Genomic DNA, 144,179 nt, shown 5'->3' on the forward strand with positions numbered 1-144,179 from the left:
CTAACACAATCCACGGCCACATACTGTCACATCTAACACAATCCACTGTCACATACTGTCACATCTAACACAATCCACTGCCACATACTGTCACATCTAACACAATCCACTGTCACATCTAACACAATCCACTGCCACATACTGTCACATCTAACATAACCCACTGTCACATACTGTCACATCTAACACAATACAACGTCAATACACATAATACAATACAACGTCAAATTCATACATCACTTATATCATTGCTTATGGAAATTGTGTATTTTATTTTTACTTGGCAATGTGTCGCATTTTGAACTTAAAGAATTGGAATGTATGTTGTTGGGGGTTCGGAGTAACGGTTTGCAGTAGTATCCTTACGGGAGATTATCGGTGCTGGGATATAAAGACGCAGGGGAGTGTCGATGAGGGGAAGTATTGGTTCAGGGGAGTATAGGATGTGATAGTACTGGTGAATGATTTCTATATATTCTTCCTCTGCCGTGAAATGGGCTCCGTACTCCCCCGAATTGATGTAAGAACACTTAACGGACCAATAGAGACCTGGGCTCGGAATCTCGAAAGGATCGCTATGTTGCGCACGCGCTATAGCATAGCTAGCGTGCGCTATTTGCTAGTGCGATTGCACCCACCTGCTATCTCGAAGCCTTAGCAAACGCAACGCAATAAATGCCTGCCCGGAAGTACAATGTTAGTCTCGAACACACGCCAAGCGGTTCTTTTTTGTTTGGAGGGACGATATAGAAAATCGCACGTGAAATGGAGAAACAGCAGGGAGCGTTATAAGACCGATGAGCTCGCGGTGTTGGTGGCGGAGGTATCGTGTAGACCTCCAGTATTTGGCCCCTTCACCAACACCGTGACTCTAAAGTCCAAAGAAAAACAATGGGCTGAAGTTGCCGAAAAGTAAGTTGAATAATTATGATTAACAGTCCTCTTCCTTTAATCGTAGTCTGTATGCCATTATATCCATTAGGCCCCCTATATTTAATTATTGCTTATTGATGATTTAGTTTGGTATGTTGATGTAGTTATTCAATAAAAGTAAATGTAATTGCTCTCTATTAACACATCTTGACATAGTCATGTAGGCCCACATGTATGATGAAGCAATAAAGTGGTGATTCTTATTTTTTTTATTAAAATTATGAATACTTTCCTTCTAGAGTTAACCGTATTTCACATATAAAGAGGAGTTTCCGAGAGGTCAGGAAAAAATGTCATGACCTCACGTCTCGCACTAAGCGCAAAGAGGCCAAACGCCGAGCAGCAATGCGGCAGACAGGTGGTGGTGTGGGGCCCAGTCCACTGTCAGAGTGGGAGAAGAACGTGTTATTTTGTTATTTTGTATTTTGTTATTAAAAATGAATTTTTATATTAAATTGCATAATGGCTAACTTCGTTTTATATTTAATTGCTTAAAGAACCTCAAGATGATATTAAGTAGAGTAATTAACTTAGACTCTGTGAATATGAATACTTAAACACTGAGTTTCACAGAGATACCCTATTGGAATGTCCAATCACCAGGAGGCATTTTTTATACATAGGGCCTACATATATCTCTATATATTTATACTGATCAGGTAATAGAGATAATTGGAGAAACTGCATTAGAGGGTATCTAATACATTTGACTGTATTATTTTTTCCTTTAATTTATGCAATTTCTTTTTGATAATTTTTCAGTATTTTTCATTCAGTAATTTACAATATTTGAATCAGTTTGATCATTCAGTACTGTCTTTTAAACTTAGTTTATGACCTCAGCAAAGAACTAGAATTTGTTACAAATCTTTTATAAGGGACAGTTTTCATTTGCTTTTGTCCTTGAAAAGGACTTTATTTTTATATTGTACTTATTCACCTTAAGTTAGACAAGAATATACATTTAGGAAATTGTTTATAAAATTATTTTTATATTTTATTTTATATTTTCATCATGTTATTGTTTCATAAAATAAAAAAAAATTATGTTAAATATAACTTGACTGTCTGTTTTGTTTCTTACATTAACTTAAAATTGATTTTATTTTGCCCTGATTGCATTGAATGTGTACTTCAAAAGTAATTGACTTAAAGTATCAGTCTTTTTGATTCCTGAAATTCGTTATTAAATTCCCTGCATGAACACTAGCTGTTATATTAAATCAAATTTTTACACCTTTGTTATTTTGTACACTTATTTTAAATTTCAGTTCTTAGTATTATATGCAAAATATGTATGCAAAATATAATTAAATATGACATTTTAAAGAGAAAATCAGTTTTCGTTGTTTTATTTAATTTTTAATGAAAAAATAATCCTTAATCATCCCTCAATGATTCATAAATGATCCAACTGAGAGTTAGATAAAAATACCAGGAGCATATGGAAGTGTGTGTGAGACTCAGAGATCCTATGCAAGTACACGTAAAGCAGCAAGAACTTGGGTAGTAAGTGATAGTGCTCGGGACCTCGTAGTCGGTCTTTTCAAAGGTACTTCAATAATATTGGTCAGTTTGAGCACATTCTCCTGCGTCATGCGGTATCTCTGATGAAAAATATGGGGTTGGAACTCTACCATAGGACCTATATGTCTCACACACCTTCTTTTAGCATTTTCCTGGCATTTTTCTCTTATAACAATAAACTAGCCGTAAGGACGATTTCACTATAATGACCAAGTACGCATGCATAAACACACTTGCGTCTAGTTTGTATCGCCGCAAATAATAGCCTCGAAACTAATGGTGATTTGGACAATTAGCGCACAGCTGGGATTTGCGAAGCTTTCGAGATACGGGATAGCGCACGCTAGCCATGATAGCGAAGTCGCTCAAAATAGCGATGCTTTCGAGATACGGGATAGCGCACGCTAGCCATGCTAGAGCGCGTGCGCAACATAGCGAACCTTTCGAGATTCCGAGCCCTGGCGTACATGGCGAAGTCGACTGCCTCTTTTATATTCCACATCTAGCTATAAAACCCAATTACTTGTATAAACAGCGAATTGGTACGCGGTATATAGAAATATCCAGGTCAAAAGGTTCATGACACCACTGAATGAGTGCCGGATGCGGATTCAGATAACTAGTGAATAAACCATCTGTGGCTCAGGTTATTGGATCGTTTTTCACATCCTTCCATGGGGACCGATTTTTTGTTCCACGCACTTTCAAAAGACACGCTTTAATCTAGTTTTTGGAATCGAAAACAAGTTCAGCTAAGGTCACATCATAACACTGGACCATTGTCTGCTGAATGTCTAATTGCATCAATAACTGCATCAACACTTCCTGGTAAAAAAGTTTTGTGACTTGATCATCGATAAAGGAAACTATGCCTGCTTTGTGAATATTTCTGCAATTAATTGGCAGCATGAATAAATAATGGTTTATGTCAATATTATCAATACGGAAACTAAACAGGTGCGTATTTTACCTCCCCCAAAAAGTAACCCATCAAATCTGAGATGGCAAAACTATAGAACTTTAAGAATATGCATTCCCTAGGACAGAAGGTCTCTGGAATGTCAGAGTGAAGACATTATTTTTGTTGAATAATCTGCTGCACTGTGGAACCTGATGGAGAATAAACTCCATCTGAAGTGTTAGTTGAGGGTTAAGAATACTGAAATGACAGATGTGCGGAATAAGGCGCTAGGAATAGAAGACTTTTCAGGTATACTAGCAGGCTTAGTCGTAACCAATTTACAAAACAGTCATAATCGACTGAACGTCGTATATGATGCTTTTTAAAATTAACTCTAACTGAACGTTGTTCTCCATGTTGTTAGGGTCTCTCTTGGCAACATGTCCACATAAAAAGACTGTTTTACTTATTTTCTGTGAATGAACATGTCTCTTTTTCTATTATTGTTATTGCTTTCTTGGAGTATATATTTTGAAGTTGTTGAAAATAAAACAACGCTGTCGTCATTTCAGGCTTCTAGCTGACCCGTAGACAAGTTCAACATGGAGTCAGAAACAGGTTCAGGTAAGAAGTTGAGGACAGTAGTTGTGTTAATGCCGGTGTGGCAGGAGTGCACGTCCTAGTAACGCAAGTCCGCCCGGACACTAAGTCCTGGGAATGCAAGTCCTAGGGCATGTATTGCTAGGTATGGAAGTCCTAGGACATACGTTTCTAAGATTTAATGTTCGTAGGACAAAGGCTCCCAAGTAGTGCAAGTCCTACGTGTAGTAATGCACGTCCTAATGGGACGTGAGTTCCTGACATTTTAGTAACGCATGTCCTATATAGTTTATCCCAAGAAATGAAATGAATAAATAAATATAGAGACATACTAGTTTTAAAAATATAATAAACGTTTGCTTTATTCTATTTATATGACATTTTATATTTATATTTTACAATGTTTTCCGATAGGCAGTTTATATGCATATTAATGAAAAAACAAAAGCAATTAATTTATTTTATGTGTATTCTTCATCTAGTAAACCCAAATTTTGACTTGTTAAAACGCATATTTTTGGCATACTCCTCCCTCAGTGCACAATATGTCTGAGCCTGGTTTGCCCGATATTTTTTTCACAAAATAATTCACCATCCAAAGGCATCCCTTATTTTCATCCCGTGAGGTATATGTACAGTGTATATTATTTTATGTCCTTTTCTACTGGAGTGTACCTTTTGTGTTTTGTGTCGAAATTCTTATTTTCTCTCCCTCTCTCTCTTTTTCAAAACCTTAGTTTCCTAAGAGAAAAATCACTTTACACAAAACACGGGATCTCCGTTCTTAGATTTATTTTTCGGTTTACACTGAAATTGAAAAATAACCTCAAACTCGCTGGAAATTTGCTCTTGGAAAGTATGGACGGAGATTTAAGACAAATCAAGACAGTTAAGAAATTGAAAATTGCAATATATGTATATAATGTTCTGTAATAACCCTTTGCTATTTTGGTGCTTTGATACTTAAAAGACAAAACAAAAAAGTTGTAAATGTAATGAGCACGGAATTTCGAACACATATTAGACATTAAAAACACCATTAAACATTTTGCTACAAGTAATAAATAGGGGTAAGAGGGGGGTATGGTCAAGTCAAAGATAGGTCTCGAACCCATAGATACAATAGAACGATTGATGATATCTTACCTCGTAGTCTTGCACACTAACCACTAGACAGACGAGCTGAAGTTGCAAACCTCTCATTTTTTGTCTGATATATGGCTCACCAGAAGGATTTCATATACATTTATAGTTTTATCATTTAACGGTGATGTTGCCTAAGAATAGGACTTTCAAATGGCTGGAATGTAACAGGAATAAAAGTCCGACAGTAGTACAAGTCCTACCTACTCTAATTATGAGCCAGGAACCTAATCCCTGTAGGACTACTATTCCCAAGTAATGTTAGTCTTATGGACCTCGGTTCCTGGGGGACTTGGATTACTGTTACATGTACACCGGGTAAATTAATGCAACAGAGGTGGTTATTCTTACACTAGAGCAGCAAATTTGTGCCAATTATTGGTTTGAGGATGTAATGTAAAACATTTCTTCACGACATAACATTAAGGTCAAACACATTGTCAGCTTTGAATATTTATTTTTAGTTAGTATCTGTAATCCGCCATGAATTCTCGCAACCTCGTTTGTTGATGCGTTTAACAGTTTAATTCATTTTTACGTTTTCTCAGTTAATCTATCTAGATTTCTTCATTTGTATTTTAAAATTTTATAAAGCGTGCCTAAGTCAAAATAAAAAAGCAATTAAAAGTTTAAAAAGATAAAATAATTTAAAAATAATGCGAATTTTATTTTATTTACATGCTTATTGCATAATCAAATTAAAATTAATATCTACAAGTGTTCCATTTAGGTGAAATGCAACAATTTTGAAAACGTATTCAACTTATTTTCCTTTTGAGACAGTTTCTCAACACTTTTTAGGTCGAATCGAATACGGAGAATTAAAAAAAAGTCCTACTTATATTAATATCCTGCTGATTTGTTGTAATGAGCGACATTTGAAAAACATTGTCGTTAGATTGCTCCTATTTTAACCTTCCCTGTATGATTATAATCATTGCACCAAATGCCATTTCATCTGCTTTCTGAAAGTACCTATGTTTTATGTATAGATGAATTTCTAATTATCTTAATAATCTTGTGATCCTATTTGTTATCAACTGACAATGATAAAGAAGACAGACATGGTCATCATCCATATTATATGAATGCATACTGTACAGCCTGCAAATTTCACCTTGAGTAATGAAAAAGGCAAAACAAAAAAATTTGCAACTGCATACTGTTACAACAACAAAAAGGGTATGAGATAAGGACAATGGAATATGTGTTATAAGAACTTTATATTTACATGTATTATATGTGACGTTGAAACTTTTTAATGCCAACGCGAAAATAACTAATGTGAAGTTGGTTTGATGAAACAAAAAATCAGTAAAGACTGACTTCTGCTGAAGCCATTAACAAACGTCAACCAAAGTTTTTATGTATGCAAGGATTATTTCCTCATAGGTTGGCTACTATAAGGTTTTTTTGTTTTATTGCTAAACTTGTCTTTTTGTTTATATACATGTTTTAACATGTCATGTATGTTTCTTCTAATTATTGTTCAATTTTATACCATTTGCATGTGTTAGTCTTCGTTTGTTTTTGTATCTCCCCTATCTTAGTGTGACGTGTCCTTCGATGCATGCAGCACAGGGGGATTCCAATTCGATATCAATATGAATACCTTCCATGTGGTAATGAATCAATGTGATCTAGGATAATAATGATCAAATCTTCATTTTGAATTCAAAAGAAGAATTTACTGGTCATTTTCAATAAGACGAAATTTAACATATGTCTTTCTTTCAGATTCATGTCCTCAAGTGGACTCCACTGAGTCGTCAACTACGGACGTAGTAGACACCCAGCATTTATATCCTCCATTACCAACTGAAGAGACAATGAATACACAGACCACAGTGACAGGTCTTGCAAGTGTTGATGTGGGAACCAGTTCAGGTAATACCCTTTCCCTCCCTCCCTCTCTCCCTCCCCCCTCTCTCTCTTAGCTCTGTGTCACCGCATCAGGGCCTCCGTCGACGTCACTTTTCTGACGTCAGCATAACACCATTTTGACCTATGGCTCTGTCTCCACACCTGGGCTACATGTACCACGAGGACATATAAATAGAGTACCTGCCATGACCAGATGACCATTTGTGATGTCTAACTTTATATTTTATGCGTGATGGAGTGCCTCAGTTAGATGTGACTGCCTGTTTTCTTTAACAAAATCGACTCAGTTAACCGTGCAGTTATCATATACATGTATATATTGTGTTGCTTCGGGCCCGTCATTTAGATTACCTTTGAAAATATTTAAATTTGAGGCGTTCGTATGGTACTCATGGTTATGGGTGTATCTATTTATTATTGAAATTATAATACCCCCACAGATGTTATGCTTTGCCCTGGTTAGTTTTTAATTTAACGATCTACTTGTTGTAACTCAAAAAGTTTTAAAAGGACACATTTCAATAAAAAATACAGGATCAGCCAGAAATGTGCTGATCTAGAATCAACTGAACTTTAAAAAACGCTCAATATATTCATTACCAATGGGAAATGAGCTGACTTGGCGTGGGTCTGCACCCTTTGATGGTTTTATTTCCAGTCATTATTTTTTTCAGTAACAAGTGCTAGATGCATGGGATTTCAATTCGATATCAATATGAATACCTTCCATGTGGTAATGAATTAATGTGATCTTGGATTAAAAAATAATCAAATCTTCATTTCACATATTCAAAATATGACTAAACTAAACGTTTTCAATAATACTAGAATTAAACATATATTTTTATATTATATTCTATAGGCAAACATGCGATAGGAGACGCCAGAACAGACAAGTCAGAAGTTAATCCTGCAAAACGTGAGTCATGTCAGCCGTCATGTATTCTTATGACCAACAATGTCTGATACAGTTCGTCAACAATACCATATCCCTATTAACTTGATCATTGTTTAGTTTGCTGTGTTGTAAAAATGGGAATTTTAGTCGTTCACGTTTTCTTTTCATATAGCTTGGTTGGATTTTGATGCCATGTGAGGCATACTTTTACAATAATGAAATTAAACTTATACATATTCCCAAAAATGAAAACCGTAAACTTTCCAGAAGGATATTTAAATAATCCATTCTGGACAAAATTAAATAAAAAGAACTACATTTAAATTTAAAATTGCATCGTTTTAACAAGTGTGATACCTACTGAATTTGTTTATTTTGCCTCATATTTTTTTATTCTAAGAACTACATACACTGTAGTTGAAAGAAATATACTTTTTTTGCAGGCAGCAAACTCCATACGACCGAACCAGATGCTGCCTTTTGTCAGGTACATTCAGAATTTTCATCACTCAGCCTAAATTGTTTTTGCTTCGTTGGGGGGAGGGGGTATTTTAAGGACCCATTTAATTCCACTCTGTATACAGGGGCATAAAATGTGCACTACGTTTGTATATCTTATACCCCCTTTACACTGGACGGCGTCCTTCCTACGTCCTTTCTGCGATCATGAAATTTGGCATTGCTGTGGTCTTAATAAGGAGGCACGAGCATTGATTTTGTATAAGAATGAATGCTCAATGATCGACCAGTTGTAGGCACGTAAAGTATTATAATTTTTAACTCTTAAATGGGGCCGTGCTACTGGACGCAGAAAGGACGCCGTCCAGTGTAAAGGGGGCTTTAGTTAATCTTATACTTCACATGTGGTATATTTATTTGTGCTGAGCTGTCGTTCTCTGTATTCACTTTATTTCTCTTTAATACTTTAAGTTACCAGGCATATGTTGCACTATACTTTATAGTCTTATTTAGCTTTTCACAATGAATATAGGAAACCACCAACCTGCTTTTCCAACTTTTTCATTGTATTGTTCATGAATAAGAACTACTAGCAGGTGGCACTCATGTTTTTCAATTTCAGCTTTAAGTTTCATTTCAGTTTCTAATATTAGCACAAAAACTTAAAATTGTCTTCTAATTATCAGGTACCTGTAATGAGCCCAACACACAAAAACCTGTTGGTACAAATGCGCCAAATGCTGATAACAGATCTCCAAGTTGAGGGCATCATCCCGGATATGGTGGCCAGCGGCATCCTTAGTAAACTTAATGCAGATAAGATAAAGGCTCAAAAGACGGAACAAGACCAAGCTTTTGAATTTCTCTGTATTCTACCGAAATGTGGTCCTCGTGCATTTGACACCTTTGTTGAAGTGTTGAGAAAACACAACAAAAAAGAACTTGCAGGTTCGTTAGCAGAAAAGGCGACCAGTTGTTGTAGTAAAAACCAAATAGCAAACGTTTACATCAATCATATGAGCCAGATACAGCGACTTCCCTGGGACCCCGACGATACAATGCACATGGACGATGTGTATGTTAACTTACAATGGGTACAAGAAAAAAGAGAACCCAAAGGCATAAGTTGTAATTCAGTTGAAAGTTACACCTCAATATTTAAAAATACTGAACAAGGCAAAAAACCAAAAAGAATATTGGTCAGAGGCAAAGCAGGTATTGGCAAAACCACTTTTACACAGAAGATGGCAACAGACTGGGCAAATGCCACACTAGGATTGAAAGACTGTAACAATGTTCTGTCAAAATATAAACATCTTATCATATTAAATCTACGCAGCATTCAGCCTGGTCAAACACTGAAAGAAGCAATTGAAATACAAATTCCTTGTTCTGAAGAAAATACGAAAGCAGTGGTAGAGGAGACCATGCATGCTCTAGACTTTGACGGTGACCAAGTGCTATTGGTCTTTGACGGTTATGATGAATACGACCCCAAGACTTCACAAGAAATTAGAGATGTCATCAATCGCAGACGATACCAGGATGTATGCACCATCATCACAACTCGTCCATGGAAAGCAGTAGAGTTGATGAACAGACGTATTATGGACAGTGTGTATGAAATCACTGGGCTAACAGAGGGCAATATAGCTCAGTATGCTGCAAATTTCTTTGATGACAAAGAAACATATGATGAATACCTGAAATTGGAGAACATGACTAGAGAAGAAATCCGTGATTTTGAAGAAGCTCATGATATTCGTATTGATCATTTTGAGTGTTGTTGGGACACATATGGTGAAATAGGGAAGGGTCTTTTAGGATACCTAAGGAAAATGAATCTCATGTCCCTTGCAAATATACCAATACTTTTACTGTTCATTTGTCTTTTGTGGGAAGATTCTAAGAAAGATTCACTTTTAGGTTCCTACACACTGCTATATGAGAACCTTATACACTTGCTCATAAGACGAAGACATGGAATCATTTCACAGGAAAAATTGGATGAAAAGTTGGGAGAATTCAAGGGGGCCTTTTTCAAGCTTGGTAAGCTGGCTTTAGAGGGTCTGTTTAAACCAGATGGGGGTCTTGTATTTGATGAAGAAGACTTGAAATCGATTCCAAACATCAGTGAGTTGTACAGTTTAGGTCTCCTCAACAAGTCCAAAGTACATTGTAACTTTGATGTGAAATATCAAGTAACATTTCCTCATAAAACCATCCAAGAACTATTTGCTGCAAAATACCTTTCTTGGACAATAAGTGAAAAGGATCATGTTTTAGATGAATTTTTAGGACGCTTAAACACCCTTGACAGGCTCTACGACATGAACTATGTGCTGTGCTTCTTATGTGGGTTATCAGAGCAGGCGATTGGCAAAGTGCGACCTAGAGTTCAAGAGCTGGCAAAGATGGATGCAACTCTAAAACACATTTATTCTCCAAATACTGGAGGTGAAACCAGTATTTTCTACAACAGACATACCATCTCGCTGTATTATCCCTTTGACAGTAATATTGCTGACTCATACATTCAATATTTTAACGATCTCCTCCTAGAACACTGGTATGCCCACTGTACCCAGGAAAGTGATTTGACTCCTGAGCTTGCCCTCTGGCACACCATACTCCGCATACCACACTCCTTTAGACACTATGATCCCAGATTTCAGGAGGTCTTGGACAACAGTTTACGCAATAATAAACAGATATGGAAAAATGTATTCCAAGATGCCAATACTGTCATTTCTGACTGCAAACCATACTCATGGGACGACGAATTTGAAAGGCATGAAATACAGCAAATGGAAGATAAAACGATCCCCTTATTAATGATGTGTAAAGTATTCAGGAATCTTTCATTTGTATTTTGGGATGATAGCCAAAAATGTAATAATCTCGGTACCGATGCTATAAAACATGTATTGTCCAATGCGCCTAACTTAAACACACTTTGTATCGATAGAGACTTTGATAGTTCATACCTATCTTTAATACAAAACCCCGCAAATTTCCGCAACCTGCTTGTTAGACAATGGAAGGATCTTAGTGAAGCACCAGAACCAGTTAGTGAAGCACCAGAACCAGTAGACACTCAGATCCTTAGGCAGATGTCAGCATTGAAGTGTTTACATTTAGAACGCGTTACATGTCAAAACTTGAAAAAAGACATAGGAGGTCAGCTGCCGTTCAGTCGTGGTCTGACGCACTTAGCGATTATTGATTTTCTCCTTACTGCTGAGTGTGTTATGATACTAGGGAAGAACCTTCAATATGTGTCAGGACTGGAACAAATAAAACTGGAAGGTGTATTTGATTGGAAATATATCACCTACTTTTACCAGCTTTTCGAGTATGACAATTGTCCATATATTGATCAGGTTGAGAATGAAGAACATGGGTGCCCGGATGTTTGTGAAGCTGTGTTTGAACTGGGCCACGGTGTGACACACACTCCTAAGCTGAAACACTTCTCATTGGCAGACAATAAGTTGGGTTTGCACTGTGGTATTACCAGACCACTCACAGCATTGGTGCAATCTCTATGTACAGTGTCAGAGCAGATCGGAATGGAGATTGACTTATCTCGTAATTGGGAAGACAGAGTAGACGGCCTCAAGGAGCAGATAGAGTGCATTGTCAGGTCATACCCACACGTGACCCTGACCTTTAAGTGGAGGTAGAGAGCACTGTCTGTCAGTTCTTATCCGCACGTGACCGTGACCTTTAAGACAATGTAACTTCTTTGAGCACATTGCCTTGTGAAGAGTAATCTGAGGGATTGTTATTTGGTCGAGATAGGCCCTACATTTTTTAAAAGCATAAGTGGATAAAGAAAAACTCACGTAGATTAAATGTTAAGTGGTGTGTATATAATGGCCATTGAAAGTGGGGAATGTGTTACTGTTTGCCTCACCTTTGCCAAACATGGTGTGAGTGATAATATTGTTTTGTCATCTTATCACCATGTTCATGAACTGGCATGTCTATATTTATGTATTTGATTATCATTGCCCAGACTGATAGTTGACTGGTAAAGTGAAAATAATATGACAAATTGTCATTTTATACGGTGAATATATATGATAATGGCTGTATAATTCCATCGGGGACATTGTAAACATATTGTATTTTAGTGAACAGGCACAGATGTGTATGTACATATAGTTGTATGCATGTCATAAGTGGATAAACATAATCCAGATTTAATGCGAAATGATGTGTAGTGTATGTGCATAGTGGTCATTGAAAGTGGGACCTAGAATTCAGTTTCAATGTAATTCTTTTTTAACGAAAAATGTTCTAAATCAATTTGAAGGATTTCCCAAAACAATTCCCAAACTGTGACATTCATTACAGAAAAAACATCTGAACTGTAAAAAGTACACCAAATGTTCTAGAATAGATTGAGAACCATAAATGAACGCCAAATGAGACAATTTTTTTTGCAGGGGCTACACTTGCTAAAATTGATGCTGCTTTATAATGTGAGTGCAAATATTGTTTTATCATTTTTATCTACATGTTCATGAACTATATCCCGACATTCCAATATTTCTGTATTTGATAATTATAAAATATTGCCTGACTGGCAATGTGAAGTTTCCAATGGCATTTACATGTTAATCAAGCTTAAAATAAGTGTATATCAATGGTCATATGTGGTATATATTTATTTTTTTATTAAGTAGTCTTTTTGTTATCTAATAATGTAAGTTGTAAATAAAATAGTTTTATCAGGTTAAAATGTGTTTCTTATATGCATGTCCATTATTTGCAGCACAATTTATTGATCACAGCTTATAATAATTTAAGTGTAAATTACATCTATGCCATTGTTAGCATTCCCTGTTGATAAAATAGCCATATGCATGCAAAACACCTTTATAAGGCATTCAGAATAACTTGATCCGCGGACTAGCAGATCTAAGGACTAAATATGGCCGAGTCACTGAAAAGGAGCACCGACTAATACTCTGATGGCCTCCCTGCCTACACACACGCCGTCGATTTAAAGACCTGGCAATTAAACCTAAAAGCCAAGATTTAACCCATTTAATTAAAAAATTAAACGAAACTTACCGAAGTTGAAGTTTGATTGTAATTCTACTTCATCGCTGGAAAGGAATGTAGGAATGGAGATTCAACTATAATTTTCTTTTGTAATAATCTCTGTATTTCCTTTTCTATTTCTACGGTTTCAGAGGCATTGAATTTTGCCTCCCTTATTGGCCTTGCCTGCACTGGCATTACACGGAAATCTAGTTCCATGCCTTTAATTATTCTTAATATTTCTTTGTCGGAGGTTATAGATCTCCATTCGTCTATAAAATACCGTAATCTGCCTCCTTCAAAAGTTAGAATATCATAGTTAGCCTTTTTAACGGCATCTAAAATAAACAGTGAAAATTCACTTTTAAATGTTTCTAGAGTCCTCACCTTCATAGTGGGTTCTACTCTTTCTTGAACTTCTTTCCCCTTCTCACGCCACTCGGCCCTGGTTTGTTGAACCAGTCCTGGGGGTGTCCTTCTCGGGAATTGTAGCCCTGTCCGTGCCGGGGGTTGTACCCCGGCCTCTTCCAGTTTTTTGGCTGGTACGGTTGGACGCGTCCCGGCCCACCTTTTCCATTTCCCGTATATCTTTGACGGATTTTGGCAGGTCGTCACCAAATAGTAAAGAGGTTACGGGTATGTTGGCATCGCATAACCCGGCGTGAGCGCTTTTAAGCACGGGCCGTAGTAATTCCCGCCTTTGTAGCGACACTGACGTGTGCGCATGCCCGAGCAGAAATACGGCATCTAAACATGCGCGTATGGATTGTTCTGTCGAAGGCTCGGCGGGTTTGATTAGCAAGTTTTCCGCAACGGATAACTTTGCAAAGGTGCTTTTAGTGATAGCACTTTGGATGGAAGAAAATCTCAGATCTCTTTTCTTGAGATAGTTCTGTTTGCGCATTCTGCGCCAAATTTCTTTGTTAACCCGAAGCACTGTGACTTTGTCACAGTTCTGTGGCCTCAAATACAACTCCTTCTTCTTTTTTACTTTTTCTGTCGCCAGTGGCTTAGAAAAAGCTTTATTGGCAATTTCAGCCAATTTAGCGCTTATATTCGGCCCAGTATCCTCCTCATCTTCAAATGATGCGCTTACATCTTCTAAGACAGCAGTACTGTCACTTTTTGCCGCCTTTGGTTGTTTTCCCGCGGCATTGAAGAGGCTCGCAACGTCGTCTTCGTCCTGATGGTCCATAGGACTGTCAATATCGGAGCAGGAGGAGTCGTCTCCTTCCTCTTCTTCTTCAAAGACCGTCGCAGAGCGTTTGGAAGGTTTCTTTTCGGCTGCCATTGTCGCCCAAACCTCGCCCATTTTCTGTATATTTTTAGGCAACAGCCTCCATAGTGCCCTTAAGGCCATCAATCGCTGAGAAAATGTTTCTCGATTCAGAGGGGGTAATACCCACCCCTGACCCCAGTAGGGCGTCTTCTTCTTGAGGAGAAATATTGAAGGTTTCCATCAAAAAATGAAAAAACCGCGTAGGAAGAAATGTTATGCGTCCGTCTGGAAGTCCAGTTGGTTGCGCACTGAAGTCCGATACGCCTGCGCTATCTCATGTGGTTCCGTAATGAACTTGACAGTGATGAAGTAGAATGGTGGTGTGGAGGCGAGGAGAACATCAAGGGTTTTAAACTTATCGCCCATAAAACCAAAAGTAGAAAAAAAAAACTCCACTGTCACATACTGTCACATCTAACACAATCCACTGTCACATACTGTCACATCTAACACAATCCACTGTCATATCTTACACAATCCACTGTCACATACTGTCACATCTAACACAACCCACTGCCATAATACAATACAACGTCAAATTCATACATCACTTATATCATTGCTAATAAAAATTATATACTTCATTTTTCTTGACAACATGTTTTTTTCAATTTGGCCAAGCGGTCGCAAACCCTGTGGGATATTATATCGCCTTCATGAGTACCGCAGGCGGTTATATAAAACCGCCTGCAAGTATTGGAAGCCTTTAGCAGCTGTCCTCAATTTTTCTTCTCAGCCATTAAACCCATACTGCAGTACAAATTTTGATTCCCTCTCAATATTATCAGAAGCAAAAATGTATACAATAAGTATAGCAAGTTTTTTTTTTCAAAATAGAACATTTTGTGGATGAAGTAGAGAACAGGAGAAACATGATCATGGTATACTCACTGACCACAGGGGTCACCAGTGGTTTTTGGGAAATAGTCGAATCTTCTATTTTGCGCCAGACCCCAGTGACATCAGGGGCTAATGGTTTCTTGTCGGTACTCCCACACACTCATACTCCCTCCTAGAAAATTTCTGAATTATGCTCATCGATACAGCCCCACATCGATAGATCCCCGCATCGAACATGCCCTGTGAACTTATCGTTATACGTTACCCCCCACACTGTTACTCCCCTGCATCGTTGCTTCCCTGCATCGTTACTCCCCCGTATGCAATGTTTTCCTATTACCGACATTGGTATTACATTACAAATGTACAATAGAGCCTACCCATTACCGGAGGAAATAATCTTTTTACATATGTAAAAACGGATTGGGTATTGGTGTGTAATGTGGAAACATTTACAATTAGCCATATGGAAGCCCTTCATGGTATTTCTTTAACGCTTTTAAATTGCGTACACTTTGGATTGGACAACCCTTTGAATAAACAGTATTTAAAAATGCTGATTGATCACAAAATTTAGTTGCTATTCTCATTAACCATGGTTGAATTAAAACTGAAATTCGTCTACCAACCATGTTTACCAGGGGCGTCACCAGACCTTTAAAAATTGTACGCACAGATCTTAAAATTCCCAGCACGTACAGCAAAATTTAAACTAACTCAATAGATGAAGGACAGCGTAATCACAGCATATGTACCACACATCGTAGCTTAATTTCCATTAAGAATAAAATCATCATTTAAATTTTAATTCAAAAATATTATCGCGATATGATAAAGTTTCAATATTCTAATTTACCCAGAACGGTATATTTATTTAAAAAGAGGCTAATTGAAACATAAACTTAAGTTTAATTATTTGTTTGTGAAAATTGCCCTTGTCACCCTGTTAGTTTGAAAGGCTAAGCTGGATCAAGTCCGTCTTAAAATTCCTATGAAGCTTTGTCGGAAAAATTCTTCCTTTGTTTCTCTAGCTCTTTATTAAACTTGGTGTCCAGATTTAATCTCGTGCCCCTAGGCCCGCTGGAGCTGCTCTTTGAAAATAACCAAGAGGTAGATTTTTACCTGCGATAAATATCACCAGCGAGAGTGTGTTCGATACTCTGAAGACAAAGGCTACAGGAGAGTTGAAGGCCACTTAACACTCTGATTAAGAGGTAAAGAAAATTCCAGTTAGATGGACGATTAAGATGGACTTGTAAATATATCAGGCATTGTTTACCTCAGTTGAATAAAAGTATGCAAAATGGGATGTCAGAACAATGGTGCGTATACAATTGATACAGAGGGTTTGTACACACAGGTGACTTTAACTCGCAGAGGATTTTATATTATATTCCGTGAAAACTACACTAAATTTCTATGAAATAATATCATGGTTGCCCCAAAAAACTGCACGCACAGTGCATCCGTGCGTATGCCTAGTTACGCCCATGTTTACATACAGTCGCCACTTGTAAACCAAGTTAACAATTTTGTTTAGCATAATGCTACGTAGATCTACAGTGCGTAACCTGAATTTTCTAGAGGCTCAAAGGCCATCATAATCTCCATTAATGTGGAGGTGCTCTGTCCCGCACCAGTGACTGTAAATGCTAGTTTCCATACCATTATCAAACATAGCCAAACTTTGTCATCGATACAGGTAAGTCTATCACTGATTCTTTTTTTTACTAGCTTAACAGGGCTGGATGTGGCAAGAGTACATCAAGGTGGTATAAGATAAAAGATTACAGGGCCGTAGCGAGCAATTTCAAAATTTTACCATGAAACCTGCACGTACCTAGATAAAATTTTACCCAGAGTGGACCTTTTTTTCAGCAAAAGGGCTACGGGCCTGGATTTGTAGTTATTGTTATTGTACGACGCTCTCGCAGCTGGCAATACGTACAGCTGTACTCTCGGATGTGTGTCGGTATGTACAGGTAGGAATGGTGGTCTGCTATCAACCAAACTAGTTACTGAGTCTGTTTGACCCCGATACCTGGCTTAATCATATGAGTTGCAAGATTCACAATATCCCATCGTTTAATTGGAATTCTTGATTTTGCATTTAAGCTATATTTTTTCTCTCGTCCTTGATAGATGTTTAATACAAATGATATCTTTAAAAACAGTATTACAGCCTATGTAACTTGTTTAGCGGTTTTTGCAATCAACAGTTCTTTCAATTTTTACAGCGTTAAATGTTAATTTTCATATTTTTACAAAGACAAATTAATTAGATACTGCTTTTTTATTTCTCAATTCATTGAATTGAACGGTGCCTGAAGAGACAATGATACGTTATTTATCTTTGGATAAAAAAACTTTAATCAATACTGAGAACTAAACAAATAAAAAAGATGAAGAACGAAGTAAAGTAAATTTCAAAGTTCAAAATCATCCCAATATGTTGTTGTACATAATGGAGTTTAAATTTGTTTTAACTTTTAAACAATTTTATCAGAATGCTTCAAAGCCTTGATCTTATCAGTGGAGGTATAATTAGAGTAGTCTTTGTATTTTCAATAAGACTTGTTGTAATTTTACATATTTTTTATCAAATAATGTTGTAAATTGTGAAAGTTATAAGGTAAGAATGCATTTTTCTTGCATGCATGCTCATCATTTGAATCTTTTCAACTATTATAACATACAATTATTTTAATACCAAGTGAAGTAATTATGTGATCTTTTCCAAGGTCAACATTTATCAAACTATCAGATACATAATTTTATAATTATATTTCTGTATAGCATTTCTGGTGCTTTGACAGCATAGGATACAACCATAGAGTAGCCTGCTTCTAATTTGATGCTACCACTCAGTAAAAATGTTGTACTTAAAAGAAATTAAGACTTTAAATACGGCATCTGTAAAAGCCACGATTTACTACTATTGAAAAGATTGAGTAATTATAGTTTTAATGCAACATATATACTTCCTGTGATTCAAAATAACCATAAATCTTACTCAATTTTCATCTTTTATTTTAAGTTTGTATGTCAAGACTTATGTTCAATAAATACTTTTTTTTACTATGAATTGTTATTGTAATCAAAGCTACAACAAACAAATTAGTAAGTTTGTATGTCAAGACTTATGATCTATAAATAATTTTTATTGATTGTTATTCTAGTCTCAGCTACAACTAGAGGATACCGCCTCCAAATATTGTACCACCAGCTGGAGCAAGCGCATTCGTATAGACCCCCACATACACAAAATAAGCCACCAGTTTTGTGCTTGACAAGCTGTAAAAATGCAATCAACAAGAATTTTTAAACTATTGCAAAAAAAATATAGGGTACAATCAAATTTAAGTTCTTCGTAAGGTAGGTCAAGGGTCAATTTCAAGGTCACAGTAAATTGCCAGTATATGACTTCCTATTCAAGTTCAAGAGTAACTATGGACCTATCTCTGTCAAGTTTGAAGTTAAAAGAGAAAGAAATTAGCAGAGTTCAGTTCATGATAAAAAGTAGGTCAAAGGTCAATTTCAAGGTCACACTTAGATTGCCAGTATAGGACTTCCTATTTAACTTTTATAGTAACTATGGACCTATCTCAGCCAGTTTTGGAGATAAAAGGGAAGCAAATTTTGCAAAATTCAGTTCATGGTGAAAAGTAGGTCAAAGGTCAATTTCAAGGTCACATTTAGATTGCCAGTATATGACTTTCTATTCAAGTTCAATAGTAACTATGGACCTATCTCTGCCAGATTTGGAGATAAAAGGGAAGCAAAATTTGCAAAGTTCAGTTTATGGTGAAAAGTAGGACAAAGGTCAATTTTAATGTCACATTTATAATGCCAGTATATGACTTCCTATTCAACTTCAATAGTAACTATGGACCTATCTCTGCCAGTTTTGGAGATAAAAGGGAAGAAAATTTGCAAAGGTCAGTTCATGGTGAAAAGTAGGTCAAAGGTCAATTTAAAGGTCACATTTAGATTGCCAGTATATGACTTCCTATTCAAGTTCAATAGTAACTATGGACCTATCTCTGCCAATTTTGGAGATAAAAGGGAAGCAAATTTTGCAAAGTTCAGTTTATGGTGAAAAGTAGGTCAAAGGTCAATTTTAAGGTCACTTTTAGATTGCCAGTATATGACTTCCTATTCAAGTTCAATAGTAACTATGGACCTATCTCAGCCAGTTTTGGAGATAAAAGGAAAGCAAAATTTGCAAAATTCAGTTCATAGTGAAAAGTAGGTCAAAGGTCAATTTTAATGTCACATATAGATTGCCAGTATATGACTTCCTATTCAAGTTCAATAGTAACTATGGACCTACCTCTGCCAGTTTTGGAGATAAAAGGAAAGCAAAATTTGCAAAATTCAGTTCATGGTGTAAAGTAGGTCAAAGGTCAATTTTAAGGTCACATTTAGATTGCCAGTATATGACTTCCTATTCAAGTTCAATAGTAACTATGGACCTATCTCTGCCAGTTTTGGAGATAAAAGGGAAGCAAATTTTGCAAAGTTCAGTTTATGGTGAAAAGTAGGTCAAAGGTCAATTTTAAGGTCACTTTCAGATTGCCAGTATATGACTTCCTATTCAAGTTCAATAGTAACTATGGACCTATCTCAGCCAGTTTTGGAGATAAAAGGAAAGCAAAATTTGCAAAATTTGCAAAATTCAGTTCATGGTGAAAAGTAGGTCAAAGGTCAATTTTAATGTCACATATAGATTGCCAGTATATGACTTCCTATTCAAGTTCAATAGTAACTACGGACCTACCTCTGCCAGTTTTGGAGATAAAAGGAAAGCAAAATTTGCAAAATTCAGTTCATGGTGTAAAGTAGGTCAAAGGTCAATTTTAAGGTCACATTTAGATTGCCAGTATATGACTTCCTATTCAAGTTCAATAGTAACTATGGACCTATCTCTGCCAGTTTTGGAGATAAAAGGGAAGAAAAGTTTGCAAAGTTCAGTTCATGGTGAAAAGTAGGTCAAAGGTCAATTTCAAGGTCATAGTAAGATTGCCAGTATATGACTTCCTATTCAACTTCAATAGTAACTATGGACCTATCTCTGCCAGTTTTGGAGATATAAGGGACTAGATGTTATAATTTTGGAGTTACCATAATGTGCCTTAAATTTCGTACAGAAAAAATTAATTAAAATAAAGAAAATGTCATTTTGGTCAAAATTCTTGAAATAGGAGGTGCTCTGAAGTTTCAGAAGTTCAAATTTGATGAAATAATGTCATTTTTGAACACAAGTTGTCTGCTTTGCCAAGCCTTATGTTTTATTTTTCCAGAGTTCAAAATTTATTATCTATTACCGTACTGCACATTTTGCTTTTACCACCAATATGTACTTTTTGATACAGCGTAACTCGAAAACCGTATGGAATACAAAAAAACCGAGACCACCTCCAGTGTTGGGCTTTACATGCTCTACAAAATGCAAAAAAGAATGGGTCTCTAGCATTAACGGTTCCCGAATTAGAGACAGTTTTCAGTTTCGGTATCTTATGGCCGCTACTCCCGTGAAAATGCACCGATTGACCCCAAATTCATGGAGATGAAAGATGACCTGAAGGGTAACACTTTCCAATAATATTATTGGTTAAGTCTGTGTGGTGTCTGAATAACAGGGCAAAAAATTTTTTTTCGTAAAAAATTTCATTTTTTTGAAAATTTTGGCCCATTTGACCTTGAAGTAGAGGTCAAAGGTCAAATCCAAGGGTATATTTGAAATCTACACATATGACTTTTGGAAAGCCGTCTATAGAAATTTTTCCCATAACTCCTTCCGTAGGGTAGATAATTAGCATTTAATTTTGCTATTTTTAGACAAGGGTGCATTGCAATGAGTGCCACACCCAGACCCCAATACCGACAAAGCCCAAATTTTACGTGGAACGAGTTGAGATTATAGGTGACCTAAATCCATGAGATGGGTACGGGGGCCCTTACCGTCTAGGAGGAGAAGCGGTAACGGTAGCCGTCCGGCGGAGCCGGCGGAGCCAGCGGAGCCGGCGGAACGATCTGGACGGGACCGAAACCATGTGTACCGCCAGTGCTAACGCTGGTGGTACAATAAAGAACTAGTAAGTTCTTACATGGAGAGATATATAAAACTGACACAAGCTGTGACATAAAAACAATCTTAAAATGATGAATTGTCAATTTAATGATGAAAGTGCCCCAAATATTCTTTGTCAATTAAAAAATGTTACAAAATATTTAACAGAATAGAATAAGTTTTTTCTTATGGGTTACTGTTCATGTTCAGACAATACAACTACCACAGGACTTCAGACCCATGGGAGTTCAAAGTCATAATCTTAAATTGGCTGTATCAGAAAACTAAAAAATTTGAGAGAGAGAGAGATAAAAAAGACTTCATCGTCCTGATTTTCAATGCTTTTAGTTTAAAAAAATCTAAGAACTGTAACTGCAATAAATATGTAGCATGATTTTCTTTTGAAAGTATCAACGATGGTAGTATGGGTAAATGACAATTGCAAAGGTGGCAATAATGACGATGCTAACAGCAAAACCAGATGCTTAATACCCTGCATATGAAAAAATTGATATGAACTTCAATCACACTTTCAATATCAAAAGAAATATAGATCTTAACAAGCAGGATTTGGCACAATCTCAACTAACACAATGTCTTGTGTCTCAACTAACACAATGTCTGTCTCAAGCAGCTGCTCACACAATTTCTCATGTCACAACTAACACAATATTTAACTGCAGATGCCAGATCTCAGCAGTATCATGTGATTGTGTTGGGATCCCAGCAGTAGTGTTTTTGTGTATCCAGACTGTTTAATGTCTGCATTTCTTCTTGGCTGAGTTCCATGTCAAAGATATCCATGTTCTCCCTGATGTGGCTTGGATTGGTTGACTTGGGTATTACACCTGGAAGTTTGTACATATGGAAATAGAACAATGTGTATGTTATCACAGGTTATAACAGCAGAGAGCATGTTATTTTTAAGTGAAAAGGAATTAACTGTACTTACCATTCTTAAAATGATCAATAAAAAATAGAAAGTTGCATTTATAAAAATTGAAAACAAATACTGCAATCTCTTTAAAAAAAATGTTCTGAAAATTTGTTCACAACTTGAACTAAAACTTAAATAAGATATTCACCAAAAATTCTGAAGGCAGAGGTAAGACATATATAATTTACCTATTCCTTGCTGCACTGCCCACCTCAGCAATACCTGGGCAACAGTCTTCTTCTTCTTGGCAGCTACTGCCTCCACTGCTGGGTCTGATAGAAGCTGGGAAATAAATCAGTGGATAAAATAATTAATACTGGTGCTGTGTATGATAACACAGGGGGTGACAGCATTAGCACCTGTCATGGGTGTCTCTAAAAGTTCTTGTACTGTAAACAATGGGTCAAATGTTTAAAAAGGGGTGCAATTTCAGGGCTTGCCATTTGTATAACTTTCCATTTGATCCGTAAGAGAGGGATAACAGAAAGTTAATATATTTTTTTAAATATATATACATATATATATAAATTGGAAAGCAAATCAAATAAAAGTTTATATATTTTTAAAATACAAACAAAAATATCTAATTTAGAATTGCCATAAAAAATAAATAAAAACTTTATCTGGTGACCCTAGCATGTGTACTCCGTAATTCACAACACAATTAAGAGTCCAAAATGTAGAGTTACAGGTAAATAAAATATTACCTTGTTTGTGTCAGATGTTGTACCCAGGGAAGAGTAAGCCTGGAAAAGTATTCCCTTGGAGCGACACATTTTCACCAGTTCATGCTGGATGAGATGTGGATGATGTTCTATCTGGAACATACAGAAATGAGGCAATACATGATAATCATTAATAAGTTTAAGGTACAGTGTATGCATCTGAACATATCCCAAAGTCATATTTTGTATACATTACTGCATATCCTGCAAATATATATATCATTCCAATTTCACTCCTGAAAAACAATATTTTAAAACCCCTCAGATAAATTACCTGACACTGACACTCCTACTAAAATGCACAGACTTTTAGAGCAAGACTTTTAAAGGTTTGTTTTAAGTCCATGAAAGTTGTTTTTATATAAACCGGTAATTCCAAGGTAAAGGAAAATAAACGATTTATATGTATCATAAAAAATTACCATAATATACATTAGGCTCCATTTTCATTTCAATTCCTGAGCAGAAACACCAGAGTTTTATACCAAACATGAGGGCTCACAGGCCCGTAGCCAGCAAATTCAAAAGGGGGGTTCTTTTTCAGAAAAAGTGGACCCTTTACAATGAAACTTATGTGTACCTAGTTAAAATTCCACTCAAAGTGGACCTTTTCCTGGCAAAAGGGGTGGTTCTTTCGAACCCCCCGAAACCCCCCCTGGCTAAGGGCCTGACTCATGATGGTGAGAGATGGTAACTAGTGCTCTGGGGATGGGGGTATCAAGAAAGAGACTATTAACTAAGAAAGCAAAATTTTTACATCAGATCAGTAACCAGTAGTATAAAAATATTCTTCATAATGTATCTGAATGCTTTTTTCAGCTGTTATTTGTCAATTTTGTGCCCTTAAAAACTCGTCTCACCTGTAGCACTGCTGGACAGATGTCAGAGTGCTGTAGTAACTCCTCCATGTGTCTGGGGGTGTAGTTGGACACTCCAATTGATTTAATTAAACCTGAAATATAAATATTTGTACTTTAAAATTTTCAACCCAACGGTCACTTTGACTCGTAGACCTCAGAAAACTATTGAACTAATCAAATTCAAAAACAACTAGCGTGAAAACAAAAAGTATTGTTTTTAGGATAAATTATTTAAACCACCACCAAAATCCCTCAAGTATAGTATATACAGTATATACTACAGTATAGTTACTTTAGAATATCAGATTTGTAACCACTGAATATCTGTAACAATCTGGACAGTAAGACATTTGCCTCAGACCAATGGCTTACACTGCAGAATTTCTTTGTATAATTGCAATTTCTCTTGTTGAATTGATCTGACTCAACTTTGTACAAATTGCTACTCTGTACCCAACTGAAAGCCTGACGTCTAATTCTCAAATTGACACTGAATCGATTCCCAACAGGGATTACGCAGCAAGGTTTCAAGTGTGTCAGCCATATTTGACCTGTAGATCTGTAAGTCCGGGAATCAGCTATGGTTGTGAATGGGGCCGCTGATGTGGAAAGGGAATCATTAACCATTGGTAATTATCGAACATTTTCCTTTATTCCCGGAAAATCTATTTTTTGGCCAAAATGAACAGTTGTTATCCCTTTAAAACTCACCTTCCTGGTGCATCTTCTGCATCTCCTCCCAGCTCTGTCGTCTCAGAGTTCTGTTGCCGTCATCGCTGTGTTGGAAGCCCTGCGCACCCGGCCAGTGAATCAGGTAGAGGTCCAGGTATCCACACTGGAGGTCTGAGATGGACTTGAGGCAAGCTTGTCGACATTTCTCACTGCCCTGGTCTCTAGGAGCTGGAGTGTAGAGTATGTGTGTATTATATAGTATAATATGTGTGTGTATTATTTGGATGCAGTTTGAAGTGCACTGCCCTACTGGCCTGTGACTGGTAGCCAAAACAATCAGATATATTGTATCTTCCTACTTAGCAACTTCCAATTATCAGACATGAGCCTAAGTGTAAAAAAAAGCCTCTGAACATTTATTGAATATCAGACAAGATGAATCTCGGGAACCATCAGAATTGAATTTAAAAACTCGGAATTCAGTGTTTCCAGGGAAAAAGCTCATGTCTGAATTATCATTTCAATATTGATCCCTTACTGAATATGGAAACAGCTGAAGTAAATACAAAACTTAAGTTGAGAAAATCATGAATGTCATAATCTTCATCATATATTAATGTACGGAGTTTACAGGTACATAAAATAAGTAAGTATTTCCTTATAATCCACATCATGGCAGTAAATAGCTAGATACCACAGTGACTGCAGTTCATATAAAGTATCATTTAGCTGTAAAAAAAAAATTAGTCAGTAACTTTTACAAGTACAAACCTAATTTACTGGTGATGAACAAATCTTTCCTGCTTAACCCAAACTTTGGCAAAAGCTCCTGCAGTGAATCTCCAATGTCTTTCTCATTTCTATAGACAGAAGCTGTATCTAAAGAGAAAAATGTTTTTCTTTACAAAAATAATTAAGGTTCTTAGGATAGGTCATTTGCTTTTATACAAACCTAATTTGCTGGTGAGGAACACATTCTTGCGCTCTAACCCGCATTTTGGCATAAGCTTCTGTAGCGAATGTCCTATGTCTTTTTCATTGTTGTATCCACCTGCTGTGTCTGAGAAAATTTAACCTTTTATTTAACCTTTAAATTTAATTATTTTCTTTAATTTTTCAAAATTATACACATCAGTCTTCATCTCAATTCTCAAATCCATCAGTTTCTCTAAACTTAAAATCTCAAGACAGTACAAAAGACTGAAAATTTTATCAGATTTAACTGATCCAGATAGACACTGGGAAAGTTAGTCTAACACAGATATTTAAGCTGAGTAATGACTACACAGGCAAATACTGATGAACACTTGCAGATAAATTAAACAGAAGCTTTGGCTCACTGATGCAGAATAGACGAAGGAAGAAAAAGGAAATACATACATGAAGAACACTGCTATCGAACACTTACATTTAACTATGTGTTTGAAATGACCAATCAAGTTGGCTGGTTTATATCATTTTATTTTTTAATGCAATGACCAATGCAACATCATGGGTCAGAACTAAACTGTCTTTGTGCTTTATTAACTCACCTATAGAACGATAGCCACTTGACAATGCAGCTTCCAGGGTCTTCCTAATTTGCTCTGAGCCAGTAATTCTGAATGTCCCTACTAGAAAGAGGTAAAAAAATTGGGACCATTTAGATCGAGAGGAGACGAGTGCTAGCAAAGGCGCTACCTAAATATGGCGAACCTACAGGGACATGAAAGGAAGACTGCTTAATCTTGTGACGGGTTCTCTGCCTCTCACACGTCTCTGCACGCGATGTCCGTGCAGGGGCACAATACTAGTAATTAAGTCTCGACTCAATTCAACCAGTCAAGATTCGACGAGTAGGGAGGCGTGTGAGAGGCAGAGAGACCATTACACAGGCACATAGCCAGGGGGGGTTCATGGGGTTTGAAAGAACCGCCCCTTTTGCTGGGAAAAGGTCTACTATGGGTAAAATTTGATCTACAGTGTAGGTACATGAAGTTTTTATGGGAAAAGGTCCACTTTTTCAGAAAAAGAACCCCCCTTGTGAAATTGCTGGCTACGGGCCTGATTACAGGATTATGCGGTCTTCCTTTCAAGTAGGTCCGCCATATTTAGGTTGTAGCCTTGCTGGCACTGGGCTCTTCTAGATCTCAATAGTCATATATTCTGAAATGGTTAAACTGATCAATATATACAGTATACAGATTTCAAGCATCCCACTGTCCTCATAGCTGTCCAAATGTCCTTCATCCCATCCACCAGTATTTGTATTGTCTTTTTTTTTAAATCTAATTTTATGATGTACACAGTGTTTCTTGGTAGACCTGGCCCCAGTTTAACAAAAAAACTTAAGTCAGTTCCCTGGCTTAGTTGACTAGGACTTCCACGAGGGTGCTGTAACACTGCTCCTGACAGGGTAAGATAAGCCCTTGTGACCTTGTAACCTTGGTAATTAAGTTCTTAGCCAGGGAACCAAACTTAACTTTTTTTGTGAAACAGGGGCCAGACATTTCCAACAGGATTTAAGTCCTGAGACGCAAGGGGTGCCTTGAACCAGTAGATTCTTTCATTACTCTTCTGTACTGGTAACCCCTTATGCAGATAGGCGTTGTCTGGCTGTAACCTGTGGTGGTTTGGCAAGTGGTCCCTGACCAGTGGCTCTGAATGTTTCTCCAGGACTTTACGATTATGCTCTGAGTTCATCTCTCAAGTAAACATTGCTATTTTTGCCTCCACTATATTTTTTTGCCAATTCTATCCCAGGCAAATGTTAAGCATGCCTAATTTAAATTACATTAGAACAATATTCTGGCAGATCTAATCTGAAGTTGTGTGTACATGTGTGTGTATGCACATGCGTGGTGAGAGTTATGTACATGTGATGCATGGGTGTAAAAGGGGGTTAAACTGGAATAGGGGTAAAAATTACACTACAGTGTCTTTCTTGAATTCTCCATATATTAGTAGTATACTGTATGTGCATGTGTACCATACCTTACCAGTGCATATACTATTAAATACATACATGTAATGGATTATATAGGTGCAATGATTGCACTGGCAGTACTAGCAGTGCAACTAGCACAATCTCAGTCTCTCCACTTATAATTTGCATAAGTGAGAAGTAGTCCACGTGACCTGCTAGCCTTTTCTGTGCTGAATTTGGCAGACATATTAAAGTAGTGAGACAGGCAAGACCTTAGCTTAGGAGACCTTAGAAGATAGCAAATAAAAAGTTTTAACACTCAAAGTGAATGAAACTGAGTGGACTGGAACATAGCCAACTTATTGAAGAAATAGGAATTTAATGTTTCACGATTGATTCAAGAAGAATAAAGAATACAGTACAACCCATTAGCATTCCCTCTTGTTACCTGCCTGTCTGTCTACAAAGTGAAACATTTCTTAGAGTTCAAGGAGTGCCTACCAAGGCTCATAATCATGGCTGCATGAGTGAGGACCCCAGTAATACGCATAGAGGTGTTAAGTGAAAGGGCAGAGGCACTAAAATTGTCCAGAGCCGCATATATGTAACAGATGACTAAACTCTACAATAAAATGAAAATTTTAATGTTTGAATTTGATAACTATCAGGCAGTGATCAAGAAAAAAGAACTTGAATGAAGCCTTTGAGAAGCTGAAACCAATCCAATTAGAGTCTGCTGATATTTTAAGCCATCTAGAGCTTACAGACCAATTGAATGATGCAAATGCAGTTTATGATAGTGTAGTTAAAAATAAACTGGAATTTGACCAAAGTCTTTTAGAATAGGCAGAAATAAATTTTTTTTCGCAAAAAAATTCCCTTTTTTAGAAAATTTTGGCCCGTTTGACCTTGAAATAAAGAGCATATTTGAAATCTCCACATATGACTTTCGGTCAGCTGTTTGTAGAAATTTTTCCCATAATTCCTTAGGTATGGTAGATAATTAGCATTTAATTTTGCCATTTTTGGGCAAGGGTGCATTGTAATGAGCGCCACACATAGACCCCAGCACCGACAAAGCCCAAATTTTACATGGAATGCGTTGAGATTATAGGTGACCTAAATCCAAGAGATGGATACGCAGGCCCTTGTAGTCTAGGAGGAGAAGCGGTAACGGTAAACATGGCGGCGGAGCCAGAGGAGCCGGCGGAACATGCGGGTCGGGCCTAAAACCATGTGTACCGCCAGCGCCTACGCTGGTGGTACAATAAGAATCAAGCCTTGAAACCAAGATCTCGACATCGTTAAGAAGGAAAATACTATCAAAAGGACAGGTAAATGTCAAGAAAACACTGACCAAAGAAAGCGTGTTACATGTAGACAGACAGTGGTTGTGTGCAGATAATTAGATAAGCATCTGCTCATCACCTTAAATGAGGCCAACTTACTTCACTTACCCCAGCTGTGTTAACCCTGTCATTATGTTTTACATACAATACGTAAGGTTAGGGTGGTTAATCCATATCCATACTATAGTCCCGCCTTCTCTGCACAAAATGGTAGTTCAGCAGTATATCTTAATTATATAACAATATCTTTGTAAACAAAATCATATGCTATATCATTGATGTTTAACACGTGTATGTCATCTAGGGTAAAAATTACACAACGGAGATTTTTATGAATTCTCCATATGCAAGTAGTACATGTGCATCACATATCTACAATGTACATGTACACTGTACCAGTGCATGTATAAATACACTGTACTTAAATGGGCAATCCCTTTTTGTTAGCAGTGTACAGTATATCTTAACAATATAAGTTAACAATAACATAAACAATATCTTCGTTAACAAAATTATATGCTATATCGCTTTTTGACACATGTAAGCCATACATAAGTTATATTTTCAAAATAATACAGACAAGTCACTTTCAATTTCATCTTTTACACTAGTACTAGCAGTACTAAATACCCTGTAGTAAATTCACCCGTACTAACTTGTCTCATTATAAACCACATAACCCCTGACATGCAAAACACTTACAACCAAGTATAGGCATGGAACACCCGGTATTCAAAACCACGTGTTTCATCTCTGCCTCTTGCTGCTGAGCACGTACATCACCCTTCAGACAATTTGAGCACGTACATCACCCTTCAGACAATTTCACTGAGACAATTTCAACGAGGCATGCCGCACTTGTTTTATACAACCCGGAAGTAGCTCGCTTGACCTCAGCGAAAGGTCAACCAGAGTCGCGCGCATCTGATCAACTTCCGCTGTTCAGAAACCGGAAAAAATCTGCGAACAGCTCGTTTTTCTGCCATATGTTTACGACGAGTTGACAGAGGAGAAGTTCAGCGCTTGTGCTGCTGTGTATAGATTAGGACATTATCTTCAGCGTGAGTAAAGTTATTTAATTGCATTTATTTGTGCTGTGCTGGGTTAAGATTGCAATATTCGAGTGTGAAGCTCACAGAATTCTGGTACTTTTGTAGTATACCCCCCACCCCAGGGGCGGATTTAGGCCGTCTTCTGGGTCTTCCGGAAGACGGTCAGATTTTCAAGTTTACATTAATGGGTATCTAATTTTTTCTGTCGGAAGACGGTCAAAAATGAAGGATAAATCAACAAAGATAATTTGGAAGACTGTCAGAAAATATCTTTGGGTCCGCCCCTGCCACCCTGTGATTAAAACTAATAAAAAGACCACAGGTAATTACAAAAACATTTTATTTCAACAGCTTTGACATAGGTGAAAAAGACAAAGTAAAAAAAAGTTTGAAAAATGAAAGTTTCAGGAAGTTACAGGGTGGGGGGGGTATACTACAAAAGTACCAGCTCCATTGATACTGATTACTGTGAGTCTGTGACAGTGTGAAGCGTCACTCTAAGACAAACTGGACACCTACACGTTAAGCAGTGAAGACCTACGAGTAATGAAAATAGAAAATAACCCTGGCTATTGCAACAGCACACCAGGTTACTGACTCAAATTTATTTAATTATTAAAATTATTATTTATTACCGTAATTTATTTGGTAGCAACTTATTGTGCAGACGCGCCGAACCATTCTCACTAAACTGTCCTCTGTCAGTTTCCTTAAACTTTGTATTCATGGACTTCTCCTTAATTGAGGTAAATCAAAATTTTCATTCTTCGTGTATGCACTGGCTTTTGCCATTTGTCAAAGGTCCAATCCCAGATGAACTAATAACTATCACATTTTACACTGGTGAGCCATGTACTGTATGGCTCTATTCCCATAGATTTTAGATTGATCTATCCCCGCGGGGAGTCTCACTAGATTACTTTCAGATAATTCGACTTAAATGGCCGTCCCGCCTACTACAAGCTGTAAGGGGATAATTAACTTTCGTGTCCGCCCGGCTGACAGCTATTTAGCGTGAACCCCCAGGGAGTTAGGTCGATCTAAAGTAGGTCGATCTAATCTATGGAAATGGGGTGTATGCTTGCTTTCCACCCCTGCTTGTAGTACAATGTACCTGCTTTATATTTGTTATAAGTCAGACACTACTACATCACATATCTACATGTACATCACATATCTACATATGGACCTATATGTACTAGTAATCACCTAATAAACTGATACAATTAGTGTTCTGGTTTGTTACAACTGATGGACAACAGGACTTTATCAGCATGCTTATCCCTATAATCAGACGACAACAGAGTTCATGTTGTGCAGTATTTGGACTATAGTATTAGTAGTATGACAAAGTGATTGTCATTCAAATATTTGAGTAATTTGATTAAAGTCTATTGTCCATTGAGGTCACTGACCACTGTTGATATATGGTTCAGTATATTTGATTACCTCAGGGTCAGAGAACCAAAGAGCAACTGCAGACTAATTAAGGCATGTATCTTGTGAAAATGTTTTTGAGATAATGTATTATATATAAAAAATATGAAGTTTTTTTTTTTTTCAGTTCTAGGCAGCATAAGGTTGAACAATGTCTATATGTTATTGTTATTAAAATGCTGTTCGCTAGCTGCTTATTCAGGTCTACAGTCCATTATAACAACCTTCTTTTTTCCTTTTTTTTTTGAGAGTTAGCCAGGGATGAAAAAATAACATCCTTGATAGTAGAAACTTAATACTCATTTCTGAAAAGAAAATAACATTGCTGGTAACAGTACCTGGAAAACCTGCTGGTCTGTTGTCTGGGTAGCTCACTACTGAGAAATACATGCTTTTATAAAGGTCTTATCTTTGTGATGTCTCATTTGACATTGAGTCATATTATTTCAGTTTTCTTCCTTTTGGTTTTGAAAGAAATGAACACAACAGTAAGGTAATTTAATATGCCTTTTTTTTTGGTAGGTGTCTTAGATAAAGATGTCTGATGCTTTAGAATTTTTGAAAATTCAAGAACTTTTACCTGTAGCAAGTAGCTCTGATTTGATGTAATCCACATAGAGCTCGGGTCTTTGCACAAAAAAAAAAACACACACACACACACTGACACAAATGTTCATACATGCACCTACAGTTCACAGTGAGTCTTTTCATCCCGAGTTCACATTCATGCTATCAAGAATGATCACTCAGAATATTGAACCAAAATGCCCCAAGTCAGCCTGTTATAGTGTCACATCTATACTAGTAGTCAGTTTCTGTACTAGTAGTCAGTTTATAATGGGATGTGTAGGTTGTTATTCTACCTGAGAACTCATGAAGACTTCATCTTTCTGTATGTGTCATTTGACATCATTTTATTCATTATTTGACATGAAGTGTGAGTATAATTGGCATTTGAATGAGTCTCTACACCCAAATCAACTGACTCAATAGTACCAACTTCTTTCGAAAGGAATAATTTAATAATACTTGATAAACATTGAAAATAGAAGCCAGTACTAGTTCTTGATGCTGTTCACATAAGAATTGTAATTATCAGCCACAAACTCTCCCCATATGTCATTCTACAGCAACCCAATACCAGTGGATATATATCTGTTCCTACCAGTGGAATTGTGAGCAGATAATTGCTTCGGGTACTAGTAATTGCTTCAGGCTTACATTGTTTATAATTCTGTATTTTTGTTTTATATACATGAATGACCCTCTTTCTAAGCCATGAATTGTTGAGTGACGTGGAAAAAAATGAAAAGATTGTTCATCATTCCTGCTTACCCAATGCTTAATATACATTAATGACCCTCTTTCCAAACCGTGGATTGTTGAGTAGCAAAAATGAAAAAAAAAATTGTTCATCATTCCTGCTCACCCAGTGAGGATATATGTTGACACATAATTATCAATTGCTTTGCTTATTCTTTTATCCAAATGCCAGAATCTTGTTGTGGGAGATTTCTCAGCCATGGTAACATATCTTTTCCATTATATGTGACGAAAGAAAAATGGGAAGAGAGAGAGAGGGATGGAGAGAGAGGGAGAGAGAGAAGGGAGAACGAGAGAATGAGAAAAGGAGAGCGAAATAGAGAGAGAGAGAGAGAGAGAGAGAGAGGGAGAAAGGGAGAGTGAGACAGAAAGAGAGAGAGAGAGAGAGAGAGAATGAGAGAGAAAGCAAGAGAGCAATCTAGTCTAATCGTGGGTGTGTATTGATGTATGGTCCCAATTAACAAACTCCAAATCAGTTTATATTTAATCTGCCAGGAGAAATTGAAGGAAAGAAAAAAAGCGGTATAGTCTAATCGTGGGTGTGTTTTCTATTGATGCGTGATCCCAATTAACAAACCCCAGATCAGTTTATATTTAATCTGCCAGGAGAAGTTGAAGCTGCAGTCAACCTCATATTATACTGGCTGCAATCTTGCATCTGCTGTGTATTGATTTTTGTCGCCGCATTCACTCAGACTTCTTTGATTCGGTCTTTATACTTAAGTCTTTATACTGTTAATCAGCCAGGTGTACTATCATCTAGTCATACTGATCTGTTCTCTAGTCTTTAGATCATTATTTCCATTTTTTTTCCTGTATGAATGGCTGGAAATAATTGAATACATTTCATTATCTTGCATTATAACGTAATTAACACGTTGAAAACACATGAATCTATGGACAGATTTCTGCTATAATCACAGAATCCTACTACAATCCAGTCACAGCCCTTTGAAGCCATATAAAAGGTTTTAAAAAAAACCCATTCAGTCCATCCAAATCTTGTGTGGACACTTTCTCATATTTTTCACAAGGAAAGGAAGTGTAGTATCTGACTGCATGTTGAGAGTTATGTTGGGTGGTGTTATTACGTCAGGTAATTATCTACTGGTGATATTGGCACCTTGATAAAAACACTGATGGCAGTGTTGAAGATTGATCTTCCGTATCTGCCTGGCATGAAAAATAATTAAACTCTGTACTAGTATGTATCTTGAATTTTATTGTTTTACTGAATAGACCCTTCCCTAAACTTGAACACACTTAATATGAAAATGAAGAGACAAATGTTGTAGTAGTGAACGTTAGATTGTTTCATAAAAGAGATACCCTAAAACACACACATGCACACAGACACACCCACACACACACGTGTGTACATGCTTGTCTATATAAATTGATCTTAAAGTGAAGTGACAAATATAGTCAAAAAAAAAAAAAAATTATGACATGAACACATGTGTGCAGATTTATGAAAGTCTTCAGAATTATAAAAAAATATTTGGTTGAGAATTATTCTGATGTTTCCCAGTGCTCCTGACCAAATCATGCTGAATAGTGCCTACTAGTAGACTACTGCTAGTACAGTGACAAAAGCTCTGAAGCAGGCCTTCCCAACTACCAGACTCGGCACCTACGGGTCCAGTATAAACCGGTTTATCAGACCACACTACCCGTTTTCAAGGTGTGTGTCAGATCGCATTACAGAGTATCAGCCACCACACTGATTTTGCCTGTGCGCGATGTGATAGCAATGATCCTAAGCGGGGTTGGAAAGTAGTGCATCTCATCTAGATTCATGCGCTGCTGCAATTTTCTCTGTTTATGCTAAAATCTGACAGTACCGCAATTTTTAACATAAAATTTAGGTTCGGACATAGCCAATGATGTTTTGCAAACTTGTATATTAATTTAGAAAAGTAGACCTAATTTTGATAGCGGAAGCATATTCTGTCGGGGGTTAAATATTTTCATGACTACCGGGATGGACGAGATTGAGAGCAGGGGTAATCCTAGAGAGGGGTAAGAAACGTCCATTGTTCTCGTCAGCGAGGCTGTCCTTTTTCAGGGTTTGTACGCACGGACAGAAAACTTAAGTATTGTGGGAACGTTACTAATGAAGCCACTGGTAGTACTAGTAGATATCAGCCTGTAGTCTTGAACAAGCGCCTCGATGACGAGTGAACAGTTGTCAAAAACAAAAGACCCAGGTGTGGTAGTTCAACTACTGTTCATGCGTGCCGCAACGACCAAACCTAATTGCTCCTCAAGGTCACAAAACAATAACCGGTACTGACGGCTAGGCTCGTCTTAATCATATAAGTAGCGCGTTTCCACCCCCTGATTGAGGGAGTCGTCTGTTGTATTCATACGACTTCTACTTGACGAAAACGAGACGCGATACCCGGATGACAGGTAGGCTTACAGAATTTGTGATAGGGTATGATACTCTTTTATGCGATCTGACACACACCTTGAAAACGGGTTGTGTGGTCAGATATACCGGTTTATTCTGGACCCGTAGGTGCCGAGTCTGGTAGTTGGGAAGGCCTGTGAAGTAGGCAGAGGGAGATGGTGGCAAATAGTTCGCCCAGTGTGAGTACTAGTACTATAACTGCCCGCTGCCCTCTGTGTTCCTGTTCAGTAATTAATCTGGTAAAATGTCACATCAAATGTGCATCTGGGGAAAGTAATGACACAGTGGCTATGGAAATGACTCTTAATTTCCGCTATATTTGTCTGCTATATTTGTCCTCTCCCCGCATGTCACAGTGTACTGGGAAGTAGAAATACTCCTGGTCTGTTATGTGCATGTTCACATCTGGGTTGAGATAAGTCATGGCTGGCCCTTGAGATTCAGGGTGCTCATCACTCACTTTATAAATGTACAATACATCAGAATAGCAGATTAATTGTGTTTATGTTTTCATAGTTTATCACACGTGCTGCCAAGAGAACTTTATGCTTCCTGATGTAAAAACATTTATTTATTAAGTAAAGGTTATGAACAGCAATATAAATGTTTTCAATGATAAATACTAGTAGGGGTGTAAAAGATGAACTTCAGAATGACATGACTTCATATGATATGTACTAGTAGGAGTTCTATGCAGAGTAGTTAAACTGATTTTACCTTTTATGAAAAATATTTTTAAACTAAAGCCTAGTACAGCATTTTATTCATTTATTATCTCTGGCAAAGGCAGGCCCATAGCCAGGGGGAGTTTGGGGGGGGGGGGGGGGTCGAAAGAACCGCCCCTTTTGCTGGAAAAAGGTCCACTCTGGGTAAAATTTGATCTAGGTACATGAAGTTTTTTTTGGGAAAAGGTCCATTTTTTCAGAAAAATAACCCCCCTTTTGAAATTGCTGGCTACGGGCCTGAAGGGGTTGTGTTTTTGTTACAGTTTGTTTTCTCTGTCAGTGTACAGATGCATGATGACATTTTCTGGGTAGGTCACAAATTATGAACCAAGGAAGACATTAGATTTTTGTGATGATCAATTGATTAATTAATTGATTAAGAAATGATTAAGTATTAGTTCATTATTTATTTTATATTTTAGGTTTAAGTCAGCCCCATAGTACAGCAAGATGCAGAAGAGTTACGATGAGATCCAGCCACAGCCGACCTCGCTGCGGTTCTTCACGCTATTCGTGGTGCTGTCACAGATCCTGGGGGTACTGGTGGTGGTGATGGTCGGGGTATGGATGGGTCACTTCCACGGGGGGTTTGGCTGGATGGAGAACCCTGGGCTAGAGTTTAACTACCACCCCTTGTTTATGGTCTTGGGGCTGGTGTTCTTGTATGGAGATGGTGAGTGTGATGGACAGAGGGTGGACCTCTCCTGTGTCCTAGGGTGTATTCCCAGAGATTTAGATCGATCCAGGGATTAAGATTTAGATCGACCTAACTCCCTGGGGGTTTAAGTTAAATTGCAGACAGCCGAGCGGACACCATAGTTAATTACCCCCTTACAGCTTTTAGTAGGCCGGACAGACGCTTAAGCCAGCTAAGCTGACAGTAATCTAGTGAGACTCCCCACAGGGATAGATCGATCTAAAATCTATGGAAATGGGGTCCTAGACACTTTGGACACTTTTAATTTGTTCAGATGTTCTACACAGTCTAGTTTGGCTAAAAAAAAGAGTGTAAAATTTGTTTTTAGTTAAATTTATAGTTTGATTCAAATGTTCCACACGTTCTAGTTTGGCTAAGAAAAAGTGGAAAATTTGTGTTGTTTTTAGTTAAATTTATAGTTTGATTCAAATGTTCCACATGTTCTAATTTGGCTAAGAAAAAGTGGAAAATTTGTGTTGTTTTTAGTTAAATTTATAGTTTGATTCAAATGTTCCACATGTTCTAATTTGGCTAAGAAAAAGTGGAAAATTTGTGTTGTTTTTAGTTAAATTTATAGTTTGATTCAAATGTTCCACACGTTCTAATTTGGCTATGAAAAAGTGGAAAATGTGTTGTTTTTAGTTAAATTTACAGTTTCATTCAAATGTTCCACACGTTCTAGTTTAACTAAGAAAAAGTGGAAAATTTGTGTTGTTTTTAGGAAATTTTATAGTTTAGTCGACCTTGAAATTTTTAATTTGGTATTGTACTAGTTTGTGTGGTCAAGCAAGATGTATAATAAATGAAAGAAAGGACTTTTTCCAAATGAAAATTTTGAACTGAAACTATGATAGTTTTTGCTGCAAACAGTCATATTTTCTCAACTTTCCTCATTCAAATGAGAGCTGGTGTGTTTAAGATAGCAATATGTGGTGTGTTTAAAAATACAGCTTTCTCTTTAGAAGAGTAAGTTTTGTCCATTTGCTCAACTTACTCATCAGAGCTGGCGTCATGTTTGAACATTTTTTGTTGTCATTAAAATGTGTATCGCAAGTACTAATTCATAGGCATTGTCATAGTTATTATAAAATATGTACTGTACTAGGCCTAGTTTACAAACAAAAAAGTCTAAAACTGAAATCTATTTCCAGCCATGTTAGCGTACCGCGTCTTCCGCTACGAGAGGAAGCTGTACATCAAGATAGTCCACACCTGTCTCCATGCGGGAGCCATCATATTTGCAGCTGTGGGACTGAAAGCCGTGTTCGACTCTCACAATCTCGCCAAACCCAAGCCCATCCCCAATCTGTACAGCTGGCATGCCTGGATGGGTCTCGCCACTGTGATTCTCTTTGCCAGTCAGGTATTGCTGGGACAGACACTTTCTATGATAAAAACTTGAAAACTGAAAGTCTGTCTGGAAAATTTTATTTGAAGACGATTCTCTGCTTACACTTTGAAAATTGTGTGAAACTTGAAAATAGGCCTCTTGATAATTTTGAAAAGTTTGTCCCTGTAAATGAATATTAGTGTTTAGTTCATTGATTAAAATACCTAATCAGTCGCATACATACCTGGTTAAGAAATAGTTGAAAATATAAGTAGTTTGGCTTTGGTCAGAAGGTTAGATAAGTTTTAAACCAAGTATGAAGATGGTTTGTTATTGTAACATGAACTCTACCCAAGCTATTTATCTTAAACATTGTGCAAAAATAAACTTTTGCTTTTCTTTTTGTTTCTCAAGTGCTTTGAATTTTACTTAATGACATTGAGTGATGAAATGACATCCTTAATGTAATAATGACTGGGATTTTCTTTCAGTTTGTCTTTGGCTTTGTAAGCTACCTATGGCCCAAGCTGAGCCAGAATGCGCGAGAGTTGTACATGCCTCTCCACCGTTTCTGGGGAATGGCGATATACGTCATGGCTATAGCCACAGCCTTCATGGGGATGATAGAAAAAATAGGATTTATTGGTTTGTAAGTATGACAGGTCTTATATTAAACGAACATTATTTGAGATATATGCATGAAAGCTCTAGCAACGGTTTGTATATAGGGAAGAAATCATACATTGTTAATTTGTTTAAAATTAGTTTACATTTTAAATTAAATCTATTTTAGATAATAAAATATGTGAGCCTCCACATGCACTGTCCATTTATTCCATTAATGGCATGTGTTGAGGCGTGGAGAGCATTGGTAGATTAGTCAGCTCTTCTTTCATGAAGGGTCTGCCATATTTGATCCCTGGATCAGTAAGTCCTTGGATCTTATGTTCTGAATGGTCTCTTATAAATGACTATTAATTGGGATATTAAAAGGTTCCCCCCTGTGGTCATTGCAGGACGTCCAGTCTCCAGGACCCTGAGCGACTACTGACCAACATGCTGGGACTGGCATTGCTGTGTCTGGGTCTGGTGGTCATTTACGTGGTCAGTCACCCAGACTACAAGAGACAACCACTGGCCGAGGAGCAGACGCTACAGCTTCAGGAATACCAAGAATAAGGGATCATTCCCAGCCCCTATCGTACTAACTGTGGATGGATCTGTCTCCAAGGGGATTCTCTTTAAATTGCAATCAACTTAAGGGGCTGAGATGTCTGGCACTCCTACTGCTGCTTGAGGGGTAATTAATTATCATTTAACAGCTTCAGAAGGCGTGCTTAAGCTAAAAGCAATTTAGCTAGATCCCCTTGGAGATGGATCGATCCTGTTAGATCAATCTAGGCATGGGAATCCAGTCGTCCAAGAGTTGGTCTCAGTGATAGTGGTTTCCCATGTGTTTTCCAACTGTGCTAACAGCTTGACTGGCTTGGTGTTGTGTTCTGGTGTTGTTAAAAACAAGATTGTCAAAGGCATGTTAAGTTTTCCAGAGCACTTAGATAATTTCAGTAGAAAAGATGTGCTTTCTACAGTGTTTACAGTTACATTCGTCACTTGTTTAACAAATTTTTTTTGACTCTTATTCCACCCTAACTGCAAGTGAATCCAGGATCACAGCAGGGGGATGGAGAGTTAATCACAAGTTTATGGATGGGAACTCATAAATACAAAATTTGAGAGGTACTTTTTAATGTGTTTATGTGGCTTCCTACAGTGTATAGATATAAATCAGGATTCACATGTGTTTCAACTGGTGCTCATATACATACAGCACATATTGGAGGCATGTAATGAATGATACACTGGTTTTGAAACAATTTACAACACAGAAATTATCTCTTGCTGTATTTGATCTTTGTGGAGCTCACTTTTTGGTTGGTGGAGTCGTGGCATTCATTCATAAAAATTAGGTCAGTCTAATTAAAATTATTATTAAAAGACAGTAGGTTACTGTTAGTAATGGTTAACATCTGAGGACAAGTGCTGCTAAAAATTTGCACACTACTAAACATTTATCCTCGCTAAAGTTAGATTAATATTTTTAGGCAAGAATTATTGAAAAAGACTAACCTTTGACTTGGCTTTTGAGTCAAGATGTTCCAAGTTGCTGTGAACTGACAGGACTTAGTGACGCACATTGTAACACAGTGGTAAACTGAAGAATCTCGTACATTTGAGCAAAGCATTAGAACCTGTATTCTGTGTATAGCGTTTGAAATCATATCAGTTTTGGTTGAAACATTTCAGAGAAGAAAAACTGTGTAAGTTGCCCTTCAGAAAGAACTGACAATTCTTCTTGTTTGGAAGAGAAACTAATGTAATGATAACTGTATGTAACTCTGATACTGGAACTTGAGTTAGCAACTGACTGAAGTTGCAGTCTTAACCTGAGACTTCTAGCTAGGAAAATGGCGTGGATGGACTGGTCACCTGATCTACTGGTACTGTCACATGACTGGCAATCGTCTCCAGTGCCCCTTCCCATGTGTGTGTGAAAGGTAAAACCTGGGGTCTCCTTTTCTGTTGAGTGGTGGGTTTTCCGTTGCTCCCAGATAGCCTCTTTGATGCCATGTTTGCTCCAGTTTTCCTCCAGATCAAGAATGGGGAAATCCTTTTCATCTTTTATTTGACCAGTATCTCTGGCATGTGGGGAAATTGCAGTGAAGGTCAGTTGCTAATGTAAGTTCCAATATCAAAGGTATACATAGATAGCATTCTAATTCTATTGAAATTATAACTCAAAAACATTCACTCATTTGAGAAACTAATATAATTATGGTTAAATAATATGATATTGGTGTTATGTAAATTTTATTAGTGGTATAACAGTAGATAATATTACATTTGCCCAGGATAACTACTGAACTGCCATCTATTGGTGGCTAAGTACATCATGTGAGAGAATAAAAATTAAGTGGAAATGTAGTAAGTGTGATAGCTTTTTTTTTTTTTTTTTATATTTTTTAATGTAGGTAATGTAAGTTAATCTCTGCTAGGGTCCATGTGAGGCATTCCTGTCTGCTCAATACTTCAGTGAGTGTGTGCTGAGGATTTGAGAGTAGATTATTTTCACTAAAGTCGGACAAATACAGACTGGTTTTCTAAGCAAAAGAACAGAATTATTGAATTCCCATAGAATTTAAATCATAGGTTATTCTGAATAAAGAGTAGATTGTGATTCCAAAGGCAGGTGTTTATTTGACTAGTCCAAAAAGTTAATTCATTTTGATGATGCCTTTGGTGTATGTGAAGTGTATTAAATTTGGGGATAATTGTCATCATGTTATATCTGATGTATTCCATTGATATATGAAACCCAGTGTTGTGCAGTTTCAAATTTACAATGTTATTACTTATTAATTGCCATATAATCTGCCATGTGAGGAAATGACACCTGTGATGTTATTTCTGAAACACTGTGTAAAAGTTCTTACTGTACATACAAGTGCGGACGGAAGCTGTCTTCTGGGTATTTCAGAAAATGCTCATAATTTTTCAAGTTTACATCTGTCAGAACACCTGGAATACCTGGATATCCAGAGAAGATGTCGCTCTGTGGTGCAGGTAGAGAGAGCAGGCCAGCTGTGGGAGGAAATTACTGAATGTGAATTGTGAAACCTTTTGTGAAAAAACTGAAAACATTTGAATACTTCTGTTGATATAAAGTGCTGAGGGAGCTGCCCCAGGAGGAAAATGTCAAATCTGAATTTGTGAAAAAAACTTGAAGTATATGGATATTTTTTGATACAAATTGTAATTTTTGAGCAGGGGTTGTGATTTTATTGAAGTTTTACAGAAAAATTGGAAGATATAAGATGAGAAAAATCACACATCTGCTGTCTCAACATAAATGCCATCCTTGTAGATGTATGAGGTTATCAATATGCTTAATTATGAATGGAGTGAGGTGTATAAAAGAAACTATAAAGTTACAAGCTAAAATGTCTTTCAAAATATAATACAGTGAATGAATAATTAGTGTTATATGTTTAAATCTAACTGTAGTGGAATATCATATATGATAATTATTCAATGCAAGCTGAAAATGAGTACCATTTGCTTGCGACCAGCATGGACATAAGCCTTCATCAGACTGACCTGAGTTCTTACTATTATCAAGCTAACAGTATGAGATTGTTTTCAGCTGGTGTTATGTAATTATCATATATGATCCAACTACCAAGCTAATGCACATTATTGCTCATGTATTGTAATATGTTACAAGATATGATGGATATAAGATAAAACTGTTTTTTTCAGCTACTGCTATATTGTACTGTAAAGCAGTAGTGAATGTGTTATCAGTGGTAGACCCCATTTCCAGAAATTAGATCGATCCACTATAGATCGACCTAACTCCCTGGGGGTTCACGCTAAATAGCTGTCAGCCGAGCGGACCCGAAAGTTAATTACCCCCTTACAGCTTGTAGTAGGCGGGACGGACATTTAAGCCGGATTATCTGACAGTAATCTAGTGAGACTCCCTGCGGGGATAGATCGATCTAAAAGCTCTGGGAATACAGCCGTAGATGTAAGATTTTGTTACAGGTGGAAGGGAAGGGTAAGCCCCATTCAGAGTAGGGGACTAACTAGTCCCAGGGTCAAATGTGGCAACCCACTACAAAGCTTGTCATCTCATCCGCTAATAAACACTGAATAGATTCCCCGTGTGGAAGTATTCAAGTGGGTCGGCCATATCTGACCATCGGACTAGTTAGTACCCTGTTCTGTATGGGACCTTAGATTGCTCCTCACCTGACATTGCTTGCCATTTTACATGCAGATCAGTTTTTTATTTAACTTTTTTTGGGAGTGGGGTTCAGTGGAGTTTGAAGTTAAGAGCCGAGCACTGTGAACAGCATTTAAGAAATGATATATTTTATACACAAGTCAGTCAGCCCTAACTATTGCACCAGTCATATAGAGAAAATGAGGACCTGTACATGTATATGGATTTTTTTTTTTTAGAAAGTGCAATACTTACCCAGCTCATGTTGAGATACAGTCTGTGTTAGGAAGAAAAGTTACATTTAAGGCACCAGACAGTTTTTCTTAATTTCAGTACAGTAATTGTTGATTTATAGGCACTGAAGGAATTAATTAATAACCATTTTAATTATTCTATCGGTTAGAATTATTGTAAATATACTGTTCAAACTGAAAAGTTTTTTTTTGTGAAAATTTGATGGCGTCGCACTACCAGATGAGGTGGAATAGTTTGTAATGTGTAACCAGAACTGAAATCCTCGGCAAGTTTTTTTTTTTTAATATATTCATATGAGGAGAAATGACTTTTATTCTGACTCGGTACTCTAAGTGCAATACTCACAAGCACGTCAACTAGTAGGTACACAGATAAAGTTATACGATTGTTAGAATTTTTACGTTGTCAAACCTGAAGCACCAAGAAATAATAAATGTATCAAGTGTTGTACCTGAATGTTCCTTCAGCGTTATTTTGTCTGTAATCTTTCTTTAGAAATTTCACATAAAACGGTGGCAGGGGTTGGAAAGAGAGGGCTGGGCGGGGCGGGGGGGGGGGGGGGTTATCAGATAAAACCAAAATCTTCAATTCAGCAGAGAGGCACGGCAAACGTAAGAGGTTACTACAGAGCGCTTCCATTGTCTGCCGAAACTTTACATAAGTCCTACTTATTTTGCTTTTCCTTCATATTATACTTTATTAAGAATATATTATCTTCAAATGAATCCCCTTACCAACTTCTTACCTAAAACTTGACAATATCAGATGATAACCCTACTTCATGGAAAATATATGAGATCCTGCGTATCTCACGTTGATTGGGGCGTGACTTTTAGTTAAACTACTAAATTGAAATGTGTATACTGAGACTTGGACTGAAGATTCTGTTGACGGCGCTCTGTATTAGAACATACCCGTATTCTATACGTAATCAACGTAAGTCTACTTCTATGGTATAACAAATTACGCATTGTGTATTTCGGCCTATAATGCTGTCTACGTGAATAGTAATACGTTCTAAGGTTACATATGGCTCTAGCCTAGGGGTAGCTACAACAGTCTTTCCTGGAAGTAGCAAGAATGATAAAATACCAAAGTGCAATAAATTAAATGAACCCGAGGTGTACCTGTCATCCTTGCACCGCCATCAGTATTTATTTTCTTACCAACGTCTTCTGGGGATTCTGGATGATGATAAAATGTTGCAATATCCTTTATTTCCTGACGCAACTCCTCGAGTAGCTAGTTAATTAGTTAATTATCCAACCCAAGAAGGCATGTCAGATATTTAAACCGCGATTAAAGTGATTGCACTTAGGGAGAATATCCTGCTGAGTTAGATCGATGTAGCTTGTGCGATAGGTTTATGTGAACGCTCCCATATATAATAGTTTAGGCAGCAGTTTTCGTTCTTACAGGCAAATTCAACATACTAGCATGATCAGAGTTTATTTATTTATTTATTTATTTATTTATATCTGAAGCTGGGTCTTGCAGTATGAGCAGTCTACGATATGCCCGTCTAACCTAAGTGTAGGAATCAGAATAATGAAGTTAATGATTCACCTAATGACGGTCCCAGATAGTCGCTGTTATTGGGATGGGTCGACTCCGCACGTGACGTCCCTGATTAACGTTACCCCCGCTACTATATAGGACCATAACAGATAGAGCGGAAAGGCAACCTGTCATTTACGGCAAAACGGCGACAAGGGCAGGTAAAGTTCAGCACTGCTTGTGTGTTGATGTTTTGAATTTTCTTATTGTTTATACTCAGGGGTATATCGTACGCCAAGCTTGCGCGCGAATGAGTGCACGTGTGTGTGTGTGTGTGTGTGGGCGTGTTTGGGAACAAGCGTGCATGTGCAATATGAAACGGACAATCGTATTTACCGAATGAGACAAGAGTATAGGCCTATCAAGATATCCCATTTTGGCATGCATTTTCCTTGTAATTTTTCAATAAGGGCACACGATTATGTTGATTTTAAGCAGTAATTGCAATGTGATTACGTTTTGACATTAAGAAGAATGTGAAGACTTCAGAAGGATGGTTCATTTATATGATGGCTAGTATGTGGAGAGAGAGAGAGAGAGGGAGAGAGAAAGAATTGCCGCTATAAGCAGTTTATGCAGTGCTAGTTAAGCATAGATAAAATCGTTTATATGGTATGGCAACTTAACTAAGAATGTATTTTCTGTGCTTGCCTGAACATTTATAATACTGTCCGTAGTCACACACACACACACATTACTGGGCATGTCCGTCACTATTTTTCTGGAAATGCCCTGCTATCGGTGTTGGTGAAGGCGTGTAAAATACCCATCAGGATTTTTCTCTAGAAAAACAAATTTTTTCTCCTGTCAGAAATGAATTTCATCAGCTGTGTTACATATTGAAATTGTATGCCTCCACTGTCAGTTCAAGCATCTTCATCAAGGCTAGAAAAAACTGAAAAGCAACTGGTAAAATTTAAGAATCACCTGGCAAACATCACAATATTGGAGGTAAACAAATTCATTATTTAGCTGTTGATTGAAGAACAATTTTCTTTATTCTTCATGACGAACTCTAAAACTGTTTCATTTCTACACAAGGTAAAAGCGCACCTGGAAGACTCTCGTCCCAATACTTGGGACTTCACCTCCGGCTTATGAATTCTATCTCAACCCACCCTTGCACCCGGACCCTCGTATTATGTTCTTCCTAATTAAATAATTAGATAACGCAGTGCTAATTGACTGGCCAGATGTCACACCTCTCTACTTTCCTGCACATTTTAGAAGGTACAATCGACGCCAGGTACTTTTTATTTGAGTTTTTTTTTTATTTTTAAGGCTGAACTGCGAGAGTTAAGGATCTCTACAGGTCGTTGAGACAAAGACCCCATTCTCAGAGATTAGATCGATCTACTTTAGATCGACCTAAATCCCTGGGGGTTCACGCTGAATAGCTGTCAGCCGAGCGGGCACGAAAGTTAATTCCCCCCTCACAGCTTGTAGTAGGCGGGACAGACATTTAAGCCAGATTATCTGACAGTAATTTAATAATTTGATGGCGTCGCACTACCAGATGAGGTGGAATAGTTTGTAATGTGTAATCAGAACTGAAATCCTCGGCTAGTTTTTTTAAAATATATTCATATGAGGAGAAATGACTTTTGTTCTGACTCGGTACTTCAAGTGCAATACTCACAAGCACGTCTACTAGTACGTACACAGATAAAGTTACACGATTGTAAGAATTTTTACTTTGTCAAACCTAGGCATAGACAATTGCTACATTCAGAATAGTGGACAGTCGACTAACTAGTCCGAGGGTCAAATATGGAGACCTACTAAAAAAAGAACTTGCCGTCTAATCTGGTAACAGACCATGGACACTGAATAGATTTCCCGCTTGGAAGTATTCATGTGGGTCGGACATATCTGACACGTTAACTAGTTAGTCCGATGTTCTGAACGCGGCCATAGAGAAATGAGTCCACAAAGCGGCAATACACAGTTAGAGGCTTACACCGTGGCGGAGGGGACGAGTTAATCATCAACTGTTCTTTAAATAGTACGGATGAAGACAGATATAATCTTTTCAGTTCATCCCGTTATATCAGTGTGCATGACATATGGAATAATTGGAAGAGTTTGGGTACATGTGCACGCACACACACACACGCGCACATACACACACAAAAGGAGCGGCACGCAAAGAATCGTTGAACCGAGCAGGGCCGAGCTATCTTCAGTGTAAACACGCCTTCTGTCAGCATTAGCGTCGGCTACCCACGTGTCGTTTTTAAGTACCAGCATATGAGGGCACACTGGGTGAAACATACCGAAAATAATAACTTGATTACATTTCATGACTATTAAGTCAATGTTGAGATATACTTTAAAAATGAATAAAATGCACGTGGTCGAAGAGTTGTCAATCGTTTAAATTTTTTTCCTGCATCTTAAGCAACCATCGAAGTATGTCCTAATATACATGGAAGGGGAATCGTGCTGAATTGTCTCAGTTTGACAGCAATGGTTGTCGTAGGAATGTAAGTCCGGGCTTCCATGTATTTTGTTCAGGTCACGGTTAGCCGGAGTATGGGTTTTGTACCCCCGGGGATATATGGGACAAATGTCACCTGTAGAAATTAACGGTGATCGGACTGCGGTTCTTAGCGGACTACCATACCTGTCACACCGGCCGTGCCGAGTCAGATCTGAAATGCGCAGCTGAACTGCAATCAGGCGACCGTGTGAACGTGTCCCAGTGCCGTAGGCCTACAATGGGTTAGATAAGGAACCCGTCTTTGAAGTATTTGTGTTATGTTATCACTCCCAGGCGGTTCATCATTAGATTAACTGTCCTCTTCTAATGTTTACTAGACCAAGGGTTCACGCGTTGGTATTGTTTAGGGACCGAGTTGGGGGTGGATGGGGGGGGGGGGGGGGGGGGGGGTCAGGGGTGCGTTTTCAATCAGATTAATTAGGTTGACATAATTTAGGGAGGCCACCTGATCGCAATGTCTGTAACCTAGCTTGGGAAACCCGTCTATTTTCGCGCCGCCTGTATACATTATCCTTGCTCTGGTAGGCCTATATATGTCTGTTGAAATATAGATTGATAACAGTATATCAGAAAATAACTTGAACACTTATTTTGTACATATTTTTTGTGATATGTGCAGGGTGGTACAATGCAGGGATTAGACTGGCTTGTTACGGTGAGCTTCTCGTAATAAGGAGCTCGAGGACTGTAGAGATTGCATATAATAAGATCGTCCGAGCCACATTAAAATAATAATAATTTACCTCTCTGTTTCTTTATTTCCCGATGGACAATTAACTCAATCACAATCACCTCAAGTCCTGTTTACCTGCATCATTTCAGAGAAATCGTCCTCAGACCTTCATCCGTCAGAATGGACTACAGCACAGAGCTCAATTCCCGGCCCCGGCAGCCAGCGTCCTCATTCACATATTTCTGGCTCATCTTCGCCCTGTCCCAAGCCCTGGGGGTGGCATTCGTGGTAATGTTGGGAGTGTGGCTTTACAAATACCAAAAGGGGTTCGCGTGGACGGAGAAACCCGAGATTGAGTTCAACTACCACCCTCTGTTCATGGTGATAGGGCTAGTGTTTCTGTATGGAGAGGGTAAGGCGCCATTTCAGTCAATTTTGGAACACAAAGCATTTTGGTCAGATCAAAATCGTCTGGAATTAGAGGAAAGCCAAAATGGCCGCCAACAGGTACAACTATGTTTGAGGACAGCTCTTTGAGATCGCTGAATCGCCTAAACCATCGCATCCGTGGTACAAATTAAGTAGCATTCTAATGCAGGTAGTCTTATATACATGTATACAGTCTAAACATATAAGAATGACAAACCTTGTAATTAAATATTCACTCGCACAGTAGCGCATTGAAAATCAACCTGAATAATATAATAAATTCAATAAATCTGATCATGTTTGTATCAACCCTCTATCCCAGGTATTCTGGTGTACAGAGTGTTCCGAAATCAAAAGAAGATCTACATCAAAGTGGTCCACGCCTCCATGCAGGCCATTGTCGTCATCTTCATCATAGTGGGGTTGAAGGCAGTCTTTGACTCCCACAACCTGGTCCAGTACAAGATTGCCAACCTGTATAGTATTCACAGCTGGCTGGGGCTAGCGACCATTATACTGTTTGGGTTGCAGGTAAATACCGTGGTCTCCCCCCATCTCTCTCTCTCTCTCTCTCTCTCTCTGACATGTACGCACACACACACACACACACACACACACACACTCTCTCTCTCTCTCTCTCTCTCTCTCTCTCAAAATGTGTTTTATCGAGTTGGTTCCTTTTAAGTAGACAAACTCAGTATCAATTTCTCAATCATCCAAAAGATAGACGTGCAAGCAAATATACAAACTTGAAACGAACAAACGTAGAACATTAAAAAATGGACGAGAAGACGGAAAAAATCTGTAAGCCCGAGTGTTAACATTTGACGGTTGACATAACTTCGCGATAACATCCAGTATTTGGGTACACGTGGACTTTGAAAGCACCCGCCATAACGTGACCTAATTCACACCCGTTGACCTAATTTGAGCATTTGTTTGTAAACCTAGTATAAACAATTAAAGAGGCCGTGAGGATGTGGCACTGGTTTTGAGGCTGCGTTCCCGTGGTTGCTTGCCTCCTAACGTAAGAAGTAGACACTTCGATCACCCCAGCGTGAAATCGCTTTTTTATTCGATATCATTTTTATTTTTTGCTGGTGGTAGTTTGGGAGGGGATCAAAATGCTTTAATGCGTCCAATGAAGATAGGGGTATTATTTTGAGCAGGCCATAACAGAGGCACACCCTTCTATCTTTAACAACGCCCTAGGCATTTGGACAAGAGGAAGGCGAGGGCGTGTGAGACTGGGTTCCCATATACCTGGATCGATCTGACAGGATTGGTCCATCTGCACAGGGTTTCTCGCTCAATTGCTTTCAGCCTACATGTATGTGGCTTAGATGTCTGACACGCCTACTAAAGCTGCTAAACGAAAGTTAATTACCCCCTATCAGCGTCAGTAGGCGTGACAGACATCTAAGCCACATAAGCTGAAAGCAATTGAGCGAGAAACCCCGTGTAGATTGTTCGATTCAAAATTAGTACGATAGTCTCTGGGAATGGTCTCTTGCCGGCACCATGTTATGTCGTCCGATCACCGCTGGAAATTTAAACGATAGCTGCAAGTTTGGTCGGCTTGTCAGAATTCGAAGGCCACAAGTGGATTAAGATATCAACAAGATTGCGATAAAAACTATTTGCATGTAGTAGAAAACAAGCTTTGGATTTCAGGATACGTGTACGCGTTGATAACTATAGGCAGTCAACACAAGTAAGTACACGTGAACGTACAAAGGGAATGTTTTTACATTCACACTCACAGATTCAGACATTTTGGTACAGACGTCCTCAGCTTGGCCAAGCACGTGGTCTGAATACAGAGTCAGCTCGTGCAGTTGGCGGGAATACAGGGCGATTATTAGTTGACGGAGATGAGATAACGGTAGAGTGCGCGTGTACGTGTACTGCTTGTTTTCCATTTAATTCACAATCTTTTTTTTTGTGTGCAGAACGCGCTGAATGCGGTACGTTACTAACTTTCAGAATATATCCGTTGGAAAGGAAACCTAACTTTAACATAACTGATTCTGAGACAGAATATGAGGGCCCCACGACAAACAACAAACAAACAAATGAATTTTAAAAAATAATTACATAAATAAATAGATCTACGCCCCTTTAACTTCCCCATCTAGAATGACAATCTAATTTCTAGAGCTCAAATCGAAGAATCCGTCACGTGATCACGGTCGTTTGATGGATCGAAACATGGCTAAGAGGTAAAAACACTTTCAGTCATTTCAGAGATTTCCCTTTTTTAACTACCTTCTAACATGAGACAACAAAAACCAATTTAACCCTCTTTATTTTCAGTATATATTTGGCTTCGTGGCTTTTATGTATCCCAAGTTGGGCCAAAATGGCCGCGAGATGCTGATGCCTCTACATCGGTACTGGGGCGTCGCCGTGTATGGGTTGGCTATACCCGCACGAAAATGCAGTAGTATCGAAGTAGTAAAGAAGCATTAACGCAGTAGTGGTGTGGAGCATATTTGCAGTAGAAATGCAGTAGAGTCTACTTCAATTCTACTTCAAAAATTACATAGGGTTGTACAGAGGAGGAGCATTAATGCAGTAGATTAGCAGCATGATAGAAGCATGTTTCAAATATGCTAATTAGCTCCCACATCGAAGCAGATTTGAAGCATGTTTGCAGTATGATTGCAGTAGTCTACTGCGCTGGAGTATCTACTTCGTTTTCTTGCGGGTAGCCACATCACTGATGGGAATGGTGGAGAAAATCATATTTAGTGTGTAAGTAAATGTAGCCTATCTACACTAGGTGTTGTAAAGACATGTGTTAAGATACTTCATGGTATATTACCACTTCATAGGATAAGAATTACTACTTCATGATAGAAGGCGACTTCATTGGTTAAAAAATAAGGACCCTTAGGAGACTTCGTAGTATATTACCACTTCATGGTACATTGTATCCAAACATGTTTCAGTTCTGGTTGGATGTGGAAATTAGGCGTAAAGGTCGATATGAAGTTTCATTCTAGACCATGATTTCCAGAGTGACGTGTGTATTTGAAATGGTGTGTGTGTGTGTGTGTGGGGGGGGGGGGGGTAACATTACTCATGATAGTGCGTATTTTATCTCGTTGGAGTTTAATGAAGCTGTTATTTTCAGATGTTCTCGTAGATACCCGTGAGATTAACTTCTATAAATAATGTATTTTATCTCAAGAGCTCCGATCCAGCGACGGAAAGCATAAAGCTAGTTTTTTGTTTTACCCATTTAGTTTTGACATTTTTCAGATTTCAGGACGATTAAAAACTGACAATATTTGGACGTTGAATCATGGCGGGTCTAAGGCACTAGATGTATAAGACAAACGAAGTGTATAAATAAACACATAGCCTGCCTTTAAACTAGGGCATAAAACTGTGCTTTGATTGACGGCGCAGGTTTATAGATGTGGCTAGTACACAGTAGCAAGAATGTATGTGTTTCCACTGTAGGTAGAGAACTCTACTAGGCAGAGAGGTTTTAATTTTGCTCCACACTAGGTGTACATTAATATCTTTAACAAACCGTCTATTCCATTATTCGTGTTATAGAAGTATCTCTTTTGTAACTATGACATAAATGTTATGACTTGCAATAACAAGCTGTAAAAATAGGCTTTTCTATTGATATGCAACATAAATGTTTCGAAAATATCTCGGTCGTTTAAAAAGATTGACCTCCTGGCCTATATACTTAATGAAAACGCTTAGGTCGGAAAGTCTGAAATCTGAATGATTTGAAACGGTCAACTGTCCAGATAGATGTCGGGGAGAATGAAATACTGGGGATTCATAAAACTGGTGTAGCGCCGCATTTTGCAACTGCAACGCATTTTGCAACCAATGAAAATCGTGAAAACGAATTTTTCAACCGCAACGCATTTTGCAACCAGAATTTTTTTAAGTCAATAAATAGCTAGTGTGAAGTTCTATAGAGGTAGAATTGGGATGGGGACGGGGTGGTCTCGGCTAGGTACGCTTACATTGGTCAAGCTTTCCCTGTGGTGGACAATTCATTATATACATACATAATCTATTTCACATTGTTACTTCCTAAACCATCATAGTTAAGAACTTGATACGTCGGGGATTAATAAACCTATCATTATAGGAATTTGCAAAGGCTCTTCGGAATTCAATTGTGACTTGGGGTGTGGTCGACCCTGGGGGTGGTCTATTCTAATTTTTACATCGGATTTTATGCTAGGAACATGAAACGTGGCTACATACTATTTTGAATGTGGAAGGGCACTTCGGATTTTTTTTTTTTTTTTTGGGGGGGGGGGGGGGGGGGCTGGGGGCGGTTGAGTCTAATTGACATTGTTATTCCTGCCATATCTATCCTTAAGAACAATAAAGCTGGGAACGTAAGGGTATGGGGACTGAAAAATCTGTCTTTGGGGATGTGTATGGGTCCTTCTGGGTTTTTGTGACATTGGGTGTGGCCGTCCCTGGGGAGGTTGATTTTAAATTTTACATCGTTATTCGTGCTTCTACCCTTACGCCATTACAGTTAGGAACATGAAACCTTCCGGGCTGATAAGCTTACCATTGAGGATATGCATAGGTTTCCGGGAATGTTAGTATGATATTTCAGGAGTGGCTATCCCGGGGGGTGGTTGATTCTGTTTTTCACAACTTTATTTCTGCCATCTATACCCTTAAATTTTAAGGAACATGAAACGGAAATTGATGAACCAGTCATTTTAATGAATGTGCAAGGGTCCTTGAGAAATGTAGAGAACAGCAGAAGCACATACAGAACTAAATGGACTTCCAGCCATATGCATAAATATAGGTCAGGGAATCCAATTAAAAACTAATTCAAGCCCCCACACACTCTATCAGGAATCCTAGCGTTTGACTGCTGTTGTGTCTTAACACAAAACAAAATGTTTATTTCCCAAGAGCAGTAATTAACATGTGTGTTTTATGTTAAAGAACAATGGGACTTGGACCCTAGGATTCCTGAGAGTATGGGGTCTTGAATGGGTTTTAATTAACTTGACCTATATTTAAGAATACGACTGAAGGTCTGTTATTTAGTACTGTCTGCTGCTTTCTCTACATTTCCCCTTCCTTCCTAACCGCCATCAGATTCACACATAGAATGTAGTACTAGCTGGGTCGGTCCAACTCTGCAAGGAATCTTAAGTGCAATCTATGGAATCAGCTTCATTGCCTGCAAACCACTAATCACTCCACCCCCTAGGGACGGTCACACCCCAAGTCACACTAATGTAGCCCACCCATGCACCAAAGACTCATGTTCCTTATTCGAATGGTCTAGGGGGAGATGAAATAAATTACGGTAATATATATGTGTACCAGGGACAGCCACACCCCAGGTCACAAAAAAAAAAAAAAAAAAAAAAAAAAAAAAAAAAAAAAAAAAAAAACCTGCCTATGCAAACCCCGACATTTTAGTTTCCTCAACCTAAAGACCTATGGGTATATAGCAGAAAATACAATTTAAAGATAATAATCAACCACCCCTAGGTCACCAAAGTCACCAAAAATCCGAAGGACACGTGCACATCCCTAATGGCTAGTTTAAATATCCCCAACGTCTCATGTTCCTCACTTTAATGCATAGAGGATACCAGTAACAACGATATAAGAAATATATACCCCCCCCCCCCCAAAGGACTGCAAAGTCCCACTACTAAAGGTAGATGGCAGAAATTACGATGTAAAAATTACAATCAACCACAATAACAATCAACCACAATTCTGAATAAATATCAATCTACAAACCTGTTGATCTCGCTGATCAACTACGTTAGTTAGGCTGCTAAACAACGAGTAGGCCTACCCCCCCCCCCCCTCCGGACGCCTTATTAACAGGTTTCCAAATGCAGACTGTGCCGCAGATAATACTTTCGGGTCAAATGAGAGCCAGCCAAGGGCACATTTCGGGGACACCATTGATCACATCATGATGGACATTCACAGGTGTAGGACCAGAACAGAGCATCTCGGAAACCAAGGGACAGACGTAAATCATTACACTTGCGCGTGTCTTTCCTCATGGAAAAATTAGTCTTATAATCCAGTAACCTATGCGTAAATTATGTTTTCATAGCCTGGTTTACCTGATCCATTAGTTTTATGCATCAAGCGGATCTGGGAAGGGAGGGCCCAGGGGGTCTGCACCCCCTTTTCTTCAACGCTGACCATAATGTCCCATAATGTACTGATTTTTAGAAATACTGAATCCTCACCTACATACGCCTGTGTATTTTAAAATTACTCAAAACATGCATCCAATACCACTAAAAAAAACCCTATTCAGTCATACAAGTGAATTAAAACGTACAGTTTACCTATTTTGGATAATATTTACAGTACAAAAACATTATATTTCAAAAACGTTCTCTCTCATAGCGTTGGGCCAACAACAGGTACTATTTCACCATTATCCCATGAAGTCGCAGGCAATATCTTATGTGGAGATGAAGTCGCAATTTATCCTATGAAGTCGATTTGACAGTAAAATCAGAGCATTTATCCCATGAAGTGGTAATATACCATGAAGTATCTTACGTGTTTGTGCTGTTTTGTTGTTCGGGGTCTCGGACGTTCGGTGAAAATTCTATTAATAACTATAGGAGTTCAGGTACCAGAAACTAGAGTACATGTAGGACTACATTGAAAAATTGACTTTTGCAAATATTTTGTTCTAGAATGTCCACAATTAAAATGCAATTGAGGATAATGGAAAATATTTTACATTTTCTTCGAAGCTAAAACATACAGGTAGACATGTTGATCTACGAAACTTAAAAGACGTCATCATCCACATCTGAAAAGATAGTTTCCCACCTTGCAGTTTACTGTCTAAGACGCACTTTCCGTATAACTGCTGGGCGACTGCTTGGCTGGAAATGGTCTGACCATTTGACGTCAATATTATTATTTTAGAACATTGAAAGTTCAAGTCATATGAAAAATTTCCCATGGTGTTGTGTTGCATGTTTTCAGGGAAGACTACAGCAAGAAAGGGAAAGAGGCGATCCTGGTGAACTTCATTTGCTTGGTAATGGTGGCTGCGGGACTGTGTGTGGTATATTTAGTCTGCAGGCCAGAGTATAAACGGATCCCACTGCCGGAAGAACAGGCAGTGAACGAAAAGTAGAAAGACGGAAAAAGACGATGGCATTCGGAACTCCTCGGGTTGTTCCGCCTTTCGGTAATCTTCGGAACTACCCGTGGTTGACCGAACGAAACAGAACCTCGGTGTGGCGTGACTCGAACATCACGTGATTGGACCTTAGTACCAAGAATTTTCTATCAGTCTTTGAATATAAACATTCCAATGAAGGGAGATGATTTTATTTTCAAATTGAGACATTTCGCTGAATGGTGATGGTAGGCCTTTCAACGTCTTTCACTTATTACAACAATAGGAACAGCTATGGTTTGATTATTTATCCTTTTGTTTTAAACAAAAATGGCAGGAATTGACGTCATCACTGATGTTACCTCATGAAAAATCATGAAGAACAAGCTTTAATTTAAACATAATACCAATAAATTAATGTTTTTTTATAATACACTTGTGTTTTTCATCGCAGGGGTTCCCTTCTCGTTAAAATGATTAACAAGTGACCTGCTTCACTAAGGCTTAAACCGATTTAAGCCGACTTGGTTCATTGTACATGTAGGCCTACATGTAAGCCGACTCTTGGACGTAAAGCTCTAAAGGAACTCCTTTGAAACCTACGCCGTGGGTTTTGAATAATTTCTTGCCCGACCCCCCCCCCAAAAAAAAAAAAAAAAAAAGAGCGGGTAGTCAAAATAGCTAGTACAGTGAACATGGCACGTACGCCATAGATTCTCGGTCTCCCTACACGGCGCGGAGAGAGTAAGATTAGGCACAGCTTTCACTGTGAAAGCTACCTCTACGCCGTAGACACCTATCGGCGAGATCGTTTTGCCCTCCCCGCACGGCAGAAAGAGAACGTAACACCCTGTCCGGCTTCTACAGTGAAGGTTGCATTGTCTAATTGCAGCAGACTCTGCTCCCTTGTCGCCTTTTCCTCCGTCACTCTTGCTTCCACTGCAAAAACGATTCCGGTTTCTCATCGTCAGGATCGTTTTTGAAAAACGACACTAGTTTCTGGTTGCCAGAACCGTTTTTAAAAATTGAATTAATTCAGACTTGGTACAGCTTTTAACAAAGTGAGACACCCAGGGGCCTGACATATCTCCCTTAGCTTAGGAGTTTTAATTGTAGGCAACACTCGGCGGCTGAGAGAGACCGTAATACTGAGCATGTAATCAGTTAATCTGAACTAAGATCTAATATAGCCTACCGTTTATTAGATCTTAGATCTGATTGATATTTAGCGAGGATCCCCACGTAGATGGACCGATCCCGCTAGATCGATATAGGTATGGGAATGGGGTCTACCAGTCGTTTGTCCAAGACGCAACTTAATCACGTGGCCGACTTCGTTCATTGTATGCCAAGGACTCTTAAGCCTGTATGTTAAGTTCATTCGAAGCAATGTGAACGGCATTTAAGAATTGATACATTTTGGAAACAAATTTTAATTAAATTTTGATTAAAATCACCAATGTACCTGTGTACTTTGATAAATGGGATGTCAGCCACAAGTTGTGATTTAACCGAAACCAGTACCGGTATGTCCTGCACGTTGTATAATTTCCAGGAGGAGTAAAAACAAATTTATCATTTGCATGAGATAAATTAGTTTGTAATCAAACGTATTCGGGGGTCGTTCTTTAACAAGCGCGCAAAAGATTGTACAGATGCACATCCGGCTGACTGGCACCAACGAGCATGATGATTACACAATATGGGGTAGGTACAAAGCACTACTGGTAGCCAGTGCCAATCAATTTGACCTTCCAGCCAATGAGACCATTGGCTCATGCCACGTGATATAAACACAGAAGAGGGACCGTAAGCAGAATATGTCCAGTTTCCGAGGTGTCAACTCGTGAAGTCAACCCAAAGAAAGAGAGGTAGAAAGTAAAAGAAAAGAGTCACGAGAAGGAGGAAGGTAAGAAATCTTATCCGAAAAATCTGTCAACGCTGTATCCAGGTCGTTCATACCCGGTAGTTTTCAAACTTAAGGTATCATAAAGCGGGCCTGGTGTTAACATACCCCCTTTTCATGCTCAGCTATTTCAACTCAAAGGACAGGAATATCAAAACACTAGTCCATCCACTTCTTTTCCTAGTAATTGACAACTAGCCAATGGAGCCAGATGACTAGAGGTGAGGAAAAACCTACTTACGATCACAAACCCTCGGCTTTCTCACTCACAGTTATCCCACACTTTTGCATTAGTAACTTACTTTCATGTTAATCAGAACAGATATCAACAAAGCAAGGTTTATTTTCTCACATTTAACGGCGAAGACCACCCTTGCACACAACAACAGGATGCGCAGTTTAAAGATCACTCTTGTAGAAATACCCAGTTGGAAGTCACTATTCAACTCCTCGTTTTCATCTGGTCTTACGCATCCTACTGTACAGTCCTACAACATATCCGTAACGGTTTTCACATTCTTTCCTTGCTCCTCATAACAGAGATATATATGCCCAGTGTTGCCCCCAGATTTTCTCTTTTGTCAGCTTTTATGCAACACTGGTAACACATTTCAAGGAAAACCCTTAGGCCTATATTCTAGAAAATAACAGGAGTGATCAATGTTAGGAAAATACTCGTCAATTCGAAAATCGGCTTGATTGGACCATTTTTACAGTTACGTTTTTTCCCCCTTTTTTTTTTGCATATTTTATAGAGCTTGTCAAGCACAAGACCGGTGGTAGTGTCCCTTTTATGGTTTTAAATACGAATGCGCTTACTCCAGCTGGTGGCACAATATCCGGAGGCGATATGACCTCTCTGATCCTCTAGTTTAGAGTGTAATTGAAATATATGATATATATATATATATATATATATCTTTCCAATGAATTATTACTGTTTCTCCAACAAGGCGAAAAATCTATTCGCCGCCACGATCAGTATTTCACATCAAACCACAGCATTGCACCGTTACCCAGATTTAACTCGATGCATGCAAGCAGGCATAATCTGCACTTCGTACAGTGCCCTAAGTTTATGTTTCAGTAAGCCCCTATAGTTAAATAAATATACCGATCTGGGTGAAATTATATGCTGGAAATTTATTAAAAATAACTTTCAAAAATAACCGGCTAATCAAATCGCAGGGATATTTTTAATTGTAGGTGATGATTTAATTACTAGTGAGAACTAAGCAATAATATCTGGGATATACATGCATAGATTAGGCTGCCCTCATCTGTACATTTACTATAGATTTACCAGGGAATCTGAAAATCTGTGCAGACAATTTTCAAAGGTCTGGTTAAGCCCTGCCTCCTACTGGTGCATGTACGTACACCAATAGAGTAAGGCTATATTCCCATAGGTTTTAGATCGATCTATCCCCGCGGGGAATCTCACTAGATTATTTTCAGATAATCCGGCTTAAATGTCCGTCCCGCCTACTACAAGCTGTAAGGAGGTAATTAACTTTCGTTTCCGCCCGGCTGACAGCTATTTAGCGTGAACCCCCAGGGAGTTAGGTCGATCTAATCTATGGAAATGGGGTGTTAGACTGGGTTCCCATGCCTAGATCGATCCAATTGGATCGACCTTTCTCCCTGGGGAGTCTCACTAAATTGCTATCAATATAATAATATAATATATAATAATATTACATGGGAATGATCAAACACCAAATTGTATCACACGAGTCCGAGACGTATCTGTCATTCTTGCATCGCCATTAGTATTTATTTTCTTACCAAACTTTCCCTGGTGGACAATCTGTTATTTGTACGTATTGGTTCGAGGAGATTTGCTTCTAATTTTAATCCCTTCTCTCGTGATTAACTTCAATTTAAAGATGATTATAAACTTGCCAACCCTGCAGTGTTGTAATTTATATTCAGGTCGCTGACATGAAATATCAGCAAATAATATAATGGTTCCGTTTAAACATTATGGAGAGGGAAGGGGGTCTCTCAGCTGGCTGTATATCTGCCCACGTGAAAACGTAATTAATCCATATGGCTGACAACCAAAGAAACTTCACAAAGAAACCCTTTTTTAAAGTCTAGATTGGACCTCAACTTAACAACCGATAATTTAGTGAACTTTGATCCTAGAGGAAGTCATGAGGGAATATTTTTTCGTTGTAGGAAATATACATGACTTTAGATCATGGGTTTTCTTTATTATTGAATTACTACAAAGTGGGTCTGGATCATAGACCACGTTCAGATTCCAACATCGTTTCAACTGGATCAACGTTACTCTGCTGGGGATTCTTGATAAAGTACATTCAGTGTAATCAGCTTAATTTTTCTGACACGCCTCCTTCTGTAGTTAGTTAATTAGTTAATTACCCAACTCAAGAAGGCATGTCAGATATTTAAGCCGAGTACAGTGATTGCACTTAGGGAGAATCCCCCGCAGAGTTAGATCGATGGTCTATCCAGTTGCACCCATAGTTAGACAACAGTTTTTATGTAGCCAAATGTTCACAAGCACAACGAAGCTCTGTTTTTGCTCCAAATTAAGTAGGATAAGTCCATATGACTGAAATTGTCATTTATTAATGACGAAAACTAATAAGATACAAAGTTACAAAACTGGGGAGATAATAAACATCCCCCAAACTATATAAGTGCTAAATATAAAAATAATAAAGTATGTTAATGAAATGTAACCAGGATTAATTATGAAAAATATGAGAAATCACAACAGCTATAGGAGCAAAAAGTTGGCGCAAATGAAAATAAAAGGCCAAACTAATAAGATACAAAGTTACAAAACTGGGGAGATAATAAACATCCCCCAAACTATATAAGTGCTAAATATAAAAATAATAAAGTATGTTAATGAAATGTAACCAGGATTAATTATGAAAAATATGAGAAATCACAACAGCTATAGGAGCAAAAAGTTGGCGCAAATGAAAATAAAAGGCTTATGAAAAATATGAGAAATCACAACAGCTATACGAGCAAAAAGTTGGCGCAAATGTTTGGCGCAAATGAAAAGAAAAGGCAAAAGGCAAATTCTAAAGCCGGCCTAGGCTGAGAGCGAGCTACGCAACCCCTACCTTTTTAGGACGGGGACGTAGGTTTCCTCATTGCTCTGACAGCCCAATCATAGAGTTGTCTCTCTTGGCCTACGTACTGCCTCATATGCCCTGCGTAGTACATTTACCTAACTATAGTTTTAAAGTAATAATCTCACATGTATGATATATATCAATAAACAAATGATAACCAGATAATCTGAAATGACTAATTAATGTGCCAAATGAGTTATAGCTAACAAGCATAAATACAACCATGTTACATTGAGCCAATGCTCAAATCTGCTTCATTAGTCATGGAAAGAGAAAAAAAAATATGGGGGGGGGGGGGGGGTTTGAAGAAGTTTACCAAACATCACCTCAAAATTTTTACTCCTGAATAATGCACTTCTTAATGTTGTGAATTTTACGAGAAAAGTGAGGGAGAGCATTAACTGTCTCCTGAATAACTGAACTCATATGCCTCTGATTAGCAGGCCTACCAGAGGCAAAGTGGCACTGTCCAAATAGGTGCCCCCCTTAATTATGTCACACAGGTGCCGCTTGAAAGTAATAAGTCTAAGTGTTAAAAACACCACAAGGATGAAGGCAGGTGGTAGGGGAGGGTGGAGGGTGTACAAATAACAATAAAGAAACGTAAGTAATAATACAGTGTAGCTGCTAAAACTGCGGGTAAATATATCCGCAGCTACAAAGCTGAATGACTTCTCACTGAATGCAGCTCGATGGAATTAATCTCCAAAACATCTTTCATAGAATATACTTGTGTGTGCCTTGATACACAGCAGCTAAGACATTCCTTAACCCTGGACATCTGTTAACACCTTGTCTTGGTCAACTACTTAAGGTCAAAACGTGCAGACACAAGACCCAAACAAAACGTTGATGTATTACCAAAAAGTTAATAGCACCACTAAAACAAACCATTTGCTACATAAATACAATTAATTCTCTTAATTGTAGTTTTATGTAGCCAAATGTTCACAAGCACAACGAAGCTCTGTTTTTGCTCCAAATTAAGTAGGATAAGTCCATATGACTGAAATTGTCATTTATTAATGACGAAAACTAATAAGATACAAAGTTACAAAACTGGGGAGATAATAAACATCCCCCAAACTATATAAGTGCTAAATATAAAAATAATAAAGTATGTTAATGAAATGTAACCAGGATTAATTATGAAAAATATGAGAAATCACAACAGCTATAGGAGCAAAAAGTTGGCGCAAATGAAAATAAAAGGCCATATGATGTGAGAGAAGCTCACATCCCCGCCAACCGAGGAGTGCTTGTGAAAAAAAAATGGAATGATAAACAACATCTGACATTATATCTGAATCCTGTGTGCGACTAAAAAAAAAAAAAAATATATATATATATATATATATATATACCCCATGAAGAACTAGCTACAGGTGAATGAGGGATAGGAAGAGAAACTGGCAACCATGAATAAAATTAAGGGAGCCAAAAAAGGCAGTAAAATGGTGATCCCACCCTGTATTTTTTTTTTTTTTTTTTTTTTTTTTTTTTTTTTTTTTTTGAAACATGACACACACATAATTATAAAAACAATACCGCTATATAACTATCCTGAAAAAGCAAGGGCTTTGGATAATTACGAAGAAACATAAGAATAAGTGACCGGTGTTCCATCAATAAACTGAAATAAAGGACCTAACATATGCGTAAAAGTTCGTCGATAATAGAAGAAGGCTTGCACTTGGCAAAGGAGAGGGCGAGATGTACCTGTCGGACTCAAACAGCTGAGATAACGAAAAATTCAAAGCAAGAACTATAGGAAACGGTTCTTTAACTATGATATGCCAAAGTGCAACAACCGCAACCCATTCATAAAGAATCACTGACAGCCAAAGACCGCCGCATAACCTATTGACCACGAGGCATTTGTAAACAAGTGTAAGGTATCTGACGATTGTCATGATGAAGGCAGCAGGACCAATTTTCCATTAAGTAATGTGAAAAATGAAGCCACATGCCTAGGTCCGCTCTTGCTTCACTATTGAGTCGAATATAATGACGGGGGCGCCTAACACCAACAGTTAAATGAATTTAGCGGCGTAAGAAAGCCCTGCCCGGCACTACGCCTAAGCATGCAAAGTTTAAAACCCATAAGAGATGTAACTCTTTCAATTGTACCTATTCTCCTTTGAGAAAGCTAGGAACTAAAACATAACACTTTTCTAATTTGTCCTGTGGCACACGACCTACTAGCGAATCTATTTCAACACCGCAATTAGTTGAACAAGTGGTCGGAATAATTTTTTTTTTTTTAAGCCATTAATGGGAACCTTACTCCCTTTGCATAATGCAAGAAAATTTTGTAAATTAACTTGACAGTTATTGGAAATGGGGGTCCAATGAAAGAAAAATCATCCAATATATAGGATATGGCCGAGGCATGAAATTTTTTTTTTTTTTTTTTTTTTTTTTTTTTTTTTTTTTTTTAAACATCCATTTTAGAGCTGTGCTCAGTGATTAAATATTTGGCACGAACGACTTGCACCCATTGGCAGACATGTTTCAAAATAAACAATTCATTCCAAGAGAAACAAAGAAGATGATAAACCAAAAGGCTAAGAGCTGAAATGCGGAAAACATCTAGAATGTCAGACCTAGCTAAAAGAGCACCAGGGCCGAAATGTTGGACATGGGCGATAATCGTATAATATATTGAGTTGTACAGAAAATACTCTGGGTATATTAGAATTAACCGAGTCCAGGTGGGGATAAGAAAGGTCGCGAATAACACGGAAATTATAAGGTTCAGATTTAGTAATAATGGGTAATGGTGAACAATTAAAATATGGAAGAGGGAGATAAAATTTGGCCAGCAATCCGCCCAGAGGATAAACCTGATTAATATAATCCAAAATCGCTTCAGGATGAGTACGGGCTGAGAAATGATTATGAAATGCGTGAATGCTAGGAGTGGTGGTGCAATGAAGGCAGGAACCCTTGGAAATATATTGATGAGAAAATCACCTGATGAGGATCCTAACCTTAAGTACCAATTGTAACAGGGAATGGGTAATTGGAGTTGTTAGACAATGTTGTAGGCGGGGTCTGTAACTGGGCGTGGGATGTGGGGCAATCGATTTTAGGATGGGATCCCAGTACTGGCAACAGTGCTAAATTAGCATAGACTAAAGGTGTATTACTCCCTTTTATAAAAAGCAAAAAAAAAAAAGATGCCTAGACAAAAGGGACGTAAAAAAGGGGGGGGGGGGTATTCATGGTTGCCACTTTTAACGGTAACACGGGGATAACTTATCCCACGGGACCAGTAGTGTTGGTCGTAAGTTGCAAAAGGCGTCATCATAAAGACGCCAATCATTAGCATAAGGAGCTTTTTAATGTTCTAATAGATAAGCCGTACGTAAGTAAGTTTACAGAATCAAATCATTCAGTCCAAAGGTAAAGGGAAATCAGCGATTTTTACGAGGGCAAGTGGATCACTTCCAAATTCATCGGCTGGACCCGTGTGTTTACAGTGTCGAGAGTCTGCTGATACTGGGTACAGGGTATCTGCTGCTGAACGTTAGTCTCTTGCAGGGAGGAGTCGGGAGAAGGAGAAGCGCACGGCATTACTGTGCCGGTGTGACTCGGCTTCTTTCCACCAGGAGCAGTGGATGCAGGAGCCAATCGTCGTTTGCTGGATAATGAGCGCGCATTGGAGACAACCGACATCCTGGACCGCTTACGGTACTCCACCCGGGAGGGGTCTTGGAAGGCATGGTAACATAAAAACAAAGGAAACTAAGAAGACCGAAGGCAGTTGCATTTATATATAAGACAATTCAGTAATAAAAATTTCCCGGGCCAGGTAATTCAAGTAAGTAAACGGAATAAGTAATATGAATAAAATATACACTTGTACAGAGAACATATAAACCCGGCATAAACCCAACGAATAGCCTGGGTAGATATGGCATGAGCCATATAGATATAATAAGTGCAAAAAATTAAACATCTCCTAGTCCGCCGCCAGAGAAAATCCATGCAGGCAACAGCCTCAGCTTAGCCGTGCACGTAAAAACAGGGATATCTGGAAAACCGACCAGGCAACGAACATATAGCTGGGTGACTCCCCAGAATAGGGGCATAACAGCTCCCAAAAAATTAAAACCTAGTATACCAGATACCACCAAAGGGCTCTCACTACTAGGCAAACAGTTAAAAACCTGGGAATACACCCAGAACCTAGTATACCAGATACCACCAAAGGGCTCTCACTACTAGGCAAACAGTTAAAAACCTGGGAAATACACCCAGAACCTAGTATACCAGATACCACCAAAGGGCTCTCACTACTAGGCAAACAGTTAAAAACCTGGGAATACACCCAGAACCTAGTATACCAGATACCACAAAGGGCTCTCACTACTAGGCAAACAGTTAAAAAACCTGGGAAATACACCCAGAACCTAGTATACCAGATACCACTACAGGGTTCTCACTACTAGGCAAACAGTTAAAAACCTGGGAAGTACACCCAGAACAAAGAGCATAAAAACTCCAAAAATGCATATCGCCTAGTCGACCAGAAACCCCCAATAATACTCCACCTGGTAATGCGGACACGGAGACAATCGGAAATAGGATATGAATAGATTACGGCATGTCAATGACAGCCAGGAAATAGGAAATATGAAAACTGCAAAAACACCTGGCCCGATAGGAATATAAACATAAATGAAATAGATGCACACAAAAGAAAAAAAAAAATCAAAAATAACATGATGAGTGACACCTAAACAAAATAGGTAACAAATGTAGTTGCATAACACAACAATTATAAATGTATTGATAAGAACACGTGAAAAAAGGGGGGGAAATGAAAACAAATACTAGCCTGTGTGTGATCCAAAACTTGAAGTCATCCCGTAAAAGGAAACAGCCGTCGCCGAAACTTGAATATCAAATACTGGTGACTGGAGAAAAGTGAATATTGTCCAAATAAAATAAAGTCACCAAGTAACAAATAACCGTCAACAGCCGTCGCTGAATCTTGAATACCAAAACTGGTGGCTGGGGAAAACTGAATAATCCGAAGAAAATAGTCACCAAGTAACAAATAGTCGTCCCCAAATCTTGAAACCACAAAAGTGATGACCGGTAACCAGTGTACAAATAACAATAAAGAAACGTAAGTAATAATACAGTGTAGCTGCTAAAACTGCGGGTAAATATATCCGCAGCTACAAAGCTGAATGACTTCTCACTGAATGCAGCTCGATGGAATTAATCTCCAAAACATCTTTCATAGAATATACTTGTGTGTGCCTTGATACACAGCAGCTAAGACATTCCTTAACCCTGGACATCTGTTAACACCTTGTCTTGGTCAACTACTTAAGGTCAAAACGTGCAGACACAAGACCCAAACAAAACGTTGATGTATTACCAAAAAGTTAATAGCACCACTAAAACAAACCATTTGCTACATAAATACAATTAATTCTCTTAATTGTAGTTTCTGTCATATAGATATATTCAACGTACAGCTACTTTTATTTATTTATTTATTTATTTATTTATTTATTTTTTATTTATTTATGGAGCTGGGCCTTGCAGTATAAGCAACCCACGATATGCCCGTCGTACGTGAGGGTAGGGATCAGAAAAACAAAGCAGCTCCTCTTGATGGTCCAGAGAGTCACCGATGTACAGGTAAGCTGTATACTGGATTCTGACCCGCTAAGGTCAGGCCAACCCAAACCATTATAACTAAATGGAGGGCAGACTTTGTATTACACGGGCCTTCAGTTTCGTTACACCGGGATGGGTCGGCTCCTCACGTGACGCCCCTGATTAACGCCACCCCCGCTATCGGATTATAAGAGATGCAATGAGAAATCAACCTTTCATTAGTGGCGCCAAGGGCGGCAGGTAAAGTTCAGCATTTTTGTGTGTTGATGGTTGATCAAATATTGCTATGTGTTGGATTGCAATGGGGGTGCTTCATGTGAAAGGGGATGGATTTGTTTTATTATTACAAACAATTTTGTTTTTCCAAACATTGCTCTGTATTTTAATTTTTTTAAAATTCTTAGCCAAAAACGATTCTAAAACAGCGCTTTAATCTGGGAAACAGACAAACCAGTTTGTTTTGCAGCTGTACATTATGGCAAGGAATGCGCTCAGAATAGTATTATGTTTCTTTGGAAATCTCAGGGATCATTTACTGCAGATGCACAAGAGAAATACATAAATTGTTTTTTATCTCAAATTCTGTTGAGTGAAGAAAATGGGTTATTGTGAGTTACCATCGTTTCCGTTTGCAACTTCAGTACAGTGTATGATTCCCCATACACGTAAACACAACAAATCGTTCAACTTCGGGATATAAATACATGGAATTCACTCAGCTTTTTATAAAAAACAAAGTGTAAGGAAATCTTGCCTTCTTATCGTGTGCTCACAGGTGTTGCATGTATGACCCAATCCTGTTTCGATCATTCAGACACGCGCGACAACGAAACCGGTACCACAGCTAGCGTGTAGAACTTTCGTTTCCCCATTCGGATACGGCCCAGGGACTTAGCGTGCATAGTGGAAATTCCCATTGATGACGTTATGACTCGGTCACATGAATGTTAAATGAGAATAATTAAATTAGCTATGTCCTTTTCCCACTTTATAGCGAGTAACGCATAAGAGACGATTCAGGATCGCAGGAAGCTTTCCCAACTCTATGAGGTTAACTGTACTCTTCCCTGATAATTTTTATATGTGTTTAATGTTGTATTTTCCAATATTTATGTTTTAAAATCAAAATACAATGCATATTCTAAGCGGAATACGTGCTCATAAGATCGGGGCCATTTTGAAAATTTCATTTCGGAACAATCTACGCCAGTTACTTTTTATTTTAGGTTTATAATTATTTTTTTTTAGTTTTTAAGGCTGAAGTGAACGGTTAAATCATTCTGCATGACCCATAAAATAATTTGAAGAGTTTTGGTACGCGCACACACACACACACACACACACACATTAAAAGAGAGACGTAACAACAAAAATAACACAAAAACAACGAATACGGTTAATGCACATGAGAACATATAGCCAATATTTCGTTTTTAATGTAATGTCGAGTCTCACGGCGGCTACCATTGTTTTCTCTTTGAAGGCAAGATTAAGAACAACCATCCCTGTGTTTCGTCCCGGTAAATTTATGTGCCACTACGCATAGTAATGGACATGGCCCCAGATTTCACTCGCGGCCAACTTTGAGGGTCAGCATCAGGTAGCTCTATTAATCAATTTAATTCATTCATATGCACGGCCATGAACAATAGCTATTGACAGTAATTGTGAACTTGGAATTCAGATACACCGTACGCAATACATACATCTGTGCAAATTATGAAACGAGGGAGCTGCACGCGGAGAATCGTTGAACCGAGCAGGGCAGAGCTATCTTCAGTGTAAACACGCCTTCTGTCTGCATTAGCATCGGCTACCCACGTGGCGTTTTAAAGTACCAGCATATATATGAGGGTAAGCTGGGTGAAACATGCTGAAAAAATAGATTGATTATAGTGGATGGCTTTTGAGTCAATGTTGAAATATATATTTTTAAATGAATAAAATGCACGTGGTCAGCAATTTCCCTGCATCTGATGCAGTCAGCTCTACTATTCGATGTTTATCACTAATCCGATTCATTTCATTTTATTAATAGGACCTTCAATAAATGTGGCCGTCATCGGCCAAATTTCGAACACCATATGTCTTATTACTTAAATCGGCTTAGATCAAGGAGACATAAACTGGGTAATGGTGTAAGTATTTGTGTTAGGTCATCACTCACAGGCGGTTCATCATTAGATTAACTGTCCTCTTCTCATGCTTACTGGGCCAATGGTGCATGCGTTGGTATTGTTTAAGGACCGAGTTGGTGTATGTGTGTGTGTGTGGGGGGGGGGGGGGGGGGAGGTATGTTCCTAGTCATGTTAGGTATATATAATTTAGTATATCCTCTTTAGGCAGGTCACTTGATCGCGATGCTTAACCTCAGGAAGCCCGTTTATTTTTGCGCGTCTTTTTTCTTGGTTCTGAATGAGTCTGTTGAAAAATAGATTGATGACAGTATATCAGAAAAGAACTTGTACACATATATTTGGTACATGTTTTTTTTTTTTGTGATATATGCCATTCTAGGCGGCGGGTGATACAATGGAGAGATTACCTTGGCTTCTTAATTGTTATGGTGAGCTTCTCGTAATCAGGAGGTCTGTAGACATTGAACATACATGTAAAAAGAACGCCTGAGCTGAGAAATAAGAATATTTTACCCCTCTATATATTTTTATTAATAGTTTCTATATTTCTCGATGGACAATTAACTAAATTACAACCACCTCAAGCCTTGTTTACCTGCATCATTTCAGAGAAATCATTCTCGGACCCACATCCGTCAGAATGGACTACAGCCCAGAACTCAATTCCCGGCCGCCAGCGTCCTCGTTCATCTGTTTCTGGCTCGTCTTCACCTTGTCTCAAGTTCTGGGAGTGGCACTCGTAGTTATGCTGGGGTTGTGGCTTTACATATTCCAAAAGGGGTTCGCGTGGACGGAAAATCCCCGGTTAGAGATGAACTTCCACTCCATCTTCTCGGTGATAGGGCTGATATTTCTGTATGGAGAGGGTAAGTCGCCATTTTTGTCAGTTTTGAGACACATTTAGCCCTTTGGTCGGAATAAAATCTCCTCGAATTAGAGGAAATCCAAAATGGCAACCAACAGGTGCAGTACAATTATGTTCGAGAAATATCCGTTTTGAGATCGTAAAATCCCTGAACCATGCCATCGGTGGTACAATTAGACGTCTTGTGTACATTTATGCTGTCTAAACATATAAGAATTAAAAACCTTTTAATTACCTACTGCTGAAATCATTTGAATAATTATTCATTAATAATTCACGCAGCTATTTTGTAACGGTAATTTTGACTCTCATTATCACTGAATGATCATGAGGTTTTAAAACGATTGCTTTGCCATAGCACCGGAACCCGCCGTTGTATGGGAAACAATTGCAAGTTTACAAGATACTAGTTCACTATAAATTGGCAGTCTTAATGCCTTTGCAATAAATCATGACTGTCCAACAGAGAGCTCATTCATGATCAATCATTGAATGGACTGAAAATAAAGTAAATTGGTGGACCATAATCGGCGATGCCTGCACCAGGCTTTACATTTGAAGATGACGGCCCGGGTATTTCAGTCGTGCAATAGCGCACTGAAAATCAACCTGAATAATATTATGAATTCAACAAAACTGATCCTGTGTCTGTATCAACCCTCTATCCCAGGTATTCTGGTGTACAGGGTGTTCCGAAATCAAAAGAAGATCTACGTTAAAGTGCTCCATGCCTCCGTGCAGGCCATTGCCGTGATCTTCATCATAGTGGGGTTGAAGGCGGTCTTTGACTCCCACAACCTGGTCCAGTACAAGATTGCCAACCTGTACAGTATTCACAGCTGGCTGGGTCTAGCGACCATTATACTGTTTGGGTTACAGGTAAATACCGTGGTCTCTCTTACTCTCTCTCTTTCTCTCTCTCTCTCTCTCTGACGTTTGACATAACTTTACACACTTAAGAACTAGCAATTTCGATGGCCCCAGCGTTAAATCTCTTTTTTATTAATACTATTATCATTGTTCTGCTGGTAGTCGTAAGGGGGGGGGGGGGGTAGTGCTTACTGGGGGTAAGATTGCTTTGCTGGTGGATGGGTGGGTGTAGTCAAATAATAATTCCTTTTGAAATCAATACTCGTTTAACATTTTAAGTATGTCACAATCAGTAAATAACAGGAGACCTCCTCGGTTAGCCTGATTCTTGAAAGTGAACCCTTTTGTTGTGTGTAGGGTGAAGTGCATTAATCTGTGGGGACAAAACAGCTTGCATCTGAGACACTAAAGTTGCCATGTTTAATTGTATGGCATCAGCTACCATTTTGTTCACATCTGCTGGTGTAACTGACGCTACTGATGCTAAAGAATTCCAAGTTGCAGATTCAGCCCTAACAGCTGTGTCAGTGAGGTCACTTAAAGATTGTGGATTTTCCAAAATCACAACCTGTTTAATGGCAGGGTTAAGCCCATTAATAACAGCATCAATGATTTGTGAATTATGTAAATCTAAATCACGACCTAAGGTAATGACTTTTGCTAGAAAATCTTGCACATTGTCTGTGCCTTGTGTTTGATTGTAAAATTGTGCTTTCTTTTCTCGTAATTCAGATTGGGATAGCCCATATCTATTTAAAAACAATGCTTTCAGATCATTAAAACTATTTGCAGTTGATTCTAACGATTTATACCATAAACTTGCATTATCTTGCAGTAAAAACGGTAAATTGATCATTCTCTGCTGGTCAGAAAAATTTACATAGTTGCAATACTGTTCATATTTGAGTATCCAGTCTCTTGCACGTTCGCCCCTTTTCCCTGAGAAAGGAATTGGGGTTAGGTGAGGAGGTACTGAGTACATTACCACTGGCGCTGGCTGCATCAATTGGACCGGGGCCGCCTGTTGCTGCTGGTGCTGCTGCTGTGGTTGCTGCATGGCCGGCTGGAGCGGGGTGGCTGGCTGGTCCGTCTGGGGGGCCTGCTGTGGAGGCAGAGGGGCTGTCTGTTGGTGATCTGGGGATGTCTCTCCCTGCTGTGGAGGTTGAGGGTCTGCCTGCTGCTGCTGACCTGGGGACGTTTCGCTCTGCTGTGGAGGCGTCTGGGGCTCCAGGGTACCTGGAGCAGTGAGGGGGCTGCTGGGGATCACTCTGGAAGGTCCTGGTACTTCATGGGCTGGGTCTTCTGATGTATGTCTCCCCGAGGAGTCTCCCTGTCCTGACTGTGATCTAGTACCTGGTCGTCCTGGCACTAGGGTCTTAGACATATCTCACAGGATTAGCCACAGGTCTCCACCAGTGTCACAATCAGTAAATAACAGGAGACCTCCTCGGTTAAGATCCTTTATTATTCTTCTGTCTGCTCCCCTAGCAGGCCAGTTCTTATACACTAACATGTATGAGTATTAATTATGTATGCTATTGTGTGCTGTGCTGGTACTGAAAAAGGCCTTGTCTACTTTGTCTAAACTATAACTAAGAGAACATTAATGTCATTGTAGTCAGGAGATATAGGATGTCAACTGTGTATAAGGACACATGTGGATATACATGCATAATTACTTTGGAACTGCATAATTAGTGCTTAATGAACTATTTTATGTGCTGTGGTCATGCACAACTTTGGAACTTCCTTGTAGAGTTGCCATTATCAAAATTACATGCATGATAAGTATTTAAATGCTACGTTGCGTCCATGAACGAAAGACGAAGTTTTCACTGGGGTAAAAACTCTTTCAGTCACGTTAAAAGAGATATTTCATTTATGCCATCATTTATGCCATCTTCTAACATGAGGCAGCGAAAACCAATATATCACTCTTTATTTTCAGTATATATTTGGCTTCGTGGCTTTTATGTATCCCAAGTTGGGCCAGAATGCCCGCGAGATGTTGATGCCTCTACATCGGTATTGGGGCGTTGCCGTTTATGGGTTAGCTATAGCCGCCTCACTTATGGGAATGGTAGAGAAAATTATATTTAGTGTGTAAGTAATTGATGGCTATCTACACTAGGTGTTGTAATGGCTTGTATATGCTGCTTTGTTGTTCGGGGTCTCGGAAGCCAAAATGTACGTTTGGTGAAAGCTCTATTAATCACAATTTGTAGGGCTACAGGTACCAGAAGCTGGAGTAGGACTACATTGAAAAATTGACTTTTGCAAATATTTTGTAGTAGTTCTATAATGTCCATAAATAATATAAATGTGAAAGGAAGGAAAATATATGATACATGTACGTAAAAGCTAAACACAGAAATGTTGATCTAAGGAAGTTAAAACACGTCATCAGTCACATCTTAAAATATAGTTTCCCACCTTGCAGTATATTTTGTGAAACATACGTTAAGTATAATGTCTGGGTGACTGCTGGGCTGGAGATGGTCGGACTACTTGACGTCAATTATATTGTTTCAAAAAAGTTCAAGTCATGGCATTATTTCCCATTGTATTGTGTTGCACGTTTTCAGGAAAGACTACAGCAAAATGGGCGTAGAGACAATCCTGGTGAACCTCATTTGCTTGGTTATGGTGGCTGCAGGAATAAGTGTTGCGTATTTAGTCTGCAGGCCAGAGTACAAACGGACACCGCTGCCGGAAGAATAGGCAGTGAACGAAAAGTAGACAGACGGAAAAAGACGATGGCATTCGGAACTCCTCGGCTTGTTCCGTTCCTCGGTAATGTTCGGAACTGGGGCTCGGTGGCTCGGCGTGGCGTGGCTCGAATATCGCGTGTTCGGAACTTAGTTCTGAGACTGTTCTATGAGTCTTTGAATATTAACATTGCTATAAGGGGAGATGGATTTATTTAAAATTAGACCTTTCTCTGTGTTTCTACAGGAAACAAATGTTGAGCACCAGTGTGTTTTTAGTAAAGTAAACGAAAATTGTTGAGCAAAGGGCAGGGGGAGAGAGAGAGAGAATACGCAACAATAAATGGAGACGGTATCAACGTCCTTAAAGGGATAATAACTCTTTGTTTCGGCAAAAAAATGAATTTGCCTGGAGTAAACAACAATTTCCCCATACTTACCAATGGTTAATGAATCCATTTTTACATTAAAAATTAGTCCCTGGTTTTTTTCTAAAAAGTTTGGTTTTTTGTTAAAATCTCTTAAGAGATTTTAACAGAGTATAGCCATCAATGGAGGTCACGTGGTCTAAAGACAAGCTCAGATATCATAATAATAGCTATAACTGCCGTTTTTGTGGTAAAACAGAATATATTATTTTTCTATAAGTTATTCACAATGTTTTTATTGTGAAATATAGATCTCATACGAGGAGTTATTATCCCTTTAACATATTGCAACAGAAAAAAGGTACACAAATATATCACTGGTATGCATAGAGTTATTTAAGAAAAAACGCATTGGAACCATTTTGTGTTAACATTCGTCTTCGCATGCCTGTCTAATGTGCTGTTTGGTAAAGCGCGGCTTTCAGGTTTTACCTTTCCTTTTTAAATCAAAACGGTTCTAAATGAAATATTTTAAAATGAAATGCATTTATTTATAAAAGCCCACAAAATGAAGCCACATTACACAGTAATCATACGAAGTCTGTTAAATTTCGGTTTGAAAAGTCTTTTGAGAAAAGCATGTTATCATCCCTAAATCTGACCAATAAAATCTGTCCCTTCACAGCAAATTACATTATTATCTCCAATATTCCCACTTTAAGCCATTTAAGCAATTTTATCGGGCATTTCTATGATTGTGTTTCATTAGATTTAATAAAACAGCTTTTTATTTCACTTAAAAGCAAAGTGAATCCGCCATAGTGTCGCCGAGTGCTACATGTAAAGGAATCTATAACGATAGAGGCAGGTTAGGGATCTCCCCAGTCTAGCTACAAGGATTATCCACTCTGCAGTTCCATACAAGATTAGTTTGCTGTAAGTCCAATTAATCGGTCCAGTTCTTCGCCATTATGTCCTGGTGGGTGTTGCGACTTCAGTTCTGGGGTCAGTGCAGTCCTTACTCCCAGGAATATGTGACGCCTTTGCCTGTGAAATAATACCATTTAGAATGGTTGGTAAAGTACATGGAAGATAATGACACCAATATTTGCTGTTGTTTTGAATATAAATAAAGCGATATCTTTTCTAAACAAGAATTATATGGATAAGCGCCCTCCCTGTGTAAGGCTATTTTATTATTTTGCAGAACTTCTGAAGTATACATTCAACGTAACATTTAATGTAACAAAAACATTTTTTGCCTACAGTTACACTATTGATAAAAGCATGCTCTTCAAATCCATTTTGAAAATTTGAAATATTCTTTGTGCTCAACGGAATTTTTTTTACAAAACTACTGGCGACATTTGACATTTTGCACGGCAACTTCAATTCGCTTTGTCGGACACCTGCCTCATTTCTGACAGCTGAGGACATGTCTGAAGGTCATTTCATAAGCTTACCTCTTTCAGCGGTGAAGCCCCCCTCCATTCTGTATTCACACTGTCTTCCTGTGTATGGCCCATAACACTGGCACGTGGCAAAACTATCCCACCGACGAACGCAGCTGCCACCATTGTAACAGGTCAAGTAGCGACATGGGTCTAATATGATGAGAAAAGAAACACGAGTGATTTTTACGAAGAGTGTCTTGTTTTACTTTAATAAGAACATGGAAGTATATCATATAGACATAATTTTCCGAAAGAACAAGCGCACACACACGTGTAGTAAAACACCGCATAAAAATCGCTGACAAATCACAAAAACGAACACAAACATATTGACCGTGATTGAATGACAGAAGACTATCTTAAGACAAGTAAGAATTTCAATTACAAGACTAATGATGAATAATGATGGCAAAAGGTTGGTTGCTTCTAAAGCGACCATTAAACGTAATTTTAGACATGTGCATGAGATCCATCATCAAATGACGTCATCGTTTAAAACATTTTCTCTCTCTAGAAACAATTTACTGTTTTACAGACCAGACAGTAAATAATCTATTTCATTTAGCCACACCTGAATATGATTCGCACTTCTGTCCTGAGTAATATCTCGGGCACATACAGTAGTAGTACGGGGGATAGTTGACGTTCCTGCACGTCCCTCCATTCATACACGGGTTCACTGTACACTCTCCTAGCAACGAATATAATAAGTCTTCATTTACGTAAACAGAGCATTCGTTTTCATATGCATTCATATTTTACGTTGATTTGTTCGTTTAAAATAAATGTAAGTGACTAATGCATGCGTTTTATAAGCCAGAATGGATATGTTTTGTTCATACAGACTTGACATTTAATATGGAATATTTTTTCCAAGTCATTTTTCATCAGTTTTTTTCCTATTTTACTGACTGATAAATGAAAATAAGGATTAAAATCGTGTTTTAATAACTTTAAATTATGTCTTTGATGTCATGCTGACATCAGCTCATTGGTTGAATTCGACAGTGAGGCAAACAGAAATGCATTGCCTATTCTATGTCATACGACATCCATTAAAAGAGATATTTTGGATCTCTATATTTTCCAAATTATCGTCTGTAAAAGAGTTATACGCTACACAATGGACCCTCATGTCAGTGCCTAGTCATAGTAACGGTCGCTGTTACGCCTGGCCTCTTCTGTCTGTTACCAGGCCTCTCAAGCGGCAAGGCATTCCTTGGAAAAAGTTTTCAGAGTTCAATCTGGAATATTATTCCAGGCATCGGTCCAAAATTGTCCAATTTGGTCCAGTTTTGATGTACGGCATGTAAGCAGTTGATTCGGCGAGTAGTGGCTTACCCACACATTGTCTATGCGGTTCAAATGTGGCGATTTTGATGACCAGGGTAGCTGCTCATTCCCTTGGTTCTGTTAGTTATCAGCTATTAAAAGTGCTCTGTGTGAACCGGCAATCTGACCGTGCAACCTAAAATTGTTCCTAAGGTGCCCCCTATCAAATGATAATCAAGTGGTTCCCAGATTATTCCTTTATTTGATCTGGTTCAGGTTTTCGTCAATGACTACCATTGGTGTTTTGGCACCAATGTGGTATCCACTCCAAATACTGACGCTGTCAATGACCCTTGTCACTTTACACGCGGTACATGCTTCGTCGTAGGCCTCTTCTGGATGGCTGTAAACTTTGTTTTGACTAGCTGGGAGGTACAGGTGAAATCTGAACTCAATAAAGAAAACTACGCGGTTTCAGTGTTCTACCCAGAAACGGTCATGACCCCCAATTCATTAAAGAAACAGACGACGATGTTTTGCTGTTTACAGTGGGTACCTCGCAGGTCGTCTAGTATTCTAACCTGCTAAAACCAGTTTGGTGTTCGTTAAGGGCCTTGAAAAACGCATTTTGGTGGCGATTCACCCCGTCGTTCTGAACAGGCTGGGTGGCTTTTGTTTAGTTGCAGCAGTGTATCCCGAAAGACAGTGCGTCCTGTACCCTGGAGATAAGATTTCGATGCATTGGGTGTGACCACTGTGTAGTTACATCAGTCTGGGCATTACTCTATAAAACTGTGCGGACCATTCCGTTAGGCGCTGTAATCTGTCTGGTAATGTCTGTCTTTTTCGCGCCATTCTGCCACAGATTTACAAATTTGTAAAGCACTCCTTAGCTCATTTTACGCACTGCAAAACTGACCGCTTGCATGCAAAATTTCAAATTCTTCTATGGAATAGTTGCCGACATACAGATACTTTTTTGACAGAACCAAGATTTACCTAAGCCAAACATTGACCAGCCCAAAGGAACACTACCCAATTAAATCACCGCATATTACATAATGTAGCAGCGCAACAGACATGGAAGTCAGTTAATTGGTAGCGACACACCTGACTACACACTTCTCCATTCACAAATCTTATATGAGATCGGAGTTTTTTGAAAAAAGAACGAATTTTAACCTAAGCATACCTTCGAAACTGAAATATTCCATATTAAATGTCAAGTCTGTATATGGAAAACTAGCTATCTACCAACGGCAACACTTTTGACAAAATATTTTATGGTTAAATGTGTTTCCCTTTGATAAAAATTTACAAGACTCTTTCATAAAGAATTCTAATCGGTTGAGTTTCAAATAAATATCTGTTTCAGGGAATCCATAACCCTGTGCACACCGGGCATAGAAGTTACCATGACGATCGTTTCATATTACCTATGTATTCACAGTTCCTTCCTGACGTTTTTGGTGGGCAGTAGCAATGGTAGAATCCATTGCCGTAATCCACACAAGTACCTCCATTACGACAAGGACTGTACCGGCATGACGCCTGTTGGGTTGCTATGGTGACAGTAAAAAACATATGAAATGACATACATCATCCGTTACTTGAGCAAGTCCACTGCTGCATGTACTATTATTGTGCAAAAACCTTTCACATAAAAACTTGTCTTACAGTGAACGTTTTGATGGCTAAAACAGGCACGCGCTAAGTAGAGTAATTAGGCCTAGCCCAGAAATGCAACGTTCCCGAAGCTTGAAATAAACGTACAACCTTTCATTGCTAGATTATATACATTTGAAAATGAACAATGTGCATTGAGTAAACCCTTACTCATTTCATAGCCCCATGGTTTCCTTGTGGTCAAAGTGCCGCCTGCACTGCACGAGACACTGGCGTCTTCCTGGTGACCGCAGTTATGACGTCCCCAACCCGCGTGACTACAGGAAGTGACGTCATGTTCATATCCTCTGCAGCGGAGATCATCCAGCCATATTCTACCGTAGCCCTGTCCAAAACGACCACCTTGGTAGGCGGCTACGCTAGAAGTTCTTCAAAATAAATAAAAAGAGGTCAGAGGTCACCGTTAAACTTTCATGTATGACTACTAAACTATAACAGAAACAAAAGGCAAAGCACAAATATTTCTTTAAAATACGGCATCTTTTAACGAACGATCAAGTTGGATATGGCACTTCAGGGTAGATCAGGAATACAGGTACGACATGTTATACCTATTTCAACAGAAATTTGCAGCATATTGAAACATCTGCAAGTACCATTAAACCACTAGAGTTAAGAAGTCCAAACGTCGAGGGTTGATTAACCTATCATTAACAATGCGCACGTGGACTTAAGTACTTTTTTTTCAACTTGGGAATGTGGTCGTTCCTGGGGGTGGTGATTCTATATTGTACATCGTTCTTTCTGCTGTCTTTCCACACACCATCGGAGTTAGGAACATGAAACCTCCTGGATCGATAAACACGTCAGTGACAAAATGCGGTTGTAAAATGCGTGCGGTTGCAAAGTGCGGGTCCACCCTTCTGTTAATGAGGCAGGATATAGAATTTTTTTAGTTGGTCTCACCACTTACCCGTAACCTAGCATTCTGCAAATAACACGAGCGTCGTTAACATCAAAGTTGTCGTCACAGATTGTACCCCATTCTCCATTATGGTAAACTTCTACGCGTCCCTCGTAAGGTGTTTTACCCCCGACAAGGCGAATGCCTAAACATATATATACAAATGTTTATTACTGAACTGAGTAATAATCAATAAATATTAAGAAAAACTTCATAAAATATTTTACCTTAGTGCTACAAATATTACAGATTGCACTGTGCACTGGTAACCACCAATATCCATTACTAAACAATTCCTCTCTTTCAAATAATTAATGATATTGAAATAAATACTTTGGCATGAATTTCGTTCAATAAACAACCGTTTGTCTAAGACACAACTCATCTCGTGGCCTTTAATTTTACATGGAACAGAAACTTGGGATGAACGTATGCTTAAGTTACCACCACAGTGAAGAGAAAACAGGTCTCTCCGCTTAACGTTAAAATTAACACGGGCCAGACATAATGAAAGATGGATAATAATATGTAAAACTTGAGTTAAAACAGACCAACCTTGATACCAGCTCTGTGTTGTAGCATATTGTGGCCACCCTGGAATAAAGTTGATCAGAACTGAAATTGGGTCATTGGCACATCTTTTAAACATGAATGCGTCCATACATTGACCTGGGCTTACGGTTATGGTGGGTTTACCAAGAATCGTTATTTATATTCATGAACCAAAATGGAAGAGGCTTTGTCAAATATCAAAATACCCAAGCAGAGAGAGAGAGAGAGAGAGAGAGAGAGAGAGAGAAGGACGAGAGGGAGACGCCAATCACCTATGTAGCTCTCACAGTATTTCCCTGATGTCCCAGTGGGGCACTGGCAGTAGAACCTGTACCTGTTATAGTAGGTGTTCCTGGTGGACCAACACGTGCCTCCATTGTAACACGGGGAACTTGAGCAGGGATCTGAGTGAGAATGTGTGGAGAGTTACATTAAGGACCTCAAAAAATTAGTGGTAATTAAAAAGATATGTTGGAATCGTTTGTACTTCATACACCATGAATTTACATGATTTTTTATGAAAATGTTGCAACAGCAGAATATTTGCAATTGCTTTAAACCTATATTCATGAAAAATGCCTTAAATACCTTATGAAATCACTTGATATGTCCAGTTACTGAACTACGAGGAGATATAACCCATAAGTTTAAGGGAAAAGGCGTAACTTTTACCTTAAAATGTTATTCATATTGAGTCTTAACGTTTATGCTTACTGGTTTTAACCAGTTTTAATTAAAATTATCAAAATGAAGTAAGGCACAATGTATCAGATTTAAGCTAAAGAACATCTAACAATCCATTCAGAATAGAAGATCTGAGGATTTTCTGATCCACACGCGCCATTACACGGATTAAATCACAACTCCGAGGTCTAATCACTAGACCCCTGCAAGGACGGCGCGTGTGGAAGCGGAGAGACTATCAGCGGATTAGTCGGCTATTCGTTCATGTAGGGTCCACCATATTTGATCCGTGGATCAGAGAATCCTCGGGTCTTCTTTTCTGAATGGCCTCTTAGGTCCCATTCAGAATAGAGAACGAACTAATAGGTCAAATATAGCGACCTACTACAAAGCTTGCCGCCTAATCCGCTAATACACACTCAATAGATATCCCGTGAGGAAGTATTCAAGTGGGTCGGCCATATTTGACCCTCTGACTACTTCCCCTATTCTGAATGGGTTATTAAAGAGGGACTTAATAGTAACCGTTGGGGCAGTAGTAGCTGGGTCTCTGGGTGGTCATCCCCCAGTACGGCCATCTCTGAGAAGTCCGGTGCCAGTAAGGACTATCCGTGGTGTTCCATCTGCCGGAAGATGTCGCATTGGCACTTGCGTTCACGTCACAAGAGACGCTGCCGTCCTCGTGATGACCGCAATTATGGCGACCCCATTCAGCCCCCGGACAGTGGACCAAGCTGTTCTCGTGACCGGTGCAGTTCAGGTCGTCCAGCCAGATAGGGCCAGATCCTGGACCAAACCTGGCGTTTTGGTAGGCCTGGACCTCCGACTCTCTGAAACCAAATATAGATACCTGAATATGGCCATGACTTCTTTGAGCTAAAGCGATTTTATTTATATAGCCTGTTTAAAAAAAATTACATCTTTTTATTTAGCCATATCGATAATTTATACACGTAGATGAACACGTTCAAGGAACAAAGTTGGTTATTTAGGGTTACAAACCTATATCCCATCATGCCACAAATTGCGCGCGCATCACTGTAGCCAAAGTTGTCGTCACACACTGTCCCCCACTGGCCCTGGTAATACACCTCAACTCTACCCTCCGCAGGGTGGCGCCCCTCTACAAGACGGACCCACGGTTCCTTGGTTTCCTCTGAAACATACGCATCTTGTTTGAAATGATTAAACAGTTCAGGGGGGGATTTTTGTTGTTAAGGGATTCCGATTTTGACTTACCGTGTGCGTGAACAATAAATCTATGCGCCAAAAGATACAAATCAGCGAAAAAGGAGGACAAAAAAAAAAAAAAAAAAAAAAAAAAAAAAATGGCAAAGAGGAATGAAGAAAAAAGAAAAGGGAAAATCAACATACAGCATTGGTCAAAAAGGTTGTCCCACCCCCATTTCCATGTACTTTTAATTACAAATGATCACCTCACAGCTGTAAATTGTTAGAAATAGTGCTTTTTATTACAGATACCGTGTCTAACATGATTAATGGTTTAAAAAAATACAAAATAGAGGTAAAAATATACATATTTAATACCATTTAGTCAAATTTATAAGAGGTACCCCCTCAAATCCACTGTTTCACTGTGACTTCTACAGATGTAAAGAAATGTCTGTAAAATTGAAAAGACGCTATCAAATGTCCCCAAATTCACAGACAATTAGCATTAGGGTGTGCTCGTTAAAGGTCACGTGCCTAACAGCGTGTGCGTCTACCGCGTACTGCAATTATCCCCTGTAGACGGCGCGACAAGCCTCCAACACGGGTAACAGTTCTGTTTTGTGGATTATTTGTCCCATTCTTTTTAAACAAGTTGGGGGAGTTGGTTCACGTTTTTATGGGGTTGGTTCTCCTTTGCATTGCACACTCCAATTCATGTCACAGTTGATTAGTAAGTTTAATATCAGGGCTCAAAGATGGTGGTTCCATCCTTAGAGCATTGTGTTTCTTCAACAAACACTTGCCAGGCGAGAGGTGTGAGCAAGTGTGCAGTCATGATAAAGCCTGGAATTAACCCCAAAGTCAGTTCTTGAAGATGGAATGAGATATCAGCTGAGAATGCTACGTACAGTGATCCCACAGGCACCTGAACCTGGCCATCCATCACTGGAAGGAAGTCTATTTTGATGCAGAATCAAATTATTTCTTGTATCTCATCGATGGTCAAAGAGGGTCCATAGACATGTTAAAAAATGCCTCTTGGAAGGGTGTGTGTAGGATAATATCGCCTGAGGTGTTAGATCAGTCCGCATTTGGAGAACATTCCAAGCCCATGGTATTAGAACAGTGTTCCTTTTGGAACAAAACGTAACAGGGGCATTTTAATGTAACATTCTCAACAGAAATCTCACTCCATTTGCAAGAGGTGACCTCAGGGATGCTACTGGCTTCATTGTGACAACGCACTTGCTCACAGCTCTCGTCTGGCAAACGATTTGTTGCAGAAACACAGGGGTCTGAGGATGGGCCAACAGTCTTTGGGTCCTGATATTAATCCTACTGAACACCTGTGGCATGAATTGGAATGTGCACTGCAGAGGAGAACCAATTCCCAAATAATCTTGACCAATTCCGCCACGCTCTTTAGGATGAATGGGACAATATCCCACATAACAGAATTGTTACCCGTGTTGAAGGCTTGTCGCGCCGTCTACAGGAGATAATTGCAGTACGCGGTAGACACACACGCTGTTAGGCACGTGATCTTTAACGAGCACACCCTAATGCTAATTGTCTGTGAATTTAGGGACATTTGATGGCGTCTTTTCAATTTTATAGACATTTCTTTACATCTGCAGAAGTCACAGTGAAACAGTGGATTTGAGGGGGTACCTCTTATAAATTTGACTAAATGGTATAAAATATGTATATTTTCGCGACTATTTTGTTTTTTTTAAACCATTAATCATGTTAGACACGGTATCTGTAATAAAAAGCACTATTTCTAACAATTTACAGCTGTGAGGTGATCATTTGTAAATAAAAGTACATGGAAATGGGGGTGGGACAACCTTTTTGACCAATGCTGTATATATATGGTTTAAATATAAATATATGGTATAAATATGGTAAATGGTTTGACTTACCACAACGAGAAATTGTCACATCATCTATGGCTATGTCACCCGTAAATGACGAGCCCCTTGTGGCTTCGAAGATCACATTAAATGGCCCCTGGCTTTTCAACCGAACGCTTGCCTCGTTCCATCTAAATGGCGTCGTTTATGATAATTAAACGTATATTACGAAGTCTATTCAATTCGATACATTGATAAATCTTTTGCTTTAATTGAAAAAAAAAAAAAAAAAAAAAAAACGTTATGCAGTCACAAAGGTGTCACACGAGAAAAATAATTAACGTTTTAGTCATGAAAAGGAAGGGAAATATACAAAAACTGAATTCTGTATTTTTTAACATTTTGTTTTTCTCTGTTTTTCATAAAGTGTCACTTGCAATCACCGAATATAATTCCACTTCTCAAACGTGGGTCATGTATCTAACATGTAGCTCACCACTTAGCAGTTGTTATTACCATTTAAACATTCACAATATATTTTAGCATTTTCCGGACAATCTCATTTTCCGTTTACCCGTTATATTGGTTTCCCCGTAACATCCATATTGTCTCCTCACTGGAACTTCCCGATCGTTTGACTTTCACAGCGAGGGCTCCAATAGTTTGCCCATACATATGGTACCTGATAAAAAGACACCAAAAAGATACAAAACTCAAAGTAAAAAGTAGAAACAATCACATGCTAAGAAATAATCAATGAATTACACTGTCACGCGAGGCAATATTCCTAAAGTTCAGACAGATTTGTACAAATCTTTCTTAAACGTTTTCCAAAATGAAATTACGACGAAAATATGCTAAAGGGATAACAACTCTTTGTATGGCTTCATATTTCACAACAAGTACATTGTAAACATCTAATAAAATACAATTAATTCTATTTTACCACTAAAACGGCTCTCCGCGATTATCCTGGAATCAGATCACGTGACCTCCATAGATGGCTATATCTACGTAATAATTTCTTAAAGGGCAACTCCCTGAGATTTTCATGTTCCCAGCCGCAAAAATGGATTTTCCCCAAAATGGATTTTCTTGCAAGCGCGATTCATTTACCTATTCCTCTTGAATGAAATTGTAAAGGTTGATTTAGTTTCAAATGACGGCCAATCACTATTACTGGCAACCAGCTTCCTAAACTTCGATGAAAACATAAACATCAGGCAGGCTCCAGAAAAAATATGTAAGGGGTAAAACTGTTTTTGAAGTGCTTGTATTTTATAAGAAGCTGTGGATGGCAAAAATAAGCATTTGGGGATTTTTCAAACCCATTAGGTGTACGTTTAAGAGGTTATTGCAAAAAATAAATAAATAAATAAAAATTTAAATTAAAGAAAATAAAAACCCAAAAAACAAACAAACAAAAAAAATTGACTAACTTTGAATATTGAAACGGATTAAATAGCCATGGGTTGGTATAGAAATTTTGTCCTTTACCCCCAGGAATTCTTTTCGCCAAAATGAACAGTTGTTTGATATACTGTAAACATTTCTATGAGATATGCGTTTTTTTTCTTAAAAAGAGACATTTTCCAACTACCAGAAGTTGAGGCACACCACGCCCGGGGAGGGCTGGTAAGTCGGGCTGATCAGCCTAGCATGTGCTCCACTGTAGGTATTGGATGCTTCGATGTATATGTAATAACCTATAACGAAAACCAGCACAGCTATTTAGCTATCTGGTGATAACTGAACCAGATTTCACTCTGGTGCCCCCGCTTTACTTTTTCTTACATGTGTAAAGTGCAAAAATAGCATTTTATACATATCACTTGCCATTAACATTTTGGAAGACGGCTTAACCCTATATATTATTATTATTTTCTCATTTATTACTTGTGCAATGGTAGGTTTCTACTAACAGCAACATTCGCTCACAATAAAGCTCCAACGCACAGCAGCCTACCTCCGCTTCCAGTGGTGTGATCATACGACGGTCCAGTGTTATAAGAGGAAGTTCTACCGCGATATCTCCTCCAATCAAAAGAGTCAGAAGAATCCTGGGTAAAGCCGCACAGGCCCTGCTCAAATGTGCACGTGTCTATAAAATAGAACGGATAAGAAAATGGCGAGGCTCCGTTGACTAAAGCAAAGCTAACAATCTTTTTCCTTAACACGCTAATTACTTAATATGCGCACTTTTCATTTTTAAATGTAGTTTTCAGTCTGTATTTCTAATTGTATTTATGTTTTGTTTCCCTTGTTAAAAATCCTATACACGTTGTTCAACTTCGAATTTAAATCTTTATCTTAAATAAGAAGTAATCATTAGTAACGAAAACGATATAGTGACTTAATGATAACAATTATAAATATAATAATAGATATTTTCAGCTTTTGCTAAATAATAACCAACTATTATCCAACCACCAAGCTAATGCACGTTTTTGCTCAATACAACGAACGTGTTAGTAGCTCTTGGGATGCCATCTTTATTAAAATGTACAGGTAGCACATTATTTTACGTAAAGTAAACAATAATGACATCATGTCATTTTTTACCCTGTATTTAACTCTACAGATTACGTGTTTGAAATCATCAAAGATCACAAAGTTTACCACAAGGTTTTTAAAAGCAAAATTAACATTCTGTGCCACTTACCATTGTCCCAGCTGGAAACATTACCATGTGGCCCGTAACCAGCGGTGGTGTAATAGTATCCTTATTAAGAATAAAATGATATAGTTTTAGACCTACTGAGAAGCATATACTTGGCAAACTTCAGAACCGACAGATGTAATCGAACCGATTTTTAGGAAAATAATACACTCAAAATTAATTTCAACGTAAGTTCACACCAGTTCTAATAATTCATTTTGCATTACATATGGAATTATGTCCACTTTCATAACATGAAAGTTGTTTATCGATAAATGGTACTGTCAGCTATAGAAAAGCAATATCTCTAATTTTCGAAAAAGTCCATTATTTTTGCAAGAGTGTTTTGGTATATTAGTATCATTACTTCTTAAAGTATTTCTTTGAAACGAGAGAGATGTTTATTTTATAAAATTATTATGCCAGGTGTCATAAATCTATTGATTTTCACATTAACTAATGTGTACATGTATAAACATTTTCAAGTAACGAACATGGAACAAATTCCTAAGTAAACATGCACATTTACGTGTATGTCTACCTAGTCGACGTGTGCAACTGAAGGTCAACTTCTGTCCAACAGATTGACGACATATAATACACTCTCGTACGTAAACAATAACGAGTTGCTTGAATAATATCTTCTCTAAGTCGGATCTGTACACATGGCTGTTATAGTACTTTTCTGTGCATTGACAACTAAGGCATTGATGTATAACACAGATATTTAACCAAAGATTATCTTTAGGACCCTCCATTCTCGAGGAAATGCCTTGTACAAACTATTCCCCTAACGTCATAAAAAATCGCCACAGATAGCAATGTAAAGAAATCAGGTGAGACATACAGTATATTGAAACCAGACCACCCTCAAGTATTGAGGTAATAGAGATCATACATACCTCCGTTTGTGTACTGGCAGTTCCAGCCACTGACGTAAGCAGGACAGGAGCATCGGTACCTTCCGTACCCGGTGTCGTAGCATGTGCCGCCATTCCTACACGGACTGCTCCAGCAGCCATTGTAGTACCCCATGGTGGCTAAAGATGGATACAGTACCGTTGTTAATACACGCACTTGGAAACGATATTGGAAATATACCGGACATTTTGTAGACATTGTGTTCTTGAAAAAAAGTAATTTATGCAGGTAAATAGGGACGTCTTAAATTTTGTAATTTAGATCGGAAACGAAAATTAATGCATATTTTGAAATTTATTTTGATTTATTTTTTACAACTGATGGTAAATCATGGAACAATATGTCGGTATATCATTGTTTTTGAGATTTAAAAAGAATGTTTTGTAGTGAATTAAGTCAACATTACAATATCCACAGTTCACTCAACAATGAGCGAACGTACTTTTGTACACCTGTATAAGGGATTCTGTCCTAAATTACTATTTTTATTATCAATTATATTTCACGTAGTTATCTCTGTTTTTAACTCAACTTTATTTCATTGTTTCAGATCATTGAGAAAAAATGAATAACTTCATTAACAAGAAAAATGCCCTGCATTAACAACTTACTGGCTTCGAGAGGCCCGGATGTCCCATTGCAAGACACGCTGACGTCCTCCCCGTGACCGCAGTTGTTGACCCCCCAACCCAGATGTTTACACATTGCTAGGTTTTTCTCGTCACCACGGCAACTGACGTCATCAAGCCATATAGGGCCGTATCCACGGCCGTACCGTGCACCATGGTAGGCTGTTGCATTATTTGTGCTGTGAGAAGTAAGAAACAGATGTCAATTTAGTGTTGTATCATGCATGTTTTTATTTATTTTATTGAATGAAAAGCTACATATTTTAAATTCATATAATCAATTCAAGCCGTACGTGCTGGTTTCGAGGCATTTCTATTACACTCATCGTGATGATCTTCATATATTTCACATAAATCTTAGATTTGCTTACAAGTCACCAACAAAATTATAAAAATCTTCTAAGTATGAATAGGCATACTTATTATACATGTATATTGCATATCTGACAGCAATACATACGTCGAAGCTAAGCTCTAAAATAATAAGATACTGTATGTTCTGAAACAGTCACCGAATCAATTAAAAACAAAAAAGAAATCGTGGTTCACTTACTCATGTCCAAGCATCTTACAGACAACACGTGCACTTCTGTAGTCAAAGGAGTCGTCACAGACTGTCCCCCACTGGCCGCAGTAAAACACCTCCAGGCGACCCTCCAGTGGATGAGGACCGGCAACAAGACGCACCGGAACATTGGTGGTATCTGAAAACAGGGAATCAAAATGTAAGTTGGATACCGTGCGCTGTTGGCATCAGTTGGATGAATTTCATCTGCAAACTATTAAAAATTCACTCTCCCTGCCCCAAGGTATGCTCAATTTAGCGAGGAAATGATTGTGAAATGCTGACCATGTATTGTAACCAGATGGATTTCATTTTTTTTTGCAGTTTAACATAAAATGTACGTTTTTTTACCTCATTTATTAAAGAAGTTTACTGATGGTAAGAGAGAAGGGAGAAAGAGAGAGAGAAAGTAAAATAGTGTGTTTGAAAGAGGGAGTTCGAGAGAGAGAGGGGGGATGCGTACGGATGATAGTGTGTTTGAGAGAGAGAGAGAGAGAGAGAGAGATAGGTTTTCGAATTTTACCTGGGTTTGGTTTTGAACAAAGCGGTGATCCTGTTGTTTGATAATTTGGATACCCAGTCGTACGTCCAATATTAACAGGCCCTAAACCAACGAAATTCGTATTTATTCGATTATTTTATCCACATTTCGATTTATGAACACACAGAAGGCAATACATAATTAAATAGGTTCCTATGACAGTTACAGTATTCATATTTTAAAGTCATCAAGTTATTGGTCACTTAAGAGTAAATTATTAGAACGATGAAATTGCACTAGAAGTGTAGGTCCCAAAATAACCTTTAACAATCTTATTAAGATTAACTTAAAGTTTTGAGCTACGAGAATTGAGGTATGAAGACAAGTTATAACTGAGATTCAAACCTCACATAACATATATCACGTGATGTCACCACCCTCGTAGTACCGTCCGCTAGAGGTCTCTGGAGTTGGTATCAAATTGAACAGAAGTCTTACCGGTATATTCAATTTAGTTACAAAGTACAGAGGCCACCGTCAGAGGGTCTCTCCAAGGCTAGTTGTTACCATATCCGTTTAGTTTTCGTTTTTACTCTTTTGTTGAATCAGTTTCACTACAGACTGGTATAAGTAAAGTGGAGGAGAAAACACCTTTTGCACCTTATAAAAATTCCAATTGCGCCATAGGTGACATTCCAAGGTCATCGCCCATCCCAAACCTGTCACTAACAGACGTGATACATTATCAGCGACATGTCTCCTATCAGAACTGCAATGTCTGCGTGTGATAACACAGTTTTTATTACCCTACTTAGGCGTACATACAGGACTCACAGAGCCACACGGGTTAGCCGTACACTGTATGACCTGAACTGAGATCTTACTTGTAGTACATATCACATTGAAATTGTTCTTTAAAAAAGGGAAAATGTATGTGATTTGGTGGAAGCTAGTTAAGTGGACAAGGCTAGTCAGACCCTTAAAAAAAGCATTTTGGTTTTACATTTACATGTTTAAATGTCATTAACGCTACCAGGATACCCTGTCTGCGATTGTAGAAGCAAGAAAGTGGCAAAAATGAAATATTTTGCGTTGTTTGATGTCATAAGCCGACTGTGAAAATGACGGTCACCAGTGCAGCATTCGACCATTCTCACAAAGCCCTAGGGACTTATTACTAAAGTGACGCGTTTTCTTTGGCTGGCGAAGTTTCTATTAACACAGAGTAACAAAGAGAACAGCGCATTGACTGTTGACTTCACATCGTCTGCGGAGTATGTCGACGTAACGAAACGCTGCAATTGCTATCTGTTTGTCTGTCTGTCTGTCAGTTAGTCTGTCATTGGAACGAAAAACTTTGGTTCAAAACTACTTTACGTACTGTAATAATATTCGCACTTCTGCCCCGTGTAGTATCTCGGACAAATACAGTAGTAGTATGGGTAGAATTCACTGTTTCTGCATGTCCCTCCACTCCTGCAGGGCTGTTGAGTCTCGCAGAAAGCTAGAACAAAAATATTCTGTGATGCAGAAGTCTGTAGCTACATGTAGTCTTCAGACTCAACTTGGACTGCTAAATTCCAAAACAAGCAAAATATATTTTCAAATTTTAACAAGATGGAATCATTAATTGTTGCAAGCCTCTTCTGTGCTGGCTGTTACAGTAAATAACTTCCCTACTTAATTAAAAAGTAGCAATTGCATTTGACTTAACGGATGGTATTCACGGCATAATAAAGTGATTATCGGACCTTACTTTCCAATAAAACTGAACCTGAGTACATTATCGTTCTGTGTATTTGTAGGGGGACCGGTTTGACAAATCTTGTTAAGACTGCATTTTTTTCTTAATTTTACGCTGATTGTTACCACTGATGAAAAACGCAAGTTAGTTGGAAGTAGGAGTAACACGCATGAAACATTGCGCCTGCTTCATGAAAAAAATTAATCGTAAGTAATGATTCTTGGTTAGAGCCAACTTTATTTATTTTCTACATCATTTTGGTTTTATTGTACAGTATATCCGTTATTTTATGCAAATATTTTAATATGTAAATTTTATTCCATTTCAATTTATGTACAAATTTAACCGTTTGGCTGCCTTGTACTATTATTATTATTATTATTATTATTATTATTATTATACAAATCCACTTTCAGAAGTTGTTGAACGGCAGTCTCCTTAACTGCGGTGAAAGTGCCAGAATATATAGTTTTTTTTTAGCAAAAGACGAAAGGCACTAACGCAAATATTCATATTAAAATGTGGCTGATGGACATTCATTTTATGATAGAAGCAACTGGAATGTTGTACAAAAAATAAACAGGTAAAAGAAAAATATTCTGGTTTGGAGCAATAATTTTAGCGGGGACCACCAAACAACAAACGCAAGATATGGGAAACGCCTTTTGATACATTTTTCAGTAATATATATCTGACATGTAAATTGAACGACCTCCCAAATCTCCTTTTTATATCACACCGAGGAAGAAATATGTTAAATCAATAATTAAAAGAGGAAAACAAATATATTTAAACTGTTTAATTTGCTATCATTAAATAATGTCAAACAATTCAATAATCTGGGTAAGTATTGAACATGTGCTTCTAAATACCTGTATTTTATGGTGTTATATTCCGAGCAGTAGCATAGTGCCGCTGCCATCATTCAAAGTATGACCAATTAAAATCACGAAACTTAGCTAGATTGATTTAAATGCTGTTTCTTGCATTTTCAGCTTCGGGACGTTTAAAAAAATAATTGTATATTTAACAAATAAATAAATAAGTGGAGGGTTGTTCTTGCCACTTACTGGTGGGTATTTTCTCTGTGGTCACACCCCGGCATGTCGCCACCATGACCAGGAACACAAGTAGGTGAAGGAGACCCATCTTCCTCGACTGCTGTGGTATTAAAGAGCTTCTGCGCCGAGTTCCTTCCTAATGTGTGCCGAGCGCGCGGCGTTAGTTACCTGATAACCTCCATAGAGCAAACAGTTTGAGATGTCCTACAATTTTGTTTGATGATCGTGTGAAAGCGGTCTATTCCCAGCCCCTATCGGACTAACTTTGGATCGATCTATCTCCAATGGAATTCTCGCTAAATTGCAATCAACTTAAACGGCTTAGATGTCTGCCACGCCTCCTGAAGCTGCTAGGGGTGATTAGTTATCGTTTAGCAGCTTCAGTAGCTGTGCCAGACATCTAAGCTACTTAAGCCGAAAGCAATTTAACGAGAAACCCCATGAAGATGTATCGATCCTATTAGATCGATCTAGGCATGGGAACCCAGGTTATGCCAAAGTGAAGACGATTCGTGTCTCTATTAATGGTGCACTGTTCAAGTATTTTTTTGAAAACATGAAATGTATATAGGAAGGAACAATCCATGTTAAAATGAATAATTCAAATTTACGAATGCAGTTTTTGTTGTTTGTGGTTAACCAGATTAACATGTGATGCACGGCGCTTTCCTAAATATAGATAAACAAACTGTCAATTTTTTCAGTAGGTCTAAGTTTCCAATTTGAAATCACGGGCGTAATCGAAAGTGTTATGGGTAATAGGCAACGAATTAATGCACATATACTGGGACTTCTTCCTTGTTGACAACTAAATGTCAGTTCTCATGTCAAGTTGTTTGGTTTTTCAAACGGGTATCTATTTGTTTTGATAAACGTGCAGTGCAGAACAAACATAGACGACACACGATCGATATAGCAGACCAAACCGACACGGAGTATTAAACAGTTTTAAATCATTTGAGTTCTCTCTCGGCAAAGACCTCAAACACATTTAACACGTAAAGATGCTGGAGCAGATATGTGTTCTGCGGGCAGGAAATGCCAAAACTACTCGTAGCTCTCCCGACAGGCAACAACATCTATCAAAACGAGGGTCATCTCCCCCATTAATGGTCCATGACTGTACTGGATACAGTTTGGTCCTCTTCTAGAAATAAAATGAAACCTAAATTGGTTTAGGTAGAATGACGTAACTGAAATAAAAACATGTTCATTCATAGCCCTAGGGGGTATTGAATTAGACCTTTCCGGGTTGACCCTTCATCAAAGTGACCACAGAGCCGTAAACCCATGGCTGACCAATGAACGACCACTTTACAAATGGTTTTGTAACCGATGCAAGCACAATATCCGATAACTGTCATTTTCTATAGAGATAGATTACTTATTTACAGATGAAAATAAATTGAAATATGAGATGCATTTTACTATACTAATATGCGACAGTGTATGTAGAGCTGAGTGTAGGGTCTATATATCGTACACACGCATTGATACAATAACAAATAAGTTTTATTTGTCATGCTATTAATGTGTGTGCACTTTAAAAGAGAGAGAGAGAGAGAGGCGTGTGTCATAGAGTGAACACAACACTATCGTGGCAGCAGAGGAAGACGGGTAGGCGGGAGATCAGTGTACACGTGTATAGTAGCGGTGCCAGTTTGTCACAGCTGTCACATTCAATATTCTGAATGATAAAGTTGTAAGTGGTGATATCATTATGTGTTACAAAATACAAAATAGATCATTCGACCTTAAGCCTCGGTCACAACTGGCCGCACGGGCTCTTACGGCCTGTTTGCGTCCAAATTTTGAGCAGAATCTCACGTGCAACGCAAGTCCCTCTTGCGAATTTTGGAGTCAGCAAACAGCCCGTATGCACGTACGGAGGATGTTGTACAAGGCCAGAAGATTGTACGAATAATCTGCGAACAGCGAGGCCGCAAACATAAAGCCTAGGTCCCAACCGAACGTACGGGCTGCTACGTGTGGTCTACGGCCAAAAAAATGGGGAAAACGTGGGAGTTCGTGCGTGAGGAGCACGTCCATCGTGCGACTTTTGGAGGACGCAAACAGCACCTAGTAACTTTTCGACATGATCAACAGCCGCTACGTGCGATCTAGCTACGTCCTTGCTGGACGCAAGGAACCAAAAACCCGTGCGTCCAAAACGTAGTTGGGACCTAGGCTTTACTTGCTTCACTCGCAAGGAGTTCGCAAGTGGGACGTGCGTGGTCTAAGACGCACGTCGCAAACAATGAAGGAGCAAGCGCCCTTTGCGTGTGGATTACAGCGCACGCCCTCACAAATAACGATCAAAGTCGAAAGCACCACGGAGGTGCGTCGCAGGAGCGTCACCCCTACTCCAGGAGTATAAAAGGTGTAATCATGCCGCACGCTCGTGTCTCGACAGTACTACGTTTGTGCAACCTGTACAACAAATTCCAAAAATCTCGAATTTTGCTTAATTCAATTTCTAACATGCCCCCAAAAGGCAAGAAAAATCCTTACAGAGCAGTTAAGAGGGGAGAAAGAAGAAGAAAGAAGGGAAGAACAGTAGGCAAAACCGTTGCACGCTGTTAGTACGTCATTACAAGCGTGTGAGGCAAGTGTGAAACAAAAGGGAGCTACTTTCGCCGTGCGTTGCTTTCTCTTCAATAGTGGTGAGCGCCTGCCACGTACGCAGGTAGCAAGACAAACACGAGAAATAAGTACAATTTACATTGCACCTTGCAATTAGCGTCCCTAGTTGGATCGTCCCTGGTTGGATCGATCTAATCTCTGGGAATGGGGTCTTAGATCGATCCATCTAGATCGACCTAACTTCCTGCGGGTTCACGCTAAATTGCTGTCAGCCGAGCGCGCACGGAAGTTATGGGTAACCCCTTGCAGCTGTTAATAGGTGGGGCAGACGCTTAAGCCGGTGTCAAGCAACACAGAGTCCTACCATTCTAGGGTCCGGCGGACCCGGTGTTTTAAAACTGAGAGTCCGGCGGACTCCCTGTCTCGAAATAACGGGTCCCGGACTCTATGTTCTGAAATGTAGAGTCCCCCTAGACACTCAATTTCAGTAGGGAAATTCCTAGGACCCTACGTTTTAATACTGAAAGTCCGCAATAATGAAATCTCACACTTAAAACATGCAATTTAAAAATAACATTGAACATGATGTTGACTGATACAGAGGGAAGAATTATAAGGATTAAAGGTAAAATAAACATTACTAACCTCTGTTAAAGTGTAACACGTAGTATAAATGTGCATTATTCTCATTTCATAAACTTTAATTTGCAGTTTTATCTTTTGTATGCAATTGAGAAAGAACATCACTAAAGAAATATAAATTTATTCAGAATATATAAGTGCCTTTGGTGAACTTCCTGATTTTACAAAAAAGTTTATTTTATTAATCAGTATAGTTGTTGTCTTTTCTCCTCAATTTCATTTTCTCTTTGTCGTGCATTTCTTGTAACAAGGCAATTTCTTATCTTCGCTTTCTACTACTTTCCTCCTTCTCCCTCTCTTCCTTCCCACTCTCTACTCCAACTATCTTTCTTACAACTCTGTAACATAAGCAGCCGCTTACAAGCTAAAACAGAAAGATAAATATGTACCTTAAATGTACATGTAAGTTGCGCTTTTATTAAACAGTCTTGAAGTTAAGCGGGTATAATAAATGTATAAAACTTACTTTATAATGGTTTGCGGCGCTTCTCCTGATTGCTCTTTTCTGATTGTTGGATGTTCGTCTTCTGTACCTGCCATATTGTAAATAAAGTCGCACTGCTTGAAAATCCCTGCTGACAGAGTAAGACATCGCGAAGAGCTAGACATTTTATACCCTGAGAAACATGGAATACATTCCTTTTGGATTGATTCCTTTTTCATTTAGGGTATGCAACTTAAATTAGAACTTTATATAATTTGTTAAATAAAATTAAGAGTACTTTTTCAATTACGCCCCATAAGCATGTATATTTGATAACTAATTAATTTCGTCAGTTTCAAGAAAATACATATTTTGCACAATTTGGCATTGATGCACTGTATAACGCTAGCTGTCACACATTTATGAGTGGTAGTCATTGTAGACTAAGTCACGCGTATAGTCTAAAGAAAAGAAACGTTTTGCACAGCTTAGCATCGATTCATTGTGTACCACTAGCTTACACACATTTGCGAGTGGTATTCAAATAAGTCACGCGTATATTCAGTCCAAAGCATCACAATGAAATGGGATGTGTGGGATATATTTTAAGTAAGTCCAATTAAAAAAAAGGTATGAAATGTAATCAAAAGTGTGTATATATCACATTTTATTGTGAAATGAAACACAATAAATGGACAGTAAGTTGAATATTTAACTATAGATTTAAAAAAAAAAGAGTGAAAATTGAGGCGTTATAAAGTCAACTCTAGAGTTGGACTAGAACCAACATATATTGTTAAATTACTGCAAACTTCCCTGTCATTGGATACCACAGTAGGCTCACCACCTGTGTCGCTGTCCACTACACCACCAGGACGTTGTGCAAACCACCGCCTTTTTGTTATATTATATTTACTTGCATCAAGGGCTTTGCTTTATTATAATTCTATTATACCCAGATTGTCAATATAAAGCGCTTTTACTAAATATCTACATTAGGACCCTAGCTTTTAGACCCAGTTATTCTGTATGACGAGCGGACTCTGTGTTTCGTGATAGCTGTCATGAAACGTAGGGTCCGGTTAAATGCTGGGTCCGGGGGACCCTGTATATTATATCCAATTACCATGATACAGAGTCCGGGACCCGTTATTTCAGAAACCAGGGGTCCGTACGACGCCTGGTTTCTGAAATAACGAGTCCCGGACTTTCTGTCATGAGGGACCTTCTGGTACATGACACCGGCTAAGCTGACAGTAATCTAGTGAGACTCCCCACAGGGATAGATCGATCTAAAATATGTTGGAATGGGGTCTAAATCTGCGGGAATGCAGTCAATATACCCTTCACTAACAGACATTTGCGAAGGATTTTTTTTTAAAAGCTAAACGCGGAGCTAAAATATTCTGGATAGCAGCTATTGCCATCGCTATGTTTTATGCCTATTATATACTTCATACGTGCACGTGTTTCAGTATTTCTAACCAGTTTATCCGAAGACTTATCTTGTATACACGTCACCGTATCAACACAGTAGCCCAGGTCCATACAGTACTAGAGTAGTGTAACTGTTCTAGTTCAAACAATGGTATCACCACGTCCAGTCTGGGAGACAGGACAACATATCTATACAGAGTTCCTGGCCCCTACTTGGTGATATAAAACATGTTCACATGTGACACATACAACTGAAGAACTATCTGATAACCTTATCATCAGTGTATGTCAGTTATGTATATATCAGGCACATGACTACGTAACCTGACGCCATTATTAAAAACTGCAGGGTCCAGGAAAGAGGTTGGGAGGCGACACCAGTCCGTTCCTTTCAAGATATCTGCTGTCTGTGGAACTGGAAAGAACACTTGCTCTCCTTGTAGTAAGTACATGTACCGTGCTGATATTGCTAAGTGGACAGTTTCTTGCTTGTAAAAAATGTAGAGGTATATATATATATATATATATATATATATATATATATATATATATATATATATATTTTTTTTTGTACTAGGAGATTTCTATTTGTGTGTGTGGAGGTGTGTGGGGGGGGGGGAGGTCTGATCACAGTCCAGGGGAAATAAATTAACCAAATCACAAGTCGTTGTAGATAAAACTTCATGCATATTTTATTGAAAATGCGAGTTTGGAGAGTTGAAAATCACGAATAACTTAGCATAATGACTTCGCTTACGAAGGACGAGGGAAAAAAGTCATTTATGAGTCACATTTACACATGTATGAGTCACATTTATGAGTCACGGGAATGGGGTGCTTCGCAGATCACGCTAAATACATGTAATTTTAACATTTTAACATCTCTGAAAATAAATTGTGGTCTTCCCCATAACGAAGATACCTAATGGGATCCTTTAGTTGCAGTAGCTTAGTAACAGTAACTGGTCAAAATAACAATTCAATAGCGGGACAGGTGTCTGAAGTAAGCCTACAGGTCTAATCAATGTGCAGAATATTCGGGGCTACGTGACACCTATCACGTCCATGCCCATGTCCCAGTACCTCCCCTTGTTAAAAGGACAGCATTTTGGGTCAAATTATATCCCCTATCAGTCAGCTGACGAGCACATGACTTGAGAACATAACGCTATTTTGTCGATTACTTGCAACCCCTTGCTAAGTTCCAAAAGTGACTTTGGCCCATGGGCGTGCTCTTTCAATTAATTTTGGTTCCTTAAATTGGCATCTGGTGACAATGGCAAATGGTGCTACTTACCCCTCCCCCCTCCTGCACCATGCACTTTATTCCTAGTGCGCCTAGCACCGGCTTGATTGAGAAAAGTAAGAGGCTGTAGCTTTATGCATGAAACCGAAAGCTTGGAAGTACTGAGTTTTAAAATGGGAGTTTCTAAAGAATATAACCATGAAAAGTCCTATGAGCCATTTTACTACCAACCAATAAAATAGTCTCTGCAAAGTAAAAAAAATGATTTCAATAAAGAAATGATTTTGCTGAGCTGGTGTTTCTTAAACCAAAGCCATGATTGGGATGCCTTGATACAAAACTTGCGATTGCTCAGAAGATTGCTACAGATTCAAATATATTTAACAATGTCTGTTTCATTACATACGGCGTTGGAAATGTCACTGTTTCTAAAAAATAACTATTCACTTAGAGCCGTTTTATTACCCTCTAACAGGGCCGCAGATGAATAATGGCGACTTTTTCCAACGCGAGAATTATCAAGAGACGTCTGTGGATATCTAGTGAAAACGTCTATGTTTGGTCCAGATAGAGCGTGCTGTTTGACCCAGTTCTAACGTCAGATATTTCATTTTTCATTTAAATTTTTCATGTCGCACTATAGAAAATATGTCAAGCCTTGTGCAACAGGCGAACACAAATGAAAATAACGGGATTATAAACAATACATTTATTGTGTAAATAATAATATTTGTTTTCGAACACAAGACGAACCGATGGAGGCTACAACTCTGCCTCTGTAAGCAGCCATCGTGTCCGCATTCGACACAGTGTTCATGCCATAATGTTAGAACTCTAGATAAAGTATATTGTTTGAATTCTATCCCCAATTACCAATTAACATTCACACCTGAATTGTTCAGTATAGCACATCCGTCCAAAAGCATAAATGTTTCATTTCCTGCTTAAAGGTAAGACAATAAGCCATAAACCCCTCAAAAGGTACATGAAATCAAAATTTTTTTTTTTTAATATACAGAAAGATATGACCGGGCAAATGATTTAATCCCCCCCCCCCGTGTACCTGTAACAGCACGATAGGCGCACATGCTGCATTCAGTTGAATGGGTCCAAAGTTCACACCTGCAGATGAGGCTTAATTGATGAATGTGAATGATTCCCTAAAATATATGGTAATTAATGTTCTCGTAAAAACTGAGTGTCACTGAGTGTCACACCCTGAGTGTCACTGCCTTGTCAACTAGCATGATGGCTGAAGTGAACTGAGGCCACACCCTGAGTGTCACTGCCTTGTCAACTAGGTTGATGGCTGAAGTAAACTGAGGCCACAACCTGAGTGTCACTGCCTTGTCAACTAGAATAATGGCTGAAGTGAACCGAGGCCACACTCTGAGTGTCACTGACTTGTCAACTAGCTTGATGGCTGAAGTGAACTGAGGTCAAACCCTGAGTGTCACTGCCTTGTTAACTAGCTTGATGACTGAAGTGAACTGAGGTCACACCCTGAGTGTCACTGCCTTGTCAACTAGCTTGATGACTGAAGTGAACCGGGACCACACCCTGAGTGTCACTGCCTTGTTAACTAGCTTGATGACTGAAGTGAACTGAGGTCACACCCTGAGTGTCACTGCCTTGTCAACTAGCTTGATGACTGTTGTGAAATGGGGCCACACCCTGAGTGTCACTGCCTTGTCAACTAGCTTGATGACTGAAGTGAACTGGGGGCCACACCCTGAGTGTCACTGCCTTGTCAACTAGCTTGATGGCTGAAGTGAACTGGGGGCCACACCCTGAGTGTCACTGCCTTGTCAACTAGCTTGATGACTGAAGTGAACTGGGGGCCACACCCTGAGTGTCACTGCCTTGTCAACTAGCTTGATGGCTGAAGTGAACTGGGGGCCACACCCTGAGTGTCACTGCCTTGTCAACTAGCTTGATGGCTGAAGTGAACTGGGGGCCACACCCTGAGTGTCACTGCCTTGTCAACTAGCTTGATGGCTGAAGTGAACTGGGGCCACACCCTGAGTGTCACTGCCTTGTCAACTAACATGATGACTGAAGTGAACCGGTGCCACACCCTGAGTATCACTGCCTTGTATACTAGCTTGGTGTTTAAAATGTACTTGGGTTGGTTTTACAATAGAAGGTTTACCACTCATTTGGCTTAACACACATAAAATTTGGTCCACCTCAGTTTAATATAACTCCGCAATAGTCAAATTAAATGCCAGTAGAGTACGTGCGTCTTGGTCTGAAACATCAGTTATATTATGTCGTGCATTGAAACTGTTGTAATGCTTTATTCATTAAGACGGCTTCCGGTTAGTCTTGAACCATCGTTTTTCCATTCTTTTGTCCCAAAGTCTGAAAAATCTAGACCAGTTTTTGGACTGAAGTTCTTTCATATTCATAATCTTTCTTGCTTATTTTGTGGAAATTTTTTCACGAGAGATTGAAGCAAATATATGAAGGGTGAAATCGCTTGTCCTATCACAGTGCTGAATTGTAGACTTGGTGATATCAGAAATGTACACACTTCAACTCCACTACTGTTGGCAGGAGGTGACGTCAGGTCAAACAGATTTCTCGTTTAGTAACAAACACACGAATAGTATAGGGGAAAAGGCTGAATCGTTGATTTTATTTTAGCGCTCCTTGTCTACTTCTAAAAGAAAGAAAACATACTAGATGTAATTGCTTTTCAGTTTTGTTTCATTATTAAAAATAGCATGCACAGACTGGCAAACAGGGTTTGCACTTGATGTTTTCAACACGTATTATTAGTACTTTTTATCAGAAAACGTCATTAATAAAAGTGAGGCAATTTAGTTCACCGGATTATTTTTCGAATGGGTTGACATTTTCGCTCACATTTGACTCCGGTATCCATCTTGCATTCGGCATTGCTGTAGATTATTTTGGATTCCACATGCTTTGGGGTTCACTCGTATTTAACCCATTCTTTCATATTTGTATGTGGACATTTTAAGGAAACACATCACGTTCCTATTTATCATTGGGTTATTTTACATTTCAAATGTGTTCACATACTCGGGCATGTACGGGAAGATATATAGTCAACGGTTGCTGAAAAAACTTATATAAACGTGAGCATTATCCCTTCATTTTAAGCAAACATATTTTTATTTGTATTTTGTTTGCTCCATAAACAGAGATCCACGATATACAGAGATTCACGAAATGTATTACAAACAGTACTTTTATATACATGTAATGCAAAGGCCTATAGGTACCCGCACGAAAATGCAGTAGTATCGAAGTAGCAAGGAAGCATTAACGCAGTAGTGGTGTGGAGCATATTTGCAGTAGAATGCAGTATAGCCTACTGCAATTCTACTTCAAAAATTACATAGGGTTGTACTGAGGAGGAGCATTAATGCAGTAGATTAGCAGCATGATAGAAGCAGGTTTCAAATATGCTAATTAGCTCCCACATCGAAGCAGATTTGAAGCATATTTGCAGTATGATTGCAGTAGTCTACTGCGCTGGAGTATCTACTTCGTTTTCGTGCGGGTATACCTATATATTCGTCTTTCTTTTTGTTTGTTTGTTTATCTGTATATGTATAACGTCTGTAGGGGTACAACGTGTATGATATGCAAGTGTTCATTATGTATTTCAGAGTCATCATGAATGAAGATCAAAAGCAGAAGATCAGACAGCAGTATGTCTACCTGGTCAACAACCTGACAGACCCGAGGAGTACAGGACTTGCTGCACACCTGTACCAAGATGGCGTCATTGAGCTGCGAGATCGTCAGATTGTGGAGAAGGAAAAAGCAACAGAAGACGCCATAAAACATCTGCTTGATGCCGTGATGAACTCTTCACATCAGGGCGCGTTCGACTGTTTCCTCAAACTTTTAGAAGAATATGGACAAGACTACCTGGCCAATGTTTTAAGACAAAGTACCAGTTCTGAGGGAACAGGTAATATATATAGCCTAATAATGATTGTATTGCAATGGTAAGGTTCTTATTAGTGATGTATTAACATCCGTATTATTAAATATGGAATATTTTAACCGTCCATAATTTATATGCATAATGTAGATACGGTCATAGATCGCTGAGGGCTTAAATAAACTTTCCATTCCAAGCTTTTACGGAATGAAGTTTACGTGAAGTGATGTTATGGATTGTTATATTATGTAATTAGTAATAATTTGAGTAATGTTATAGGGATTCCACAGCTCTATGTAAATTGAGTGGTGAAGCATTTCCCATTCTTGGCAGTAAAATATCACCTTTTTTATTTCAGAGAAAACAGTCAAGGGTGATATTTTACTGCCAGGAAGTGCAAATGTTTCACAACTCATTTTACATGCATTTATTCATTGTGTTTCATCTAGCATACAGAAGTGTATTACAGCATCAAGACATTGAGAAATGCTCTCATGTTTCTTTTATAGCACATTGATTTATGTATTTTGTACATTACTAACGTATAGCATTAGTTAGCCTCAGCTAAGTCATTGTGTATTTAAAATCCAGGCTTATGTGACGTGTGTCCAAAAGACAAGAAACACCCTGCCACCTCCCTGTGTTTGGACTGTAACGAGCTCATGTGTTCTTCGTGTGCTGACTATCATAGGAGGACAAGCATCTCGAAGGAGCACAGACTCAATGAATTAACAGCAGCCCTCACAGACAAATGTAAGGTACATCCATCCCTTTATCTTAAATCCTATTGTCCCCAATGTGACGTCCTGATCTGTGAGCGATGTATGGTGGACACACACAAAGGACACACAGACGCTTGGAAAGACGCTATAACAACGGCCGAGGACTTGAAATGTAAAGTGAACGGGATTATCGACGAAATCAAAGATATAACTCTCAACAAACCTTCGATAGAAAAAGAAGAACAGAAACGACTAACCGACTTGGACGAGCAAAGACAGCGCGCTAAACAAGCTATTGAGACACGAGTAGACGAGGTTTGCAAACTAGCAAAGGTCTGTGCTGAAAAAGCCAAAGAAGAAGTGGACAAAGCATATTTTAGTTTAAAACTTCAGCTGCAAATAACCAATAAAATTGATTCCCTCGAAAAACAACTGAAAGCCTATGAAAATATGGTGAATGACGCTTCCGTCTCTAGTGTAGTTAAAAATCACGCGGAATGGGAGGCTTCACTAAAGGAAATGTTGGAGACGCATTCCCCCACCTCTCCCGTGCCGGTGCTAAGATTTCAAACCATCACTTGGGCAGAAACAGCCATACAGCAGGCAATGGGTGCGGTGGTTATAGGAGAGATCACGCCGACATTGATCACACAACACCAACTGCAGTGTTCCAAGGATCCAAAGGAGTTCCCCATAACTGTGGACAGTATGCCTGGTGGGGACGTCGTGGTGGGGACGGGGTGTAAAGCTGATAAAACCAAGCGTCGTATTATCATCTGTTCCTCCACATGGGACATCAAGAAGGAGATCAAGGTTACGGGGCTGAGAGGACTGACAGTACTACGTGATGGTACAATAGCAGTCACTGTATATGACGGTAGTACACAGGAAGTGAGGATATACACTAAAGACGGTGGTGTGAAATCATCGTTCAAGTGCAGCACACCCAGTCGTATTACAGTGAACCACGAAGGTTACCTGGTCGTGATGGATTCTAGAGCAAGCACATGTGGTAACGTAATGGTATATCATACTGACGGTACACAGGTCAGGGTATTCTCTGACATCTCATCGAAACCAGTACAATATTTCAAGTACATAACAACCACACCCAGTGGTGACGTCATAGTATCAGATCCCAATGACCGCTGTATACGTGTCTACACACCTGAGGGTCAGCTACGGTACACGTACGGTGGGGAGGGCGTCATGAAGTATTCACAGGGTGTCTGTGTGGATGAAGATGGAACCATATTTATATCCGACCTCCATGCTGACAACATGTATATCCACCAGGTGTCTCCTGCTGGCCAGTTCATGCGATATGTGCTGACAGACAAGGATGGACTGTGGGGACCCAAGGACGTGTGTATCAACAAGGAAGGGCACCTTGTGGCAGCTCAACAAGACGGATGGATCAAGGCTTACAAGTATAAATAACAATCTGTTATTTACTCCTGGTGTGTCATCAAATGTGACGCATAGCCTTCAATATGAAGAGTAACGCGTGTTATAGATAATAATTACATACCTAGTCTGCCTATAATCAAACCCGTGAATGAATATCACTTATTGAACTTGAATATAAAATATGTATATTTTTGTTGATATAAAACTGTGAGACCATATCCCAGTTCTTTCACTTCTAGGAACTGTAAATGTTTGTCTAACTTCACGCAAATTAAGTTTGATTCTAGGGTTTCAGAAGATATGTGAGTCAAAACAAAGTCTATAAGTCAAGGAGAATCGTAAAAAAAAAGATTACTCCTGACAGTGACAGATTGTAGATGTTTTTAAATAGGTGTCCTTTATTTAGGAAGACTGAATATTTAAGCCTTTTAAACTATAACGTTTAGAATTGACCACGTCCAAATCTTATCCTTTAAATCCTCTCTCGTCTGAGTGTGGATGCAGTGGTGCGGTCTGTTACTGATAAGGGTAACGATACAAAATATTGATTTTGTGCATTCAGGTAAATAATTAAAGCATCGCTTATTTAGGAATTCATACTTTTCGGACTAAAGATTAGCATCATCCAGCCTCTGACTTGTTAAATTTTTTATGTCATCTATCGTCACCACGATCGTATCAGCGGTGTGGTTATCACAGTGGAAGTCTGAAATTGACTTTTTGAAATGATTACATCATAGCTATATTTTGATGTGTAATCAAGTTTGTTTTTCTTTATCAATAAAACTGATACCCCAACTTTATCAGAGTAGTTTTTTTCTTTATTTTAGATAAATGCCCATGCTGTTTTAAGACAGATGGAATACATTTGTATAATTGAATCTCACAAACAAATTAACAAATAAATGAATAAGAGTTAAATAGATCTAGAACGAGAGATAGGGTCACGCGTGACAGGGCTCACACAGCATAAATAGATGAATAAAAAAGTCCACATTGTTTTTGTAGTTAAATTATTTTTTTTCTGGATCGGTTGTTTGATGCCCAGTTTAATGTACTGAGAAACTAGTTGAAAAATTTTACACAAGATAAAGTCAACATGCTGGCTACCGCGTCGTAGGTTATAGGCCTAATTCAAAGCGATGTTTTTTTTTCACTCTGGTTGCATCATTTGTATCAAACTGCATGAATGCAAAAAGTTATTATTTGGACAGGCGGTGTTTTAAAAAAATGGCAGTTCCCACACGTCTTGTGCAAGTGAACTGATCATAACTGTGGGGTTTGAATTTAAAGGGATAATACATGTAACTCTTCGTATGAGAATAACCCATAGAAATATAATATATTCTGTTTACCACAAAAACGGCAGTTAAAGCTATTATTCTGATATCTGAGCTTGTCTTTAGACCACATGACCTCCTTTGATGGCTATATTCTGTTATAATCTCTTAAGAGATTTTAACAGAAAACCAAACTTTTTAGAAAAAGAAAAGGGACTAACTTTGAATGTAAAATTGGATTCATTAACCATTGGTAAGTATGGGAAAAATTGTTGTTTACTCCAGGAAAATTCATTTTTTGGCTGAAACGAAGAGTTATTATCCCTTTAAAATCGTGTAATGCTGAAGGCCAGGCTTAGGAGAATGTGGTAGCGAAGCTAGTTTCACAGTTAACACATTCAGTATTCCGCCGAACCCGTGCGGTGATAATGGTACAAATGGTGCTATTGTTACGTGTAAAGTAAATATCGCCAGGATCAGTAAATATCCCTGATGTGATAAATTATTCACACATGTCAACAAATAATTTCGCTATAATAGTGCATGATCGTATTATTAGCACTGTTACAATTATGGTAAATGTAAATGTAGTATTTTAATTTTCCAACTGGGGGTACAGCATATGAATGTATGTTTTTAGGAAAAAGGGACAATTTCCTATAGGATCCTATAGGAAATCTTATAGGATCCTATAGGAAATCTTATAGGAACCTATAGAAATATAATAGTGCATGATCGTATTATTAGCACTGGTACAATTATGGTAAATGTAAATGTAGTATTTTAATTTTCAAACTGGGGGTACAACATATGAATGTATGTTTTTAGGAAAAAGGGACAATTTCCTATAGGATCCTATAGGAAATCTTATAGGATCCTATAGGAAATCTTATAGGAACCTATAGAAATTCATATTAACTGCTTTGAATATTTTTATAGCTTTTTATATATTGTTGGATCTTTGGCAAAATTGGTAATAGGCACTGGTCCCTCAAAACAAAAGAGAATATCATGTTTACATTCTTTATTCAATATGTATAAATGTATGTACATATTCCACAGTATGGTATGCAACCAGCTTACTAGAGAATTGTTTTATAGATTTTTTGCAAATTTAACGGTGCTGCTACTGCTTTTGAATTATAGGTTCTATAAGTTATCACAAGTATCCAATATGTCTTGTCAAGCTGTGGCGTCACTGTCTTTTTCTTGTGTGAGTTCGAACTCCTTCCAGAATGAGTGGCTAAAACCTCCCTTGGCCAGACCGTGTCCATTGTCAGCATACTGCTTTAGTCACTTAATAATTGAAGAATTTCAGACAAAAGTCTTTTGCACATTGTTCAACTTTACTGTGATAAGTCTTTTGCACATTGTTCAACTTTACTGTGATGGCCTTCTTAACCTCTGAATTGTGTTGAACCATTTGCGGATGTATTCTGAAAGATAGACATTGTGAATTTCAATTAATTGTACATGTCTACAAAAATGCAAAATGATGAAGGAAAAATTTTCTAATGAGATCAATAATAATCATTGCACCAATTCTATTTTGAGCAATTCATAGCCTTTATTAGTTAACTGAATTTTTTTCAAAGACAAGGTATTAAAGCTGGATAATTTGTAAAAAAATATATAAAGAACATGAACATATTTCATAGGACCAAGTCCACAGGAACAATCAGAAATGAATTTTAAAATGCAGACATTTGCAGTGGAGAAAACTCTACTCTGGTTAAATATGCAATTGGGCCATTACAGAGCTGCCAGGGCCAAAAATGTCCCAAAAACTATAAGAAAACTTATTTCCGAGGGTAAACAGTAATTCCCTATTCTCACCAGTCTTTGCTTGACCTAAATCATCAGTCCAAACCAAAAAAAAAGCAATCCCCAAGTTAAAATTTAAAACTTTTGTGTACGCAAAATGGTCAGATTTTCACAATGCACATTTCATTTCCATTATGTATAGGTTAGCAAAAAATATTTTTAAACAAACTATGGTGTTTCATCATCATCATCATCATTGCTCTTCGTCCCGCGTGGGACATAAGGCCACTATGGTGTTTACCTCACATTAAGGGTTGAAAAGAAATTAAAGGGAAAGAAAACTTGGCAAATAAACGATCCTGAAGAACGTGTGAGGTAATGAAATTTGCCCTGACAGCCCCTCTAACATGTTCATTGTATGTTATTTATTAGCATGGGTCTTCCTCAGTTATATATCATGATGGTCCCTTGGAGGCAGTTGTGGATAACATTAAATAGATAATTTTTAATAAATCACAAACCAAAAGTTAAATGAAATGTCATTTTTTTTAGATTCAACTGCATTTAAAGAAATATGAACAATTGATCACAGTTTTATAAGAAATAAAAAGACTAAACAATGATTGCTTTATGTATCCTTGTTTCTTCATTATAAATTATAACTTGTTTAATGTAATATATATATATATATATATATATATATATATATATATATATATATATATATATATATATATATATACAGACTTGACATTTAATATGGAATATTTTTTTCCAAGTAATTTTTTATCGTTTTTTTCCTATTTTGCTGACTGATAAATAAAAATAAGGATTAAAATCGTGTTTTAATAACTTTAAATTATCGCTTTGATGTCATTGGGACATCAATTCATTAATGGAATTCGCCAGAGAAGCAAACAAAAACACATTGCCTATTCTATGCCATACGACTTCCATTAAAAGAGATATTTTGGATCTCCATATTTTCCAAATTATCTTCTGTAAAAGAGTTATACGCTCCATAAAAGACCCTCATGTCAATTGCTAGTCACAAGAATGGTCGCTGTTACGCCTGGCCTCTTCTGGCTGTTGCCAGCTCTCTCGGGCGGCAAGGCATTCCTTGGGGTAGGTTTTTAGAGTTCAATCGGGAATAATATTCTAGGCATCGGTCTAAAATTGTCCAATTTGGTCCAGTTTTGTTGTAGGACATGTAGGCAGTTGATTCGGCGAGTAATGGCCTACCGAAATATTGTCTATGTGGTTCAAATGTGGCGATTTTGATGACCAGGGTAGCTTCTCATTCCCTTGGTTCTGTAAGTTATCTGCTATTAAAAGTGCTCTGTGTGAACCGGCAACCTCACCGTGCAACCTAAAATCGTTCCTAAGGTGTCCCCTATCAAATGATAGTCAAGTGGTTCCGAGATTATCCCTTAATTTGATCTGGTTCAGGTTTTCGTCGATGACTACCATTGGTGTTTTGGCACCAATGTGGTATCCACTCCAAATACTGACGCTGTCAATCACCCTTGTCACTTTAGACCCGGCATATGCTTCGTCGTAGGTCTCTTCTGGACAACTGTAAACTCTGTTTTGACTAATTGGGCGGTACAGGTGAAATCTGACCTCAATAAAGAAAGTCACGCAGTTTCAGTGTTCTACCCAGAAACGGCCATGGCCCCCAATTCATTAGAGAAACAGACGACGATGTTTTGCTGTTTACAGTGGGTGCCTCGGAGGTCGTTTGGTGTTCTTACCTGCTAAAACCAGTTTGGTGTTCGCTAAGGGCTTTGAAAAACGCATTTTGGTGGCAATTTACCCCTCGTTCTGAACGGACTAAGTGTTTTTTGTTTAGTTGCAGCAGCGTATCCCGAAAGACAGTGGGTCCTGTACCCTGTAGGTAAGATTTTGATACATTGGGGGTGACCTCTGTGTAGGTGCATCAGTCTGGGCATTACTCTTTAAAACTGTGGGGACCGTTCCGTTTGGCGCTATGATCTGTCTGGTAATGTCTGTCTTTTTCGCGCCATTCTGCCATAGATTAACAAATTTGTAATGCACTACTTGACTCATCTTACGCACTGCAAAACTGACCGCTTGCATGCAAAATTTCAAATTCTTCTATGCAGTGGTTGCCGACATATAGGTACTTTTTTGACAGAACCAAGCTTTGCCTAAGCCAAGCTTTGACCAGCCTAAAGGAACACTACCCAACTAAATCACTACATATTACATAATATAGCAGCGCAACAGACATGAAAGTCAGTTAATTGGTAGCGACACACCTGACTACACACTTCTCCATTCACAAATCTTATATGAGATCGGAGTTTTTTGAAAAAAGAACGCATTTTTACCTAGACATACCTTCGAAACTGAAATATTCCATATTAAATGTCAAGTCTGTATATATATATATATATATATGATGTTTACAAGGTACACTACAAATTAGATCAATTAATTATCTTATTTTCAATTTGATGAGATGTCCAAATGATCCAATGCATTACTGTAATACATACCTTCCTTAATCCGATTTTTCTACACTTAATTTTCATTTTCTACACTTAATTTTCATACTATGCTTCCACTATGCTCCTGAATTTAAACTGTCTTGATAGCTGTATACTCATTTTCTGCTTGTCTCATATAAACAAAGACTTAGACAGGATACCACACATCTGATAACACCTAATAGGCGGTTACTGGAGTAGTGACCTAATAATAGGTGCCAGGCTAACAAAAGAAATTCACAGTTGTTGAATCTGTGGTTATGGCTGGTGGAGTAGGGCATTCTCTAGCTAACATCAGTTGACTGTTAAACCTTACAAGTGACTGAGCATGGTTTATAATAAAATGTATCTTTATAAACATATTAAATTGTCCTCGTTTCCCATTCTTATGAGGGACAGTACTATACCCATAATGTTCACTTATGCTTTTACATTATATTTTATATATTAGGCAGGATTGCACTTTTACTTTTTAAAACAGCCAAGGTCAAGTAAAATCCGATTAGATAAGGTTGAAGTTCAATATAATAGAAGAAATATGAAGAAAGTGAATATGATCACACAAAAAGTAAAAATACATTATATACTGATATTAAGACCAGTTTCATTATTTTTCATTCAACCCGGCTTTATAAAAAATCACAATATGAATTAGCATAGGATTTCCTATAGGTTCCTATAGAAATTCCTATAAGATTTCCTATAGGATCCTCCAGGAATTTTTGTAATGGTCTGAAAATATATTAAAAATGAAAATTATATACTGATATTTAAACCAGATTCATTATTTTTCATATAACCCGTCCTTATAAAAATTCCCTATATGAATTAGCGTAGGAGTTCCTATAGGTTCCTATAGAAATTCCTATTAGATTTCCTATAGGATCCTATAGGAATTTTTGTAATGGTATGAACATAAATAAAAAATAAAAATTATATACTAATATTTAGACTAGATTCATTATTTTTATTCAACCCGCCCTTATAAAAATTCCTTATATGAATTATCATAGGGTTTCCTATAGGTTCCAATAGCGCCAGTATAATGTAAAGTGCATTCGATTGTAACGAGTAAACACAGCTGTATAGTACGTAATTGCCTCTAGCAGTGACACTTGGTCATCTGCCTGATTTGCATGTAAATAAACGCTGAGTGCCTTGTCGGCACTTGAGGTATATGATTTGGACACTAAAGACGTGTTTGTTTGCTTCCTGTCATGGCGTGGTGGCAGCGGTATTTTTAAACCCTTACGAAAATGTCCTATAGGATCCTATAGGAAATTGGGCCAATTTCCTATAGGATCCTATAGGATCCTATAGGACTTTTTCGTTAGGGAAAGTTCGTAACTACGTACGTCAGAGATACATTTGAAAATGGCTAGTACAAGCACAAGTTCACTTAGAGCACCAAAGCAATGGGTGCTTACAAAAACAGAGACAATAGGATCCTTCGAGAAGTGGAAGCAAAATCTCGAGTTTCTGCTCTCACAAGATGCAACATTTTCGCACTTTTTGTCAAGTAGTGTGACATGGTTGAAGAAAACCAAACAAAATTCTCTACGCGGATTTGTCGACGACGACGATACCATTTCTGAGAGACAAATTACGACGCACAGCACAACAAAAGGTAACCCAATTAGAGGCTATACTAAATCAAATAGCCAACTTTTGTCCAGTAATTTCACGTGGATCTATTGTGAAAAGCTCTACCAGTCTGAATTCTGTTTGGCAGTCTATTCGGTTACACTTTGGTTTTCAATCAACCGGCGCTCACTTTCTAGACTTTGCGCAAATAAAACTTGAACCCGACGAGAGGCCGGAGGATTTATATCAGCGTTTAATGGCGTTTGTAGAAGACAATTTGCTCACCGCCGATGGTGGTATTACTCATCACAACGAGGTTATGACAGACGACGAAGAAATTTCGCCTTCTTTAGAAAACTTTGTCATACTCACCTGGTTGAAGTTAATTCACAAAGATTTGCCCTTGCTAGTGAAAGAGCGATACGGAACGGAGTTACGATCTCGAACTCTCGCTTCAATCAAACCTGAAATATCTCAAGCTTTAGATTCATTATTGGATCAATTGAATTCTCACGAGGAAATTCGTGCCATGAGAGCAATTACAAAGCAAAAACCCAAAATGTTCTCTCCCGTGAAGGAGCACGGTCCTATTTTCAACGCAAAAAAACGTTCTTGCCCGCTTTGTAAACAGGCCGGTCGACAACGCTACGATCATTTTCTCAGCACTTGCAAATTTTTACCCGAGCAAGATAAACTTTACATCACCAGGACTCACCAGGTTATGTGCAATGAAGAGTCATCCTCTGATGAGGAAATTGTTGTAGCAGACGTGTCTACCAACACAAATTTTGAGATTCCCAGCGCAGAGGTTCAACGTGTCCGCATTAGTCCTTCGCCATGCTTCGATGCTTATCACAATCAACACCCGGTTCATTTAACACTCGATTGTAGTGCCGAGTCTAATTTGATAAGTCAGACTACTGCAATAGAGATAGGAGCGCCCATCTTACCTAACAAGTCACAAACAGCCAGCCAGGCAGACGGGAAATCCACCTTGAACGTTATACAGTGGTCGGAAAAATTTTGTTTCCGTTGTACACCGGTGTAACAACGTTCGAAATGTTTTAATCCCTATCTTGTGAATAGAAGGGGGCGGACAGACAATGGAGGGCCGTATAAATCCCTTCAAAATTCGAACGCACAAACACAATAGCTTAGGTGGAATAACACAATACTTAATACGAGTGAACCCCATGACGCCGGTTTCTGTGGCCCAGCGCGAGCGTGACAATCCGCTGTAACTAGGTGTAATTAACAGCAGGATACTTCAGCCAGAAGGTCCCTATTGTTTGTTGCGGCGATAGGATTATAGCTTGAAGAGGCTAAACCCATGCTAAGGCGTGCCACGCGAAGCGAACTGTCCTTTTGTTCACTAGTTTGGCACGCGCAGCTGGTTTTTAGTGTTGCTAACAAACTGCTAGTTAAAATTTGTTATCAATTATTTCATCCTATATGAAATTTCCGCAGTCAAAAATTGAACTAATTATTGTTTCTTTGGTTGAAATGCATGAGCGTCAGCATCAATCTGTCTCAAAAAATTCCTATTGCATTAATTTATAAATGTATAATTTATTTATGTACTTACGTTCTAATTTGAAATATCTGCATTCAAGCGTTCAAGTATTTATAAAACATGAATGATAAGGAAAGAGGAATAAGGAAATAACATATTACTTATATTATGCTTATATTATAATATTGAAATTAAATGAGGTGCATTGACATAGGCGCAATGACAATCCAACTACAACGTGCAACAGGGGGAAGTCTGGCTGTATGATCATACAATATACGAAAGTACGGTCAATTAAAAGTGTAAATCATCAGTTAAAGAGGAGGGGGTCTTACTATAGCTCGCTATCTATTGTTAAACCCGACTGTTATTATCTCTCGAACAAGCTTAAAGCATGCCTATACAATTACTGGGTCTCCGGCTGCCGTTCAGAAACACCATGTCGAACATAATTTGCTACAGTGAGAAACATGGTACACTAGCGACTTGCTTTAGATCACTCAAGAAAGGATGCATACGTGCGACACCAGAGGAAAAACAATCAAGTATGCATCTGATCCATTAATAGTAATTGCACAGTGCATGTTACTAGACCTTTGTCCTAACTCAGTAGTTAGGAATAGGATATTTGGATAAAAAGCTTCTATTCAACTCGCTTAGACCTAGGGCGTGATGCTATCATCCGATGAAACACGTAACTGAACCCTCTACCTGAACCTGAAGTCCCTTTAGCTGAAACAAAAACTGCCCCTTGAACATGTCCATTTTTTAATCGTCAAATGATTTGTGATTTCATTGAACGTCTTTGATCGAAAGCTTTCAAGTGACAATAACCGAACCGTGTGTTGATTATTTATTAAAGCGTAATTAAGTTTATTCAACATGATCTATTTTGTAAACGATACTTGCCAAGATTGAGCTTGGATTGATCACCGTCACTATTTAGCTACTCGCCTATAATGCGTGCTGAAAGACAGACAACTTAAAAATATTATCTGTGTAACTGTGCAAATGAACGCATTTAGTTAAAATATAACGAAGCCGGCATTTAATCCATCGAACATATTTATATTTGTTCTTTTAAAACCAGTGTAAGGTTAACGCCAAATCAAAGCAAGCCTTGCAGACTGGTTTTGTTTAAACTGTCGTGCATCTAGTAAAGCTAAGTAAAGCCTGTTTCTACTTCGCAGTGTTCATCCCAGCCATAAAACTGCATGAAGGATAACAAGACTCCGTAGACCTGTGCTTCAGGTTTCCAGGAGTCCCGTGTAACACAATAATATCGAAGGCCTGAGAGTAATACATATATGAGGCCGTGTTTGAAAGATTTAACAAATTAGAAATTCAAGAATTTAAACATGCTAGGTACATGCACATCACTTAATAAGTCATTTCACAAAAATCGCATCTAATTGTTTAGATTAACCTTTACTTTTATCGATCTCATCACATTGTCTCAACCACCTAAAAGAAATATAGAGAACATGAGGAAAAGTAACACGTTTACAAGCAGGCGAAGGAGTTATACTTCAATATTAATCGCGAACAATATCAAAAGCGCCTAAAGACTGTTGCCTGTCTTTCACACTTTTACACAAACACACGAAGGTTTAATAAAGGGAGTCGCGGCGCGATATCTATCTCTTTCATTCGAACAAGCAAAGGGCTGACCCGAAGTAAGCTTTCTATACTAATGTCCTTTTTATTGTATATTGTAATTACTCTACTTGCTTGCCTCCATTGTCTTGTAAAAGTGACAAAGAATGTATTGCATTCACACACGAGTTGAAAGAACTTTGCATAACTCCTTTGCCTTAAGTTGCATAATGTCTTTCTCAAGGTTATAATCAGTGTGAAGAGGGTGTCTTGCCTCATTTAAAAAGGGTGTTGTTCTTCATACTGGTTGTTGCTTAACTTATGCTAATCTTAAACTTTTTTTGTACCAATATGGTTTTAATAAATCGCCAAAATTATGAATTTAATGAACATTGTGTATCAAACTTTTTGATACGATTTAAATAAATGGACGAGGAGGATTAGGTTAGATTAGGTTCTATTTACCTCTGGCTTTAACTTCGCCCTGCTATATAAAAAAAAACTTTCTTATAGTGTTTTATGACATATATGATTTACACATTTGATAGTGAAACACTCCTCGACTTTAACGAATCACCTGACGTAAACTGTCTACCCGCGCTCCCCGAAAAAACCGTTTCTTTTAATTTTGAAATGAATTGCTTTTAAGGCAAAGAAATCCATTAAACCCTTTAGTCTCAATATCATTGTACAGCATGTTGTAATCGGTATTTAAAAAAAGTTAATTTTGTACTCCGCTTTCATCGAGGATACCTCAAGTTGAGGTTGCAATTACGTCGCTCGCCTATGCTACTGGAATATATATTTAAGGACAAATTAAGCTTTGTAAAGTCCCTATTGTCACACACCATAGATACTTAATTTTGTCTTGAATGAAAAAATAGCCTCAAATTATCGTTTTGTGCTTAAACCTTTCATTACTTGAACCAAGATCTGTACTATAGCTACCAAGACGTACATGCATCAAGTTGGGTCTGCTGGGGGAGGGGAGCATTTAAATGATAAACGAGGAAGTCTACCTGCAAAAGCAGCAGCAGTGGTTAAAATAATCGCTATCTAGACTCCTTTTTCTTTGACAGCAACATAAAAAGTGTTTAGGGAGAAAGTCACACAAAGACCCGACGTTGTTTTGTCTTCAGCATTTCCTCTTCCTTGTTATCTGCAATTACTATCGTCAATTAATGAAATCGAGAAAGCAATTAAGTGACGGCACATTGAATATAGTCACTAGGTGCATTTCGCTGAGTGTTTACAAGATCTAGCGACACATTTTATCGCCACGCGTTCTAGTTTGATTAGTTTAGAAAATTAAACAGTTACTCTGGCGGCTCTCCGTCATTGCTATGAATCTGACATCGAATTTAGTCCAAAATATTAGTAAATTCAGAATTATTAGCTAAAACGTAAATTGCCCTAATTTGTCAGATAATCAAAAATGCCGGTGATCCACGCGGAGGGTACGCTTTCCTGAAGGTAGCGGCGACGAACGGCGACGAACGGCGACGATATTTTTCTGAATAGTGAACCTTTATTAGTTACGAAAAGCCCCCTTTTCAACAGGCGCGTTTTATTAATTACTTCATGTCACAAAGTTAATTTATACAGGCAAAACTTTATTCAAGGAAATAGTTTCACGAAATGAACGAGAGTAAAATATAAGTCGGCACAAATATAAGGCATACAACAATGAGTCATGTTATGGATCATGTTATGGGCCATGTCGGATTATAATGGCATACCTTGATGCAAAACAGTCTATCGATCCTTCCACCGCGAGTCCCTTTATTTAATGTAATGTATTACTCATTACCCGTTTCATTTGACACTCTCTCTTTTTATCTCCCTTCCCCTTTCTCTTGTTAGAAGGAGGGCAAATAATTAAGCACTCAAAATCTGCACCACCAATCTTCAGAAAAACATAAGGCAACGAACCAGTGGACTGATCCACAACATCCGACACAGCAGAATGAATCAAATAACAGCTAGCACAAATTTATATGCAGTTAGCTATAGTGTCACTACATACATAATCAGCTGCACGCGCGAAGCTGTTGAACAAAAGGATAGTTCGCTACGGGAGACCGTTTGTTTACATAAGTACTCTAAGGGGGCGTGGCTACCCAGGCGACCAGGGGATTAGGCTAGTTACTATATGCCGTCAACAATCGTTTAGCGACCCTATCATTATACACTCTCTCTATTGTATTTTCCACCGCATTAATCGCAGTGTAATCTTCAAATGGTCCACGGGGTAAATGTACACATTCTTAATCCTAGTACGGTACCTTGATGCAAAACAGTCTATCGTTTCTTCCACCGCGAGTCCCTTTATTTAATGTAATGTATTACTCATTACCAGTTTCATTTGACACTCTCTCTTTTTATCTCCCTTCCCCTTTCTCTTGTTAGAAGGAGGGCAAATAATTAAGTACTCAAAATCTGCACCACCAATCTTCAGAAAAACATAAGTCAACGAACCAGTGTGCTGATCCACAAAATCCGACACAGCAGAATGAATCAAATAACAGCTAACACAAATTTATATGCAGTTAGCTATAGTGTCACTACATACATAATCAGCTGCACGCGCGAAGCTGTTGAACAAAAGGATAGTTCACTACGGGAGACCGTTTGTTTACATAAGTACTCTAAGGGGGCGTGGCTACCCAGGCGACCAGGGGATTAGGCTAGTTACTATATGCCGTCAACAATCGTTTAGCGACCCTACCATTATACACTCTCTCTATTGTATTTTCCACCGCATTAATCGCAGTGTAATCTTCAAATGGTCCACGGGGTAAATGTACACATTCTTAATCCTAGTACGGTAGGTGAAACTCGTATACACCTCACTCGAAATGAGAGATCGTTTTTCCTGGAGGCTCTCGTAGTAGACCAGTTGAGTACCGAAATTTTGGCCGGAACTCCATTTTTAGAGATGAACGATATTACTTTAAGACCAGCCCGAAAGCCGATTTCTTTTTCAGATGGCTCCTCTATTACGTATGATACTGGAAAAAACGTTCGATCTACAGCAAACATCAAACGTACTCAGTCTCATATACTTCGCGCGGGACCAATAAATTCCACGCTTTGGCCTGGAGACTATATTGAAACTGTCATTCCTGATAATTTGATTGGTGAGAAGGAACTCGCCGTTGAACCATGTGTCTATGGCAATGATTCTTCGCCTGTGTGGTTAAATCCGCAAGTCGTAAGATCAGTTCATGACAAAATAAGACTTACAAACGACACCGGACTACCATGTATTGTGAAACGCAACTCTCACATTGGTTTTGTCTGTCCAGTGAGCGATAGTGAAAAATCGCTTGATTTCCAGCCATCCACTTTGGATACTTCGCCTGCCAACATTTCTATTGCGTCACCAGTACTTCACTCTGCTGCCGTAAAGTTGGATCCAGATTCTCTGTTGACATCAGGGGACAAACAAGATTTTCAGACACTACTTGTGTCATACGACAATGTTTTCAACCCGTCAATCCCCGGATACAACGGTGCTATGGGACCTTTTAAATCGGTGGTAAACATGGGTCCTACTCAACCGCCCCAGAGGAAGGGCAGGATTCCCCAGTATAGCAGAGACAAACTTGTCGATCTACAAGAGAAATTTGATTTTCTGGAGAGTGTTGGCGTCTTCGCAAAACCTGAAGATGTGGGTGTGAATGTCGAATATCTGAACCCTTCATTTCTGGTAAAAAAGAGCAACGGTTCGTTCCGCTTGGTTACTGCTTTCAACGAAGTTGGAAAGTATTGCAAACCTCAACCGTCTCTTTTACCTGACGTAAATTCAACATTACGTAACATTGGAGGATGGAAACACATTATTACCACTGACTTATCCAGTGCCTTTTATCAGATTCCACTGGATAAGAATTCTATGAAATATTGTGGAGTTGCTACTCCTTTCAAGGGAGTAAGAGTCTACACACGTTCAGCAATGGGAATGCCCGGGTCGGAGACAGCATTAGAAGAGATGATGTCACGTGTCCTTGGTGATCTTATAATGAAAGGCGTCGTTTGTAAGATCGCCGACGATCTTTACTGTGGCGGCGAAACTGTGAAAGAACTGATGGATAATTTCCGACAGGTTCTACGAGCTCTCAGCAAGTGTGATCTCCGTCTTTCTCCGATCAAAACCGTGATTTGTCCAAGGGAAACAACAATCCTCGGATGGACTTGGAGAAGTGGTTTTCTCTCTGCCAACACTCACCGTATATCTACATTGTCGAACTGCGACCGCCCCATGACAGTTTTCGCACTCAGATCCTTCATTGGTGCCTATAAAGCATTCGCACGCGTACTACCTGGCTGTGCTTCGATACTTGCTCCCCTAGATAGCATGACTGCCGGAAAACAGTCCCAGGATAAACTGTCATGGACGGAGGAGAATGTTGTTGCCTTCGAAAATTCAAAGAAAGCTCTACTCAACCATCGTTCTATTATGATTCCTCGGATCAACGATGAGCTTTGGCTTGTGACAGAGGCCTCCTCTCGACACTCTGGTCTTGCTGCAACTTTGTACGCCAAACGCGGAGATAAGCTTCGTTTATCTGGATTTTTCAGCGCAAAACTCCGAAAACATCAGGTGACTTGGATACCGTGTGAGCTGGAAGCGTTAGCTATAGCTTCTGCGATCAAACACTTCGCTCCATATATTATACAAGTCACCAAACGCATGTTTTAACTGACAGTAAGCCTTGCGTACAAGCACATGTAAAATTATGCAGAAGAGAGTTTTCTGCAAGTCCACGAGTGTCTACATTTCTCTCTTTAGCCAGTAGATATCACGTTTCTGTGTAACACCTGGCAGGTTCAGATAATATTCCAACTGATTTCGCAAGTAGAAACGCAAAAGAATGCCAAAGCCAGAAGTGTCAAGTTTGCAGCTTTGTCTATACGATGTTCTTAGCGAGATCAAACAGCTACCATTCACCAACCGGAAAGCATGGCTTCAAATTCAACAAGAATGCTACGATCTACGTCGAACTAAGGCCCACTTATCTCAAGGTACGCGACCTAGTAAAAAAAACAACGGAGTGTCTAACGTGAAACGTTATCTACACATTGAGGGTCTTACCATCGCAAAAGACGGTCTTCTAGTAGTACGCCGTCAATCACCTTTGGAAAACTAACGTGATCTTATAGTAGTTCCCAGACAGGTGTTAAGCGGACTTCTTACTGCTCTCCACATCCGTCTAGAACATCCGTCCAGTTAGCAGCTTAAGAGCGTAGTAAAACGCTACTTTTACGCGTTGAACTTAGACAAAGAAGTCGATGAGACATCGCATTCATGCCATCGATGTGCTTCCTTGAAAAAAATTCCTCATCTTCAACAGGAACAGTCTTCAGAAGAACCCCCACCTACAGTTGGAGCATCATTTGCCGCTGATATTATGAAACGACACTCACAAAATATACTGATTGTAAGAGAAACGGTCACTTCTTTCACAACCGCGTGTTTTGTGAAGGACGAAACTAAGGATAGTTTACGGGAAGGTCTCATTCAACTGTGTGCAGAAATGCGACCACTTGACGGTCCATTTGCTGTCATTCGCACTGATTCTGCTCCTGGATTCAAATCATTAGTATCAGATGAGTCCCTTCGATCGTCTAGATTAGTCATCGAAATAGGACGTCCCAAAATCATCAATAAAAATCCAGTGGCGGAAAAAGCAGTCCAGGAACTTCAAGACGAAATTCTGCGCAAAGATCCCTCCCGTGATTCTATTTCTCAAACTACTCTCAGCCGTCACTGATCATGTTTGCGAAAAGGTTCAACGGGCCGTAAATGCACTAAAACCTCTATACTGCAAAGTTAGGTCCAAACATTTAAATGTTATATATAATGCCTTTATCCAATCACAATTTGATTACTGTGACATCTTCTATCATAACTCACTCCAGAAGAAATTATCGAAACTAACGTCTCTTCAATACCAAGCCGGCAAAATAGTACTGGGAGCCTTACCTAGCTCTTGTACCTCCAAAATATTTGAACAACTAAATTGGATTTCTCTATTTGATAGAAGAAAAATGCATGCTCAAAAAATTATGTTTTCAGTCATGGCGAATTTGGTCCCCTCCTATGTTTCTGATATATTCCGCCCATTCAGAAACCCTTTTCCAATCATAACCCGAGAAAATAACAAAAGAGACTTTAAACTTCCTCCTAAATACCCCCGTACCTCAGTTAACTATTTTCTGATGTCTTCATGGGATCAACTCTCCTCCTCCACTAAATCTTTACCTTCAATCTCATCTTTCAAGAACTCGATAAAAAAACACCTCACTGCTGGGTCGCTTTCAACAACAACACTAAACTTGAACAGAAATCATGAAAAAATTCTTAACAGAGCGAGGGTCGGGTGTTTATTTAGAGCAGAATTGTTTAGGCATAACTGGACTACTATTGATACACCACACTGCACCTGTGGTGCCCTTGAAACCCCTCTTCAATTTTTCTTCAGATGCCCTTTACTCAATTCAAAGTACCCTCCCCTTTACCAAAAAATAAATGAAACTCTACATGCAAGCAAGACCTCTTTCAAAACACAAAAAGAAAAGCTGTCGTTATTGCTCTACGGTCATAAATCCTTATCACCCACCCAAAATGAAATTATCTTCGACACTGTTGCAAATTTTCTTCTCGTAAACTTTGTTATCACTTAATAGGTACTATCTCTTTTCCTCTTCTTTCTTTCTGTACTTAACTTGTGCTCCTGATATGTATATGGAGTTTTACATTTACTCTGTTGTATATATGTATATACCTATCCATTTGTTTTATTTATTTACTTATTTAATTTAATTTTGTGGAGAGCATATAATGCTTCCAGCGCCTTGCCTCCACTTCATTCTTTTGAATAAACGTTGTTTAAAAAAACTCTCAGCCTGTGCGTTGCTCAGCTCAATTCTAGAATGCGCCGAGGAGGTTTGTCTGCGAGGGAAATGCTTTTTCAGAGGGATCAATTCACCTGTCAACAAATTCCCACTTCAGATAGAAAACTTATTATTGATCAGCATTCTATAAGAGAGAAAAACCACGACAGTAGTATGCAATCTAAAGCGCCTTTAAAACAAAGCGCCAACGATAACAATCTCAGTGTAGGAGATATCGTTTATTTACATCACGACAAGACAAAGAATTACGACCGAGATCGCTACATGGTGGTAAAAGTCGACGGTCACTGGTGCAATGTTCAAAAATTCATAGGAAATCAGCTACGATCCATGTCTTATAGAGTTAAACAATCAGACTGTTATAAAGTACCCGTTTATAAATGGAGAAAAGTCAACGATTTATGTAGTGACAACTCCGATGATTCGGACTTATCTTTGTCAGACTATGAAAACGTAAATACTGCTGACAACGACAAGGAACCTTGCAATGACTTTGACTCTTTCCATGAATTTCAACCTCAAGTTGACGAAAGCAACGAAAATGGTGAAGTTGAAACTCCATCAGATCTATGTGAACAACCAGCTCAAACTCTTAGACGTTCTACGAGAAAAAGACAAACTCCCAGATATCTTACTGATTATGTTTTGTAATAATGTCTTAAAAGAGTTTATACCTATGAATCTGACACTCAGTTATCTATAAACGGAGAGGAGACTTGCATGTACCTTTGACATTGACACTCTACTGTTACACCTCTGTACATACTGCACTAATGTTTTTGTATTGATTTTGCCGTTATTACACATTATTTAATCCTTTTATAAAAAAAAAAGAAAGAAAGAAAGAAAGAAAGAAAGAGAAAGAGAAAGAAAAGTGATTACGCCAGTATTATGTAAAGTGCATTCGATTGTAACGAGTAAACACAGCTGTATAGTACGTAATTGCCTCTAGCAGTGACACTTGGTCATCTGCCTGATTTGCATGTAAATAAACGCTGAGTGCCTTGTCGGCACTTGAGGTATATGATTTGGACACTAAAGACGTGTTTGTTTGCTTCATGTCATGGCGTAGAAATTCCTATAAGATTCCCTATAGGTTCCTATAGAAATTCCTATAAGATTTCCTATAGGATCCTCTAGGAATTTTTGTAATGGTCTGAACATAAATTTTAAAAAATAATTTCAGCTTCAATGATTTGGTACAAAAACATTCCTAATGATAAAATATTTCTCCATAAAAGATTACTTTACAAATGATCAATTTTTCAAGATTTCTTTAAAATAGAAATTAAAGAATTTCTATAGAATCCTATAGAAGACTATAAGATTGTGCATTATAAACAATAAAAATCATTTTTGCTTTAACAGTGATATATAATTGACAATTCCACTGATAAAATTGACCTATATCAAATATCTTTTGTTTAGAATGATATTTGTTTATAAGATATGTATTTTTCTCAAGATTTTAACTTACAACAATTTCCTATAGGATCCTATAGGAAATCCTATAGGAAAGGTGCCCTATAGGATCCTATAAGATTTCCTATAGGATCCTATAGTAATCCTATAGGATCCTATGGGAAATTTTCGTAAGGGAAGAGTAATGTGATGCATTCTAACCACTGACATGTTTTCCCCTACGCATAAAATCCCTGCGTCACTAAGTGCAAGTGTTGGAAATTGAATTACAGACTGAGAGTCATACTTTTGTGACAGGAATTTTTGATATTTTATTTCCCGCCTTCATGTGACCCAGAACAACATCTCCCATGTCACAGATGATGGCCTGTTCTATTCTGAGGATAATTCGGGTTAAGAACCCACAATGCAATGCGAATCCATTGTTAAGGTGTTTACGTAGCTACGAAAACATATGCATCGAGAGTGTGTTTGATAACCAGGCACGCAGCCAGGGGTGTTCGGGAGAAGGTCCGTTCTGTACCAAAATTTGATCCACAATGTAGGTACCATGATAATTCTCAAGTTATAGAGAGCTAGACGGTTCGTTGTTCATTTAAATGTTAACTGAGGAAAATCCAATTAGAACAAACAATTGGCAGGTAGTTTTCCCCGCAGAGGCGGTTTAGCTCTATTCCTACTGGGTGGGGTCGTGTACTATGTACGTCCCCAGCCACATTTTTGTTGGCGTAATTTTCGAACTGAAATTTCATGAATTCGTCACATTTTTGGCCTCTTTTAGGAGATATGTTTGGAGATTTGATGTCGTTTATTGTAATCGTACTATATTCCTCTACCAAAAAAGTGTCACCCCTAACGCAATGCGTAAAGTGATACTAAAAAATCATACTATTAACCAAAGTTCTTTATTTAACTTTTTAAAAAAAATCACAAAAGTTTACTGATTGAATAACTAATGAATAAGCTAACTATTGTAAAAAAACAAAGCCACATATTAGTATTTTGTACAGTAACCTCTGGACTGGAGGACTCATTTGTCGCATCTGTGCATGGAGTCAAAAAGTTTTGTAAACTTTACACAGTGATTGCGTTCCACATACGGTGCAAAGGTGGCATGAGATCCTTTTAGTTTGCAGGATTATCCATCAGTTATTTCCGAGGTTATCTTACACATTCTTAATAAGGTCCTTATCTAATGTTTGGTCTGGTCATTGGGGGTCAGGATCTGTATATAACCAGCCTACTGTTGTGTTGGCTGTTCGTGGAGTAGCATTGTCATGCTGAAACATACCTAATCGGTAGTGAATCTGTGTACATTTACTCCGTGTTCCATTTGAAGATTACACATTAAATTTCGATAAAAATACAAAAGAGGAGTGCGACAATTATAGGGTCGATAAACGATTATAGATATAATGACTGGCCTAGTCCTCTGGTCGCCTGGGTAGGCAATCCCCTTTAAAGTACTTTTGTAAACAAACGGTCTCCCGTAGCGAATTATCCTTTTGTTCAACAGCTTCGCGCGCGCAGCAGATTACGTCTTTAGTGACACTAGCTAACTGTAGTTATATTTGTGCCAGCTGTTATTTAATTTATTTTGGTGTGTCGGACGTTGCAGACCAGCCAACTGGTTCATTAAGGGTGCATTCCCATAGATTTAGATCGATCTAACACCCTAGGGGTTCACGCTAAATTGCAGTCAGCCGAACGGGCACCATAGTTAATTACCCCCTTACAGCTTTTAGTAGGCGGGACAGACATTTAAGCCGGATTATCTGACAGTAATCTAGTGAGACTCCCCGCGGGGATAGATCGATCTAAGATCGCATTCACAACGAGTTGAGCCAGGCTTTACAAATCCTGGGGACTAAATATGACGGACGTACATGAAAGAAAAACCGCCTAATCTTTTAATAGTCTCCCCACCTCTCACACGCCTCTCCATGTGTCGTCCCAATGGAGCCGAAATTTAATAACTGTACCCCCGCAGGGACGACGCATGGAGAGGCGTGTGAGAGGCGGAGAGACTATTAAAAGATTAGGCGGTTTTTCTTTCATGTACGTTCGCCATATTTAGTCCCCAGGATTTGTAAAGCCTGGCTCACCTCGTTGTGAATGCGGTCTAAAAGCTCTGGGAATACAGCCTAAGTCATTTCTTTTCTGAAGATTGGTGATACAGATTTCCCTCCTTTCCCCTCCTTCTAATAAGAAAGAGGGGAAGGGAGAGAAGGGAGAGACAGTGTCAAATTAAATGGGTAATATGAGTTATACAATACATTAATTTAAGGGACCCAAGGTGGAAGAAACGATAGACTGTTTCGCATCAAGGTATGCCATTATAATCAGTACATGGCCCTTAACAGGGGGGGTACATTAAATACAGACTCATTGTTGTATTAATATACTTTATTTTGCGGAATATACAGTGGTAGTAATAATTTTGTTTCTGTTGTACACCGGTGTAACAACGTTTGAAATGTTTTAATCCCTATCTTGTGAATAGAAAGGGGCGGACAAACAAAGGAGGGCCGTATAAATCCCTTCAAAATTCGAACGCGCAAACACAATAGCTTAGGTGGAATAACAAAATACTTAAGCCCGCATTCACAACGAGTTGAGCCAGGCTTTACAAATCCTGGGGACTAAATATGGCGGACGTACATGAAAGAAAAACCGTATAATCTTTTAACAGTCTCTCCGCCTCACACACGCCTCTCCATGCGTCGTCCCTGCGGGGGTACAGTCATTAGATTTCGGCTCCATTGGGACAAAGAGTTATAACAGAAGGAGATTACACGCGTGGGGGCGGAGCCCGTATTACGGTCTCTCATTGGTCGGAATGAATAGAACCCAGAGAACAATGGGTTCCTATCTCTGTTACGCTTTCCGTTACTCTCGTTTAAATCTCGTTTGTCAGAATAGGTGCCTTCGTCTGTCGTTTGGAGAGGACACAAACAGAAACGCAGTCAAAAGTTTCTTAAAATGAGAGAATTACAGAGTGCAGAGGATATAACGTTGGATAAGGTTATCAAAAAACAGGTAAGTGCTTTTAAATGCATAACTACTCGAAATATGAAGATAAATTGCAACTTTTATGCCGTGGGGTCTCACTGTGTAAGTGTCCAGCTCCACGTCGATCTCGCGAGGTGGTGTGTGGAGAATAAATATTGCACGAAAAATATTTCCTACTCATAACAAGTGCTTTTAAATATAGTATCAGATGAAGAAAGTTTGGTCTTTATACAGTTGCAATTGTTAAGTTATTTGTGGCAATAGCATAGAATAAAACTTAGGTGCACTTTCAGTAGCCTAATAACAAGCAGATGCATAAGCCGCCATCTTGTTTATGTTTCGAAAAAAAAATAACTCCAAAAGACATTTTCCTCCTACTTTTTGGTACTTGTGTCACATGACAGTCATAAAATTTAACTAATTGGTGTGTGTGCAATACATTTTCTTGAGCAGTGTTGTTGGTTTTTTCGATTTTACATGTGGTCTAGCTTGAATACGACAAGGGTCAATTTGCACGAGTCCAGATCAAAAAGTGTTACGCTTGTTACGGCCAAAAGCCTGAACGTTTTTTTGCACTTTTCAAATGCTTGATTATAAAAGATTTTGGTGTGTTTAGATTCTTGAACATCTTGGTCGTGGCTTGGTATATATTGCATGGGTATTGCTCCAATATTTCTTGAAAAAAATAACCCGTTTTGTTCAGAATACCAATTTTTTACTTTAGTGTTATGGGTAAATGTACCATTTTTGCCTTTACCTTTTTCGTGTTTAAAACCAAGAAGACTTATCATGACAGTTGGTCATCATTTTTCTTCTCACCATGGTGGGTGGCTTTGGAGTGGTAACTTTGTTGTTAAAGTAAGGTGCTCAGTTATTTTGACTGGAAAAGTTTTGCCTCCACTCAGCATTTTCCATCATGGCGGTCTAACGGGAAGTTTGACTTCACAGTGTCTTTGGTATAGTTATTTTAAACTTATTTAGTCTTCTTTTTACATATATATGTTTTAATTCATATTAAACCTTTGAAAAAAGAACACACATGAATCCTGGTGCTTCTTTATTTAAAGTCTTAAGGTTTTAAGTTCACCTAGGCTCCACCAATTACTTTACCTGTTATCTCACTACACATCTCCCTTTGAGTCAAGGTGTGTAAGACACACCTTATTGTGTAAGACGCCTCTATAATCAAGGGGTACTTGCTTCTCTACTTTAATTATACTTCACTACTTTGGCATGTTAGGTGGCAAGCTTGGATGTTTCAGTTCATTTTAAGAAAGAAGCTTTGCCTTGGTGGTTACAAAAGAATAGAGCCCTATTAAGGTTTATTCATTACTTGAAAGTAAATATTTCATCTTGCAGTGTTGAAACAGAAATTCTCTCAAAATTGATAATGAATTTTACATGCATATCTTAACACTACTCAAGTTTTTTTTCTTCTATTATAGATATGGGAGAAGGCTGCATTGAATATATGAATTATGGTCAGGCTGGAAAAAATTTAAAAATGTCAATGAAAAAGGAAGGTCAGCGTGTCTGGGGTAAGTTACTTTTGTCATAATGCCTAAGATGCATTAAACATTCACTAACAACAGTACCCTTTTTAATTTTTTTTCAAAATACAACAACCTTGGGCATTTTCCTTTTAGCAACCAGCCTCTCTGAAATCCCCTTATTGTCCTGTCAGAAGAGTAGGAACTAGGGCAGATTTAAATAATTTCTTGTAATAAGTACAATTTCTTTCAATTTCTTGGGGTTATTAGCTTGTGATCATGAATCTTGATATTCTACATAAATATAGTTGTAAATTGTACATTTATGTGGTGAACATTATTTCAGTCAAGTCATAACAAGACACATTAAACTTCACTGCGTAATTCCATAATGTCTACATGGATACTAGTAGTTCATAATGCTATTATTATGTTTTTTTTTCTAACCTACAGGTTTCTCTCTTTTCTGAGTGGCATGGCATTGGCAGGCGGAAGAAAAGGCCCTGAAGAAATTCTCCCTTAAGTTGTCCTTTTTGGAGAAGAAACTGGATAAGACTGGCCAACAGAGATTGCATTAAATTAATAGTGCTCCTTCATGACATTTTAAAATATTTTCAGTCACCTAACTGACTCTATACATTTCAAAAGTTGACATAAATTTTATGTTACTGTCACGTGGAAAAAAATTCAAAACCTATATATAATTTGTTGAGTGCCATGGTATAACAGTCTACCTGATTGCCAGTAAAATTTGGACTGTTTCAGTGAAATTTCTTTAAAGCAGTCACTTACTGGCCCAGTTATTTTTTTCAGCTGTAACATGTACTCCAGTTCATTTTATAAATGTTCTTACTGATTTATAATAACCTTTTGAAAATCCCATGTTTTTTATCCTATTTGTAAGAATTAGCCACTTTATCTTCTAGGTTTTTTTTTCATTCAGCCCATTAGATTCTCAGACCTTGCTGGCCTGTGAGTGGAATAGTATCTGGCACAGACTGGTATCAGCAAGTCAGATAAAAAAGAATATAATTATTTCTATTTGCACGGTTGAAAAAAAATTCCAACACAGACTGCATAAAACTTGGAAAACTATAGCAACTTAATCATTCTTATGACTTCATTAATTACTGCTTGTGTGTAAAATTTTGTTTTTGTTCTTCTATTGATATAATAAAATGGTTTTACTCACAGATGCTACTATCATGATGCTTGAGTATAGAGTTGATTAAAAGATATTTTAAGTTAATATAGTAAATAATAGTTTGAAATTCAAAATTCTCATCTTTATTTGTTTCACTTTAAAGAGCTCAGTTAATACTAAAATTTCTGATATATTTTGTACATAAATATATTTATGAATGAACAAAAATTATTCTTAATGTTTAGCACTGTGCACTTGTTTACCGACAAATAAGAAGTGTTAGTATGTGTCAAAATAATCCTGAAAATAAAAAGGGAGATTTCCAAGATAAAGAAATTTATAACGAGTATTTAGTAAACTGACATGTCGTGGCATTGCCTCAACCTTTGATTAACATTTCACTTCAATGCATTATGATATTAAAATTATACCGAGTGAGAGAAAAAAAAATACTTAAAGAAATTTAAAACCAGTCACAAAGCTTAGGCACTGTCTCAATGTATATGTTTATGGGACCAAAGGGCAGGGGGTCCAAACGTTTATGTATTAATATTATGCCCTTTGGCAGTGAGGACAGACGTTCACTTGAATGTCATTTTCACAAACCACAGTTGGGACGTTTTCTTTTGACTTATCCTTGGTGATTTTTCACTGAGTTGTGCAAAAGAAAAGCCATCTATCACCGACTCAAAAATACTCATGGCGACCATCCTCAGTCACCACCTTATAATCGCTTTCTATGATATCGTTCCCTCCCAGCACATCGTCCAAATAACTACCTGTGAAACAATCGTCAGCATACAGCGCCGCTTTGACACTACTGATCTCGAATTCTAACGCGAAATAACGCATATAAAATCAATCTCCAAGCGGAGGAGAGCGACCCAGACGAAACCTTGAGACAGGAGGCCCCCCGTAGCTAGCTCCGCCCACCGTAACAGACATCGGACAATAGAGAGGCTTGCGTGTAATCTCCTTCTGTTATAACTCCTTGATTGGGACGACACATGGGGAGGCGTGTGAGAGGCGGAGAGACTATTTTAAAGTTAGGCGCTTTTTCTTTCATGTACGTCTGCCATATTTAGTCCCCAGGATTTGTAAAGCCTGGCTCAACTCGTTGTGAGTGCGATCTAAGACGAGTGAACCCCATTACGCCGGTTTCTGTGGTCCAGCGCAAGCACGACAATCCGCTGTAACTAGTTGTGATTAACAGCAGGATACATCAGCCAGAAGGTCCCTATTGTTTGTTGCAGCGATAGGATTATAGCTGTAAGAGGCTAAAACCCATGCTAACGCGTGCCACGCGAAGCGAACTGTCCTTTTGTTCACTAGTTTGGCACGCGCAGCTGGTTTTTAGTGTTGCTAACAAACTGCTAGTTAAATTTGTTATCAGTCATTTCATCCTATATGAAAATTTCCGCAGTCAAAAATTGAACTAATTATTGTTTGTTTGGTTGAAATGCATGAGCGTCAACATCAATCTGTCTCAAAAAATTCTTATTGCATTAATTTATAAATAATTTATTTATGTACTTACGTTTTAATTTGAAATATCTGCATTCAAGCATTCAAATATTTATAAAGCATGAATGATAATGAAAGAGGAATAAGGAAAGAATATATTACTTATATTATGCTTATATTATAATATTGAAATTAAATGAGGTGCATTGACATAGGCGTAATGACAATCCAACTACAACGTGCAACAGGGGGAAGTCTGGCTGTGTGATCATACAATATACGAAAGTACGGTCAATTAACAGTGTAAATCATCAGTTTAAGAGGAGGGTGTCTTACTATAGGTCGCTATATATTTTTAAACGCGACTGTTAATATCTCTCGAACAAGCTTAAATCATGGCTATACAATTACTGTGTCTCCGGCTGCCGTTCAGAAACGCCATGTCGAACATATTTTGCTACAGTGAGAAACATGGTACACTAGCGACTTGTTTTAGATCACTCAAGAAAGGATGCATACGTGCGACACCTGAGGAAAAACAATCAAGTATGCATCTGATCCATTAATAGTAATTGCACAGTGCATGTTACTAGACCTTTGTCCTATCTCAGTAGTTAGGAATAGGATGTTTGGATAAAAAGCTTATATTCAACTCGCTTAGAACTAGGGCGTGATGCTACTATCATCCGATGAAACATGTAACTGAACCCTCTACCTGAACCTGAAGTCCCTTTAGCTGAAACAAAAACTGCCCCTTGAACATGTCCATTTTTTAAGCGTCAAATGATTTGTGATTTCATTGAACGTCTTTGATCGAAAACTTTCAAATGATAATAACCAAACCGTGTGTTGATTATTCATTAAAGCGTAATTAAGTTTATTCACCATGATCTATTTTGTAAACAATACTTGCCTAGATTGTGCTTGGATTGGTCATCGTCACTATTAAGCTACTCGCCTATAATGCATGCTGAGCGACACAGCTTAAAAATATCTGTGTAACTGTGCAAATGAACACATTTAGTTAAAATATAACGAAGCCGCATTTAATCCATCCAACATATATATATTTTTTCTTTTAAAACCAGTGTAAGGTTAACGCCATATCAAAGCAAGCCTTGCAGACTGGTTTTGTTTAAACTGTCGTGCATCAAGTAAAGCTAAGTAAAGCCTGTTTCTACTTCGCAGTGCTCATCGCAGCCATAAAGCTGCATGAAGGATAACAAGACTCCGTAGCCCTGTGCTTCAGGTTTCCAGGAGTCCCGTGTAACACAATAATATCGAAGAGTATGGCCTGAGAGTAATTCAAATATGAGGTCGTGTATGAAAGATTTTACAAATTAGAAAATCGCATCTAATATTGTTAAGATTAACCTTTACTTTTATCGATCTCATCGTCTTGTCTCAACCTAAAAGAAATATAGTGAACATAAGGAAAAGTAACACGTTTACATGCAGGCGAAGGAGTTATACTTCAATATTAATCGCGAACAATATCAACAGCGACTCAATACCGTTGCCTGTCTTTCACACTTTTACACAAACACACGAAGGTTTAATAAAGGGAGTCGCGGCGCGATATCTATCTCTTTCATTCGAACAAGCAAAGGGCTCACCCGAAGTAAGCTTTCTAAACTAATGTCCTTTTTATTGTATATTGTAATTTCTCTACTTGCTCGCCTCCATTGTCTTGTAAAAGTGACAAAGAATGTGTTGTATTCACATACGAGTTGAAAGAACTTTGCATAACTCCTTTGCCTTGTTGCATAATGTCTTTCTGAAGGTTATAATCAGTGTGAAGAGGGTGTCTTGCCTCATTTAAAAAGGGGGTTGTTCTTCATACTGGTTGTTGCTTAACTTATGCTAATCTATTATGTGCCAAAATGGTTTTAATAAATCGCCAAAATTATGACATTAATGAACATTGTGTATCAAACGTTTTGATACGATTTAAATAAATGGACGAGGAGGATTACGGTATTAGGTTCTATTTACCTCTGGCGTTAACCTCGCCCTGCTATATAAATGAACAAATGTTGCAGAACGTTACAAAAAACTTTCTTATAGTTTTTTTATGACATGTATGATTTACACATTTGATAGTGAAACACTATCGACTTTAACGAATCACCTGACGTAAACTGTCTACCCACGCTCCCCGAAAAAACTGTTTCTTTTAATTTTGAAATGAATTGCTTTTAAGACAAAGAAGTCCATTAACCCTTTTAGAACTCATTGTCATTGTACAGCATGTTATAATCGTTATTTAAAAACTTAATTTTTGTACTCCGCTTTCATCGGGGATACCTCAGGTTGAGGTTACAATTACGTCGCTCGCCTATGCTACTGGAATATATATTTAAGGACAAACTAAGCCTTGTAAAGTCCATATTGTCACACACCATAGATACTTAATTTTGTCTTGAATGAAAAAATAGCCTCAAATTATCGTTTTGTGCTTAAGCCTTTCATAACTTGAACCAAGATCTGATATACAGTGTACTATAGCTACCAAGACGTACATTCATCAAGTTGGGTCTGCTGGGGGAGGGGAGCATTTAAATGATAAACGAGGAAGTGTATCTGCAAAAGCAGCAGCAGTGGTTTACATAATCGCTATCTAGACTCCTTTTTCTTTGACAGCAACATAAAAAGTGTTTAGGGAGAAAGTCACACAAAGACCCGACGTTGTTTTGTCTTCACCATTTCCTCTTCCCTGTTTAATGCAATTACTATCGTCAATTAATGAAATCGAGAAAGCAATTAAGTGACGGCACATTGAATATAGTCACTAGGTGCATTTCGTTGAGTGTTTACAAGATCTAGCGACACATTTTATCGCCACGCGTTCTAGTTTGATTAATCAGTGGGTGTTTATTATGAATCGGGGAATCAGGAGATACATGTATGTCCCTAAATGGGGAGATTCTCGAGGAGACCAGTAGTGTTGAAAGGTCTGAATACTTTTGTCTGATAAATGTGGAAACTAGCTTAGATTATCATACAATGAGTGCTATCATACGTGCCTTAGATCGTCAGTATGTGCAACAACAAGTGACGCAAAAACGGCAAAATGTAAGCAAGGAGGCGTGTGTGGGGGGGGGGGGGGGGGGGGGGGAGGGTACACTATAGCTAATAAGTCCCCGGTCACTTTAATAGCACACGCTGTCTACATCAGACGCGCTAATGCGCACGTCCCCGACAGTGTTAATGATAGGGGGATTGCGATGGACAGCGCATGTTGCTCACAGCAGTAGGCACTACCGCCGAAGTTAAACCGGTAATTAAGTCTTTAACTTGACTAAACATGCTTTGCTTTGTAACTTGCGTCCTTCAGTCTTGCTGTTGCGGAAGCGCCGGCGGGACATATCTCCACCTTGCCGATATTTATCCCGACTCTCGACTTTAAAAGTATTATTGGCTTTGATTTTATCAAAGTCTTATTATATCAGAAAACCTGCATATTTTCATACGTTAAGAGAATTATAGAAACTGTAGAAAAAGCTACTCGTACATCAGGGATAAAAAACAGCACCTTGCAGCACTATTATTCATCACCAGAAGTTACTGTTTCACTTTTTTCTCCCAAATTACAAAGTCTGATGACAACTGAAAGCCTTTAGCCATACCTCAGGGCAGTGGGAGATAGTCTGGATTTGATTAAATGTAATAAAAGTATATTTTGAAGAATTTTCCTAGCCTTCGCCAATTTCCGCAAAGCTTCGGCATGCGCGGCAATACAGAGCTGTCGATATCTGATCAATAGAATTGGTGGAACAACGGGTAACGTCGTTGAGTCGTCTGCAACCTACCCGACGGGAGTTCGTGTCCCTGTCGGTGCTTTTGAAGATTTTGATATTGTCATTATTATAAATATCGATTAATATATAAAACAGTCGTGGCTAATTGTTTTTGCAACGGAAAGCACAGTAGGGAGGTTTGTTGTTATTGTTAAAGTATTTATTACTGGGGACATAAATTAGTATGCTAATCTCTTATCATGGTATAATGATTGATATGATGGGTATCAAATAGTTTTCCTTTGATATAAACAACAAAAGAGCGGCCTTCCAAATATCTTTGCTGAATGTTTTTAACGTAGGTACTATATAAATATAAAAAATATTGATACATGACGCAAACGACATTTACTAATTTTGGTAATATCAATTTTAATTAAAATTAAATTTAATTGAAATTAAAATTAAAATTTGTCTAAACGTGCATATTACCATTCACCTTGTTTAAAGGGTTCGCAACACTTTACATTCTAATACATTTTGCCAATTTTCATGTTTGCTAGTTTATTTTGATTTGAGAGAAAGCGAGAGAAGACCCTCTACTAGGGCCGCAAATTAATTATGAGTATTTTTCTTCAGTGCAAGAGACTGTGTAATGAAAAATCAATCTGTAACTCTGGTAAAGGGTGGCCTTGTGTGTGTAATAATATACAAGTAGGGGCAGGGGTACAGTTTTATAGTACAAATAGTCATTTTATACATCTTATTGATCTCATCGTCGGGTCATTGTTTACAATAGCGCTTTGTCGCTGTGCGTACCTTTTTGCATTTGAGTTAGACTCAGTCAGTAACAGCTGGTGATTTTGTCTTTTTTGCGTTTCATTGACAATATTTTGGCCACCTAAGTAGGGAAATGTGGCTCTTTGTTTTGAAATGACATTTCCATTGTTCCTTTGAACACGCAAAAGTCAACACACTTACGTCAACATACTTACTTTGTAATACCAACCCAGGGGAAGAAACAAAAGCCTCATAAGGTGTCGTCATTTACACTGTAAAAGGTGTTAATTTCATGCTTCTATTGTTTGCCCATGAATCATTATGACAAATTTGTAGGGTTGCCAGATCACTGGCGCTTCATTCAATTCTCTATATCTGCCCTGCAGCCTGGGATGAGTGATACTTGACTGACCTTTGTTTACATCTGGAGATTTTCTTTATAATTCGATCAGTGTGCATAAATTATGATATTTTCCATCAGGAAAAATACGTGATAATGTTACGATTCTTATTTTACGGATACATAATTACAAAAATTAATTCCTGATTTAATACCCCCTATTTCAGCGCCTATTCCTGGCTGCGTTAATTATGGGGGGTTGGAAAGTAATCCGTTAGAACGCAGGAGTGATGATTGCTACTCTTACCAACGGTGCATCACCGATCAACTAATCTCAGCCACCTGAAGCAGAATCACCAACAAAAGACAAATTGGACTACATCTGCCCTCTTGTTGAAACATATTATGTAAAAAAGGCGATAACGGTCAAAACATACGTGCTTCGTGGTTTATTAAATGTTCGTCGTATTTTTTCGTTCATTATTCTTATGAGTTAAGCAGCTTCACCTCCGTGACACCCTTTTTATTTATTTAAACCATTGTTAGATAAACCATGGGTTTCACTCCAGATTTCATGATCGAGCAGCTGATCATGAGGAGAGTGTAGCATGCTATAGTAAACTACCCCAAATATATACCCAACACCTCCAGGGTTTCACGATCGAGCAAGTGATCATGAGGAGAGAGTGTAGCAGAGAACTTCATTAATGGTCGTCATAATTGGTGGTTGCCTTGGGAAAATGAGTTACATGATTACATAATACAGATACATAATAACATAAGATTAATACTAAAATTTTCCCTGATACAAAAACCCCTATTTGAGCGCTTCTTCCTGACTGCGTTAATTACGGGTGATTAGAAAGTAATCTATGAGGACGCAGGAGCGATGATTGCTACTCCTACCAGCGGTAAATCACCAATTTACTTGACTCCGCTACTTCGAGCAAAATCACCACCAAAAGACAAATTAGACCACGTTCGTCCTCTTATTAAAACAAAGAATGCAAAAATGTAATGTCGGTCAAAGAAGAGGCCTAGACTACGTGCTTCATGGTTTATTAGATAGGCCTATTCATTGGATTTTTTTAGTTCATTATTATAGCTTCACCTCGCGAGACCCTTTTTTATATATTTAAAACACAGCACCCCACTGGTTTCGCGATCATGAAGAAAGGGAGTGTAGCAAAGAACCTCATTAATGGTCGTAATAATAGGTGGTTGCATTGTAGGCCTAACCTTGTTCATTTTAGTCGACAGACTAAGCTAGAAGAAAAAACAGATCATTATCGCCTCTCTTTACTTAGGAACAATAAGGATGTCTATTGGCAGCATTTATAAGTTCTTTTATTTAGAAACTTTCCGATCCTTTGTCTGGGACTGCGTCCGAGAAACGGCGATAACGACAGAGACGTCCTCGAACATTTTGGACTCAGTGCAAATAAAAAAAATTCCGTTAAGAAGTAGCCTTTAAATGTCCTGGCAAATAACTTTGCGATGGCTCAGAGAGTTCTAGAATGAATGACAAGCAACGACATTAGGGTTAATAATAGACTAAAAACTATCAGAGTGTAAGCCTGTCTTACTTCATTTCTAAGGCCATGTTGTGATACGAGTCATGCTACACTACAAAAGAGGGGGTAGCAGTGGATGATTTAATACAGGGATACCATCGATAGTATATCAATAGAAAATCGCAATCCTCAAATGTTTTTTTAATTCATTAAATATAAACGGTCTTTTCTCGTACAATGGGTCTGGTATAGTTGTATTGGCCTATCAGTTGGAAACACGTGGTTCGTCTACAATTGCAAATGGCGGAGGTGCCGTGGTAGTTATTGTCATAAAATTAGCTGGATACGGTGCACGTGAGAAAATTATTCATTAAATTTAGTTTTCGAGCGTCAGCCTAATCTGGTAAAATGCGAGACGAAAAAAATGATAGATAGAGCCTTATGACCCACTGTAGAATGATGCCGAATAATACATCAACGACGTAGTTTATCGGCAGATAAACGTGTTTCCATTCTCGGCTGACTGAGGAAAGATTTGAGAGAGCATTTAAAGAAGAGGCGGTCGAACCAATAGTGAATAGGAAGTGTGCTGCAATCAAGACGAACAATACCGATCATAAGTGGACAGCTAATAACCCCTAATTAAGCCCGGGTTACGCGCTGCTGTGTTGACTCCTTGCTGGGAAGGGGTAGCGGTCTCCTACTGCTGTGCGTAATCAAACATTGTCTTCTAACATGCGGCTACACGACGGTTGCATTGTATTAATAAAGTAATACCTATTCATAAGGAAGGGGGCGGATGGTAATCTTACGAGTATTAAATCAGTTATCGATCACACGCGTACCAATAGTCGTGTTTTTTTTAGCTATACGGTATTTTGTATGTGTAGTTGGATAAAATAAAATTGTCCAGAATAGTGTACGTACAGGTTTGAGAAGTTGAACATGAAAACGTTTTCGACTGATAATAAAAAACATCATGAAAAAAACGAAATAGAATGTTTAGAAAATTAAACAGTTAGGCTCTATTCCCATAGATTTTAGATCGATCTATCCCCGTGGGGAGTCTCACTAGATTGCTTTCAGATAATCCGACTTAAATGTCCGTCCCGCCTACTACAAGCTGTAAGGGGGTAATTAACTTTCGTGTCCGTTCGGCTGACAGCTATTTAGCGTGAGCCCCCAGGGTGTTAGGTCGATCTAAAGTAGGTCGATCTAATCTATAGAAATGGGGTGTTACTCTGGCGGCTTTCCGTCATTGCTATGAATCTGACATCGAATTGAGTCCAAAATATTAGTAAATTCAGAATTATTAGCTAAAACGTAAGTTGCTCTAATTTGTCAGATAATCAAAAATGCCGGTGATCCACGCGGAGGGTACGCTTTGCTGGAGGTAGCGGCGACGAACGGCGACGATATTTTTCTGAACAGTGAACCTGTATTTGTTACGAAAAGCCCCCTTTTCAACAGGCGCGTTTTATTAATTACTTCATGTCACAAAGTTAATTTATACAGGCAAAACGTTATTCAATGGAATAGTTTCACGAAATTAACGAGAGTAAAATATAAGTCGGCACAAATATAAGTCATACAACAATGAGTCATGTTATGGGTCATGTTATGGGCATGATATAGTTGCTCAGTTTGGCTTCAATTTGATGTTGTATGCAGATGATTCCCAGATATATGTTATATGTGAAAATCCTTGTGATGAAAAAGCAACTATTGAGGCTTGTGTGAATGAACTTAGATCTTGGCACAAGTCCAACTACTTAGTTTTTAATGATGAAAAAACTGAATTAGTCCATTTCAACTCTAAGTTTTCCAAAGACAATACTGCACTTGATAGTATTAGAGTTTGGGATTCTTTTATAATACCAACAACAGAAGTAAGGAACTTGGGTGTTATTTTTAATAACAAATGTGAAATGACATCACACATTAACAAAGTATGTAAAACAGCATATTTTAGTCTCCAACGGATATCCAAGATCTTTCACCTTATTAACACCAAGCAAACTGAATTACTCATCCATGCATTTGTAACTTCTAGACTGGCTTATTGCAATAGCCTATTGTTTGGAATACCTAACTATCAAATGGAAAAGCTACAATCAAGAACTCTGCTGCTCGTCTCTTCTGTAAAGCTCAGAAGTCCGACCACATCACACCAATTCTGCGAAACCTCCACTGGCTACCCGTGTCTCAACGAATAGTTTTTAAAATATTACTTTTGACTTTTAAGATTTTAAAGGGCGACTGTCCATTTTACTTAAACTCTACCATAGAACTTTTAACTCCTATCAGATCATTTCGATCTAGTGGACAACTTCAACTTAAGCGAAAAGACACCAAAAAGACTCTTAAATAATCGCAGTGTAATCTTCACATGGTCCAAGGGGTAAATATACACATTCTTAATACTAGGACGGTACATTTATTTATTTATTTATTTGAAAATTGAAAATCAAAATTTGGTCTTTCGAGAAATCGTTTTGGTTCAAATAACACAAACAACCTAATTAGGCAAATTACTTTAAAAAAAACGTTTTGATGTGGTCCCCCCCCCCACACACACATTTTTTTATTTGCCATGTAAAAAATCAGCCATTTTTCATTACATGCTGAGACTATTGTGGTAAAAATATTCAAAATAAATAAGTTTTTTATAAACATCGCAAAAAATGATAATCGAAGACCAACTTGCAACAGGGGGAAAGCCTGACAATCCGATCACTTAATTCTCGCCCCTACATTATAGCGCTGGCCCCCGTTTCATAAAGCATCTTAAATCCGTAGATGACCAGCTCGAGATGAGTGACCTAGCTAGGTCGACTACGCTGCAGTCGATTAGAATGTTTCATAAAAAAATCTTAAGTCCCAGCTCGGTGTGCTTACCGTAGTCGATGCGCACGAGAAACCCCTAAGAAAAGGAGGTGTAAGGATTCCTAAATTTTTACGAGACATGACATTTTATGGTCTCTTTCGGTCGAGAACGGACGTTTAACAACAACAACAATAATAATAATAATAATAATAATAATAATAATAATAATAATAATAACAGTCAAAACGTAAACAATCTTTGTTTTTGAAGTTTGTTGATGAGATTAACTTCAATACAACTTCAAAGTAACAGTAAAACATTAGCTTGATTGGAAAACTGCTGTCGAACATTTAGATGTCAAAAAACATAAATAAACCAGCGAGTTGCATTTTATTTTTTATTTAAATATTCAATAAGTATTAGTGGTGTTCAAGGATATTATAACACAATGTCTTGAAGGAGGTATGTTCTTTCCAATTTTTTGTTGATTATGCTCTCATTTATTTAGTTTTAGTTGAGCTTGCTGACTTATGTCTCCTCCCGAGGAGGCTAGACATCGTCCACAAGCAGCTAAGAAAAAAAAACGTAAGCAGCCTTTTAGATTATTCGTGAAACGGAACTTAGTAACCAAGCTCGTAGTCAGGGAACCCGACTAAAGCTTTTTTTTTTTTTGTGAAAAGGGGTCCTGTAAATTGAGAGTCTAAGACATCGCTTACAGAGGAGGAGGGTCTTACTATAGCTCGCAATATATTGTTAAACGCATTTTTATCATTTTCCAAACAAGCTAAAACCATGCCTTTACACCAGTAAGACTGGTGATGATAAAGATACGCCCTGTCATTCACGCTGATTATGTAAAGACATTTTTGGCAAGGAACAGGATAAGTTAGATGGCCCAAAATATGCCCAGTACCAATAAAATTTAATTGTTCAACCTTTAACACTGTTTTATGCATTCTTAAGAGTCATTTACATTTTTATTGCACAAGAAGAGCTAAGCATACAAATGTTACGTCTATTTTTTAAAATACAACGAAAAATCCACCCATCTTGTGACCGTAAGACAAAGCCCCCTCCCCCCCAAAAAATCATTTACCCCCATTTTTCAGAGCGTCCAATGTTTATGCGGTAAAAATACTTAAATTAAAAAAGGTGCACGAGCAGAGGCGCAAGGACAATCCAACTCCAACGTGCAATAGGGGGAAGTCTGACAGTGTGATCACACTATATGAAAGTACCTGGAATTAACAGTTTAAGGGGCCATGCAGAATAAGAAGAGCCGAGTGCTAGCTGGTTCACGGCCTAAATATGTCCGACCTACATGAAAGGAAGACCGCTTAAGCCTGTAATGGTCTCTCCACCTCTTTCACGCCACCCCAAGCGTCGTCCCTGCAGGGGCACAGTAATTTAATCTCGTCTTAATGGGACCGGTCGAGTCTTTTACTTATTTATCCTTTTACGTTGTAGGCAAGCTGACAGTGGTCAACGCGAACTTTATCACAAACCCATGCATCCAAGTAACGTCCTAGTATTAAGAATGTGTATATTTACCCAGTGTACCATTTGAAGATTACGCTGCGATTAATGCGGTGGAAAATACATTAGATGAGGTGTATAATGATAGGGTCGCTAAACGATTGTTGACGGCATATAGTGACTAGCCTAATCCCCTGGTCGCCTGGGTAGCCACGCCCCCTTAGAGTACTTATGTAAACAAACGGTCTCCCGTAGCGAACTATCCTTTTGTTCAACAGCTTCGCGCGTGCAGCTAATTATGTATGTAGTGACACTATAGCTATCTGCATATAAATCTGTGCTAGCTGTTATTTGATTCATTTTGCTGTGTCGGATGTTGTGGATCAGCAAATGAAATGAAATGAAATGAAATAGTTTATTCTCATTTACTGTACATTTACAGTTTAGAGAGCATATATATATACATCAACCTGAAGGCTTGACCCCCTTATTCACAATACTAATGAATTTGTACAAATTATTCAGTTTTTTCTTATTTTTCGTTGAAAATATTTCATACATTTTAATTACATTCGGTCTAATACATACTTTTTTGGAATATATAAGTTTCGACTTTCTGCAAAAAAGGTACATCTAAAGACATAATGAAATTCATCCCCTATTTCATTTTTACACAAGTTGCATAATCTCAAATTTCTAGGTATTTTTTTCCATCTGCCCGTTTCAATTGGTAATCTATGATTTGTTGTTCTGAATCTAGCTATTGTAATTATTTTGTGTGTACATAAAGTAGAAAGTATATAATTCCTGCATTTAAACTCTGAGTTTGTGAAAATACTATAGCTTAACCCTTTACTAGAGTTGTTACAATCTGAATTCCATTCTTGTATATACTGATCCTGCAATTTCTGTTCAACACAATTTATAAGCCATTCCTTGTTACAGACATCCTGTGTGCTAAATATATTACTTAAACCACAGTTATCCAGAATGGATTTCAGATTTCCCATCCACTTACATTCACATCCCTGCATAAATTTGTTATAAACGGGTTTATGCAATATATATGAAAATTTACTTTGTTTACCTGTGAGCAAGTTTGTCCAGAATGATACAATTCTTCCTTTTATAATAATACTTAATGGCATTCTACCTAGTTCCCCATATATCATTATCTTTGGAGTGCTGGTTTTTAGATTTAATAGATATCTACAAAATTTCAAGTGCACCTGTTCTATGATTTCTAAATTACCAAATCCCCATACTTCACATCCATATAATAAAATCGGAACAATAATCTTATCAAAGAGATATAGCTGATCAACAATGCTTAGATTTAGATGCCTTGCTTTCTTAAATATCCCCATACATAGCTTTAGTTGCTTTCTTTGCTGAATACCTTTTTGTTTCTGAAAATGATCTCGTTTTAGAGAAATAAACTCCTAAGTACTTGAAACAATTAACTATTTCTACATTTTGGTTATTAAAAGTAAATTTTATATTCTTTTGGGTGCGGCCCTTAGAGACTATCATGATTTTTGTCTTTTCTACATTTACTTCTAATTTCCATATCTGACAGTAGGTGGAGTAGCAATTAAGTTGATATTGTAGGTTTTCTTTTGAATCTGCTAGGAGAACTGTATCATCTGCATATAGTATGATCATTATTTGCATTAATATGTGTAGTTCATGTTCTAGTTCATCTGTTACATGTGATAAGCCTGTGACATCTTTTTGCATTAGAAATTCTTCAAGATCATTTAGAAATACTGAGAATAAGAAGGGTGATAGGTTTTCGCCCTGTCGTATTCCTGTTTTGCATGGGAAATAATCCGATAATATACCATTTAAAGATATTCTAGATTTACAGCCATTATACATGTTTACAATAACGTTCAGACATTTTCCATTTACATTGTGGTTCATTAGCTTCCCCCATAACCCTGCCCTCCATATTTTATCAAAAGCTGCTTTTAGATCTATGAAAGCACAATATAATTTCTTTTTTGATGCAACTGAAAGGTCTATAAGTGTATTTAATGTAAATATGTGATCAATGGAAGAATAGTTGGCTCGGAAGCCAGCTTGGTTTTCCTGTAACAGCATAAATTTGTCAGAGTAATCAGTTAGTCTTTTACATAATATAGAAGTGAATACTTTACCCAGACAACTGAGTAAAGTAATTGGCCTATAGTTCTTTGGGTCATTTATGTTTCCCTTTTGCTTATAGATTGGGATTATAGTGCCTATTAACCATGCTTCTGGTAAAATACCAGTATCTAATACCAAATTAAATAAATTTTTATAGATTGGCATCATAGTGCTGGCAGAAGAGATAATATACTCATTCAATATCTTGTCAGCACCAGCACTTTTATTTTTCTTTAATTTTTTTATTGTGTTTTGGATTTCAGTTTCAGTAATTGGTTCATTAAGCATTTCATTATTTATCTGGTTATGGTTATAATTTGGTGGGTTATTTCCATCTACACTACTGTTTACTTCCTTGAAATAATTGTAAAACTCGTCTAGGTTTTTTATTTCCAGTCTTTGTTCAGATTTTTTGTTTAATATTTTCCAATATTCCTTTGGACTTGCATACCTGAGTTTCCTTATTTTGTTCATAATAGTTATTCTGTACTTTTTTATTCTATTATCTAGTGTGGTCTTGTAGCACTTTTCTGCTTTTCTAAGTTCACTTTTGAAAATATTTGACCCGTACTTATTGTATAACCTTTTTGCTCTTCTATATTGTTTTTTAGTTTCTAAACATTTTTTGTCAAACCATACATTATTTTTCCTTTTCTTAAGAATTTCATTTTTGTTACTAATTCTATACTTGTATGTCCCTAGCGCTAATTTAGCTGAGTTAAGCAAAATTTCAGCAATTTTTTCTGTGATAAAGTCTATTTTCTCCTTACAGACATCATTTATGTTAAGATTACCAATGTATTGCAAAATTTTGTCACTTTCTTGTTTATCAATATTATCACAAAATAGGGTTGATCTGGTGTTGTCCACTGGTTCGTTGACTTATTCTTTTCTGAAGATTGGTGATGCAGATTTTGAGTGCGTAATTATTTACCCTTCTTCTAACAAGAGAAGGGGTAAGGGTGAGAAACAGAGAGAGTGTCAAATGAAATGGGTAATATGAGTAATTCAATACATTAAATAAAGGGACTCGCGGTGAAAGAAACGATAGACCGTTTTGCATCAAGGTATGCCATATTAATCCGACATGGCACATAACAGGAGGGATTATACTTTAAATACAGACTCATTGTTGTATGACTTATATTTGTGCCGACTTATACTTTACTCTCGTTCATTTCGTGAAATGAGTTCCTTGAATAAAGTTTTGCCTGTATAAATTTACTTTGTGACATGAAGTAATTAATAAAACACGCCTGTTGAAAAGGGGGCTTTTCGTAACTGATACAGGTCCACTGTTCAGAAAAATATCGTCGCCGTTCGTCGCCGCTACCTTCAGGAAAGCGTACCCTCCGCTAGGATCACCGGCATTTTTGGCTATGTGACAAATTACGGCAGATGTCAATTTACGTTTTAGCTAATAATTTTGAATTTACTAATATTTTCGACTAAATTCGATGTCAGATTCATAGCCATGACTCAAGGCCGCCAGAGTAATTGTTTAAATGTTTCTACACATTCTATTTCGTTTTTTTCCTGAGTTTTTTTTATTATCAGTCGAAAACGTTTTCATGTTCAACTTCTCAAACCTGTACGTACACTATTCTGGACTATTTTATTTTAACCAACTACACATACAAATACCACTCACTGCCTCCCCCCCCCCCCCCCCCCCCCCCATAAACAAACACACGCCTCCTTGCTTACATTTTGCCGTTTTTGCGTCACTTGTTGTTGCACACACTGAAGATCTAAGGCACGTATGATACCATTCATTGTATGATAATCTAAGCTAGTTTCCACATTTTCAGACAAAATTATCCAGATCTTTTAACACTACCGGTCTCCTCGAGAATCTCCCAATTAAGGGACATATCTCTCGATTCCCCGATTTAGAATAAATACCCACTGATTTATCAGACTAGAACGCGTGGCGATAGAATGTGTCGCTACATCTTGTAAACACTCAGCGAAATGCACCTAGTGACTATATTCAATGTGCCGTCACTTAATTGCTTTCTCGATTTCATTAATTGACGATATAATTGCAGTAAACAATGCCGTAGACAAAACAACGTCGGTCTTTGTGTGACTTTTTCCCTAAACACTTTCTATGTTGCTGTCAAAGAAAAAGGTGCCGAGATAGCCATCATTTAAACCCCTGGTGCTGCTTTTACAGGTAGACTTCCTCGTTTATCCTTTAAATGCTCCCCTCCCCCAGCAGACCCAACACTGTATATCAGATCTTGGTTCAAGTTATGAAAGGTTTAAGCACAAAACGATAATTTGAGGATATTTTTTCATTCAAGACAAAATTAAGTATCTATGGTGTGTGACAATAGGGACTTTACAAAACTTTATTTGTCCTTAAATATATTCCAATAGCATATGGATTAAGGTGAGCGACGTAATTGTAACCTCATCTTGAGGTTGAAAGATGAAAGCACCAGGATGAACAATGAAAAGCGGAGTACAAAAATTAACTTTTTTAAATATCGATTACAACATGCTGTACAATGACAGTGAGTCCTAAAAGGGTTAATGGACTTCTTTGTCTTATAAGCAATTCATTTCGAAATTAAAAGAAGCAGTTTTTTCGGGGTTAGGGGAGACATAGTTAACGTCAGGTGATTC

The 144,179-nt window shown here is 38.2% G+C and overlaps 10 protein-coding genes and 1 long non-coding RNA gene across 16 annotated transcripts; 6 read left to right on the forward strand and 5 right to left on the reverse strand.

Annotated features, from left to right (window-relative positions):
* The first annotated feature begins 3,620 nt into the window (after positions 1-3,620).
* On the forward strand, positions 3,621-13,089 carry LOC106170110 (uncharacterized). Of its 3 annotated transcripts, XM_087013503.1 has the most exons (7): positions 3,621-3,670; positions 3,934-3,985; positions 6,842-6,991; positions 7,851-7,907; positions 8,330-8,373; positions 9,032-11,656; positions 11,693-13,089. In XM_087013503.1, the coding sequence occupies exons 2-7, from the start codon at positions 3,964-3,966 to the stop codon at positions 12,029-12,031; spliced, it is 3,237 nt and encodes a 1,078-aa protein (XP_086869629.1). In that variant the 5' UTR covers positions 3,621-3,670; positions 3,934-3,963; the 3' UTR covers positions 12,032-13,089. The 3 variants fall into 3 exon arrangements, with proteins under 3 accessions (XP_086869629.1, XP_013405311.2, XP_086869628.1); XM_013549857.2 differs by having other exon boundaries at positions 9,032-13,089; XM_087013502.1 differs by lacking the exon at positions 3,621-3,670 and having other exon boundaries at positions 3,924-3,985; positions 9,032-13,089.
* A 741-nt stretch (positions 13,090-13,830) lies between these two features.
* LOC147761432 (uncharacterized) lies at positions 13,831-14,993 on the reverse strand. The gene has a single exon (XM_087013163.1). It carries the CDS (start codon positions 14,758-14,760, stop codon positions 13,831-13,833), a length of 930 nt encoding a protein of 309 aa, XP_086869289.1. The 5' UTR covers positions 14,761-14,993.
* Positions 14,994-18,532: 3,539 nt separating this feature from the next.
* LOC106170151 (uncharacterized) lies at positions 18,533-29,931 on the reverse strand. 2 transcript variants are annotated; one of them, XM_013549910.2, is made up of 8 exons: positions 29,743-29,931; positions 26,319-26,399; positions 25,558-25,665; positions 24,826-25,014; positions 24,115-24,206; positions 23,237-23,347; positions 22,718-22,811; positions 18,533-22,440 (listed from the first exon to the last, which is right to left on the reverse strand). In XM_013549910.2, the coding sequence occupies exons 1-8, from the start codon at positions 29,789-29,791 to the stop codon at positions 22,295-22,297; spliced, it is 870 nt and encodes a 289-aa protein (XP_013405364.2). In that variant the 5' UTR covers positions 29,792-29,931; the 3' UTR covers positions 18,533-22,294. The 2 variants fall into 2 exon arrangements, with proteins under 2 accessions (XP_013405364.2, XP_013405354.2); XM_013549900.2 differs by lacking the exon at positions 25,558-25,665 and adding an exon at positions 25,739-25,846.
* Positions 29,932-29,933: 2 nt separating this feature from the next.
* LOC106159746 (ferric reductase SjCytb561-like) lies at positions 29,934-43,517 on the forward strand. Its single transcript, XM_087012880.1, has 5 exons — positions 29,934-30,101; positions 36,416-36,666; positions 37,842-38,053; positions 38,512-38,669; positions 39,037-43,517. Exons 2-5 carry the CDS (start codon positions 36,444-36,446, stop codon positions 39,197-39,199), a joined length of 756 nt encoding a protein of 251 aa, XP_086869006.1. The 5' UTR covers positions 29,934-30,101; positions 36,416-36,443; the 3' UTR covers positions 39,200-43,517.
* A 1,123-nt stretch (positions 43,518-44,640) lies between these two features.
* Positions 44,641-55,788, forward strand: LOC106159747 (ferric reductase SjCytb561-like). The gene is made up of 6 exons (XM_087013048.1): positions 44,641-44,779; positions 47,944-48,206; positions 48,546-48,754; positions 50,540-50,648; positions 50,935-50,980; positions 55,226-55,788. Exons 2-6 carry the CDS (start codon positions 47,975-47,977, stop codon positions 55,377-55,379), a joined length of 750 nt encoding a protein of 249 aa, XP_086869174.1. The 5' UTR covers positions 44,641-44,779; positions 47,944-47,974; the 3' UTR covers positions 55,380-55,788.
* Positions 55,789-57,114: 1,326 nt separating this feature from the next.
* Positions 57,115-73,345, forward strand: LOC106159745 (ferric reductase SjCytb561). 3 transcript variants are annotated; one of them, XM_087013046.1, is made up of 6 exons: positions 57,118-57,273; positions 65,948-66,056; positions 68,783-69,039; positions 69,709-69,917; positions 71,857-72,011; positions 72,494-73,345. In XM_087013046.1, exons 2-6 carry the CDS (start codon positions 66,049-66,051, stop codon positions 72,627-72,629), a joined length of 765 nt encoding a protein of 254 aa, XP_086869172.1. In that variant the 5' UTR covers positions 57,118-57,273; positions 65,948-66,048; the 3' UTR covers positions 72,630-73,345. The 3 variants fall into 3 exon arrangements, with proteins under 3 accessions (XP_086869173.1, XP_086869172.1, XP_086869171.1); XM_087013047.1 differs by lacking the exon at positions 65,948-66,056 and having other exon boundaries at positions 57,115-57,273; XM_087013045.1 differs by lacking the exons at positions 57,118-57,273; positions 65,948-66,056 and adding an exon at positions 66,174-66,275.
* Positions 70,225-71,699, reverse strand: LOC147761433 (uncharacterized). Its single transcript, XM_087013101.1, has 2 exons — positions 70,894-71,699; positions 70,225-70,281 (listed from the first exon to the last, which is right to left on the reverse strand). Exons 1-2 carry the CDS (start codon positions 71,290-71,292, stop codon positions 70,225-70,227), a joined length of 456 nt encoding a protein of 151 aa, XP_086869227.1. The 5' UTR covers positions 71,293-71,699.
* Positions 73,346-73,513: 168 nt separating the features above from the next.
* Positions 73,514-84,267, reverse strand: LOC106170093 (scavenger receptor cysteine-rich type 1 protein M130). The gene is made up of 13 exons (XM_087013044.1): positions 84,166-84,267; positions 83,140-83,247; positions 82,635-82,756; positions 80,539-80,692; positions 80,062-80,366; positions 79,125-79,256; positions 78,856-78,894; positions 78,310-78,445; positions 77,547-77,764; positions 77,147-77,272; positions 75,010-75,129; positions 74,448-74,588; positions 73,514-74,031 (listed from the first exon to the last, which is right to left on the reverse strand). Exons 2-13 carry the CDS (start codon positions 83,238-83,240, stop codon positions 74,003-74,005), a joined length of 1,623 nt encoding a protein of 540 aa, XP_086869170.1. The 5' UTR covers positions 83,241-83,247; positions 84,166-84,267; the 3' UTR covers positions 73,514-74,002.
* A 232-nt stretch (positions 84,268-84,499) lies between these two features.
* LOC106159742 (uncharacterized) lies at positions 84,500-91,014 on the reverse strand. The gene is made up of 8 exons (XM_013536140.2): positions 90,635-91,014; positions 89,202-89,324; positions 87,863-87,943; positions 87,328-87,478; positions 86,757-86,953; positions 86,127-86,264; positions 85,228-85,287; positions 84,500-84,666 (listed from the first exon to the last, which is right to left on the reverse strand). Exons 1-8 carry the CDS (start codon positions 90,711-90,713, stop codon positions 84,500-84,502), a joined length of 996 nt encoding a protein of 331 aa, XP_013391594.2. The 5' UTR covers positions 90,714-91,014.
* A 9,553-nt stretch (positions 91,015-100,567) lies between these two features.
* Positions 100,568-103,044, forward strand: LOC106159741 (uncharacterized). The gene is made up of 2 exons (XM_013536139.2): positions 100,568-100,909; positions 101,474-103,044. Exons 1-2 carry the CDS (start codon positions 100,576-100,578, stop codon positions 103,042-103,044), a joined length of 1,905 nt encoding a protein of 634 aa, XP_013391593.2. The 5' UTR covers positions 100,568-100,575.
* Positions 103,045-124,385: 21,341 nt separating this feature from the next.
* On the forward strand, positions 124,386-127,302 carry LOC147761434 (uncharacterized). Its single transcript, XR_015334825.1, has 3 exons — positions 124,386-124,646; positions 126,065-126,157; positions 126,563-127,302. It is a non-coding gene; the product is annotated as an uncharacterized LOC147761434 (long non-coding RNA).
* The last annotated feature ends 16,877 nt before the right edge of the window (positions 127,303-144,179 follow it).

Source organism: Lingula anatina, chromosome 5 (assembly GCF_051362555.1).
Source record: "Lingula anatina isolate TDL-2025a chromosome 5, LinAna3.0, whole genome shotgun sequence".
Lineage (NCBI taxonomy): Eukaryota > Metazoa > Brachiopoda > Lingulata > Lingulida > Lingulidae > Lingula > Lingula anatina.

What these genes read in the sequence shown, in the direction of transcription:
- LOC106170110 (XM_013549857.2), top strand. Translation starts at nt 3,964, where the DNA reads ATGGAGTCAGAAACAGGTTCAG. An exon ending in AGAAGTTAATCCTGCAAAAC is followed by an intron (nt 7,908 to 8,329) that starts GTGAGTCATGTC and finishes CTTTTTTTGCAG; the next exon opens with GCAGCAAACTCCATACGACC. An exon ending in CAGATGCTGCCTTTTGTCAG is followed by an intron (nt 8,374 to 9,031) that starts GTACATTCAGAA and finishes TCTAATTATCAG; the next exon opens with GTACCTGTAATGAGCCCAAC.
- LOC147761432 (XM_087013163.1), bottom strand. Translation starts at nt 14,760, where the DNA reads ATGGCCTTAAGGGCACTATGGAGGCTGTTGCCTAAAAATATACAGAAA.
- LOC106170151 (XM_013549910.2), bottom strand. Translation starts at nt 29,791, where the DNA reads ATGAAACACGTGGTTTTGAATACCGGGTGTTCCATGCCTATACTTGGT. An exon ending in GTTCATCACCAGTAAATTAG is followed by an intron (nt 25,015 to 25,557) that starts GTTTGTACTTGT and finishes TCTACACTCCAG; the next exon opens with CTCCTAGAGACCAGGGCAGT. An exon ending in CAACATCTGACACAAACAAG is followed by an intron (nt 22,812 to 23,236) that starts GTAATATTTTAT and finishes TTTATTTCCCAG; the next exon opens with CTTCTATCAGACCCAGCAGT.
- LOC106159746 (XM_087012880.1), top strand. Translation starts at nt 36,444, where the DNA reads ATGCAGAAGAGTTACGATGAGATCCAGCCACAGCCGACCTCGCTGCGG. An exon ending in GGTGTTCTTGTATGGAGATG is followed by an intron (nt 36,667 to 37,841) that starts GTGAGTGTGATG and finishes ATCTATTTCCAG; the next exon opens with CCATGTTAGCGTACCGCGTC. An exon ending in AAAATAGGATTTATTGGTTT is followed by an intron (nt 38,670 to 39,036) that starts GTAAGTATGACA and finishes TGGTCATTGCAG; the next exon opens with GACGTCCAGTCTCCAGGACC.
- LOC106159747 (XM_087013048.1), top strand. Translation starts at nt 47,975, where the DNA reads ATGGACTACAGCACAGAGCTCAATTCCCGGCCCCGGCAGCCAGCGTCC. An exon ending in TTATACTGTTTGGGTTGCAG is followed by an intron (nt 48,755 to 50,539) that starts GTAAATACCGTG and finishes CTTTATTTTCAG; the next exon opens with TATATATTTGGCTTCGTGGC. An exon ending in CGCCGTGTATGGGTTGGCTA is followed by an intron (nt 50,649 to 50,934) that starts TACCCGCACGAA and finishes TTTTCTTGCGGG; the next exon opens with TAGCCACATCACTGATGGGA.
- LOC106159745 (XM_087013045.1), top strand. Translation starts at nt 66,235, where the DNA reads ATGAGAAATCAACCTTTCATTAGTGGCGCCAAGGGCGGCAG. An exon ending in AGTGGCGCCAAGGGCGGCAG is followed by an intron (nt 66,276 to 68,782) that starts GTAAAGTTCAGC and finishes GCATCATTTCAG; the next exon opens with AGAAATCATTCTCGGACCCA. An exon ending in GATATTTCTGTATGGAGAGG is followed by an intron (nt 69,040 to 69,708) that starts GTAAGTCGCCAT and finishes CCTCTATCCCAG; the next exon opens with GTATTCTGGTGTACAGGGTG.
- LOC147761433 (XM_087013101.1), bottom strand. Translation starts at nt 71,292, where the DNA reads ATGTCTAAGACCCTAGTGCCAGGACGACCAGGTACTAGATCACAGTCA. An exon ending in TGATGCAGCCAGCGCCAGTG is followed by an intron (nt 70,282 to 70,893) that starts GTAATGTACTCA and finishes TTGTCCCCACAG; the next exon opens with ATTAATGCACTTCACCCTAC.
- LOC106170093 (XM_087013044.1), bottom strand. Translation starts at nt 83,240, where the DNA reads ATGTATGGGCAAACTATTGGAGCCCTCGCTGTGAAAGTCAAACGATCG. An exon ending in TGTGGCATGATGGGATATAG is followed by an intron (nt 80,367 to 80,538) that starts GTTTGTAACCCT and finishes ATTTGGTTTCAG; the next exon opens with AGAGTCGGAGGTCCAGGCCT. An exon ending in CAGCTACTACTGCCCCAACG is followed by an intron (nt 79,257 to 80,061) that starts GTTACTATTAAG and finishes ATTCTCACTCAG; the next exon opens with ATCCCTGCTCAAGTTCCCCG.
- LOC106159742 (XM_013536140.2), bottom strand. Translation starts at nt 90,713, where the DNA reads ATGGGTCTCCTTCACCTACTTGTGTTCCTGGTCATGGTGGCGACATGC. An exon ending in CACAGAGAAAATACCCACCA is followed by an intron (nt 89,325 to 90,634) that starts GTAAGTGGCAAG and finishes TTTTTGTTCTAG; the next exon opens with CTTTCTGCGAGACTCAACAG. An exon ending in ATCCGGGCCTCTCGAAGCCA is followed by an intron (nt 86,265 to 86,756) that starts GTAAGTTGTTAA and finishes ATCCATCTTTAG; the next exon opens with CCACCATGGGGTACTACAAT.
- LOC106159741 (XM_013536139.2), top strand. Translation starts at nt 100,576, where the DNA reads ATGCAAGTGTTCATTATGTATTTCAGAGTCATCATGAATGAAGATCAA. An exon ending in TACCAGTTCTGAGGGAACAG is followed by an intron (nt 100,910 to 101,473) that starts GTAATATATATA and finishes TTTAAAATCCAG; the next exon opens with GCTTATGTGACGTGTGTCCA.